Source organism: Chionomys nivalis, chromosome 2 (assembly GCF_950005125.1).
Source record: "Chionomys nivalis chromosome 2, mChiNiv1.1, whole genome shotgun sequence".
Taxonomy (NCBI): domain Eukaryota; kingdom Metazoa; phylum Chordata; class Mammalia; order Rodentia; family Cricetidae; genus Chionomys; species Chionomys nivalis.
This window is the reverse complement of record NC_080087.1, coordinates 39,910,866-40,021,599: the sequence shown is the minus strand read 5'-3', so window position 1 is coordinate 40,021,599 and position 110,734 is coordinate 39,910,866. Positions and strand designations below refer to the sequence as shown.

Here is a 110,734-nt window from a genome sequence, read left to right as displayed (position 1 = left end):
TTTTCTGCTGTCTCTATCTTTTGGTCTTCTAGTAATATTAAAATCTATCTTAATTTCTTATCTGCATACTTGGTTCATTCAATTATTTACCTGAGGTCATTTTTTCTCATTTATAAACAGGCATAGTAATACCCGCCTTATATATCTGATGTTACAAACAGAGATCAGATATGCAAATCAGCATCTCTTCTTGCGAAGAGGATACATTGAATGATCTATTTTATTCATGCTGTACAAATAAATATTGTGATTTATTACTTATAAAACTCTTTTTGAGACTATAAGTTGTCCTCCTCTGTCCTTCCTAAAATCTCAGATCGAACCCTACATCAATCAGTCCCTCCCTTTCCCATCATATCTGGTTTCAAAACCCCGTTGAGAAAAAAAATACCATGGTGGCATGGATTGATGCCACTACAAACTTATAGTCTCCCACATCAGTGGAGCTATTAACACCACACAGTAAAATTTCCAACTGCTCATTGTCCATTTCCTCTTCTGTATCCAACAATAATATTTTTGAACCTTCACCACTTTGATGCTCTCCATCACTCTTAGCAAATGAACTCTACGTCAGAGAGAAAATGCAGACCCTTTTGCAAGAATGCTTTTCCACTTCCAGATCCTGCCCCACAATACACGCTGCAAACTGGCTGCTCTGTGTATTGGGTGTCTATGTGCTGTTTGGACCATGTCTTTCTATATCTGTAGGTTCCTTCATTAAATCAGGTATATTTCAAGAGTCTTTTTAAATTTCTCATTTACCATATCCCATTTTGTTGCTGTTGTTTCTTTAGAGTACTATGTACTCACATGTACCTCCCTATTTCCTGAGACTGTCCGATCCCCAATCTGTGTCTCGTTATCTCTGTCACAGCTATTCCCACCTTGCAGATGTTTCTGGTTTACTAAAATTACCAGGCATATTTCAGTTCTTACCTTATGTGTCCTCTGATTGCATGAGATCCTTGCCTTCCCCCTTCTTAATGCCCTTTCCTTGCATGGTTTCTATGGTATTGCTCAGTCTTGATTCTCTTTCTTTATCTGCCATATGAAAAAATCTTGTACATCTGTAAGATATTAAGCACATTTAACATAGATCCTCTAACATCCAAATTTCTAACCCTAATCTTCTCCATATCCTTATCACTAATGGATAATTCAAAGGAATTCAAATGAAACTCATCTTGGATGTCCTATATAGCATTCCAAGCATATGCTGGAGCAAAATGAGTTGTCATCTTCCTGGTGTTAAATTTGCATACCTTCTGTCTTTTCTAGCTTGGTTAGCAGTATCACATCAAACCCTCTCTCTTAAGCCAGAAGCTTATTTAATCTGCTTGTGGGGTCTGATCCAATATTCTATATTATGTTTAAATCCATTCTTTTATTATCTTCCTGTGATCACTGTTGTATGCCTGGATGTTGTTATATTTCCTTCAACATATCCCTCCTTTGTCTCTGTCAGAAGGAAATGGATGATATTAAGCACCATACTGCTCTTAGATAGCCATTCAAATGAAATTTCCTTATACCTTCCAACTTTAAAAACAAGCTAGTAACAACTAATTTGTATTGTACTAAATACTCTCTGCATGACAGTAACTTTTTATAAATTCATCTTAAAGATAATCTTTTAGAATAAAAATAAAATAGGAACAAATGGAGATATCCAAGATTTAACTATTAGGAAATGTAGTAAAGACAGAATTCAAAAAAAAGACTTTCTGATTTTTTTTCTTTAAAAAAGTTTTTCATAACATTTGCTACAGAAATAAGACAAAGATGGCCTTGTGTCTTGGTTCCTAGTTTATTTATTTCCCCATAGGAGACTGAAATCACTAGCTTAAAATCCTGTGCCAAACTTAAATTTAGACATTCAATTACCTTAATCAAGTCAATCAAACAGGATTTTAGACATTTAGAGACTGCCAGCTGTGCACTCTTGCAAAACTCCATACTGCATCTGCTGGCCACTAATAAAAGTTTTGCAATTAGAGGATCCCAAGATACTACAACATTTTTAAACACAGTGGAGTGGAAGCGAGGGGTAATAAGAGTGGGATTTGAATTTTACTCTTAGCTAAGTGGTTTCAGAAGTACTCAAGAATTTCCTCAGAGAAGTTTCCACAATACGTGTGATATTTCAACAGATTCTCTCTGGGATGACAATAGATTTGGGGAGACAAAATACAGAGGAAGCAGCTCAAACAAGTTGATATAGCAGGAGGCAGCTAAAGTGGATCTGGTAATAAAGGGTCATACCTAGAGCTATTTTCAAAACTGAGCTATTGGATTTCTCACCAGCTATAACTGGAATGTTCAGGAGAAAGAGAAGGCCAAGAATGACTCCAGTTCTTTCTTGTAACTAGAAAGGTGAAGAGGCTGAGAGACTCTGGGAGAAGACTTAGTACTTACTTTTACTCTTCAAGTTTATCCTTTCTCCTCAATGTATAAAAGTGACTATGACATAAAAGCTCTTAAAAATACATTGATCCATGAAGAAAGATGTAATGCAAAGCAAGCAATCTTATTTCCAATTGTAAAATTGAAATAATGTCAAGGCAGAAGGATCAGGATGTTCTAGGTTCTCTGATATTCCACATGCTTCAAGGAGTTTCACAGCTCTGAATACATCCATAATGCATGACACAAGCAGGAACTGCTTAAGACTTGCAAAATCTTAAGGGTTGCAAAAATACAGTACAAACACCAGAGTGGATTTATTTTTGAAAAATCTATTTTTTAGATTTGTTTTATAATCCTCCTTTCCTCTTCCTTTCTTCCTTCTTCCTGACCCTTCTGCTTTGCCATATTTTTTCCTCTTTTCTTGTATTAGAATATGTTTACCTTGGGTTTACCTGTGTCCTGTTTCATTTTCAAGGCATTGTTTTAATCCTGAGTAGAGGAGGAGGCTACTTGTGCATTTCCTGGCCACCCAGACTCCCAAAATAATCACATAGAAACTGTATTAATTAAATCACTGCTTGGTTTATTAGCTCTAGCTTCTTAATGGCTAGCTCTTACATCTTAATTTAACCCATTTCCATTATTTTATATTTTCCTATGAGGCTCATGGCCTACTGGCAAGGTTTCTGCTGGTGGCTTGCATCTTTCTCCTCTGGTAGTTCCAAGGTGTCTCTTTACTCTATCTTCTTTCTTCCAATATTCAGTTTAGTGTTCCCTGCCTACCTCTGTTCAGTGCTGCTATAGATCCAAAACAGTTTCTTTACTAATCAATTGTAATCACAGCATACAGAGTGGAATCCCACATTACCTCCCCTTTTCTGTCTAAATAAAAAGGAAGGTTTTCATTCTAACATAGTAAAATTACATATATTAGCCGGTTATAAAGCAAGAATGATAGTTAAAATATTTATATCTACTTTATCTTTTATCATAACTAAGGAAAACTATAATTATAACTATTCTTCAATTTCATCAAAGACTCCAGAAGGATATAACATTACCTAATATTAGGGATAATAACAGCAGGAAGTGCATTGTAAGCAACTTCCTAAACTCTAGAATTGACAGAGACATTTTCCTGCCTGGACAGTCACCCAAAGTTCTTTAGTAAAATTGGGGCATCCATTTTCAGCCTACAGGCTCATAGCATCTATCTAGCAGACTTTCCCATGAAGCAGAAAATTTCAAAGACAGTTAGTTCCACCTATATTGGCAGTTTGTCAGTCACATTTTTCTGTGTCCTGCAAAAAGTCTATCAGACTCTTTCATGAAGCAGGAACCCTGAAGGATCATCTCACCTTTAGGCAGTTCAGCAGTCATTTCTCTGTGGGTCCTGTATGTCCAATTCATACAGCATAGCATCAAGCAGTCCAGACAAGGGCCGTTTCTTGCCCAAATGGCTAACCAATGCCATTAGGAAGGTCTTTGGTGCTCATCATCCTCTTGAAGTAGATTGGTGCTGCCAGGAGCAGATGTGTCTCGTTGGTATGAAAAGTCCTAACTTCTTAAAACATTTTAAATTGAGACTCTGTCTCTACCTCGATCCATCGCCAGATGAAGGTTCTAAGGTGATATGCAAGATATTCATCAGTATAGGATAGGGTCATTTCAGATTCCCTCTCCTTAGTTGCCCAAGGTACCAGCTGGGGACATCTCCCTGGACACCTGCGAACCCCTCTAGAGTCAAGTTTCTTGCCAACCCTAAGATGGCTCCCTTAGATAGGATATATACTTCGCTGCTCCCATATCCTCCCTTCCTATATCCCAACCATCCCAATCCCCCGAGCTCCTCCCATCCTCCCCTTCTCATGTTTCTCATCCCATTTCCCCTTTGCCCCATGCCACCTCACCCACAAGTTCCCAGTTTTTGCCCTGCAATCTTGTCTACTTCCCCTCTCCAGGCGGATGACTATATGATTTTCTTTGGGTTCACTTTCTTATTAAACTTCTCTAGGATCACAAATTATATGCTCAATGTCTTTTATTTATGGCTAGAAACCGATTATGAGTGAGTACATCCCATGTTCCTCTTTTTGGGTCTGGGATACCTCACTCAGTATAGTGTTTTCTATTTCCATCCATTTGCACGCAAAATTCGAGAAGTCAATTTGGAGCAACGGTCTGAGCTCTTAAGGTCCAAATGAGGAGCAGAAGGAGGGAGAACATGAGCAAGGAAATCAGGACCACAAGGGATGCACCCACCCACTGTGACAGTGGAACTGATTTATTGGGAGCCCGCCAAGGCCAGCTGGTCTGGGACTGAATAAGCAGGGGTTGAAACTGGACTCTCTGAGCATGGCGGACAATGAAGGCTGATGAGAAGCCAAGGACAATGGCACTAGGTTTTGATCCTAATACATGAACTGGCTTTGTGGGAGCTTAGCCTGTTTAGACGCTCACCTTCCTGGACATAGATAGAAGACCTTCGTCTTCCCGCAGGGCAGAGAATTTGGACTGCTCTTCAGTATCGAGAAGGAGGGGGAATGGGGTGGGGGGAGGAAAAGAGGAGTGGGGATAGGGGGAGGGGAGGGGGAGGGGGCAATATTTGGGAGGAGGGGAGGGAAATGGGAAACGGGGAGCAGGTGGAAATTTTAATTAAAAAAGAATAAAAATTAAAAAAACATTTTAAATGTCATATTCTGAAGGTCTTTGAAAGATTTGAAGAATACCTTTCTATCTGAAATATATCTCTATATATTTAGAAAACCTAACTAACGTGACTATAAGCTTGATTACCTATTAACTTATATTTCTTAATTATACATTACATTTTTAAATGAGCTGCAAAAACAAAATATTTTAATCTAGAGTAGAAATATACATATAACAAAATTGACCTAAAATTTGTTTCGATAGAGCAAGATCCATACAAATGCAAATCTCTATAGCATATCCCCATTTAAATGTAAACAAACATTTGTAAACAATATTTAAGAACATGGGCATAGTTATCTCCAAACTGCATCCTGCTTTTTGTTTGGTGAAGTATTTTTTTTTGGGGGGGGGAGTTTCACAGAGACCTTTCATCGGGTCTTGGTCCATCAAACCACATTAGTCTGGAAGGATTCCACAGGTTCTCATCTTCTGTGGAAGCAAAAACAGAACCTATTTCCAAAGCAACATATCGTTAGACTAAATTTTGACCTTTAGAGTATATATGGTGGTTTAGTTTAACAGTCTGTACAATAAAATGTGTCTCTGTACTTAACTCATTCACAGTCAAAAAATTCAAAGAAAACACAATGATATACATAATTCAGACTCTCTGTGTATTTTCCATCTTTATGTGGCTTATTTTTCTTACTCTATTATTTTTCTACAAGTTGACTCTGTCTCTTTAAATACTTTGATTTATTTTTTCTTCTCTCTCCCAAGCCTATGAATATTTATTCAACACTGTGACCCATTTAGAGGTCTTTTTCATCTGAATTTGTCTTTATTGTTCATCTGTAATCCTTTTTTGACCAGGACCACTTTTTAAAATGTTAAACAGCTTGGTTAGGACTAAGGCTGCTTTGCCTTTTGACTCCACCCAGTCTGACGTGGCAGAAGTCTGTTCACTGCCTCTGAGACTACTGGGTGGGAGTTGTCCTTACCACCTCAATTCTGGGAAGTACCATGTAGCAAATAAACCCTTTTTATCTCAGTAAAAGCTAAATCTGCCATGCATGCACTGTGAGACCTAGAAATGTTTCTGTTATGGCGGCAGGAATCCACCATGCTCTCCTGCCTGTGAACTCCTAGCAGACCCGATTCCATTGCCTGCCCAGGCTAGGGGCACTGAACCAGGCATGGTCTCAGCCATTTTCCTCCTAACCCCAAGAGGGCATATAAGCACCCAGACCCAAGAACCCCATTCAAGTGTTCTGTAGCCCAACCTCCTACAAGAGTTAGAGCCTTTTATGCTGGTCAACCAGGAAGCCTTCTTATAATAGCTGCACAGTTTTTGCTGGTACCGCTGAGTCAGCAAGCCTTCTCTTAAAAGAATCATGCCTTTGGTTGTTTCTAGCAAATGGAATCCACCCAAGAAAATGTTGTTACTAAAAAACTAAGATAAACTCTGTTATTTTGTGTCTAGAATTCCTTCCCAACTTTTCTCAGGTTTTATGTGGATTTAGTCAGCCACATTGGAGTTCCAGTTTGTTGTAGGAGATTGCTTGCATGTTCCTGGCTGCTTAGCCCTGAAATAGTCAAACAGAAACTGTGTTAATTAAATCATGACTTGACCTATTAGCTTATGCATATTTCTAGATAACTCTTACATCTGGAATTAATCCATTTCTATTAGTCTGTGTATTGCCACATGGCTGTTCTGGCTCATCTATTCTTAGCAGCAACTACATGCCATCTCTTGACTCTGCCTTCTTTCTCCCAGCATTCAGTTTAGTTTTCCCTGCCTACCTCTGTTCTGCCATGCTATAGATCCAAAGCAGTTTTATATTAATCAACAGTAATCACAGCATACAGAGGGTAATCCCACATCTTTCGAGTTTGAAGTGTGGTTTATAGACTATATGAGTGAAAACGCTCATCTAAATCTACCATGTGTCAATGTTTTCTGTCCATAGCCTCTCCCCAATAACAATGCAAAAAGCCCCAAACTGAAGATCAGCTTAGTAGACTAGTGCAAAGCACTGGTGATTGTCTCATGAGGTATCAGAGTAGGTGTATGTCTCAAATGTACACAGTGATAAGGAGAGTTGAGCATTTGTCAGTCTGAAAAGCTATCTAAATCTCAACAGCAGATTTGGGGACCAGGCTTCATAACCTATATAGTGGGAGACTTCGAATATATCACTTAAACTCTGAACTTCCTAAGAGACTCCTAACTCCCCCAATTGTAAAAAAAAATGGGGGGGTAGTTTTTGCCATTTTTTCATTCTTTTGTCTTTACTTTTTTCCTCCATCTCTCTTCTTTTCTCTTCCTTTCTATATTTCATGCCACTTAGTACCCGAGAGGTTTTTGCAACTTGAATATATCAAGTAAAGTAATGGAATCAAATACTAAAAAAGTGAAAAATACATTACAAAAGTAAAAAAACACAAGTATCCTTTAAAACAACTATAAAAACCAAACGGCATGGTCCACAACTGTAGTTCCAGTGTTCGTTTGCTGAGGCAGAAGAGTCACTATGAGTCTGAAACCATGAGTTCTACACCAGTCAGAGTCACAGAGTAAAACATGGTCTTACAAACAATAGTGACTCAATGCAGTTGAAAGTTGAAGATTTGATTTTTGGCCACCATATATACTTTAAGGGTGAACTGAAGTCTTCAGTCTGCACTCTATTGGATGGAAGCAAAAAATAAGCTCGGGGCAGTATAGGGGTGGTACAGTGGAGGGTGGGGTAGAGGATTTTCTACTGGTTACACAACCTTGCTAAAGTCTCCCTGTGCTGTTCATGTCATAGATAAACTAACTTTGGCATGTTGTTTAATCTTTCAAAACTCAATTTTGCTGTATGTAAATACTGAGACAAAATGAAGTCTGAATATTCATAAGACAATGTAAGGAACATCAATTGTGAAAACAATAAGCACAAACTAAGGTCCCCAAAACAATTCAAATTCCCTGAGTGTTAGGAACCTTGAACTGAAGTAACTGGTTCTTCTGCTTCAGCTCTTATTAAGAAGCAAATACAAAACAAAACAAAACAAAAAACTTACCAAAATGTAGGCCTTCCTCACTCTGAGGGCAGGGTCTTCTCTAACCTTGTTCATGTTTGTAAATATACTCAGTTCCTTGTACTTGAGTGGCTTGGGTCTTTATTTCTTTTTTTTTTTTTTTTTTTTTTTTTTTTTGGTTTTTCGAGACAGGGTTTCTCTGTGGTTTTTGGAGCCTGTCCTGGAACTAGTTCTTGTAGACCAGGCTGGTCTCGAACTCACAGAGATCCGCCTGCCTCTGCCTCCCGAGTGCTGGGATTAAAGGCGTGCGCCACCACCGCCCGGCTTGGGTCTTTATTTCATTTCTGACTTTTGGCTGTTGGCCTTTCCTGGTTACAAGAAAGCGCCTAAAGTTCTTCAAAGTGCAATTTCCACAGTCATTTCACATCACACATGTTTGCATTCTTGTAGCCCAGACAGTCTGTCAATCCTGCTTATATACTTGTGAGCACTAATCTGTTTCTAACAAGGTCAGTGAAGAGAGACTGCATTTTGAAATGAATCCGCTACCTGATCTGTAACCTAATTGTGAGAGTAATAGCCCATTATACGAACACTCTTATCTGTTCTCCAGGGGTGGGAATGATTCAAGGTCATCGCCAGTGATGGTAGAATCAACACAGTTGAGCATGTTATCTCTAAATAGAACAACTGACAGAAGATTGTTTTAATGAGTACACTTAGGATGAATTTTTAATTCGCCAGAATTTTTACTACAATAAGGAATTCTGTCTTCTCAGGGTACTATTATAACACAGTACTCACCACAGGGTTTCTCTAATTTGTGAGATCATCACTCATGGGTCTTATTGGCATTGATTTAATAACTATGTACTGATGATAATCTATGTGCCAGGAATAGTGCTTGACCCTGGCGACATAGTAAGATAGTCATGGTGTCAGCCTTCACAGAATAGGAAAAACACTCTAACTCCAAAATAAAGACAGCTTTAAATAAATAAATAAATAAATAAATAAATAAAGCAATAGCTACTAACTGTGCTAAGTGTTATCAGCTGCTGAAGGAGGTTTATCATACATAACTACATTCATTATACATTTTTATAAGGTGACACTAACTTTGTGCGGATATTTGATTTAACATTATTAAGATATTGGTATATATTGAAAAGACTAAATCCAATCACAAAATAAAAGTTCTTTGTTATTTTACCTCTGGAGAGAGGTAAGGTTCTTATAATAGTGCCTTAAATTCTTACAAACTGGCTATCAAGATGCTGACCTTTCTAATCTCATTTTGTTTAAGTCTCAGAGTACTACTTAGGCCATAATGCTAGTAGGAGAAATGTGGTCACTTGAAGCCCTTCTTGTTAATCTAATAATATTGCTATTGAAAGTGAGCTTAAATATAATGTTCTTCCTGGAATGCTGCTTCCCTTAAGATGGGCTAAGCTATATATAAGAAATGATTGCTATTTAAAGAAGATAGATGTCAATTCTAGCTCTTGCTGCAAAATAAGTAAATAAAACTCTAGCATAGCAAGATGGTTCCGATGTATCAGTTACACATAGGGCATGTGCGTGTAACCAAGTGTGTTTACCAGAGTTTGATGTGAGGAATCCACCAGGTGGAAGGAAATAAATAATACTACAGGATGTCTCCAGTCCTACACAAAAGCACACACCCGCACACCTATACACCGTGCGTGCATGCACGCACACTCGTGCTCACAATAAACAATTAAGTGTAATTTAAATAAGTAAACCTAAAAAGAAAATTCTGAACATATGTTTCTGGGCTCGCTCAGAGATGGTGTCGTGAACGGCTCTATCAGTCTGATTTCATGATGTTCATCTCGTGGTATAGGAGACATGATTAAATTCCATCTAGACAGTCCTACAGCCAAAAAGGAGGGATGCTTGAAGAAAGGGAAATGAAATGACATTGACAGCTTACCATCTAGAGAGATTTTGAAAAATCTATGAAATCATAAGACAGAACAACTCAATCCTAAGATGTTCCTGACCTGAGCTTATCTGCTAGGCATCTTCAGCTGTAGGAAAGATGAGAAAGAAATCAAGCCTTGCTTTCAGGCCAGCACACACTGAAATACGTTCTGAACTTCTAGGTTGAGTGAAAAGTGAGAATGTGATCTAGAACGGGTACAGTATTGAGTCTTCATGTGATGAAAGCCAAGAAATACATTTGAGCAGAAAAATCAAGTTCTCCACATTCTGGAATTTGCTCTAAGTAACCCAGGGCTGCTAAATTATACAAGCAAATGAGTCTTCTCCGAGACTAAACCTCATCAGCCAGGTTCCCACTAGGAATTTGGTGCTCAAGCTCCTGTTTAAAACAGTATAATAAAGTTTTTATCATATGAAAATTGAATAATGAAAATCTTGGAATATTAGGATTCGATCGGGTATACATGACCAAAGGCTACCTTAACCTAGATGAAGCAGCAGATAAAAAATTATTGGAATGACATTTTTCTGATGTTAAGAAACTTTAAAATTACCCAAAGCCCCAAGACTTTTGGAGACAAGGCACTAAAATAGCTTCTGTTATAAAGCAAATCTTGAGGGAATATTTTGCATAGGGTAACATTTTCATAAACACATCACATCTCTTTGTCTTTGGAAGGTGGGGTTATGTAAATCTATTCTGGAAGATTTCCCAACACTTCGTCTGTAGTAGTATCTTTTAATGTAACTTTCACTGGGAGGCAACTTAAGGGAGAAACAGTTTATTTTTAGAACAGACATGGTCCATCGTTACCAGGAAGGCATGACCACAGGAACATGGCCACATTGCATTTACAGTCAGATGACAATGAGGTGACATTTGGGCTATAAAACCTTAAGGTCTTCCTTTAATAATCCCATACCCTCTAGGAAGTTTCTACCTTTAAAGAATGTACAACCTTCCAAATCAGTATAATTAGCTTGGGATTCAGTACTGAAACATAAGAGCCTATGTTGGAATATTCATTCTACAACAGCATATATGTGGTGCCCTTTGATTAATAAATCATCTCTGTCTTTGTAAGGTCCACAATTCCTGACAAGAGAGGAAATATAGATTCAATTCGTGGTGAGCTACTTAGAGAAACTACTCATCGACGAAACTTTCACTGTCAGCCTCCAGCTCAATGATGCAAATAAAATAATAAAACAGCACAGGAGAGGTGGTTCAGACATTAAAAGTTAGTTTCACAACCACAAATAGGTAACAAACAAGTAAACATTATCTGTGTATGAAAAACGAGGAGAATACAAACTCAACAGAGGTCTGTTAAGTCCAGAATTGGCAAGCTAAGCTTTGAAAATTATGAATGCCTATTCTTCCAGCAGGACAGGAAGCAAAGAGAAAGTACATGCTGCTATGGAACTTTAGAATTTTCACATTTCTTCAGGAATAACTCAAATAATTCTCTGTGGGGGGAAAAAGGGATGTTCTTGATGGTTAATTTTATTTGGTTTTATAGAAAGACAACAATTTTCGTTCACTTTAAATTTTTGGCTTCGTGTAAGTGATAGAGACATTTATCTGGTGTGTGTTGCATAATCCTGGCTACTGCTCCCACCCAGCTGCACAAGAAGAGCCAAGGGAGCTCCCTTGAGTTCCCTTCCCTGCCAAACCCCAAAACACAGAGGGTTCTAAGAAATCCAGCAGACTCTGCCCTGTGTCTGGGGCCAAACACTTTCTTGGTTTTCAGTGCTATTGTCCATTGCTTGTTCTTCAACAGTGTGTTCTCTTTGATTCAGGAACTATTGGCAAAATTTAGGTCAGAACAGAAGCCAAAAACAAAACAGATAAAAGCAAGTGATTTATCTAATCTTAGTTCTAGACTATTTAGGTCCAATACACCAAACTAAAAGAATCTTTGCATGGTCAAGGCTACCTCAACCTATTGGAGATCTCTGTGGAAATGTAAACCCCAGAGCAACAAAGTATTATCATGCTTGTCTTTATTTGTGTTGTATATGTATTTCCCTCGATATGTGAAAATGAGTACTTGTTAAGGTTAAAAGTAGGATGTTCTATCCTGGTTAGCTATGTCTTTGCATAAAATCTGTTATGGTATCATATGAACACACCTCTATGTATTGTACCATAACTAAATCCATATATGTGGTGGAGTGCATATATTAAAATAATATAATCAATAGTAGGCTTTTCCATCTAATGCATCCTGAGATGCCCTTAGCAAGTTTGGATATCTGTTTTGTTCTGGTATTCTTCAGTGTTCTTTACTATGGCCCTGTTAGTTTTACCAGGCCTGCTACGCTGGGATTTGTGACATTCTTCTTTAAAAGCCCTCATTACTATTTTCAGAATCATCTTTTTTGCATCTTTACATGTTCAATATTTCACTATTGGTTTATTTCTTTAGAGCACCGACTCCTCTAATTTCTTAAACAACATACTTTCACCTTGCTGCATTTCTTAACCTGGAAACTCGTTCCATCATTTCTTCCTGCCCATCTCAGATAGGTGGGTAAAGGGAGGAAGGAAGGCAAGCAGGAAGGGAGGGAGGCCACTGGGTGGGAAGAAAACAAGCCAAAGAGAAAGATGGCAAATTAGCAATTTGTCCCACAAATTTGAAAAGAATGGTTGTTTCCTGAGGGGTCAATAACTTTCACATGGACTAAAACACAGCACCTACATGAGCCCTGACCACAGAGACTGAGGACATGTTGACTGAGCTTCTTTGCATATGGTATTGCAGAAGTCATAGTCAGTATAGCTAGAATTCAATATTAGGTTCCCTCTCTTTTCACAGAGGCAAGGGCTGAGTGCTCCAGAATCTCTCACTGCCAGCATAATCCAGTTGTGGGTCTCTGTGTTCATTACTATGTACTGAAAAAAAGAAGTCTCCCTGATGAGGGTTGAGTGAGGTGCTGATCTATGGTTACAGCACAGTGTCATAGGAATCATTTTCTTGCTGTGTTCATTTAGCAGACTTTTCCTTAGGTCTTTAGCCTTTTCGTCATTTAGCAGTGTCAGGCTTGGATTCCACCTCATGGAGTGGCCCTTAAATCCAATAAAAAAGGGGGTTGGTAACTCCCATTCAGGTAAGGTTTCTTAGATGCCTACCAAGCCTGCCACTAGTGTTTGTGTAGTGATGTTTTATAGAGTAAGTACATGAAGGAAAAGAATAGATTGAGCAGGACGGGAACATAAATGCAGCTGAGAAAATAAAGCCAACATAGTTTTGCCAGGATGTCAAATTCTCGGGAACAAAAATGTTACCGCAGCATCTGTCTCCATCGGAAGGAAAAGGAGGCAGACCTTCCTATTTTCTCTCAAGTTAGCAGTTGGCCACGGGCTGTGGGTTGGAGGTAAACACACCACCAGGAACACTTGGATCCCTTGCTAATATCCAAATGGAAAACTCTTCAGGTATTTTTCACAAGTCTTGGGGACTGCCAGAAGCTGACAGAGAGCTGCTTAAGAGGAAGGAAGGAAACCTAGATAGAACAGAGTGTCCTGGCTACATAAGCGTCAACATGTGTGGAAGAACAGTAATCACATTTTGGAAAGAAAATGGAATCTCTACAAATTTACCTTTAAAGCAAATCTCTCAATGGTGTTACCCCTCTGGTACAGCAGATGACATCCTCCACATTCAGTGGCTATGCCCTTTGTGTCATAGGAACTTTTGTTTGCTTGTTTGCTTTAGAGAAAATGACCTAGTATACCTTAATTCAAGCTGGCTTTCCTGATTGTGTTTACAAGCTGGCACAAGTGACAATGACATAAGAGAAAGAATTCACTCCAAGGTGCAAAATTATCATTGTTTCCTTACCTCCATGTTGACAAGACTTTCAATGGATTCAGCAGCTATAGCTGACCTCTACAGACTCTCGAGATAGCCCATGCAACCATGAAAACATCACCTTGAAGAGCCCAGCCCTCTCACTAACTCGCTGATTTGAGAGGTTCCAAAAAGGAGGTAGTGAGTGCTAGAGGTGATAGAGGACTCCAAGCAGTGTCTTCCAGACAAAACAGGACTGGTGTACATATGAATGAACAGAGACTGTGAGAGCACACGCAGGACCTGCACAAATTCAAGCCAGGCAAAATCCCAGACTTAGAGAAGGGAATGTGGACATACCACCCCACCCCTAAACCAGAAGTTATTTACAATTGGGACTTACTAAGAGAGGGGAAATGAGTTTTTCCCTAATTGTATGACACTGGGCATATCAATCACACTCCAGAGTAGGCCTCTTTCTCAGGAATAGTGGGACAACACAAAAAGGACTCCATGTATTTTGTTTGTTTTGGTTTGATATTTGTATCTTTTTATTTGTTTGTTTTATTTTTGAAGTTTTTTTTTTTTTTAAAGAGAGAGGAAGAACAGAAAATTGGGTGGGAATAGAGGAGAAAAGGAACTGGAAGGGTTGCGGGGGCAAGGATATGATCAAAATACATTGTATGGAAAAAATTTTAATTCCTTGAACACAAAAATATCAAAATTAAAACAAAAAGAAAACACCTAAGACAACATGCTGCCTTGAGTAAAAGAGAAAATGGTAACTGTTTTGCCAGTGGTTTTGCAAACCTCAGAGATCATCTGAATTGGCACCCTTAGCTAGGAGTATTTTCTATCATATGCGTCACTCACAAACTAATTAACTATTTAATTATAATAAATTGTAATCCCTCCCTAAACAAAACCTGGATGTGTTGCAGGGGGCTGATTGTTCGTCCTGGCCACCCACAGCCCTCTCTCCAACATGGATGAGGATACTTTCTTTTATATATTATACTTGAAGAGAAAGACAAACTCCAGGAGGGGTAGGACACAGGGTTTATGTGTGGGGGAGTATAAATGCACACATATTCTCTGCACATGGAGGCCAGAGGTCAAGGTCAGGTTGCCCTCCAATCATTCTCTACCTTGCTCTTTGAGATAAGGTCCCTCACTGAACTCATAGCTCAGCTAGACAGGCCAGGTAGAAAATCACAAAGGTCAAACTCTCTCCACCTGCTCAGCAACGCGATTACAGGTGTGCACCACCATGCCTGATGTTTTACATGGTGCTGGGCAAGAAACTCGGGTCCTCATCCATGGGCAGAGCCATCCGAGTCATCTTCCCAGGTACTTAACTGAAGTTCTTAAAAGAGTAATGGATTGCAACATACTTGTGTTTTAAATTAAGAATGGTAAGATTATAATCTATTCATTTAGCCAGAAAATAGCATAATTTCTACACCTGTTGTTTTCAAAAGTGAGAGGTGAAACGGGAAGATAAGGAACAAGATAGTGACGAAGAAACCCAGTGAGACTCAGAACTTACAACGACAAATAATGTTTGCAGAGTCCTTGTGGGCCAACCATCACTTTCATGCAGACGTGTGTGTAGATATAGAGACACAATTGTAAATTCCTGTATGTGCATGTACTGATTTATCACTCAATTACTGAACTGTCTTTTTTACTACAGGAGAATTAGCCAACTCCCCTCCCCCCAAGTGGATGGCTGAAACTGAAAATAGTCATAAACTGTATGTGCACTATGGCTTATCCTACATATATGTATTCATGATAAAGTTTTACTTGTATATTAGATGTAATAAGAGATTTATAACAGGCAATAATAAGTAGGCCAATTATAGCAAAATTGAAATAAAAGTTATAGCAATGGCTTCTCTTCTTTTTCTCCTAAACTATATGGTTTACTTTTACATTATTTTTAAAAGGAAGTATTTCATGGATTTTCCATAGAGTATCTGAACTCCCTAACATTATGTTCCTGAACTTAAGATCATTATTGAGTAAAATAAGAACATAAGCTTTGCGATACTGCAAGGGTCAATGAGAGGATGGCAGTTGCTAATGAGTAATTAACAGGTCGTATATACAGCATAGATACACTGCACAAAGGGACCATTCATGTGTGTGGCAAGGTCAAGCCAGATAGCATCAGAGTTCTTCATAACAATCAGAACCATGTACAGGAAAGATCACGAGTTGCTTATTTTTGGAACTTCCCATTTACCACTTTGAGAACAGAGTTGATTGTGGATAACAAAAATTTCAAAAACTGAAGTCACAGACAGACACAAGGACTAATACATCATTGTGATGTTTCATTTGGTGAAACTGAAACATGAGGGAATTTGCCCAAAGCTGTGCCACAGAAAGAGTCAGATCTGAAACCTGTCCCTCGTAATAAGGTTTCAGGGTCTGCTGTAATGCACTGTTCTGTATTGTTTGACCTGGGAGAGGGTAAGTGAAATTAGCAGGAAGAGCCAGAAAGAAATGGAGAAAGGGGAGATTAAGCGTACAAAGTTAACCCATAAATGAATACAAAGCACAAGAAAGAAAGGTATCAACTGATTAAATTGCATGCACAGGCATGCATGCTCATACACAGACAGACACACACACACACACACATCTACCCTAGAGGCCATGGGAACTGACAGGAAACCTCAGTCATGAGGATCAAGCCATTGATGAAGTCATAAATAGATGTGTTATTAGGCCTAGGGACTAGTTGGAAGACAAGCCTCTGGATACATAACCAAAGAGTATGCAATGTCTCTGTGCCCTTTTTCTCTTTCTTGGTTGCCATAGGATGTGCGACTTTTTTGTATCATGCCCTGTCAAGATGTTCCATCTCACCACATGCTCAAAGCAATGAAGCTGAGCGGTCATACACTGGAGCCTCTGAAACTATGAACCAAAACAAATCTTCCTTCCTGTCAACTGATTGTCACTTTTTTTAAAAGGCACCTTCAGCAATGGGCAACTAACACAAGAAATTGGTACCCAGAAAGAAGGTTGTTGCTATGGCTACACCTAAACTTGGGATTTAGAAACCTTTGGAACATGTTTGTGAGAAGAATGTGGAAATTAGAAGTAGGCTAGAAAAATGCCTAGAATGCTGTAAGCAGAGCTTAATTGGTGATGTAAGTGCTCACATTCTAAATCTCAAAGATCAGAATGCTGACAGGAATGTGGACAGAAAAGATTATGCTCAAAAGGTTTCAGATGGAAATAAACAGTCCACTGGGGATTAGACAAGTCCGTTCATGTTACACTGTGGCAAATAAGTTACACCAGATGCATGTCATAAACTGTGTAATAAACTGTGTGTAGGGAGAATGGACCAGTGAATCTGGTGGATATTTCTAGGCAGGCCATCATCCATGCTCTTACACAGACATTGATGGCTGGTGTATTAGGTAGATTTACAATGAAACTGTGAGCAAAAAGAATGTATAGATTTGAGGGAATGTGGTACAGCTAGAAAAAAAAGTGTGTAGAGTGTAGGGAAGAGGGGAGTGATGGCTAGATATCATATTATAAAGAAAAGCTAAATACTTTGCAGAGGGGCAATAGAAGAGACAGCCTTACAATGGTCTCAATAGAAGAGACAGACAATAGAAGAGAAGGTCTCAGGAATTGATCATATTATACCTTGAAGGCATAAGTCACAAACAATCCCACACCAGTTTGGAATTATGATTAATAGAATGGTTATTTATTTAAGGGGGAAAAACTTTCAGATCACCATCCCAGACAACAGCCCTCTGCACAGTCAGGAAGGGAGCCTAGTCACCGAAAGCAGAGCCGGAAGCCAGAGAGAAAGCAGAGGTCAGTGGCAGCTTTTTTAAAGAGAGAGAGACCACGCCCCAGTGGGCTGGTATCTCAGAGGCTATTGGCTGAAGTAGTGGAAGGAGCTATAATTAAGCAGTCACAAAGGCTTCCACCCACTTTTCAAAGAAAGGAACACAATCCAGGCAATGTACAGGAAGGTCCGAGTACTTAGTGGATGCCCTTGAGACAGTGATGGATAGAGGTTATGAAGTTGATAAATAAACTACAATGGAGATTCCAAAAATGTGGAACATGTGTCAAAGAAAGAGGAATGCTATGTGTAGAGAACATGTCAAGATCTAAAAAGATCATGGTGCCCAAACCTCTGGAGCTCACATCATGCCATTATGTGCCATTAATAACAGACAAAGAAATGCAAGATAGAATATTTGCCCTGTTGTGGTTTGGCGTTCATCCTTCTTCTGTGTCCCTATGCCCTCTTTTTGGGATAGCAATGCTAATCTTATTCCTATCACACCATTGTACCGATATAGATACGTGTGATGCTTTGTTTAATACAAGTTCACGGCAAAGGGTTTGGGGTCTTAAGTCTCAGAGAAATTGAGCTTGGACTTTTTGAACAATGCTAGAGTTCTTAGTTTGTAGGGACCTATGCCAATAGGCTACATTCCGTTTGAATTTTGAGATGGACAAGAACCTCTGGGGGCAAGTAAGGATACATGAAGATTTGGATATGGGCTGCCCCATGTAAAATCCCCTATGTTGCAAGTTGGATGCATATATGGTGGTGCTAATGGGATGTGAGTACAGCATTATTTATAGTTTCAATAGTTATAAAACAATGACTATGCAACTTTAACCAATATATTTTTTCTTCTTAAAATATTTTAATTACATTTTTAGTGTGTGTGTGTGTGTGTGTGTGTGTGTGTGTGATGAGAGAAAGCAAGAGAGAGAAAGAATGAGAGAGTACAGCATGACAAGTGGGTAGAGCTAATATGACAACTTCTAGTTCTCTCCTCCTACCGTGTGGTTATAGTTGTTCAAACTCAGATCATTGGACTTGTACAAGAAAGTTCATCACTGAACCTTGTCACAGGCTTTAATGTTTTCTTTAGTAGGATCTGTGTAGTCCAGGTGTCCTTGAACTGTTGAACCTCCTTCCTCAGGATACCAAGTGTTTGTGTTACAGGCATATGCCAACACTGGCAGGTTTTGATATTTTTTAAGCTTATATGCTACTTAAAGACTATGAAATATTAAGTCCACATTCCTTTCCTGTGTCATATATTTAATTCTGTCACATATTTTAATCTACAGTTGTTTTGACCACCAAAGTACATTGTCACTGTGTTTGTTTTACATAGTCTCTATCTTTAAAGTTAATAAAAACTCATTTAATAATAAAATATCCATCTTTTGTTTGCTCTTTTAGGGGGTTTCCATTTCTTAGATTAAATCCAAATTTCCTTCCAATGATATTTTCCATCTGCCGAAGAAAGTGTCTTTTATAATTCATGGTACACATGTCTGCTGGCAAGGAATTGCTTCAGTTTTTTTAGTCAGAGAAGAGTTTCATTTTGCTTTGGCATTTGAAATTTAGTGTTACTGGCTTACAAACTGTGGCTTGCGCATGTTCATTTTCTGAGCTTTGATGTTATTGATCCACTCCTTTTTCCATCAAGGAGAATCCCCTGTTACTCTTAAATGTTCTTTGTAGTGTGATTTCTTCTCTGATTGTTACACACCTTTACACATTTAAAATAATATCTCACAATACTGTGATACTTAGAAAGCTATCCTGTCTATGCATGCAGCTACTTCCCAGCTGAAGATAAAGGATTCTGAAGAATCTGCAACTCACTGTGACCTCGGCTCGTCACCCTTACCAACCAGAAAGCATTTCTTCCTTCCTTTTCTTTTCATTCTCTCTTCAGCTAGGCAAAGTCACTGGGCTCAGTATTCCTGCACCACCTTCCACATGAAAATTGTCTTTTATTTTGTTCTAGTTTGAATGAATGAAAACACAGCTACAAGGGCAAATATTTACAACTGAACTGTCAGTGATACCTGCTGGGTGAAGGAAAAACCAGTTTACTCCAGTGGAATCACACTAGGTCTACCAATCACCCCCAGGATAAATCTCAAGTTCAGAAGGAGCTGACCAACATATAATGGGCTTGTGTGTGAATTCTATTTGGTTACAGTTTGGTGAGCTTTCTTTTCTGTTTTAGGTTTAGGAGTTACTTTATTTTGTCATCTTAGTTTGCAGGGGTGTTTTTCTAATTTTTTTACCAAATAATTTTAAGTTGAGCAGGTATGGAGGGAGAGAGAATCTGGAAGGATTTGGGGAGGGGAAGAATATGGTCAAAATATATTTAAACTTAAAAATTGTTTTAAATAATAAGAAATATAACAGAATAAAGAGCTAGCAATGCAGAATGGATTTGTTTGAATTTGTACCAAATGGGAAAGTTTAGTGTGTATGTCTTAAAGGAGCAGCATTTGCTTTTAAAAGTATTTCATTTTATTGTTTTTTTATATTTTAAAGTTAGGCAGTATTTAACAGAAAAAAATTCATATCCACAAATTCCCCTCTGTGACTCTTGAAAGCACCCTGGCCCTTATTCTCCCTGTAAACACCTGAAGTACTTTTGGTTATAACTGAACCTCTTAGCTTTTAATACTTCATTTATTCCATTCAGTACTTATGAGGAGGATGCTGGGGGAAAACACAAAGAGAAAGCACAGTCTTTGGTCCCCAGATGCTTATATTGTTAAAAAGAAAGTAAATTAGCTGGACAGTGGTGGCTCATACCTTTAATCCCAGCACTCGGGAGGCAGAGGCAGGTGAATCTCTGTGACTTCAAAGCCGGGCTGGTCTACAAGAGCTAGTTCCAGGACAGGCTCCAAAGCCACAGTGAAACCCTGTCTCGAAAAAAGAAAAGTAGATTGAATGACTTTGAGGTTTAGGTGAAAATGTGTAATTGCTGAAGCAAAGAAAAATAGGTAAGATGGTAGAGATTTTCTGTTAGAGTTTGTGCCCATAGTCCTTTGTGAGATGTGTATGTACCTTCATATATCCAAGTAACATACTAATATATGAGTTATTCCTCCTTCCCCCAGTATGAAGCTTGATTCGGGTAATATGTGCTTAAATAGCAATAAATTCTACCATTAACATACCAAGTAAAGCACAATACCTTGACAAACATTACCTCTATCCTTATAAAATCAGGCATCTTGTATTTGCCTTCTTTCAGGGAAGCTCATCCTGCAATGGCTGTTACCTAGTGTCTTTCAAAACCCTTAGCTCATGTGTCTGTTTTTGTAGTTGTTTAGCGATGGATGTGGGTGAAACCTCCTTCCTATTAGTTCTTCTTGAACTAATTCAAGTTTGCCAGAAAGAAAGTTCTAATTTAAACATTTAAGTATATTTTTAAACATTTGCTCATAAGTCTCTTAAAATATTTATTTTTCAAATAGAAATAAAAGCTTTTCTCCCCTGAGAAACTCTCAGATTTTTTTATTTGGTTTGCAAAAAAGGTATATCTTTTGAAGATATATTATGAGGTATTTATAAAGTGTGTGTGTGACCATGTGCACACTTGCACATGCACAGGGATATATGTACATATCAATGTGTGTATAGGTATGTGTGTCGGTGCATGTGCATATGTGTGTGTATAAATATGGAAGGTATTGGTTCATCAGAGGTCAATGTCTGGTGTCTTCCTCAACCTTTTTTTTTTTGAGGCAAGGCCAAAATCACTGAATCTGGAGTTCCATGATCTCAGGAACCTACCTATCTCTGCCTATACAATGCTAGGATTACAGATGTGTGTTGCCATGTTGCCTGGTGTTTTCATGTATCCTGGGATGTGTAGAACATCAGCTTGCACAAGTACATTACCATCTTCCCAGCCCTAATAGGCTTACTTTTTTAAGACTGGGGTTTGCACCTGGCTCTGTTATTCTTAGCAAACTCTGTATGTTTCTCTTGGCAAGTTCTCTCATTTGGGAATTATGTTTCTTGTCATCATATAGCACCAAATGAAAATTGAGTTCTTATAGTTTTAGTATGCATTCCATTTCAGAAATAGTTCAATGAATCCGAAATGATTACTTTTCCTCTCATCTTTGCCATAACATTATTTACTCAAAACTAAAATGTATCTCCCTAATGTTTACAATCTTACCAAATAAAACCTAACAGTTTGAACTATTTTATTATGTATGAAAAATACATAGTACTTACTAATGTGTTTTATCCTTACCTATATTTCAAAACCCTACAAAATTTTCTTATTTTCAACTAGCAATGTGAGCTAGAGATCCAATATTTTTAAACTGGAATATGGCTTACATATTATTATTTTGCATGTAAATCTTTTTGTAAAAATGAATATTTTATTTTCAGCATTTTCCATCTTCTTCAAGTTCTCCTCTGTCCCACTCTCACATCTAAAATTCCTGATCTTTCTTTGTTATCATTAAAAATGTATAAATGAATAAACATATAAATATAACCTGCTGAGTCTACTTAGTGTTGATCATATGTATATATTTTTAGGGTTGATCATTTGGTATTGAATAATCTAAAGCAATGGTTTTCAGCCTTCCTAATGCTGTGACCCTTTAATACACTTCCTCATGTTGTGATGACCTCCATCCATTAAATTATTTCATTGCTACTTCATAGCTGCAATTTTGCTACTGTTATGAATTGTGATGTGTAAATATCTGACAGGCAGAATATTTGATATGCAACCCATAAAGGGGTTATGACCCACAGGTTGAGAACCACTGACCTAAGGTGACCATCTCTGAGGAAGAGTAATTCTCTCTCTTATAGCAATTGATAATTGCCTGCAATTTTTCATTAAGGAGTGGAAATGCCCTGTAAGATTTCTCCCATTCTCATTGGTGTGTCAACTGGTGTTGTCCTTGTTCAGGTCTTCTTTTTTTTTTTTTTTTTTTTCTTTTTTAATTTTTAATTAAAATTTCCACCTGCTCCCCGTTTCCCATTTCCCTCCCCTCCTCCCAAATATTGCCCGCTCCCCCCACTTCCCTCCCCCTATCCCCACTCCTCTTCTCCTCCCCCCACTCCATTCCCCCTCCCTCTCGATACTGAAGAGCATTCCAAATTCCCTGCCCTGTGGGAAGACCAAGGTCCTTCTATCTACGTCCAGAAAGGTGAGCGTCCAAACAGGCTAAGCTCCCACAAAGCCAGTTCATGTATTAGGATCGAAACCTAGTGCCATTGTCCTTGGCTACTCATCAGTCTTCATTGACCGCCATGCTCAGAGAGTCCGGAATCAACCCATGCTTATTCAGTCCCAGACCAGCTGGCCTTGGTGGGCTCCCAATAAATCAGTTCCTCTGTCACAGTGGGTGGGTGCATCCCTCGTGGTCCTGATTTTTTGCTCATGTTCTCCCTCCTTCTGCTCCTCATTTGGACCTTAAGAGCTCAGACCGTTGCTCCAAATTGAGACTCTGTCTCTACCTCGATCCATCGCCAGATGAAGGTTCTAAGGTGATATGCAAGATATTCATCAGTATAGGATAGGGTCATTTCAGGTTCCCTCTCCTTAGTTGCCCAAGGTACCAGCTGGGGACATATTCCTGGACACCTGCGAACCCCTCAAGAGTCAAGTCTCTTGCCAACCCTAAGATGGCTCCCTTAGATAGGATATATACTTCGCTGCTCCCGTATCCATCCTTCCTATATCCCAACCATCCCAATCCCCCGAGCTCCTCCCATCCTCCCCTTCTCATATTCCTCATCCCATTTCCCCTTTGCCCCATGCCACCTCACCCGCAAGTTCCCAGTTTTTGCCTGCAATCTTGTCTACTTCCCCCTCTCCATGCGGATGACTATATGATTTTCTTTGGGTTCACTTTCTTATTTAACTTCTATAGGATCACACATTATATGCTTAATGTCTTTTATTTATGGCTAGAAACCGATTATGAGTGAGTACATCCCATGTTCCTCTTTTTGGGTCTGGGATACCTCACTCAGGATAGTGTTTTCTATTTCCATCCATTTGCACGCAAAATTCGAGAAGTCATTGTTTTTTACTGCTGAGTAGTACTCTAATATGTATATATTCCACACTTTCTTCATCCATTCCTCCATTGAAGGGCATCTAGGTTGTTTCCAGGTTTTGGCTATTACAAACAATGCTGCTATGAACATAGTTGAACAGATACTTTTGTCATTTGATGTGGCATCTCTTGGGTATATTCCCAATAGTGGTATTACTGGATCTTGGGGTAGGTTGATCCCAAATTTCCTGAGAAATCGCCACACTGATTTCCAAAGTGGTTGCACAAGTTTGCATTCCCACCAGCAATGAATGAGTGTGCCTCTTTCTCCACAACCTCTCCAGCAAAGGCTATCATTGGTGTTTTTGATTTTAGCCATTCTGACAGGTGTAAGATGGTATCTCAAAGTTGTTTTAATTTGCATTTCCCTTATCGCTAAGGAGGTTGAGCATGACCTTAGGTGTCTTTTGGCCATTTGAATTTCTTCTGTTGAGAATTCTCTGTTCAGATCAGTGCCCCATTTTTTTATTGGGTTCATTAGCATTTTAAAGTTTAGTTTCTTGAGTTCTTTATATATTTTGGTGATCAGACCTTTGTCTGTAGCAGGGTTGGTGAAGATCTTCTCCCAGTCAGTGGGTTGCCTTTCTGTCTTAGTGACAGTGTGCTTTGCTTTACAGAAGCTACTCAGTTTCAGGAGGTCCCATTTATTCAATGTTGTCCTTAATGTCTGTGCTGCTGGGGATAAACGTAGGAAGTGATCTCCTGTACCCATATGTTGTAGAGTACTTCCAACTTTTTCTTCTATCAGGTTCAGTGTGTTCAGACTAATATTGAGGTCTTTAATCCATTTGGACTTGAGTTTTGTGCATGGTGATAGATATGGATCTATTTTCATTCTTCTACACGTTGACAACCAGTTCTGCCAGCACCATTTGTTAAAGATGCTCTCTTTTTTCCATTGAATACTTTTAGCTCCTTTATCAAAAATTAGGTGTTCATAAGTTTGTGGGTTAAAATCAGGGTCTTCTACTCAGTTCCATTGATCGACTTCTCTGTTTTTATGCCAATACCAAGCTGTTTTCAATACTGAGGCTCTGTAATAGAGTTTGAGGTCAGGGATGGTAATGCCTCCAGACGATCCTTTATTATATAAGATTGTTTTGGCTATCCTGGGTTTTTTGTTTCTCCATATAAAGTTGATTATTGTCCTCTCAAGATCTGTGAAGTATTTTGATGGGATTTTAATGGGGATTGCATTGAATCTATAAATTGCCCTTGGTAGAATTGCCATTTTTACTATGTTGATCCTCCCTATCCAAGAGCAAGGGAGATCCTTCCATTTTCTGGTATCCTCCTCAATTTCTTTCTTCATTGACTTAAAGTTCTTGTCAAATAGATCCTTTACTTCCTTGGTTCGGGTTACCCCAAGATATTTTATGCTATTTGTGGCTATCGTGAAGGGTGATGCTTCTCTGATTTCCATCTCTGCTTCCTTATCCTTTGTGTATAGGAGGGCAACTGATTTTTTGGAATTGATCTTGTATCCTGCAACGCTACTAAAGGTGTTTATCAGTTGAAGGAGTTCTTTGCTGGAGTTTTTGGGGTTGCTTATGTACACTATCATATCGTCTGCAAATAATGAAAGTTTAACTTCTTCCTTTCCGATTTGAATCCCTTTGATCCCCTTATGTTGTCTTATTGCTATTGCTAGAATTTCAAGCACTATATTAAAGAGGTATGGAGAAAGTGGACAACCTTGTCGTGTTCCTGATTTTAGTGGAATAGCTTTGAGTTTCTCTCCATTTAATTTGATGTTAGCTGACGGCTTGCTATAAATAGCTTTTATTATAGTTAGGAACGACCCTTGTATTCCTAATCTCTCTAAGACCTTTATCATAAAGGGATGTTGAATTTTGTCAAATGCTTTTTCAGCATCTAATGAAATGATCATATGGTTTTTTTCTTTCAGGTTATTTATATGATGGATTACATTGATAGATTTGCGTATGTTGAACCAGCCCTGCATCTCTGGGATGAAGCCTACTTGATCATAATGGATAATTTTTCTAATGTGTTCTTGGATTCGGTTTGCCAGTATTGTTCAGGTCTTCTTGAGGCATCCATACTGTCGAGATTTTGTGAGGACTCTTATGATCTTTCTTCTCCTTTGTTATCCATGTTTTCTGAGATTTCAGTGTAGTAATTTTGTTTTAGTTGGAACTGGGCAATAGTTCTATGCAGTTTGGATGAGCTTTGGTTTCCTGTAAGGTCTCTGCCTGTTGCAGAAAACAAAGAGGCTTCTTTGATGAGGTTTGATAACTTTCTGTGGATGTAAAGGTAACTATTTAGAATACAGTTCACTCAGAAAGTGAACATTAAAGCAGACTGTTTTTAGAGATAAGAAAGTTTAAACAAAACTTTCACTGGCTTGGAGACCTAAAAATGCACACTCTTCTCAAGCTCAGGTAGGACCTTTGCAAAATTGGTTCATTTCTGAGCCAAAAAATAAGAATCTCAAAAACTTCCCAAAATAGATACCAAACATCCCACAGTCCACAATTATTCCACTTTAGATAAAAGGCTAACAATGAAAAAAGATAACCTAAAAATGCACACAAACAGATCCTGATCATACTTACAAGTATCTGGAGATGGAAAGAACATACTGCTAGGCAAGCTAAGAGTAAGCACTGATAATTATTAAATATTAAGCTATTAGCTATAGTTAAATTCCCCCATGGCCAAACTCACAAAATACAATTAAGGAAAATTTAGAGGACAATACAGTCTTAGAATGTATATGTAACAAAGTAAATAAAAAGTAGAAGTCGATAATCTAAACATCTGCCAAGAACTTAAAAGATAGAAAAAGTTCTAGGAAAAAAAACAGATAATAAAACTAAAATCAAATATAAATCAATAGAAAAATAACAACTTAAAATAATTCATTAAAATTTTTAAAAGCTCATAAAATTAAAATATTTATAAGAAGTTTTATAGGAAAGAATAGGAAAAACAATTAGGGGAGAGCTTAGGGGAGTGGGATGGTTGAGATGGAGGAGGGATGGATATGGGAGCAGGGAAAAAGATATCTTAATTAAAGGAGCCATTTTGGGGTTGGCAAGAGGCTTGGCTCTAGAGGGGCTCTAAAGGGGTTCTTGGGTGTTCACGGGGATGTCCCCAGCTAGGACCCTGTGCAATGGAGGAGAGGGTGCCTGAACTGGCCTTATCCCATAGTCAGACTAATGACTATCTTGAACATCATGATAGAAACTTCACCTGGTGACAGATGGAGATAGAGACAGAGACCCACATCAGAGCACTGGACTGAGCTCCCAAGGTCCAGTTGAAGAGCAGTAGGAGGGAGAATATGAGCAAGTAAGTCAGGACCGCAAGGGGTTGGTCCACCCACTGAGACAGTGTGCCTGATCTAATGGGAGCTCACCAAATCCAGCTGGACTCTGACTGAATGAGCATGGGATCAAACTGGACCATCTGAATGTGGCTGACAATTGGGGCAGACTGAGAAGCCAAGATAATGGTACTGGGATTTGTCCTTACTGCATGTACTGGCTTTTTGGGATCCTATTCTATTTGGATGCATACCTTCCTGGATGGAGGGGGGGGGCCTTGGACTTCCCATAGGGCAGGGTACCCTGCCCTCTCTTAGGACTGGAGGGGGAGTGGGAAGTGGGAGTGGGAGGAGGAGAGGAAGTAGAAATTTTTAATGGTATTATTTATAAAGTAATAAAAAAAAGAAAGAATAACATTGGAAACCAGCTCTCTTTGGAGTGGTGGGTCAGCTCCTATGATAGAGGTTCTGATTAATATACTTTAGATTTTCCTGTTGCTACTGATTCTGATATGTTTACTTACACTTGATGCCACTGACAACAGACTGGCTAGTGATGCAAGATGTTTGACTCTGGGCATCAGGAACCTGACAGCTCCAACACATCACTGGAGAGGTCCAAAAATGCATAATGATCAATTTTAAATTATGGAATTATAATACAGTAGAGATTTAAAGCATCGTAAGGGAATGATTGCTTATTGAAATGACAAGTGAGGCAAGATGGACAAGTTCTTTAAAAATATATGAGTAACCTACCAAGAAAGACATGAAATGTAACAGGGCAGGAAATGAAACATGAAGATAGTGAATAGTCTAAAATCTACACATTATTTATCAAAACAAAGCAAACAGGTTTATATGATCTATAGATAAATTTTAACAAGTTTTAAATTGGATGTTAGAGTCTAGATCCCAGCACAGAAGCATCAGTATCACCTGAATGCCTGTAATAAGAATACTTTCAAGGCCTGATTTATACCTACTAATTTAGAAACCTGAGTGTGAAGCTGATGAATATGCATAAGGATTCACGCTGGAGTCTGAGGATTACGATTTCAAGGAATATATCAACTCAAACTATATGAACTAGTCTAAAGAATTGAAAATAAAAGAAACCACTCTGGGGTTGTCTCATTTTATGACAATGCAACATCCATTTCAGAATCAGTCATAAAATACTAAAATAAGGAAAAGTCATAAGCTGGTACACAGGATGTAAACCTTCTAAACCAAATATTACCAAATGGAGCCTCCAATGACTGGTGTGTTTATGTGTCTGTTTGCCCATCTGTCTGTGTGTACCATGGCTGTTTGGAACACCCCATGGGAAGTTTACTCATAATCAGATTGGAACTGTCTATACGAAAAGATACTTCTGTATCAGAAAATATACTACTGCAACAACAACCAAATCGAAGTGAAAAATCACATGATAATCTCCATAAGTACAGAAACCCACTTTTGTACTGCAATACCAATTTGTGATAGTAACTTTCAACTCACAGCAAAGAAGAAATAAAAAAAGTATTAACCTGATCAAAGCTACCTACTATAAGCCTTCAGCAAATAAAATGTAAAAAAATCATAGGTATACTCCGTTAGATTAGGAATGGGACAAGGCATCTTCATTCATCCGTACATTGGAAGTCTTGTTTATGCACTAACATATTAAAGTGAAACAAAATGTATATAAATGAAGATGAGAAATAGATTATGCATAAATCAGTAATTCAATGAGGTTGCTTGTGATGGGATCCCTAGACAAACGTCAACAGAGAAAGCAAGAACATGACATGTGTCATGGACGCTTGATCTATTAGAGTCTCTGTGAATAAACTGGGAAAAGTTGGATAACAGTGCTGAGAAGTAGATGATGGCCAAAAAAAAAACCTTATTTAATATGAAACTTTACAAAAAAATGAATAGGAAAAAATAAGCTAAATCCATTCTAGAAATATGGTCTCGGGACCTCCCTACTTCCAGTGATAGAGTGCATAGAGATGTGATTAAGACAGCATCAGAAAATTCACACGGTACTAAAAGGAACAGATACTTGAAAGCAAAAGGACAAAACAAATCGGAAGTAAGGCAGAGAAAATGTCATGCAGCAAAGGCAGAGAGAGGAGATATGCCAGGAAGCTGCTTCTTGTGGCACTGCATTACTAGAGCAAATAGCAAGACAGAATGACAAAGACCTCTGCTCAATGTGCAGTTCAGCCAGCATCTGCCCTCTGTAGGCAACATGGTGGGAACATGGAGCAATCATCAGCCTGTGGAAAAATCATGGATAAGTGAAAGACTGTTCAATAAAAATTGAATTGGTGTCTTTTTTTTTTTCAGGGTAAATGGTAAGATGTTTAGCCTGTTTTGTAGAGAATTTGTGCAAGATTTCAAAGACTCATTTAAAAGGGTGATATATGCAAAAATCTCACAAATTTGTTTGTAAGACAAAGCAATTGAACTGATAAATGGCTGTCTTCTCAATAACTTAAATGTTTCAGTTCTGAATGTGTTACAAAATCTAGTTGTGTGGCAACATATTTAATAACAAAACTATCAGAGTATTTGCTGATTGTGAGTTTATAAAACAGACCAGATATATTATGCCGTGAAAAAGAGTGAGTTTTTTTTCTTTGTTTTTGTTTTGGTTTGGGTTTGGTTTTGTGGGGCTTTTTATAATTAAGTTCTCCCATAAGAGAACAAACTGAAGAAATTGGAAAAAAAATCTATCACTCTAGATCTGGTAATTTTATGTTTTGGTGATGAATGACAACACCATGCTTCAAATAAGGCTCAACTCGCCATTTTGTTAAGAGGCATTGACGATATAATGTCACTGAAGAGATGACTTCTCTATTATCATTCATAGATAAAACTAAATCAAAAGATTCATACAAAGTAGTAGGAAAATGTTAAAGCATTTTTCTTTGTCTGCTATATTTCTAATACAGTTGCTGATAGTGTTCCCCTGATGGTAGGTGAAGAAGAAGATGTGTACAATTAATAGAAGCTAAATTCATGTTAGATAAAGTATTGCTGTATAGTATAAGAAGAAAATGTACGTTAACAGGGGGTGATGTGCAATCATCATTAAAACTGAATTTCCTTCAGGCCAAGGGATGAATATTGCCAATTCCAGGAAATCCTTAAAGGGTTCGTGATAACTGTGATGAAATTACTTTTCAGAAAGAATACTGATTTGCAACCTCTGTGGTATATGTATGTGTGTGTGTGTGTGTATATGTGTGTGTGTGTGTGTTCACACATTTGTGTGTGTGTGAATGTGGACATGTCCCTGTTCCACTGTGAATGAGGAGATTAGAGGACAACCTTGGGTGTCAGTTCATGCCTCCCTGCTTGTTAGTAAAAATGGGTTTTGTGTTTTGGCTGTATCTGCCAAGCTAGCTAGCCTTCAGGCTTTTTGGGATTCTCCTGCCTCCATCAGTTGTGTGACACTCTTCATTGAGAGATTCCCCCAGGAAAACATCTAAACACCTGAAATAAAGAACCAGTGTTAGACTAAATAAGGATACCACCAAAGTTCAACTTGAAGAACAAATAGCTTTTAGAACTTTCAGATGTATGGGTGAAGGGTTACTAAAGGAACAGAAATCACTTAAAAACAGCAAAAGCCCCTATCAGTGAATGGCAGCTCACAAAAGCTGTAGCGCAGGAGCTCACTGCACAATTTAAAGGTATCTTGACAAGTCAAAGTTTCTTTCAGATAGCTTGGTTAATCCTAGTCTCTTCCAGGCAGCTCATCTTGTCTGCCCCTGTTAGGAAGCCTGGCTTGTCTGAGAGTGTCTCAGCAAATTTTACTGCTTATCTAAACTTGGAAAGGAAGAATGTCTAATATACATGGTCAGTTTCAGGTACTTCCTAAAGCTACTGAGTTGTTTACTTCCTGAGTTTTAATGAATCTTCCTTTAAATGCCCTCCCAAGTCTTACGGATCTTCCTCGCAGGATGGAATATCTCACTTCCCTTATTTAAAATGTCCAAAATAGAATCTATCATCTGAGAAGAAATTAGCATAAAACACCATCTCCCATCTTCTCCCAGCAGCACTACGATTGCAGTCATATTATGCATAGGACTTTTCATGGGTTCATGAGATTTCAACTCACGTTTCGCACTTATATGGCCAGCACTGTTACCCAAAAGACTTCTTCTCAGTTCAATTTGCAATATGTAATAAAGCCTTTATAGTATCAAAAACAAAACTGGTGCCAGACTTGGAAATGAAAACTGGCTTATAGATTTAGCATTTATACTGCATTTTTCTGCTCTTTAAGTAAGTTAAATTGAGCCTGGGGGATGGATTGTGAAGTAACAGCAGTTGCTGCTCTTGTAAAGGACTGAAATGGTAGCTACTTATCATCTCTAAGTCCAGTTCCAGAGGATCCAACATCCTTTTCTCTGGCCTCCATGGTCATTGGATATACAAGGTATATCCTTTTATTTTGTGTGTATGAATATTCATACATATAAATTAAAAGTAAATCTTTAAATAAGCTAAACATGAATCTTCAAGGTGAAAACCATTGTTTATGTAACGTTTGAAGCCTTAACAGCATTCCAAATGAAACTATAATTATGGCAAGCCGAAGTTAGAATGAATAGTCTTAGATATTTCAGCAGCAAAATGAATATGTAGTATTGCTTTTCTATTTGATGCAAAAATTCTAAAATACTGTTATATTTCTGGGGTGGACTAATGAGTATTTTGGTACACTTATGTGTAAAAGGAGTGGCGGGCCGCTTTCTGCCGCCCGGATCATGGCTAGCTTTACCTGAAATAATTACACGGAAACAGTATTCATTTAAACACTGCCTGGCCCATTAGTTCTAGCCTCTTACTGGCTAACTCTCACATCTTGATTAACCATTTCTATTAATCTGGGTATCACCATGTGACTGTGGCTTACCGGGATGAGTCTAACCTACTTCTGTCTCAGAGAGAAGAGTCATGGCGTCTGCCTGTCTCTGCTTTCTTCCTCTCACAGTTCTGTTCTGATTAACCATTTCTATTAATCTGGGTATCACCGTGTGACTGTGGCTTACCGGGATGAGTCTAACCTACTTCTGTCTGAGAGAGAAGAGTCATGGCGTCTGCCTGTCTCTGCTTTCTTCCTCTCACAGTTCTGTTCTGCCGTCCCCACCTACCTATCAGGCCAAGCAGTTTTCTTTATTAATTAACCAATGAAAGCAACAGGTAGATAGAGGACCCTTCTACATCACTTATGACTTCATATTCATTTAAAATAAAAATATGTTACCTGTAAACTTCAAAATGGAGCAGAAATTATATGGAATGCATGGAGCTACAAAGTGACATCAACTAAAGAAAAGTCCAGTGTTTCCACTAGACTTTTAAAGATCCTATGTTCCCATAGACAGATATCCCTCTCTTTTCTATCATGCCTTTGATGTCATTGCTCTCTGGCAACAACTCCACTGGTGAACAACTGTTTTCAAGAGTAAAGTACACTAAGCAAAATTAGAGCCAACATATGAGTAGACATCTTGATTCACTGAGAAATGCAACTGGTACAACCAAGTTGGTTATTTGATCCTTTATTTTCTCAAATGTAAGGTCTGAAATCTCACTGGTTTTATGTTGCCTTTTTCCTCTTCCTTTTATAATAAAAAAAAATGTAAGCTAGAGAAGTACCTGAGCTAAATGGCATCATAGACTGAGTATGTTAGATTTTGGACTGCAGAGTAAAGAGGCAAAAGGTAGGAAAGAGACCAAAGTCTGACTTCAACAGATAACAGTCCAGACTACTATACCCAGCAAAACTTTCAAGCACAATAGATGGGAAAAGAAAAGTAACATAATAAAACCAATTTAAGCAGTATATCCTTTCAAATCCAGCTCTATAGAACATACTAAAAGGAAAATATCAACCAGAAGAGGTTAATAACATGGAAGAAAACAAAAGGAATGAATAACCCTCTATCAGCAAATCAAAGGAGGAGGAAAAATTCACATCAAAGTAACAAAATAACAGGAATTAGCAAGCATTACATAAGTAAATAAATAAATAAACATATATACACAAACACACAGATATATATGTGCATATATATGTATGAATAGATAGATAGATAGATAGATGATAGATAGATAGATAGATAGATAGATAGATAGATAGATAGATTGATAGATGATAGATAGATAGATAATTTAAGTGTAATCACCAAAAAATAACAGGGGAGAAAAAGCCCAAACTAGACCTCCCTCACCCCCAAAATGAAACCTCCAGTTCTAAAAATAGGTTACATCTAATGGAGTTGTCTAAAGGGGCCTGTAGAAACCCCAAACAACCCAAGCTATTCCCAAGGCTATTGGTTGCTCCTCACAAATGGAGGGTAAGGTGGGTCCTATTGCTGAAGACAACACCAACATACCAAACTGAACATGGGGAAATCATGCTGGTGTGGTGTCCAAATAAATACTGGAAGCTTTTCAATCATAAAGAAGAATGAAACTGTGCCATTTGCAAAAAAAAAAAATGGATACATCTAGAAATAACCATATACTGAGCAAATTAAGCCAGCCTCAGAAAGGCAAACTTATATGTTCTCTTATCCGTGACTCCTGGATATATACAGATACAAAAGTCATGTGTGTATATGATGGGTGGCAGAAGCAAAACTGCATAGAACAGAAAGGATACCGATGGCCTAGAGGAGCAGCAGAATGAGGAGGCATGGACAAAGAACATGCCTGACATGATATACACCATCGTAGTGGTGTATATGTGACACAGCACCTTGAACATTGGATGTACACAATGAAAATCAAAAAGCTATAAATTACAATAATTTTAAAAGAAGAGGCCATGAACATGAGACAGGTGGTGGTGGCACAGGGGAAGTTGTTGCAGGAAGAGAGAGGGGAGGAAATTAGATAAGTACAGTGACCATGTATGAAATTCTCAAAAAAACTTTTCGTTTAAAAAATCAGTAGGGGACCAAGACGATGGCTCATGGGTCAAGTCACCTAACATCAAGCCTGACAATATGTGTATGACCCCTAGGATTCACATGGTATACAAAGAGAACTGACTCCCCCAGATGGTCTTCTCACTACCACACATACGCTGTGCTCACACACACACATGAACATGCAAATTAAATTTATCAAAAATTAATATATAAAACCAGCAGGAAGTGTCTACAACAACAGTAGATCTCCTCATAGTTTTTTTTTTACCTTTTTAAGTCACTTGTGAATACATCTAACAAAATTAAATATTATATGCACTCCTACAGACTTGGTATAATATTAACCCTAAAACAAAAGCACCATGTACTTGTGAAGAGAGTGATTCCTCATTTAAAACTCTCATTTATTCTAACATTAGGGTTGCCAGATTTGGCAAATATAAATACAGACAGAAGACTAAAGGTGGCAGTGCAAATCTGTGATTCTAGGACTTGACACATGGTAAAAGGATATCATGCATGTAATGGAAAAGTAGGATCATAGCAAATTCTTCCTTAAAACCAAATAATAAATAGGTCTCCCCAAATTCACACACCCAATCAATAAGCAATGACAACCTAAGCCAAAGCAATGGGGAAAAAAGAAAAAAACCAAAGAGATAAAATCAGTTAAATTTTAATGTCAGGGCTAGTGAGATTTTGGGCTAGCTAGCTTAGGCACTTTTCAACAAGCCTGATAACGTTTCTATCCCCAGGATCTGGACTCTCATGGTGGAAGGAAAAAACTAACTCTCTCATGGCACCACCCAAACACACACACACACACACACACACACACTCACACACACACCTCAAGATATAATAAATATAATAAAATTTTAATTGAGTTTCAAGTGAACAAAGAATGAATTTTCAGCATTTCTGTCTCCTACAAATTGAAATAGTTCCTCCTGGGAAGAGGAAGGAAACTCCCATGAGTCAGGAAGTAAGATCACTAAGAGGCTCAAGAAACTCACCAGGTTTACAAGACCCATGAAGCTCAGAAAATTATGACTCACCAACCCACTACCCAAGGTTAACTTAGCACTAAAAGGTTGATGGGGCAGATTCCATTCATTTAGATCTGTCTATAAGCTGGAGAGGGAACCCAAGGGGCACATTTTGTGAGTCATTGCCTTTGCCAAGCAGGGTCTTTTTGTGAGTAACCTGTGAGTAACTCATCATCCCTGCCCCTGTAAGTTACCCTTCTTCTATGCCCCTGTGAGTACTCTTCTCCTATGCCCCTGTGAGAGACCCCTAACCAAGACCCCATGAGTGACTTCCTCATTTATTCCCCTATAAAGAGCCACAGTGATTCACCAAAACAGATTTGGGAGGAACTGTTTCTTAGGTTTGTTTGTGTTACTCTACCTGGGTTGAACAGACATCAGTTCACACCTTCCCAGGAAAAGACATAGCATTAATGAATGATTCTATCAGAGTATATAAATAAAACTCAGCAACTGGAAACTTGGGAAAAGAACATATCACTATAAAATAAATCTATCATGGGGATAACTTGCATCAGTTAGGATTCCTTGGGTGCAAGAAACAGAGATCAGTCTAGCCCAAGAAGCATAAGAAATAGCTAAAACTAAAGAATTTGGGCCCCTATATACAATCAGAGAGTCATTCTTGAAGTCTGGAGCTGACATATGTCTAGAGAGAATAACCAACAAACAATTTTTAAAAATAGAATGAACTTGGCTTTACTTAACATATTTGATTTACATATTAAATATTTAACATAATTTCACTTTATTGGAATGGCCAAACATAATCAAGAAATTCGTGCTGAGGTGATGAAGGAGTTAATTTCATTGGTTAAATAAAGAAACTGCCTTAGCCCTTTAATAGGACAGAAAATTAGGTAGGTGGAGTGGACAGAATAGAATGCTGGGAGAAAGAAGCCGAGTCAGTGAGTCGCCATGATTCTCCCACTCCAGACAGACGCAGGTTAAGATCTTTCCTGGTAAGCCAGCTCGTGGTGCTACACAGAATATTAGAAATGGTTAGGTCAATATGTAAGAGCTAGCCAATAAGAGGTTGGAACTAATGGGCCAGGAAGTGTTCAAAAGAATACAGTTTCCGTGTAATTATTTCAGGTATAAAGCTAGCCGTGCGGGCGGCCGGGTGCCAGGAAAGCAGCCCGCCTCTTATTACTACACTGAGGCTTCCATTTGAAAGTTACATGTTTAAATCATGACTAATAGAACTTCTAACACTACCTATCAAAATTATATATCATCTTCAAATTTTTAAATTTCCTTAAATCTTTTTTATTTTCTTGAGATCTTTTTTATGACTGAATTTTTAAAAATAATCTTTTCTCATTTTACATGCCAATCCCAGTTCCTCTTCCCTCCCCTCCTCCTGCTCCCTCCACCTTCTCCCATCCCACCCTCTGTCCACTACTCAGAGAGGGTAAGGCCTTCCACGCATAGGGAGTCAGTAAAGCCTAGCACATCACTTTGAGGCAGGTCTGCAGTCCTCCCCCCTATATCTATGCTGAGCAAGGTATCCCTCCAAGAGAATCGGCTCCAAAAGGCCAATTCAAACACTAGGGATAAGTCCTGGCCCCACTGCCAGTGGCCCCAAAGACTGCCCCAACCACACAACTGTCACCCACATTCAGAGTGCCTAGTTTGGTCCTATGTAGGTTCCACCACGATCAGTCCAGAGTCAGTGAGTTCCCACTAACTCAGGTCAGGTGTTTCTGTAAGTATCCCCATCATGGCCTTGACCCCTTTGCTCATATTGTTGCTCCTCCCTCTCTCAGATTGGTCTCCAGAAGCTCGGTCCAGTGCTTAGCTCTTGATCTCTGCATCTGCTTCCATCATTTCCTGGATGAAGGTTCTATGATGACAATTAAAGTAGTCATCAGTCTGATTACAAGGAAAGGCCAGTTCAAGCACCCTCTCCACTGTTGTTTAGGGTCTTACCTGGGGTCATTCTTGTGGATTTCTAGTGCCAGGTTTCTCACTAGTCCCATAAAGACTCCCTCAATCAAGATATATCTGTTCTTGCTCTCCCTCTCTGTCCTTCCTTCATCTCAGCCATTCCAATCCTTCATGCTCTTCTCCCTGTTTCCCTTCTTCCCTTTCACTTCCCTTCCGACCTCTTTTTCCCAGCTCCCAATTTTCTCAGGAGATCTTGTCTATTCCCCTTCTTATGGGGATTCATGTGTGTCTCTCTTAGGGTTTTCATTGTTACATAGCTTTTCTGGGGTTGTAGACTATAGACTGGTTACCCTTCGCTTTGCATCTAATATCTACTTATGAGTGAGGACATGCCGTGTTTATCTTTCTGGGTCTGGATTACCTCACTCAGGATGGTGTTTTCTAGTTCGACCCAAGTTGAATTTGCTTGCAAATTTCAAGATGTCATTGTTTTATTTCCCTGAGTAGGACTCCACTATGTAAATGTACCACATTTTCTTTATCCATTCTTCAGTCGAAGGGCATCTAGGTTTTTTTTTTTTTAAGATTCCAGCTATTATGAATAATACTGCTATGAACACAGCTGAGCAAATATCTTTGTGGTATGAGTGTGCATCCTTTGGGTATATACCCAAGAGTGGTATTGCTTGTTCTTGAGGTACCAAGTGATTGACACTTTTTTTTAGAAACTGTCATACTGATTTCCAAAGTAGCTGTACAAGTTTTCACTTCCACCAGCAATAGAGGAATGTTCCCCTTACTCTGCATTCTCTCAAGCATAAGTTATCATTGATCTTTTTGATCTTAGACATTCTGACTGGTATAAGATGATATCTGAAAGTCATTTTGAATTGCAATTCCCTGATGACTAAGGATGTTGAACAATTTCTTAAGTGTCTTTTGACCATTTGAGATTTTTTTATGTTGGGAATTCTCTGTTTAGACCTGCATCCTGTTTATAAATTGAATTATTTGGTATTTTGATGTCTTGCTTCTTTAGTTCTTTATATACTTTGGAGATCAGTCCTCTGTCTAATGTGGGGCTGGTGACAATCTTTTCACATTCAATTGGCTCTCATTTTGTCTTATTGACCGTGTCCCCAAAAGACAATTATACAATTATAACAAACTGGAATAGTTAATGTCAATTGCTTTTTATACCATTCTCCACATTCTTTGTGAGTTTCAATTTTTAAGAAAAAGAAAGCACTGAATTGGTATAGTTTGGGTTATGTGTTCATCCCTTGACTGGAAAAAATAGAAACATCGTGTTTAACAGTCTCATGCCTGTATGCATAGGGAAGGGGCAGCCTTCCTAGTGTGAGTTTGGGGCACGATTTCAAAAGAAGGGGAAATGAATTCTTGGCAAACATAAACAGCAGATGTTCACCGCGTGACTGGAAAGCACAGATTACATGAAACGTGCCAATGTACCACAGAGTTGCGATTGCATGCTTGGTGCAAGATTTTTTTTTAAGTAAAAAGTTCTGTTGAGATGAGTCATTCTGGGAAATCATTAAAGGTGGGACACAGATGAAATGGGCACACATCTTTATGAGAAAGAGTTCTTTCTCACTCTCTGTGGCTGGAATCATTTGACCGAAATCAGGCTGTCCTTCTCAAGCTAGCACTGCCTGTAGTGGCTACTAAGAGCTCTGTATTGGACAGTAGTAACAGTTGCCCCTCTAAAGCTTGTGGTATCCATGACTGACGGCCGTGTCTTCTCAGGTCAAAGAAGGTTCCTTCGAGTAAGTAGTCAGTATTTGGTTCACAACTATACAATGTCCATCCTTCCAAAACAAGAAATGAGGAAATATGCCCTCTGTGTCAATTAAATAAAAAGCGACAACGAATTTGAAAAGGTGGGTACATGGGAGGGTTTGTAAGGAGGGAAGGAAATGGGGAAACTTAATAATTATATTATCAAAAACTAAAAAAATAAAAGAAAGCAAAAAAAAGCAATAAAATGTCATTTGGACTGCAGATGAAAGAGTTGCTTTGCTTAAGATCAAGATGTGGTTTTTTCCAGGATGACCACAAAAGGATCTGTGCCCAACAAAATAACTGTCATGACAATCAACAACTAGGCCAGCAATGAGAAAGCTAGAGCAACAGGCAACATTTATGCCTGTGCTCCATGTGGACGCTGAGTGAAAATTAGCTTAGTCTGTCCTTTGGCTTGTTTTTTGTAGAACTGGAGCCCCACCTGGGGCTCATTCATTTTAGGCAAGCACTCTACTACTGAGACATATTCTCCAATGTTCTTTAACTATGTTAAGACAAGGCCATACCACTAAGTTGGTCAAGCTGGTCTTGAATTCACAATGTATCCCAGGTAAGCCATGAAACTGTGATTCTCCAGCCTCAGCATCCCAAGTAGTCCCACCAGGCCTGAATCAATTTGAAAATTCTTGGGTAAATAATTAGCATTAAAATATTAAGAGAAAATCAGAAACTGAGTGTGGAAACCAACATGGAATTCCAGCATTCTAAAGACTGAGGTAGGAGGATCATCAGTTCTAGGACAGCCAGGCTACACAGAATGAGACTCTGAGGCAAAATAAGAAGAAAACAGAAAAACTGTATTGTTTGCATTGCTATATTATATTATATTATATTATATTATATTATATTGCCTGATTTGGATTTCACTTGGAAAATATTTGCTGAAAGTCTTTTCCAGTAGCCTTTACTCCCCCTTTCAATGTATGAAATCCTACCATTTTTTGGGGGGGCTAAATATATCATCTTGTTCTAGTAACTGACTTCAGTTGTTTTATGCTTGAAAAGTACTTACCTGTAGAAGACCAGCACCTATGATTCAATTTTATCTTTCATTTGTTATTTTTGTTTTGTTTTGGTTTGGTTTGGTTTGGTTCTGAGGCTCAAACCCAGGACCTTGGGTCTGCTAAGCAAGTGTTGTGCCACTAAGCAACATTCTCAGTTCTACAATTCATTTTTCTAAATGTTCATGTGGAGAATGGAGTCCTTGGCTCTAGGTTGACATGAAATCTTTGTCCTAATCAGGAGTATGCAACGAAAGACTGATCAGCTAGTATTTTCATCAGAAAGGCCAGGAAGATTGAAATACACAGCTAAAATTAATCTCTGTTCACATCAGAACCTTTGGTAATTAGTACATCAATGATGGCAGAAGGTTTTGTTTGGTGAAACAGTTTTTTATTAGTGAAATTAATAGTACCATATATACATGTATATATATATGATTAAAATATTCAGAGATATGAGATACTTCATGTCTTTGTATGAGCAATATTCAAGAATCCTATATCCTGTTCACCTCATAAAAGAACAAAACTTTGACTCTAATGAGATCGTCCTGCCCACTTTCTAGTGGTTCCTTGTGTGATTGAAGTTGTTTAAACATTGCTTGCTTGAACAACTACAGTCTACTAAAAGGATCATTATTAATATGTTTCAAAACTAATCAGCATGAATAATAACCTAAGAGCTGTACAAAATCACATGATCTCAGGCCAGGTAAATATCCATTGATGGTGTCTTTTAATTTGTTTATAGTTTATCTTTTACTTTTTTTTTAAACTCTTAACTTCCCTGAAACCTTCTGTCTCAAATGTGTACTGGAGGAGAGCCATACATGCAGTCGTGAGGCAAACTGACACAAAACAAGAGGTTCCAAAGATTGTGCCAAGTTTCAGAGCCCCAGGGGAGCTGCCACTCTTGTGCTTGGATCAAATACTACCATCTGGGAATGTAGGTACAGGATGTTATTTGTATGGTTTTTCTGTTTCTTCCAAGGCTTCTTGAAACATTGATATTTTGGTGCAAATACTTTTTACTTATAAAACACTAAGAAAGCAAATTATGCATTTGTAGCTCAATAACACTGCAACAGTTGCTACTTTATTTTCGGTTTATAATATAAGGGTTACATTTTTTCCTCTGTGTTTATGATTTTCCTTCAAAACTGTGTGTGGAAAAGACTACAGTCAGGATAAAATCTTATCCTGTAGTCGTTAAACACTCTAAATGCATATGCTAGGAATTATATCCATGTTGAGTATTATCTGATTTAGGGTTTTATTGCTGTGAATAGACACCATGACCATGGAAACTCCTATAAAGAAAAACATTTAATTGGGGCTGGTTTACAGTTCATAGGTTACTCAATTATCGTCATGGTGGAAAACATGGCAGCACACAGACAGATATGGTGCTGGAGAGTTCTAAATCTGAACCCGCAGACAGCAGGAAGAGACACACAAAAAGAGAGATGGGGGGGGTTCCAGCATCTGAAACCTAAAAGCCCACTTCCAGTGACACATTTCCTCCAACAAAGCCACATCTAATCCAACAAGGCCACACCTCCAATAATACCATTTCCTATGACTCTATGGGTTCCGTTTTCACTCAAACTGCCACAAGTATATTCCTCTATTGTTTTTATGACAACCATATAATACTGAATGCTAAATAAAAATTTTACTACAATTAATTTTTTAGCACTTATTAAACATGAGACAAAATACACACATCTACTTCAAAGCCATATTCTCTTCCTGGATTCTGTTTTCCAGTGTTATCTTGCCCACCCCACTATTATCTGCAAATTGGAGTAAACTTAAAAGTAATTTTCTTCACCTCCAACAAACATTTTTGGTATTTTCAAGTGAAATTTTATTTTCTGTGTGATTATTACTAATATGTAAGTATGCTCTTGCATATTTGTTGTTCATCTGATATCTGACTTAAGTCTCCTCTGATTAAAAAATTTAAATTTATTCCTTTAGTTTCTCTAAGCATATAATTCAGTATCTAGTATATTCCATTTCTGAACTATAAAACACAGAGAATTTTCATTTCTTGAAAACTTGAATGAGCTCAAGAATAGAGAGTTACATCCTAGAACTATTTTGAGGTAATTCTATGATGATTGGATATGTGTTTTCCAGTCATGTTGTGTTGCTTAAGAATTGATATATTCAACACTTTTATTAATACCAAAGGTATTCATCCACTTTTTATGCAGCAAGCAATAGATACACAGAACACTATTCTCAACGAACCTGACTTCTCAGTAGGGAAGACAGAAAATACACTGGGATTAGTAAGGTGTTACTTGGAACTTAGCTATCCCACAGCAACATTGCTTTCCTGTCATACACAATGCCTCTTTGTATTCTACACTATTTTCCTAATGATATTTACCCGAGATTTCCTGTGATATTGTATATGTATTTATTCTCAAATGTGTTTTGTTTATTATGATGTGTATGTGCACATGCCACGGTGCCATTGAAGTGGTCAGAAAAAATCTGTTGGGAGCTGGTCCTCTTTCTCTGTTATGTATCTGGAGGATTGAACCCAGGTCATCAGCTTGTGCAGCAAGCACTAACATTTAAGACAGGTAAAAATATGCGATATAGTTCTGCCTTAGGCCTGCTTGATTTTAGCTCTGCATAGTCTCGCCCATCCTGTTCGTTTTCATGGTGTGGGTTTGTGTATGTATGTGAGAGAGAGAGAGAGAGAGAGAGAGAGAGAGAGAGAGAGAGAGAGAGAGAGGAGAGAGAGAGAGAGAGAGGAGAGAGAGAGAGAGAGAGAGAGAGAGAGAGAGAGAGAAAGTATTGCATATAAGCTTCATGTATATGTCTGTGAGAGAGACCTTTGGAGGTCTGAGGTTGATGTAATGAGTTGTCTTTGATTTCCCTTACACGTTAATCAATGAAGAATAATCTCTGACAAACCCAAACTCTCTGATGAAGCTAGTCAACATAGCCACCCTGTTCTGTGTTCATGGTGTCTCTGTCTTCTAAGTTCAGACTCATAAGCAGGTAACCATGCACCCAGTATTATAATGGGATCTGGTGATCTGAACTTGGGTCCCTGAGTTTGTGCAGCAAGGGCTTAGCCTTAGACTAGCTCCTGTCTTCTAATAATGTGCTTGGCAGTTTAGTTCCTTCACCTACATGTACTCTACACATAAACCTCTCCCCCAAAGAATTCACCTAGCTACCTTGGACCCCTGGTGTGGGAAGTCCTTCTATCTATGTGTTGCTTTTATTGGTTAATGAGTAAATCTGTTTTGGCCATTGACTTAGCAAAATAGTGCAAAGTGGGAGTTCCATGCCAACAGAAGAGGAGAGAGTAGGTGAAGTCAAGAGACGACATGTAGCTGCAGCAGGGGCAGATGCTGCTAGAACCCTGCTGGTAAGCCACAGCCACATGGTAATACACAGATTAATAGAAGAGGGTTAATTTAAGACATAAGAGTAAACCAGAAATATGCTTAAGCTATTGGCCAAACAGTATTGCAAGTAATATAGTTTCTGTGTGATTATTTCAGAAGTCTGTGCAGTCAGGAATAAGCAGCCTCTACCTACAGACCCCACCTGCACATAGCTGCAGACTCCTCTACCCCTACTATCAATCAAAATTAGACACTTTCTAGTCATGTGTATTCCCAATGTATCTGATAGAAAGGATGGAAAGGCCCATCTGGCCTAGAATAGTTGTTTTGTTTTGTTTTTTTCTTCTTGTGCAATGAGGCAAAACTGTGTCCTCAAGGGAACTTTTAGGGATAATGTTCTATTTACCATCTCTGCCTGCTAATAATGAACATGCATGTGATTAAAGTCAGGGAAGAGACATCTGAAGCATAAAAAAAAAAGAATTATATGCCCTAATCTTTCAGTCAATACAGAGAACTACCCAAACTATGCCCCTTAGCGAGCAAAGTCTTTATCTTCTTGAACATAATAAAATGAACCCTGAATAATAATCAGGGCTCTTGAGTACCCTTCCCTTATGTATCATGTCAATCTTGGTAGCATACCTCTCTCTGGCCAGAATTATAGCAGGTTTCCAAATAAAGTTACCATTCCGCATTTGTAAATCTGTGTGAGTCCTTATTTTCCACTCTTCAGATAAGTCATGAAGGACTTGCAAGTACCCCAACCACACATAATGCTTTTACCTGTTGAGTAACTCACTAGCCTTTGTTTTTAGATCTAAATAAAAGTATTTGGGTTCTTAATTCTACTTTGATTTCTATGTTTAAATCTTTGCTCCTCTGTTCTTCCACCCACTTTTTTTTACTCTCATCAATTTTAGTAATAATTATAACACTATAACATTTTATTTGAGGTTAACTTTTGACCACATTTGGAAACTGCTAATGTGGTCTGTTTTTGCTATTCTGGCTTTACTATCATTCAAAATTATAATCTTAATTTGATTGCTGGCTAGGACTTTGACGATAGACTTTGAAATAATAACTTTTTTTCTAAGAAGTACTTTGTGGTTAATAAATAGCTAAGGTGCACTGTGGTAAGAATATGTGTGACCTGACAAACTTTTGATTTGCAAAGTATCTTTGTTCATGATTTTCCTCTCTGTCTTCTTCCCTCCATGAATCACTTTTATTCTGTCTGTTCAGATTGACTATTTCATAAATATCTAAATATATATTGTTCTATTGTAAATAAAAATGAATCACAAATATGTTGAAGGGAGGCTGCTTCTTGTCCCCAGCTGCTCAACCCAAAAATAATCACACAGAAACTGTATTAATTAAATCACTGCTTGGCCCATTAGCTATAGCTTCTTACTGGCTAACTCTTACATATTAATTTAACACATCTCCATTAATCTGTGCATCATCACATGGCTGTGACTTAGTGGCTAAAATTCTGGCATCTGTCTCTAGAGAGACTACATAGCTTCTCCCTAACTCTGACTCCTTACTCCCAACATTCAGTTAAGTTTTCCTCACCTACTCAAGTTCTATCAACAGGCTAAGACAGTTACTTTATTAACAAATGGTATTCATGGCATACAGAGGGGAATCCCACATCACCTCCCTTTTTCTGTTTAAATAAAAAGGAAGGTTTAAATTTAACATCATAAGATTTTAACATAGTAAAATTACATATAACAAAACAAGTATCAAGCAAGAATTATAGTTAAAATATTTATATCTACTTTATCTTTTAGCATATCTAAGGAAAACTATAACTGTAAATTCTTCAACTCCATCAAAGACTCCAGAAGAATATGATATTACCTAAATAAACAGGAAGTGCACTGTAAGCAACTACCAAAACTCTAGAATTGACAGAGACATCTCGCTGTCTGGACAGTCACTCAAAGTACTTTTGTATCATTGGGGCATTCATCTTCAGGCTACAGGCCCATAGTATCCAGCAAACTTTTCTTTGAAGTAGGAAATTTGAAGATCTGTTCTGCCTTGCAATGGTAAAGTCTATCAGTTGCTTTCTTCTATGTCCTGCAGAATGTCTGGCAGACTATTTCATGAAGCAGGAACCCCAAAGGATCGTATCACCTTTATGCAAGTTCAACAGTAATTTCTCTGTGGGTCCTACATGTCCAGTTTACATTAGCATACCATCAAGCAGTCCAGGCAAGAGCAGTTTCTTGCCCAAATGACTAACCAACTCCATAAGGAGCCTCTTCGATGACCATCTTTCTCTTCAAGTAGATTGGTGCAGTAAGGAGCAGATGTGTCTCATTATCATGAAAAGACCTAAGTTATTAAAACATTTTAAATGCCATGTTCTGAAGGTCTTTGGAAGGCTTAAAGATTATCTAACTGAAATATATCTCTACATATCTAGAAAATCTAACTAACATGAATACAAGCTTGACTATTACAGATGATTATCTATTAACCTATATTTCTTAATTGTACATTACCTTTTTAAATGAGTTGCATAATCACAATACCTTAATCAAGAGCAGAAATATATACACATGGTATAACAAAATTGACCTTAAATTTGTATCAATAAACCAAGATCCATACCAATGCAAATCTCTATAGTATATCTTCCCTTAAATGTAAACAAACATTTATACACAATATTTGGGAACTTGGGCATAGTTCTTTCCAAATTGCTTACTGCTTTTTGTTGGATGGAGTAACTTTTGGGGGTGTTTACAGTGGCCTTTCAGGGGGACTTGGTCCATCAAGCCACATTAATCTGGAAGCAATCCACAGGTTCTCACCCTCTCTGGAAACAACAGCAACAAAATGAACCTCTTTTCTGATGTGAGATTCCTTCTGTATGCTGTGAATACCATTGATTAATAAAGAACTGGGTTGGCCTGATAGGGTAGAATAAAGTTCTGCAGAGAAAACTAAGCTAAATGTTGGGAGAAAGTAGGCAGAGTCAGGGAGAAGCCATGTAGCCTTGATGGAGAAAGACACTGAGAACTTTACCTGGAGACCCACAGCCATGTGGTCATACACAGATTAATGGAAATGGATTAAATTAAAATATAAGAGTTAGCCAATAAAAAGCTAGAGCTAATGGGCCAAGCACTGATATAAGTAATATAATTTCTATGTGATTATTTCAGGACTGAGCAGCTGCGAACCAAGAAGCGACCTCCTTCAAGAAATTGGTGCTAACATGGTCAACTAAATCCACATAAAATCTAAAAAGGCTTGGAAAGGAATTCTAGACACTAAAAGACAAAGTTTAACCGAATATTCTCTTTTTCCAGATGGACTTTGCTTGCTGGTGGCATGCTGCGGCTCCTTTAAGAGAGGTTTTCTTGATTTAGCAGTAGCAGAAAAAAAAAAAAAGCCATGGTTTCAGAATGACAGCTTCCTGGTTCATGAGCACAAACACTCTGGCTCTTTTGGGAGGTTTGGCTGTGGAGTACTTGAATGGGGTTTATTGGACTGGGTGCTTGTACACCCACTTGGGAAAGTAGCTGAGACGATGCCCACAGCTCAGCGCCCCCTGCCTGGGCAGGTGGCAGGATCAGGACTACTAGGAGTGCTCAGGCAGGAGAGCATGGCATCTGCCATACACAGAGATATTTCTAGGCTGCCCAATGCTCTGAATGGCATATTTAGCTTATTCTCAGATTACAAGGGTTTATGTGTTACATGCTCATTCTCAGAGTTAAAGTGCTGAGCACGGCTTCTACCTGGAAGTCCCAGAGGTGGCAGTAATGGTATCTCTGTCATTTTAAAAGTGGATGGAGGTGGAGCCAGCATCCAGAGCCACTACGACCAAGCTGCTTACCATTTTAAAAGTTCTTCAAGACAGTAAAGAATTACAGATATACAATAGAACAGATGCAAACATAAAAGGCCTCTAAACGAGTCACAGTGTTGGATAAATATATGTAGGCTTGGAAGAGAAAATTAAAAATATAGACAGCTATAAAAAGAAGTAATTTTTTAAAGGTAAAGTCTTTAAAGAGACAGAGTACAGACAGTCATAGATTAAAGGAGTAAAGATAATAATAAATATTAAAAAGCAATACATAAAAAATAAGCCACATAAAGATGAAATACATGTGTGTATGGGGGGGGGGGGCTGTGGAATTCTACAGTTGTTGCTGCTGAAGCCACAGAAAGTGATGTCATCTCAACCCAAGTGTCTGGGAACCAGAGAGTCCAGTGCTGTGACAATAAAACCATAGAAGTTAAAACTGTTCACCTGTTTGACAAATTAATGAGTAGTGGTAACAGCTTATGTCTGGTTTATGGTAGCATGTAGGAAAAGGGAAGTTGGCATATTTTAAACGACCAAACTGCTGTGTTTGTTAACAGTGGCTCTAATCTCAGGACTCTTAGTGTTCTTTCTGCCTTGTGGTTGACTTGTGCACATTCTTCTCAGCCAGGCTCCCTCGGCTGCTCAGGACTTGTTATTCCATCATATTTGGACACTGGTTTCCATGCTGAAATTCAGATGTTCTTCAGTGAGATTATTATCATAAAACTTCTATGACTGGATAAGAAAAAGGAGAGAAGATAACATGCACTATTATATTAGGTAAAAGAAAAATGCTGGCTAACTATTACTGTGACAGGCTAGTGTCGTTTGATGACTGTAAGACAAGCAGCATCAAGCCACAGGCTGGGGACCATGCTAGGCACTGCCTCTGAGAGTAACGCTTCGATTAAAAACGGAAAAGTTTGCTTTCCAAAATCACTCTTGCTTTATTCCTTTTCATCTGCTAGCTCTAATGACTGATGCATTCCTGAATCTGTTCTGTTCTGTGTCCAAACAAATGAAAAAGCCATGTCCACAGCTATCAGAGGATTGCTTGCATGTGTAAAGAAATCTAGCTCACAGTTACTTGATACTTGAAAGTGTTCCTGATCAACATGTTTTGAAATACTTAAAAATTGCACAGGACCCTAAAGGCATTTTATTTGTGTGTCAATATTTAGCAAATAAAAAAATCAAAACTAAGGATGGTTTAAAATGTTCACTTAAAAGTCACGTCATTGCCATAAGTATACAAATAGCATGCTATGAAAAGTGTATTTCCAAAACAAATGTAATTGAATAGGAAAAGTGGCACTATTTCACATTTTTCAAATCTTTTTCATGCCTCACTTAATAGACAAAGTCAAATTCTCACATCTGCTTCTGCATTTACTATTTTGCTACATCCTTTATTTTGTAGATTCTGGGAAATACTGGATATTTGACAGAACAAGGCCACTACAGACTCCATATTATTAAACAACTTTCCCTTTTGTAGACCCTCTACAAGTGTCAAAAGGATTTCCAGGGTTCACTAGATAAGCTTTTTAAAACCATTGTTTTTCACATATACTCCATTGCAACATACATGATATTCTCATGTCTTTCAGTAAATAAGGTGAATCTTATTCTTAAATTGAACAAACAATATGAGAAAATATGGCATTTAGGGAAAACAGTTTGGAGAAGAATGGTAACCAAGAGATGTGTGGTACCTATGAAATTCGTTCATAAATGGATATGAAGAAGTAAATTATAAATACAGCCACTGCTGAGACACCAGCTGCATCTCCTTTATCTTTAATTCAGTGACACAGAACAAAATGCCAATGACAGGAACATTATCACAGAGATGTCTTCAATCTGTTAGGCTCTAATTTTATTCTTCAAGTAACTAATTTGAATGCTGCAGCCTTTAATAATGGCTGGGAGCTAAATACATTAAAAATAAAAACCACTCCTGATGACTTTGGAAAAAAATCTTGCATAATACCAAAATGGGAACCAATATTTTTCAAAAACCTGGTGATGTGATAAATAGTACTTAATAAATTCAGTGATTGTCTGCACCTACAATTACTGACAAAGAATAAGTTCACTTTTTTCCTTTTTGTATGTATGTATACCTACTCCCCCCAACACACATTCTCTCCCCTACATACATTCATTCATCCATTAGGCATTTTTGTGGAGAACTTGTCTAAATAATGGCAGGCATTATTCCTAGCAATTAGCATATGTGTTTGCTATTTCTCCTGTTGTTATGAGAAAATACCCTAATAAAAGGGACTTAAGGCAAAAACGGGGGGCTGGTTTTGGCTCAGGGTTCTAGGGTCCAGTCCATCAGGCAGAGAAGTCATGGCAGCTTGAACTAGTCACATTATGTCCCCAACTAGGATGCAGAAAAGGGTGAATGCTGCGTGGTTCTCTTTTTCTTTAGACCTAAGGCAGGTGCCAGCTCATGAAATGGTACTACCCACATTTAGTACAGATCTTCCCACTTTTATTAACCTAATCTAGACAATCCACAACAGGCATGCCCAGAGATTTGTCTCCATGGTAACTCCAAACTCCTGCAAGTTGACAAGATTAGCCAACATACCATGCAAATAGAACTCAAATTCTTGCCCTTGTGAGTTCTATGCTGTGGCTCAACAAACAACTCAACAAACATGGGTAAGCTAAATACCATACTTCTACTGCAGCCTGTTCTGACTGGTTGGCCCTGGTGGTGAGGCACAAAGCGGGCACTTAAAATGTTGCCTGAGTGAAGAAGTTACAAGTGAAACAGTCAAGTTTCTCTCCACAGCTGCTCCCTTTTGTTAGTGTGTTTTAATGACTCCAGTTTTAGCTGTATCACAGACTGAGGATAATTTCAAAAAGAGACAGAGAGCATGAAGAAACAAGCACGGGATGTGGCTGTTGGGGTTCCCTATTAACCTGCTTCCCTAGGTGACTTGTTTTAGAACAGCACCCCTAAATAATATGGCATTACATCCATTCGACTGGATGTACACATACTGCCATAAGTATGAAAGAGAAAACTGAATGAATAAGTGGTTAGTAGATAAATGATATGATGATGTAAAGATAAAGGAAGGCAGAGGACTATAAAAATATTTGAGCATAGAGAGAGCAATCCATTGTAGGAAAGAGTGCATAAGGGGTGAGGAAGGGAGCAACCAGCACAGAATGGTGACTGACACTTTGTATAGGGTATTGTGGGAACAGGAAGCTGGCTGAGAGGTCTGGGAGCTGATAAAGGAGGGTGGGCACACAAAAGTACAACTCTTGATTTTCCTTTGTGTTGGGAAGCCAAGGGGGCTTGTGAACAGAAGAGTGGTGAGCCTCACATCTTTTTAATAGATTTGGTTTAGAGATAATATGATTAAAGTCAAGATAATAATGAATAGTGTCCTGTATGTATTTTGAAGATGGAAAGAGCCAACAAATTATTTGCAAGGAAAGATAGAGACACTATAGACGTGTTGGGACACAGATACATAGAAGCATTTACTGCAATGACAGTGATTGTGATGGGAGAGGGGCCTACTCTGAGAGAGCATTTTAGTTAGGATGCTGAGGCTTCATTTCTGCCTTATGTGCTTCAGTAGGCCAACAGAGTAGAACTCCCACCACTTAGATAATCTGTGCCTCATCTGCACCCAAGGAGACTGAAGTACAGTAGAAAAACGCCTTTTCCTAATAGATGCAAGGACCAGGCAGCATGTTTATAATCTGATTATAGCGCTCTCAAAGAAACACTTTTTTGTGGAATTCATTTTCTAATCCAGGAAATGAATTGCAGCAGGCACCCTCATGGAGCCTCTACCTGAATTCAATCCCAGCTATGAGCTATGTATCAGTTGTGTAAAATGGCAACAGGAAAAGGTCCCACACCAGGTGACTGTGGGACTGGATGACTGCACCGCATGCAACCCAGGATAAAGGGTAGTACTGTTATTGTTTCTTCAAACTTAAGTCTTGATGTAAGCATCAACATTTGATATCACTTTGCTATGACTATATACATCTACTGTAATACCACAGGGACTAAAAAAAGGATATGACAAGGAACTAAGCTTAAAGCTAGATGACATATCTCCCAATATCTGTACATTAAGTAAGGTTATAAAATAATATTCAGAAGAAAATTTATTGAAGCTTTTCTCACCAAGAGACTTTTACACGTGGGTATGTGGTGATATTTCATTTATGATCTGACAATAAAGCTTGCCTGAAGATCGGAGTGCAGAGCTAAGCCACTAGAGGCCAGGCAGTACTGGCACACACCTTTAATCCCAGGACTTGGAAAACAGAGGGAGAAAGATCTCTGTTAGTTCAAGGCCACCCTGGGCTACCCGAAATCGATCCAGTCTAAAAGAAAAACAGAGCTCACACAAAGGTGATCCAAGCAGTTGGGATCATATGCCTTTTATCCTAGCACTAGGGAGTTGGAGACAAGAGTGATACAGCTGGGCTGAGTGGAAAATAAGGCAGGAGGAGACAGGCACTCATTGGAGTCTAGGCAGTCAGTCTGAGCAGTCACTCTGAGGATGTTGTCAGTCTGAGGAGCAGTCAATCTGAGGATGCAGTCAGAGGATGCAGTCTGAGCAAGTAGCTGAGGACAGGACCCCTTTGGTCTGAGCATTGGTAGGGGTAAGAACTCTAGTGAGTGGTGGTTCGGCTTCTCTGATCTCTCAGCTTTCACCCCCTAATATCTGACTCAAGGTTTTTATTATTAAGACCAACTAGAATTCGTGCGACACACATATGTATGTGTGTGTGTGCTTCCTTAAAGAAGCCACACTTACATGGAAGATCCTGTGAACTGATTGGCTGATTAAACTTTGTAATAATGGTACAGAATGCTGCAAACAAGAGCCAAATATTTGCGCCCCTATATAGTCACAATAGTAACCATTTGCTCTTAATTCCTGTGTCATCTGACCTAACATCTTTTGTGACTGGTATGTACTGCTGAAACCTAGCTGGCCAATAGCTTCTATCAGTCTTTTTTATTTCCCTGTGGTCCTGTATGACACCAGGGATTGAATCTAGATCATGGTAGGAAAATACCCTACCTCTAGATATCTAGTTCGTTTTTCAGCCTTGAAACTAAGAACGTTATAGAATTTAAACATATAGATCTATATGCCCCCAAAGTCATCGACCTAACCGATGTCCTATCCCTACCAAAATATTTGGTAAATACATTCATGTCTAACCTTCTCTTTTGGTGGCTATAAAAGTTTATGTACTATTTTCTAGAACAACAGATTAAGTAGACTGAATTATGTCTGGATTCACAGTTACACATGGTTGTCTCCATATGAATTCTTCCTCCCTTTGGAGCAGAGGCTGTGTTTGTCGCTATCATATTAAACACCAGAAACATATTCAGTACTGAAGTGAAACAGTTAATGAAACCTCAAAAGGCAACATTGTTGCAATCACAATGCAACAGTTATAGAAAGGAAACACTTCCAAAGATGAAAAGGCCCCACTAGTCTCCCTTGTTTAACTGCCAATAGAGAAAATTCACTCTGTTCTGTAAAAGACCATGTGTGGGTTAAAAAGAACAACGCCTAGATTTTGACGTTTAAAACTACATGCTTGCCAAAAAAAAAAAAAAAAAGAATCCGCGAAATTTATTCTAGATTCTTAAGACGATTGATTTCTTTTTCTAGCTTCCTATGCTGTTCGGGTTCAAGAGACTTGATACCCCTGCAGGCTTCCTAGTGAGGTGACTAAATTGGAGTGTTCCAGGGGACCCTCCAGCCCACACCGTGCCTTTGCTGACGTCTTCTAGATAAGGAACAAGCAGTACTCTCCTTGAGGGCACTTCAAAACGAAACTTAACACTTGGCCAAGGGCTCCTTGGGGTCAGAAGCCTAGATTTCGGGAAAGCTCCTCTTCCTAGTCCTGAACGTCGTCTAGCTTCCTCCCGCAAGGCTCTCCGGTGAACCCTCACCGTGTCAGAGCCAAGTGGTGATAAGGTCCGTCACGTAAAGAGCAAGGGAGAGATCGGGGCCGGAGAGCCGCCCCACCGCGGCGCAGAGCCAGCGAGGTCCGCGAGCAGAGAGCGGACAGCGGGTTGCGGGCGCCGCGCGCGCTCGCCTCGGGGGCGTGGCTTCCGCCGGCGCGGCCCCGCCCCCTGGAGCGCCGGGCGGTCACGTGGCGGCCGCGCGCGTCCCCGTCCGCTGCGGGTTCCGAAGCCGAGGAGAAAAGGCTGCGAGGTGGCTGCGGCGGTGGCCGAGAGGTGGGCACCGGGCGGGACCGGTGGCGAGCGCGGGTGTCCGAGGGCTGCGGGACCTCCGCGGGCGGCGCTGCGACCGCGCTGGCTGCGGGGCGGCTGACAGGGTCCGCGGCGGGCGGTGGCGGGGTCGGGGCCGGTAGGACAGGGACGCCCTTGGCCAGCGCGGCCCGGACGGGCGCGCGGAGGGAGGCCGAGCTGGCGCAGCCCGGACCGTGACGGGCGCGGCCCCGGCCCCGGCCATTACTGCGCAGCGGGCTGCGGGCAGCGCCACCGGGCTCGGCCGGGCCTCGCTCGGCCACGGGCTGCATTCTGTCTTCCGCCTGCCCTGCCGCTGCCTCTGCGAGCCGCGGCCGCTGCGAGCCGCTGGGTCTTACCAAGCGCCCGGAGCCGTCCCTCCTCCTTTCGCTGGCGGAAGCCTCCGAATGTTCTTGTTTTGATGGCTACCAAAACCTGAAACCACCGGGAGGTGTCGGAGTACGCGTCGGGGCCTCCCAAGCCGGGTGCATCTTGAGAGCCCCGGCTGTCGCTTTGTTCTGGTTGCTGGGTGTGGAGTTCTTTCCCTTACCCTCCAACCCATCTGAGAGCGCACGGGATCCCCATTGTTGTCGCTGTCTTATTTTCCTGAACGTTTTTTTTTTCTTTAGAGAAAGGCTGGGTTACTTTTTTTTTTTTTTTGAGGATGTGGAAATGGAACAGTCCTCTAATTAGGTAAGAGATTCCGGACTGTAAGTTAGCACACGCATTCTGACAACTACATTTTGTCTTTTCTCCGGGTGCTGTTTAAGCACTTCTCAAGTTTTCAACATTTTGTTTTCTCTTTTTTACAGCACCGAAATACTAGAGAACTTTAGGGAAGAAGAAAGCCAAAAGGAGATAGAAAAGGCTTTGTTCTTTGATTGACATTTCGGGAGCCAGGATGTGTTCACTCCCCCCAACCCCCCCCACCCGTTTGTGTGTTTGTGTGTGTGTGAGTGAGTGTGTCTTGTTTTGCAAACGGGATGTGCACCTGAAACGTGGTTATTGAAAACCATATATTATAACAAATTTGAACACATAGAACACTTCAGTAAATAATCTGTATTAGACATTATTAAAGGACATGGCATGTTGAAAACAAATGAAGAAAATGACCCATACAAACTAGCAGTAAAGCGTCTGGGTGCTGTAAAAGCACCTGAAAATAGGTCACGTAAATCTCATTTTTAAAGAGAAAATTCAAGGTAGAGTTTTGGATGTGTTTTGGTCTTGGATATGGGGAAGTGGAACACTGGCTGGGTTGATGTCTCAAGTGGGCCAGTTTAATGTGGGCAGAATGAAAACCCTTTTGCGTAAATGTTTGAAGTTTTCATGTCTTGCTGGTGATGGTTAAGAACTGAGAAGAGTTGTAATCGTGGGAAAATGACCCACATAGCTGGTCACTAGATGAAAGGAATGAAAACAGGTTCTTTTAGGAGACTCTCAAGTGGGGAAGTGTCACTTTTGAATTGTTTTGTTTTTGTTTATTTGTTTGTTTTGCTTTTTTTTTTTTTTTCGGGACAGAGTTTCCCTGTGTAGCTTTGGAGCTTGTCCTGGAACTTGCTGTGTACACCAGACTGGCCTTAAACTCAAAGAGGTAGATTCAGAGCTGCCTGTGTCTCCCAAGTACTGGGATTAAAAGCGTGTTTGTTTGTTTTGCTTTTAAGAATTTAAGATAATTCCTTGACTTGGAAGAAAATAATAGTAAGAACTTTTTCATATTCAGCTGCTTAAGGCACATTTTCTGTTAGGCATACACGTGTTTGAGGAATTTAACCAGGTGTTCCTGGTTCTTAGACATATTTTTTTCTGTCAGTATTAGTAAGGAAAGGTACTGAGCCTTTTTTTATGTCCTCCTGCCGGGTTGGGTTCTTGGTAACAGTGAATTTGCAGAACTGCTGGCCGGATTAGAAACCGTCTTTCTGAGGAAGGACACTGTGTTTACACTGGTCTACAGATTACTTTGCTTATTTGTACACTCTCATTTACCTTTCTAGTTAATTAATACAAAGCCTGTTGTTAAAGGCCTGTTAATCAAACGTTAAAATTGAAAATCACAGAGGAGCGAGCAGGTGAAGCTGCAAAAGCAGAGGCATGACTTGTCCAAGGTCACACATCTAATTAGTCAGAGGACTTCTTATTCACAGAATGGTTGCTGGCCGTGAAACATCTGTGTTTGGTATGATTAAAGTATCTGTTAAAGTATCTGTTGACATTCTTATCTCTTGAGTTACTGAAATAAATGCAAAGCCCACTTTGCAGAGAAGAAATTTAAAGATTTACACTTAAATATGAAGACTCTGAAGGCAGTCAGTAGACTCATAGGCTGATGCTTGTTACATTTAACTGAAGTGTGTTTTGACATAAGACTTGTTTCCAAGTTTGACTTAGTCTTCTTTTGACAACTGATTTGATGATGAAGTGCAAAATTTGATACAACAGTTATGTACCTGTGCACTTGGGAATCTTTCTTAAGAAATTTTAAGATGTGTATGTTAAATCCCACCTTACCTCTTTTCTAGTGTTGATAATAATATGTATTTATTATATATAAACGGGTATAGATAACTGAGGTTTGAAGTAGACCCCCCATCAATGATACCTTTTTGTATTTTGACTAAAGAGTAAACTGTTTCATTAAACCTTAACTTTAATAGGAAAACCAGAAATTGTTCAATAGTGTACACTTTGATATTTATAGTTTTATACATAATGTTTTTATATGTTCATCTTTCTCTTTTATTTTTTTAAAAAGGCCAATATTTTATTTATCTATTAGGGACAGTGGACTTTTAAAAAATTTAACCGACTTGAAAAATGGGATTGCTGTTAATCCTAAATCTTTTCATTAGGAATTAACAGTGTATTCAAGTAATTGTAGTGTGAATTATTTTAGTGGTTACCATATTTAAGTAATACAATATGACTTTATTTTTCAATTCTTTTTAATTTAACGGATTAATTGATAAAGATCTAAATTCATTACTAATCTATAAACTTTATATAAATTTAGTCTGTCACTTTTTTCTGCACAATTGCTAAGAGGCAAATAATCTTGTTTCTTTTCTGTTTTTGTTACTTTCTTAATTAGTTTGGTGTATAATTTGAAAGTTATTGTAGGAAGAATTATGTATATTTGAATCATACATGTTCACTAAATTATTTCTAGCAAGTAGTTTGAAATCACCTCTTCTGCTTTAAAAAATCCTCTTGATTAAAATAAGAACAGCTTTATGACTTTAAAAGGATCTTGTTTGAAGTAATCTGAAAATTATTTTCTGATGTCTTCATATTGCCTCTTTTGAGTGTTACATGTATGTCTTATTTTTTTACCTTTTGACATTGCTGTTTGCAAGATTTTAGTCTATGAGTCAGTTTGGCAGCCTCATCTAAACCTGTCCACTTTGATCACAACAGAATATATACAGTTTCGTTTGTGCTGGTTTTGTTGTTTGCTGTTTTCAGCAAAATAAGCTATCCTACAGAGTTCAGTTTTTCTGTTCATTAATTATTTTTAACTGTCAGCTTTATCTTTTAAGGGAAGTGTGTGCATTAACACAGAAGACATTGTAGGTCCAATTTGATGAGGATGGGAAAGACTAATGAGCCACTTAGTTACTCAGCAGCTCTGAGTTGTGCTGAATATAAAGTATATATGGATTTCAGTACACACACAAATGGAAGGTGTTCCATTAATGATTTTATATTGAATACATATTAAAATAGTAATACTGTAGATGCATTGAGTTATATGAAATAGAATTTTCAAATTAATTTAACCTGTTTCTTTTTATTAGCTTTAATTCAGCTAGTAGAAAATTGGAAATTAGATACTGGCTTGTTTTTTAAATAGAGTTAGTTTCCCTAAGAGAAAGATTTTTTTTTGTGGTGCTTTTTTTTTTTTTCTCTCTCTCTTTCTTTTTCTTTTTTTCTTTGAAAGAGAGTGTGTGCTTGTTTGTTTGTTTTGAGATAAAGCCTCATTATGTAGCTCAAGCTGGCCTGGAACTCCTGGCAATCTTCCTGCTTTTGCCTTTTCAGTGCTAAAACTGCTTTTTCAAAAAATTTTTTTGAAAAAAAGAGATGTAGTATACTTGAATTTGAATGTCATCTCAAAGTATCAGTAGCTTTTTTACTTTGAGTAAGCCACATTCCTTTTGAGCTTGTTGTTCTTTCTTTGTAAATTACGCAGTCCCACCCAGTTTCAAGGCTGTTTGAAGGATGCACTGACAGGTTGATCTCTCAGTGCTTTGTGGACTTGAGGACTTGAGTGTGCACATACGTAACCGGGGACCTGAGTCTAGTCTGGATTCATACATTCATTCCTTGTTTCCAAGGAACCTTCTGGTAGTATAATGCCAGGCATTTTAGTTTATTTTCCTTCCCCAAATTTTACTGTCCATTTGTCTCAACTTTGAAAGTTCTGTGAGATACAGAATGGGAAAAGTCGCTTAGAAAGTGTATGCACTAAGCCCTCATAGAGACACTACGGACAGGAGACCTTCTTACGTCTGTAAAGCTATTCCCATTTGGCTGGGGTCATGTTTGTTGATGGGATACTTTGGCACAGTTGTACCTGAGAGTCAAGGGTTTTGAAAGTAAAGGCGGAGTTAGAAGTAAAATAATTTTAAGAGTGCACTGAATAAATAAGGGTAAGTTAGGGTAGCACTTGAGTTTGTCCTGTTGTTAAAGATCTTTGGAGGAAGAATAACAGTCAAAATTTAAAACTTGTTGAAAAGAATTTCTAAAAGTCTTACCTCCTATTCTTTAGGCCAGAATAAAAATGAAAAAGAATGTCAAAAAAAAAATCAGGCAACGTAAATGTATTTTAGCTGAGAGCACATTAACTGATGGGGAATCATACTGCCAGACTACAGCTTTCTTAGGTGTCAAAAAAAAAAAAAAAAAAAAAGAACTAAAGTGTCCAAACACAGTAATTCTTAAAGATTTATGTGACTTATTTTGCAACTTCTTAACTTCTGTTTACCTTAAAATACAAGCCAGTTTTGGATATAAAATATTTATGGACAAGATTGGAATAGACAGGTAAGTGAATAGGCAGGGACAGTTGTCAGTCACCACAGGGAAAGAATATGTAAACAGTGTAAACAAATGCATGGACGAAGTCAAGCATTAGAAATAGGGACAGTTTTTTCTGTGTATTTCATTACGAAAAAAAAGGCATTCTAAACAATGACCTGCCAAGATTTTTGTAAGAAATTAAAAACCAAATTTTGCAGGTGATAATTTTAACATTCAGTCATATATGTGCCTGGAATACATGATTAAGATGACTCAGATGGTTGGTTCTGTTTTAAAAAACTTGTCAGATGGGAAGGACAGACAGTAAATATCCAACAGAGTTTTTTGTACACACACACGCGCGCGTGCGTGTGCGCATTAGAATGTGGGCAGGGGTGTACAACACACCACATACGTGCAAACACACACGTTAGAACGTGGGCAAAGTCTATATTGACTTCTGAGTTATGTTCCAAAAACATGATGAGTGAGGCACAGAATGTCTGTATCCTTTCTTTTCCAAACCAAAACAGTCTTTTTTACGAGACAAAGGACATATAGATTACTGTCCCCTCTGGTCATCCTTACCTTTATTCCATACCTTTGTCAAGAAAAGCCTGCTAGTCGCTGTTTGGCTGTCTGTATTCTTGGGATTTATCTACATTCTGGAGCATCCTTCAGTAGTCATTAGGCAGGTGACTCATGCGTTTGCCAGATGATAGAAGGAACCAGGTTCTAGAGCTGTTACACACTGTCAGTTCTTCAAGGAAGGATTCCTTTATGGATTTGGTAGTTTCCAGAAGATGCCTTCTTCTCAGAAGAAGCACAGATATTTTATGTGAACAGATAGATGACTTACGCATTGCAGTCTTTAAACAAATTGCAATTGAAGTCAACACAAACTGATTGGCAACTTACCACTCAGAGACATAAAATATGTCCTGTCTTCAGGATTCAGTAGAAAAGTCAGTGTATAAATTAACAATGCTAATATTCATGGTAAGCTCAATAATTGGAAAATATGTAATATGCAGGAGCAGGAAATGGCTTAGGTGACCATTCCTGTGCAGTGCGGTGAATTTTATTAGGCATTTTATAAGCTCTAGAAGAGGAAGATTCTTAAAGGCAGAGGATGTACAGAATTGTCAAGGGCTCTCAGGAGCACTCATTTCGTGTAACTGTGGTATTAATCTGGAGGGCTGGTGGTCACTGATAAATACGAGGCAGCTATGTATTTAGGGCTCAGAGACCTGAGTTTTACCTTTACTGTCTATACTGGAAAGCTAAACTTGGGCTTCAAATGTAGGGGGACCATGGTCTGTGTTTCTAGAAGTGTCACTCAGAGACAAACTGGGTGAATGTAAGGCTGGTTACATAGTAGTACATAGAACAGATGGTGTGATAGGATGTACGGCCAGAGAAAGTAGTGAGAGTGTTTTCTCTTTTTCTTTGTGACCCTTAAGTGAGTAAGGCATGGAAACTGAAATGGCACATTGCAAGATTCATCAGAGGTAGACCACAGAGGAGTTAAAAATACAAGGTTGCCAGACAAGGGTTCTGTTAAAGAACTTTCAGATGATTCTAGATTGGGCCGGAAAGGAAATGACATCAGGAACTGTATAAAGGAAAGACAGTGAGGAAGTGGTCAGAGGTCTTCATAACTAAGAACAGGTGTGTGAATGAGAAGTGGCTAGGAGGACCAGCACTTGGAGTCCGAGAATGGGATTGTGGCTTCTGATTTTAGGTGGCAGTGTCAAATGGTGCTTTATTAATAAAAGGAAGTAAAGTTACTTAAATTTAGGGAGTTATAAGTTGAAAATAAAGGACATTTTTATACTTTTTGGACTCACCTTATCAGTATCTCATGCCTAGAATCTACAGTGGGAGAGTTCCCCAAAATGCATACTTCTAAGAAACTGTGCACTTGTTTCTAATGAATATATATTGGAACAAGATTTAAGGAAATTTGGGAAGCTAGCTGTCATTCTCAGGGATCCACACTTAAGAGGTTTGTGGTGCAGCCAGGAGCTAGCATGAAGAGGATGCTGTGTGGTGATGTGAAGTTGGCACAGCCAGTGACACACATCTCAGAAACAGTGGTTGTGGCAGGATGTTTACCACTGACCTGCAGATGGGAGCCGAAAACACCGTGAGAAAATGGACAGTGTCTGCTTTGTATAGGCTCTGAGAGGGAAGTGCAGCGAGAATCCTGCAATACTTCTGAACTTTTTTGGCACCATGCAGGCCAATGAAAAAGCTGATACAGACTAAAATAGTGGCTTCCGTGTTATCTAAAGCTGGAGCAAAATGAAGCATATTTCTCAGAAACGCTGTTTAGCCAGTTACTTAGAAAATTCTTTAGCTTTGAAACCAATTCTTTGTTCTCTTAAGCATTTGCCCGGGAAAGCTGGCTTCTATTTAGAGGCCACCGGTGCTACATTTACCTTTAGCTAAAAGATTCTTAGATAGGTTATCTGATGGAGGAGTTATTTTCATTTAATAAAGAAACTGCCTTGGCCCATTTATAGGCCAGCCCTTAGGTGGGTGGAGTAAACAGAACAGAATGCTGGGAGAAAGAAGCCGAGTCAGGAGTCGCCATGATTCTCCCATTCCAGACAGACGCAGGTTAAGATCTTCCCTGGTAAGCCAGCTCATGGTACTACATAGAATATTAGAAATGGGTTAGATCACTATGTAAGAGCTAGCCAATAAGAGGCTGGAACTAATGGGCCAGGCAGTGTTCAAAAGAATACAGTTTCCGTGTAATTATTTCGGGGCATAAGTTAGCCATGTGGGCGGCCGGGTGCCGGAGACGCAGCCCCGCCGCTCCTATTACATCAGAGTGGCGCCCAACGTGGGGCCCGAACCCACGACCCTGAGATTAAGAGTCTCATGCTCTACCGACTGAGCTAGCCGGGCCTCTGATGTAATAGGAGCGGCGGGGCCTGGAATGGGAGAATCATGGCGACTCCTGACTCGGCTTCTTTCTCCCAGCATTCTGTTCTGTTTACTCCACCCACCTAAGGGCTGGCCTATAAATGGGCCAAGGCAGTTTCTTTATTAAATGACAATAACTCCTCCATCAGTTATCTAGATAGCTGCCAACTGTGAGAGGCTTACGGAACAGAAAGACAGGATCCAAGTCTTTTCTCTCTTAGCTTTACCTACTGTGCAGCTGTTCATTTCTTCAGTGATCATGTGCATGGTTTTAAGGAAGCTTTTCATGAAATGATGTGCCCTACAAGTGGGCATTAGAAACACAGGAAGGAATAGTTTATGAGAAAAACTGGTGGTGTTTGTGGATTCCCTGTACAGGATGTAGCTTGAGAGAAAGTGGGCATAAAGGCTGTAAAATTGGGTGTGCTTGTGCATATAAAGCAGACCCCCTTTAGTTAATGTGCAGGAAGGTATCGATGCTGCCTCAGTCTGTATTGTGGACGGCCAATTGACATTTTGTTGCCATTTTGACTTGTTCATATAGAACTTGCTTATTTTACTTAAAATATTTATTTTAATAGAATGTAAAAATTATGACATACTTTACTCTTTAATCATTTTCAAAAGTACAACTCTATAGATAATCTTATTTACATGTTGTAGAGCCATCATCCTTACTATATATTTTTATAAAGATTCCATATTTCAGACAGAAAATAATGACCTTTTAAGGCAGCAGCTCACTATTATCTCTTCCTTCTGGCCTTTGACAACCCTTCAGTTGGCCTCTGTGAAGTTCCCTATTCATTGAGGACTATAGATAGTATTTCTCTCTTTGTGTCTAGTTTATTTTGTTTTCAAGGTGCAGCCATATTGGATAAACTTCATTCTTCTTTTGTTTCTAATAATGTACTGTTAAATGCTATGTTTCCTTTATCCATTCATCTGCAAAGAGACACTTTGTGTCCACTTTTTCACTTAAAATTCTATGATGAACTTTAGTATATGAATCTCTGTGAATCCTAGTTTTCTTTTAGTATGGATCTGCCTGTGGCATTGCTAGGGTGTTATAATTATCAAACATCTGCAGGGGTGACATCATCAAAGGTGTAACTTTCTGCATGCCCACCTACATGTATTTATTTCCGCTGTCCCTGTAGACACATGGGACATGGCTGTGGGTCTGACTTACATTCAACTAACAACTGCCAGTACTAAGCACTTCCCATGTGCTCACTGGTCCTTTTCTCCCCCCAAAAGTGATTTCTTATACCTGGTGCTTATTTATTTTTGTTGTTGAGCTGTGCTTTTTAAGTAGTCTGAAAATTAAGTCTCAATTTTCAAAATGGTCTTTTATAAGGTATCCATTTTTTTTTTTCTGATAAGGTCTAATTTCTGTTTTCCTTTTGTTCCCTGTGCTGTTGGTGTTGTGTATTCCAGTGCTTGAAGAGTTTCCCTTCTATTGACTTCTAAGATTTTGAGGATTTGCTTATGGTGTTGTGTGAAGTGTGACTTGACTTGGTGGTGTAAATTGGTAGTCCCAACATTTTTTGAGGAAATACTCTTTCCCCATTGAATGGGTTTGATATACTTTCTCAAAGATCATGTGGCTATATGTTTATTAGTGAAAAGATTTATTTACATATTTAATGTTTTTATATGTGTCTGTGTGGTTGTGTAAGTTTATGTGTATCACATACATGTAACAGCCAGTGGAGGCCAGAAGAGGGTATCAGATCTCCTGAAACTGACATTATAGGTGGTTGTGTGTGATCTGCTATGTGGGTACTGAGATCCCAAACCTGGGTCCTCTGCAAGGGCAGTAAACTGCTGAGCCATCTCTCCAAGTCCATTTCTGGACTCTTAATTTTATTGATATATTTCTCTATGTGTAATGCCATAAAATCTTAATGTCCAGATTTGTAATAAGTTGTGACATTTGGAGGTGGCAGTTGTTGAACTTCTTTCTTATTTTCAAGATTTTTTTAGCTAATTTCATATGAATTTAATGACTAGCTTTTCTATTTATGCAAAAAGGCTGTTAAGATTTTAATAGGAACTATATTGAATCTGTAGATCCCTAATGAAAATTGTCTTCTCACATTTTCCACTTTATGAACACTGGTTCCCTTTTTACTTATTCAACCATATTTTATTTACTTCAGTACTATTCTATCATTTTCAAACAAGTCTTAAGTCAATCTAAAACCAATTTACTGCTTTAGAGGTTGTTATAAGTAGATATTTTTCTTTGATTTTCATTTTGTTGGAAGTTATATAGCAACACACTACTGGAGTTTTGGTGTGTGTGTGTGTGTCTAACTTACAACTTGACACCTACAATTTTGCTGGGCTTGGTTATTTAACTTCTTAGGATTCCATATAGAGAAAGTACTGAAGTTTCACTCTCAGTATGAGTGAAGAATGTACATTTAAAAAACTTAGTCTGTGTTCATTTGTATGCCTGTATCTTTCTTCAGTCTAATTTTTCTGCTAGAGCTTCCATTATGTTAAGAGCAGTCGTAAAAGACCACTATATTTTGTTAAAGGATCATATTTAATTGACTAATTCTACTGATCTTAATTTGTAGAGTGATTTTTGTTGTTGTTTTTCTTTTTTGGTTTTTTGAGGCAGGGTTTCTCTGTAGCTTTGGAGCCTGTCCTGAAACTAGCTCTTATAGACCAGGCTGGCCTCGAACTCACAGAGATCCGCCTGCCTCTGTCTCCCAAGTGCTGGGATTAAAGGCGTGCTCCACCACCGCCCAGCTGTAGAGTGATTGTTATTGATATAGTTTTTCTTTTTGCAGTACAGAGAATGAACCAGCAGTGGAAGAGAAAACCCTACAGGTTGGCTGACAACTGGTAAAGAAGATGTTCTGTTTTTGTGACAGGTGCCTGTGGGATCTGTGATAGAAATGTAAGTAGAGCATCTAGAGTGCCATGGCTTTCCCAACGCTCAGGAGCCAGGAGGGTGATGCACAGACCCGTACTTGTGTTTGGTTATACTTAAGCAAAATGAAATTTTATTGACTCACCAGTGCTTTATAGAGTTAGCAGTCCTGCTCACGCTAAATGATTACAGTCATAGTTTCTGAGAGTTTTCACATAGGGAAACTATGATGAGTAAAGGTGGGAACCTTTACTTTTCATAGTGATTTACTTGAGAACAATCTCTGGATTTTAGAACTAGTTACTAAAAGTTTGTTTCGTGACATTTAAGGACTTTTTATACTATACTTGATTTAAAAGTTAGTACATCTTATTTTATTCATATCAATTCACTCTAATTTATATTTTTATTAGTTGTGTTTTCCTTTCATTTTGGCTTTGTGTAATATGCCATCATGTGTTTGATAATCTTGAATCTACTTATATTAAATTTCATTATATTTTGATAAAACATTTCCTGCAATCAACATCATAGTTCTAGATCATAGAAAATGAAAACCTTGTGGACTTTTAGTCTTGATAATTACAGTGTTCAAATTCCTGGACCAGAAGAATTCTTGCAGATACTATTTCACATTTTTCAAGTTTTGACACAGAAGTTAGTTTGTTATCTCCTTCTTCAGTATGATAGCACTAGCTAATTCCCATCTTTAGGCAAGTTTAAGAAGTGTTAACATAAAAAAAATGGTATGACTAATATTTTAATGGTTTAAGTACAAAGTCTGTATCAATGATTTTAACATTCTATGCTTAGGAACTTCTATTGGATTATGTAAACAATAGGAAACTATTAAAGGTTGAGAGATGACTAATACAATTGAATGGGAGGAGGAAGAGCTAGGCAGAGAGAAGACTGAAGCCTATTGAAAGGTTAGTATTTTGTGTGATGGATATCCAGAGGTCTGGAATTAAGTTTACAGGATTTGGAGTGAAGATGCATACTCTACAGGAGTTGTGGCCAGGGGTTAGGTGAGCACCAAGAATGGTAATTTATCCAAGGTGGACAGAAAAGCTAAAGATACAGGATTTAGAGGCAGATACATTTGTTCTCAGTTGTGTTTATTTCAGATGTCTAGGGTGTTGATGTGGAATTTTGGAATACAGAATCAGAAATACAGGCTTGAGATGGAGTGTTTCCAGACAGAAGGTGTGAGGAGGCACATAGATCCATTCATGTGACATACTCAGAATACCAACTAAGCATATGATGTGTGCAACAAGGAGACCTGTAGGTTCTTGAGGGAGTACTGGTATTGAAGAGGTACTAGAGAAAAGGGAAACAAACAAAAGAGATGAATTGAGAATGCTAAAAATCCAAATGGAAAACATAAGGATTGTGAAAAAGAATAGGTGAAAGGAGGTCATTAAATCAAGTTTGAGATGCTAGTCAGAGTTCTAGGGAGTTAGATCATGGTCTCAGTTACAAAAATTAAGGGATCAGTTTTGCATACAACTGGCAGAACCTCATCCCGAACCAGGAGAAAGACAGTAAGACAGAGTACAAGTACAGCTGTGTTTTGCTGACGATTCTTTGGCTTGTATAAGTGATCAGTGATAACAGGAGTCAGTGTTTCATAACTGAGAGGGTTGAAGAAGTTTTATAACCCTCTTTGGAGCAATAGGAAATAAAGATGTCTTGGCTGAGTTACTGGGAGCAAGCTTGGTGGTCTCTGGCAGTCAGAGCAGCAGGCCAGTGTGTGGAGCTGCAGTTTTGCTTTAACTTGCTTTGGTAGACATCCCCCCTCCTGCCTTTTGTAGGGATGTTTCCAGTTTCCTTTCTTCCTTTGATCATTCTTTAAATCTCTTACAAGCTGCTTATACTGTGTAAATGTTGGGTAGCTGAAGGTTTGTGCCTGGTTTTCCTGTTCTTACTACAAATTCACTCATCCACCCATTTTCATGGCTTTAAGAACTATGTATTATGTTGATGACTCATAGCTGGATGATTATATATATGGACAAGTTTTATAGAGATCCTTAGCCTTTGAAATAAGATTTCATCACATACAGGTGACTGTCTCCTCCTTTGTGCTCTCTGGCATCTGTTGTGCTCAGCTCATAAAGTGTGTGTTGTACAAATGTAAGGGCTATAGTTCAGATCCCTGGCAACCACACAAATGCAAGGTGGGAAAGACAGTTTTTCAGTTTCAGCACTAAGAGGGCAGAGACAGCATCCCCAGAGCAAGCTGGCTAGGCAGACAGCAATAGTGGTGAGCTGTGGTTTTATTGAGAGATACTGCCTCATCGGGAAAGGTGGAGAGCAATTGAGAAAGACTTCAGAGGTCAACCTTGGGCATCCAGGTACACAGGACTACATGTATGAGCCCGCCTGTGCCCACACGTGGGGAAAAGGAATTTCATTAGAATTAATTTCTTTGACTTAAATTCTAAGGCATAAAGGACTTTGAGACCCTAACAAAAAGTACACATAATCAGTTCATTTGGGTTGGGCAAGGAGACATAGATGATGCTGATGACAGAGGGGTTAACAGGCATGTTCTTATACTTGTAAATTCTGTTGTTTCAGGTTAGATCTCTGAAAGTATGACAAAATTGTTTGACGCTCTTATAGTGAGAAACATGTTAAATTGTATTTTGCTTGATTTATTTTGAATGAGTTATAAGTTATACTTTTCTGATTTCTATAATATAAAGTTTCTGGTAGAGAGACTTAATTTGTAATGTTGAAAAATAATGTATACATTAAGCATTCTATGATTATTTTCCACAGATACTCTGTTGTGCCCTTTCCTGTAAATGCAATCTAATTTACAAATTAGTATCACTTTGAACATATGTCTTGAAAAACTAGAGTTATAGGAAAAGTCAGAAGTATAAGATTGAATGGGCTCTGATAAAAGCCAAAGGATATTCTTTCTCAGTTTTTAAAGTGCAAACACTTACCAGCTATCCAGTTTATAGCCACTGGACCTAGTTTGGAGTGTTCTTAGACAAACAGCCAAAGTCCTCACGAGTAGTTGAGTTTGAAATGGTCTGTGTACAGCATGGCCGAATTAACTGATAGAGAGGCTGTCACTCATTTAAATAGCAGTTGATCCAAAATTTCTAATCTCTGGGACTTGTTACCTTCACTCTCTAGTGTTTTTTCCCTTCTTTAGTCAGCTCTGTTTTCTTCCTTTTTATCTGTGGTTTCCTGTCTGGAAATTCATGGAATAACAGTTAAATCATGTTTCTCTAGCATAGTAAAATAAGGCTTTGATGATTTATTTACTGGCTGACCTTTCAGCTCCACTCCTATCACCCATTGCTTATTTGATTCAGGACCTTCTAAATCTCCACCATCCAGCCCCCCATCTGCCTATCTCAACTTCATGACTTATGCCCATTCATCTCTGCTCATTGCTTTTAGTATCTTAATACATTTTCACTTCTTGATATTGTGATTTTTTTCTTTCATATTTATTTTCTTTTTTAACAGAGTACACAGGAATCCTATTTATCATTAGATTATGAAACTGTTAATGGATAGGTAGATGTTTAGTAGATGTTATCTTAATAAGAAGAGAGGGCTCAGCAGTTAAGAGTGCTTACTGCCCCTGCAGAAGGACAAGAGTCCGTTCCCAGGAGTCATATATCACACAGTTCACAGGCATCCGTATCTCCTGTTCCCAGTGATAAGAAACCCTCTTCTGGCCTTTACAGGCACCCATAAACACATATATGCACAAACATCTATATAAATAAAAATAAATTGTTTTTCAAAATTCCAAAGTTTTTTTATGTGTGTTAAGTTCACTACATCCAATTTGGCAGATCTTTTCTTTTCCTCTTTCTCATAACAGCACATTTTATATCATGTTTATGTGGAACTTTTGTAGAACTTTAAAAACTATGTTTTGTGCTTTTTTAGTTTTCTTCCCTTTTTTTGATTTTTATCTGAACTTTGTAATTTTCAGGTATTGAAATTTAAGCTACCGGTTTATCTGGATGACAAAAAAACATGTATTAATAAAGGAAACTGAAACTTGATTATCAGATTTCTTGTTTAATATTGGTGTCTTATTCATGTTACACTTTCTCCGTAGGTGCTTTCAGTGTTCCATTATTTGGCTTTTTGTTGTGCTTTCTCAGCACTGAATATAAGTACCCTGACAGAACGTTTCCGTACTGACAGGGCGTTTGCGTGTATCTTGTATTGAAAAAGTTTTGAACTAGATATTTGAGCTTAATTTAAAAATGAAACTTAAATGTTTTATACTATGATACATTCATAGCTTTGCTTTTTAAAAATGTGTTTTGTTTTCGCAAATATCTTCAGTGTCCTGTATGGGAATGCACCAGTCACACTGGAGGTAGTACCAGGATGGCTAAATCCTAGTTAGAGGGGAATTGGATAAATGCAGATAGTGTGAGAAGTGGCAGCCAGACTGTTTAAGGCACCCTTAGAGATCTGGAATTATAGTAAAATTAACCTTTTAAGAAAGAGTGTGACTGAATTAAAAGGCATATACAGTGATTTAATAATCAGTGTTTGGTGACTTAGGAAAGGTAAGATGGGTAGTGGTACACAGATTTGGTAGATCAGAGATATTAATGATTTATGGATATTTTGGATGCAGTAAGGCAAAAAAAGGACAGATTAGGAACTACATTTCTGACTTGTATAAACATCTAGAACCGTAACCTAATTTTTCTTTAAAAACAAAGGCTGCAGATTGCTGTTGTCTAGAGTTAGAGTTTGAATGACACAGCTGATTCTCTGCTTTTCTTCATCTTGACTCTGAGGTCATTTGGAGTAGACTTCATTTTTTTTTTTTTAATGTTTGCATTTAGTTCTGTCTCACAAATTCTGTGGCTGGATAGACAGTATTTAAAATATACTATGTGTGCCTTGTTTTATTTTTGCTTCCTTAATAGCTACACTTTCCATTGATTCCTGCAAGTAAAAACTGAGAGGTACAACTACAGATGAAGAAGGGTTGTTTCATAAATTGAGTTTTCCTGCTTTCTTTTACTGTCTCTTCCATCCTGTTTGAGATAAGGCATTATGAAGCCTGGGCTGGCTTTGAGTTTGCTGGTTCCTTCAAATTCATATCTTTCTTGTATAGCATATGGTTTGCATGGAATAGATACTTACTGGGTATTTTCTGAACTAGTGAATTAAAGTATTAGAGAAATTTAAACCTGATTTCACTTTATTTTCTTCTCATTTCCCTAGGATGGCTGGCTGTGGTGAAATTGATCACTCAATAAATATGCTTCCTACAAATAAGAAGGCGAGCGAGTCCTGTTCTAATGCTGCACCTTCTCTAACAGTTCCCGAGTGTGCCATTTGTCTGCAAACGTGTGTTCATCCAGTCAGTCTGCCCTGTAAGCATGTTTTCTGTTATCTATGTGTAAAGGGCGCTTCATGGCTTGGGAAGCGATGTGCTCTTTGTCGACAAGAGATTCCTGAAGATTTTCTTGACAAACCAACTTTGTTGTCACCAGAAGAACTTAAAGCTGCAAGTAGAGGAAATGGTGAATATGCTTGGTATTATGAAGGAAGAAACGGGTGGTGGCAGTATGATGAGCGCACTAGTCGGGAGCTAGAAGATGCTTTTTCCAAAGGGAAAAAGAACACGGAAATGTTAATTGCTGGGTTTCTGTATGTGGCCGATCTTGAAAACATGGTTCAGTATAGGAGAAATGAACATGGACGTCGCAGGAAGATTAAGCGAGATATAATAGATATACCAAAGAAAGGAGTAGCTGGACTTAGGCTGGACTGTGACACTAACACTGTAAGTCTAGCGAGAGAGAGCTCTGCCGATGGTGCGGACAGTGTATCAGCACAGACTGGAGCTTCTGTTCAGCTTCCAGTGCCGTCTTCCTCCAGGCCCCTAACTTCAGTTGATGGTCAGCTAACCAGTCCTGTAACACCATCCCCGGATGTAGGCACTTCTCTGGAAGACTCTTTTGCTCATTTACAACTCAGTGGAGACAGCATAGCTGAAAGGAGTCATAGAGGTGAAGGAGAAGAAGACCGCGAATCACCATCTTCTGGCAGAGTGCCAGACACTTCTGTTGAAGAAACTGAATCTGACGCCAGTAGTGACAGTGAGGATGCCCCCGTGGTGGCTGCACAGCACTCCTTGACCCAGCAGAGACTTTTGGTCTCAAATGTAAACCAGACAGTAGCTGACCGATCAGACCGATCAGGGACTGACCGGTCAGTAGCAGGGGGTGGAACCATGAGTGTCAGTGTCAGATCAAGAAGACCAGATGGACAGTGCACAGTGACAGAGGTCTAAACAAGCGTCTTCAGTGCCACACTCAAAGGCGAAATGGATACCTGTAAATTTCTGCCCACATAACATTATACTCATCCTTAGTAGTGCATTGTGGGAGTTGGGGGGAAGGGATATGGGAAGGACATACCTGAAATTAAAATGTCTAACATGTCTCTGTTGAAATTTATTTAATGTGAGGAATTGGGGTGTTAACATTTGAGAGCTGTTCAGTAATAACAGTTTTCTTGACATCTGTTTACTTTGTAGTGTATTTTTTTTTTAAGTCTTTAGTTCTTTTGGCCAGTGTGTATCTGTGCATTCATGGTCCTCATCTGACTCTTGCACTACCTTATTTTTCTGCATGGATTGGTATAAAATCATTACTAAAATTGGGCACCTGTGAGATATTTGATATCGTTGAGCAGGAAGTTTAATGTGGAAAATAGATGTGAATTCGGGATTTAAAAATGGATGACTAACAACTACTTTTAGTTGGTCTTACTGAGATAGGAAAGTAAGCAGCAGCTAATAGGTTGTTACAACCTGTAACACACTTCGTGGCGTTTCTTTCCATAGGGTTTGCTGTCTTGTCCTTGTACCTTGAGGTTTCTCTTAGTCTGCATTTTCCTTTTTGATTAAAAAAAACTTTATAATTTAATAAATACTAGAATTTATCAAAAATAATGTTTCTTTTTTGAGTCTGGAAAAGGGATGGGGGTACTTTGGTATTTGTGGCTAAAGAGCTTTTTAAAGGTGGGGTTTGAATTGATTGTATGCTGCTCAAATTGTCCCTACTCAGAAGTCTGATGTCTTTCTAAGAGAATGTGTACAGAGAAGGTATCTATGGCATTGTGTTTGGAATAAACAGATGTGGAAAAAGACCCAAAGGCTATGAGATTTAAATTTCTCAAGCAGCTAATACCATTAATTTTACGTTCCTTTTATCAGTCTCTATCAGTGGTATTAATGTCTGGGTTACACAAACATGAAGTTATAGATCAAATAAGTCCACTTTCTATTGCTTGGCAAGGTAGAAAGTATTGGTGAATACAAAAGTGGGAAGAATTTGTCTCTGGAAAAATCATGTCTGTTTTCTTTAAAACGTGAGATCATGTGGGTACATACTTCTAAATTCCCTTTATTAGGACTATCAAGTTAGCTGAGTGCTAAAACAACAAAAAATAGTCACTACTTTGAGTGTTTTTTATCGCTTGTTGAAACAGATTGGAAAAACAGTTCTTAGAGAAACATTTTAAAGAAGTGAATTCTGGGATGACGTAATGCTTCGATTACATGTTTTGATTAAATTTAATATTAAAAGACAGCCACACAAGAATTAAATATTTAAGAAATAAACCTGGCAAAAATAAAAGTTAGCTTCACAGATCTTTAATAGTTTCTGTTATAAACCCCATCGACAGTAATGTTTTACCATTGGCTGAAGAAGTCCAGAGAACAATGCAAAGCTACTTTGTACAGCCAGTAAGTGCTTGCTCTGTGTACTGGCTTTCACTGTTCATTGGGTCATTTGAAATATGGTTTAAAAAGACCAACTAAAGCTCCAAACTCAGCAAAAAGTGTACTTTTTTTTTCAATGAAGGGCCATTTCCCACCAGTACCCTTAAGTCTACAGAGCAGAAATGACTACTATTTCTTACACACCTCTATTTCTCCCTGATGTTTGCTTCATATGAGAACTTTACTGAGGTCTTTTTATTTTGTTTTTGTAAATTAAATCAATTTTAAGAAAGAACAAAATGGCCAGACACAATAGTATATACTAGCATTTGGGAGGTAGTGGCAGGGGCATTAGAAATTCAAGGCCACCCTGGCTACATAACAGGTATAACAAACACCATGCCTTAATATTTAGATGAATAAGTATGTCACCAAGGATAAGCTCAAGGTTAGGCTTTCTGTTTGTAAATTGATCCTTGATTCTAGGATAGGAATTACTATAGGAATGTACAAATTGGTAAAAAAATGATTTAAGCGAATGTTAAAGAAAAACCAACAAATTGAGATATAGAAATACCACCCAAACCAAATAAACATATTAGCAGTCAGCGTCAAGAGTTCTGCTCATTTTAAACGTCACTTCACTTTCACCATGTTCTCACTGCAGATTCAACTTGTACACCCACACCTTAGAAACTATTTAGTATGTTTCCCTCTCTTAGCAATAGCGTCTAAGTTTGCAGGGCCACCCCACAGTGTTCCTAAAACATCTCTTTCATTCTGTAGCGCTTCCTCTAAGTGCAGTTCTCTACCTGAACAAACAGACTTTTTTAACCCTCTAATGACTTCTGAAGGCCCACTAACAAATTGCTCTAGCCACTCTTCGGCCTCTTTGAGAGCCTTAGCTTCATCAGAAGACTGTAAGACCTCATCAGCCAAGCCTATATTTACGGCTTTCTGGGAGTCCACTTTGAGGGTCCCACTTAACACTTTGAGAGCTTGTCTGCTACCAATGATTTCAACCAGCCGGCTGGTACCACCCCAGCTTGGAACTATACCCATCTCCTTGTGGACAAATCTGATCACACTCTCTGCAGTCATTAACCTGTAAAGACAAAAAGGGAAAACTGTAACTACATGTATATACCACAACCACAAAGCAGTAAGTGCTCCTGGGCTAATAGAAAATTGGTCTTTTTAGGCAGGTATCAAAACACTGTTGGAAAATGTTCCCAACTAGAATTTAATTCACCATGTACTATTCAGCAAACATTTGCTTTTGAAAATAACATTTTGTTTTAGTTTTTCCAAACTTTGAAGATAAGAACTCAACCTTCACAGTTAAGGAACTTTATGTTAACAAATTCTTAGAATAACTAAGATAGACACTCTCATTTTATGGTTGAATAAGCATGCACCAGGGCTTGGTCCCAGAGAGTTGGTGACTTGGCACAAATCAAAGACGGAAGCAGGAGCAGGAATAGCAGTAAGGAAGATGGATGGCAGTGGCTTGGGTTGCACTGACAGCAGTAAGCTCCCGCAGAAGGAGTTATATCCCCCACTAGTGTTTTCCTGATCAGGACAATTCATAAAGAGAACGATAAATGGAAGTTAATGTAGTAATTGGTGCCTGTGGGGAAAGCTTCACATCTGCTACAACAACTTCACCAGACTATAAAGTTCTTCGGTGTTTGGGAAGTGTTTGTGCACTGTTTTTGATGCATGCAAAAAACAACAGAAGATTATTATGTTAAAAACTAACCTGACCTGTCAAATTACAATTTAATTTTTTTCTTAGACATAATAGTCTTCACAACTATTCACTATAAGAAAAGCTGAAGTGACTTCCCTTTCCAACACACTGTAAATTCAACTGTGGATGCCTTAGTTCTATTGGTACCAAGGCTCTCAGACTGCAGCCTGACTTTCAGTCATGAAACACTGCAGTGGAGGATCCCTGCAAAAGCCTACTACCCACCGGAAAACATTCTCAGATGAGTTTCCACCAAGAATGCCACAATGATGAACAGTTACTTCAACAGTCAAATAATATAGAAATTCCATAGTTTAAAAAATTTAAAATTTAAAGAAAATTCCACAGTTTAAAAAGCAAAAATAAAGCTTTTAAATGGATGTGAGGCACAGCAAGTTATTATGTCAAAAGAATCTTAATCTAACCCTATAATTGGAATCTGCCAAAAATTTGGGAAGGAGTTAAACTCAAAATATATAATAGTTATGAAAATACAAATGGCTGTTACTCTTTAGCCCAGTCTCAGACTGATTTAATATGCCAGTTTTTACACTAAATTCTGGAATTGGCATGTGTTGGTTTAGCTATTAGCACAGCTGAGAAAGTGATGATGTGAGGAATACATTCATTTAGAACTGAATAAAAATTAGACAGTGGTTATCAGTGTAATGTAAATGATGTTATATGAGTTATTACAGTAGCCATCCATGTGTTGTTATAACCTAGGCAACCATCCAAAATAATATATTTTGTCTTCTCTTTATTTGCAAGGTCACTTATATATGCTTGTTTAAAAAGTTTTATGACATTCATTTTTCATATACACATGTGGGCACATATTTCATGGGTTATGTATGGAGGTCAGCTGGTTCTTTCTTTTTTACCAATGAGTCGTGAGGATGGGAAGGGTGGTTGCCAGATTCGGTGGGAACAGCCATCTTACTGTTCCAAGTGTGCCTTCCTGAATCCTATTTTACAGCTAACAATTCCTCAAGTAATCTTTGTAAAAGTATGCATTATAATCTGACATACATCCTTTATAAGTGACATAGCTAGTACTATGCTTGTGTTGACATACCTTTTAGTATGTATTAAACGTAATTTTAAAACTCCACTGGGAAAACAAAGTATCTCAACAATGAGATATACATAGCTTTCAGCAGGAAACCTTTCACAAGATCCTTCATTAGCCTCACAGAATTAAACTATAAAATTTCAAAGGTTGGAAAATATAATTCAAGAGAAAATGATCCAATCAATAAGATAATATCTCAAAATGGGAACTGCTTCATCATCTCCCACGATTATACAGTATTATCAGAGTTCATGAGTGACATGGTATCACCTGGGATCCTTATTGCTAGGGAGAATCTGTGAACCCAGACTTAGCCCTTGTAATTATAAAAATCAATATTAAATTTATAAAGCTATTAAATTCCCTTATTCTGATATAAAAGAGTTCAAGTGCATATGACATAATGGAGAGGAAGAGATGTTTCTTACTATTTGGATGGAACAATCATAGGGAAAAAACATCTACCACTGGGTGAAGACTATTTGTGTGTATGTGCACACACACCACAGCACACACGCACAGGTCTCCAGACAGTTTGGGAGAGGTGGTTCTTTCCTTCTGCCATGTGGGACCCAGGAATTGAATTCAGGCACTTTTGCCTGCTGAGCAGGGGACGCCAGATCACTTGTTGACTGCAGGAAAGGCTATGCTGTGCTCCTACTGACGAGGGAAACCTAAGTTTCTGGGTTAGCAAACATATCCAAGAACCTTTTTAAATGAACTTAAACTCCACTAAACAGGGAGGCTGGAGTTTAGAAGTGTTCATTGATGAAGAAAGGTACTTATAGAAAGGTACCTGTAATAAAATATGAAATATGTGTTGAACTGGAAGACTGCAGAGCCAGCCATTGTGTGGCTGGAAATCCTAACATGGACTCTCTGGCTGCACTTCGCACCCCATACAGTGCAGTTAAGGAATGGGACATACAGACAGAGAAAGAGGAATATTTAGACCCTAAAAAGTTACTTAGCCTATTTTTGGCCCGAGTTTGTCTATAAATAGTACCCATTCAACAGTACTCATACCATAGAACCAAATGTATTCTTATATGATAAATACTTAGCACATATACTTTATAAATAATAACAGAGGAACTGTATGCTTTATTTAAAAACTATACTGTATTACATTATATTTTATTCAGACATAAAGTTGTATGTTTTATAGTCTAACACATAAGCAGCTTTGTGTATTAGCTTTTACTATGGTTTAATAGAGTCACTAAGCAGGTCAGCACAGTAACAGTGTGTCTTCTAGAATTCTAAATTGTTTCCTCATCTAATATTACGTCATCCTTAGTGCATTCAAAATTAAAGCAACTGTATTTACACAGTGAAACCTAGTAAGTCAGTACTTCTCAACCTGTGGGTGACCCTTTTGGAGATCAAGTGACCCTTTCACAGAAATTTTCTAAGACCATCAGAAAACAGATTTACATTGATTCATAACAATAACAAAGTTATGGAATAATTTCATGGTTGTGGGTCACCACAACATAAGGAACTATATTAGAGGGTCACAGCATTAGGAAGGTTGAGAACCACTGCAGTAAACGGTAGTGTGCTGTCTGCCCTTCAGTAGGAATTACATGAATGGCAACAATAAGAAAGATTTATGTTTTTGTCTTTCTAAATAATGAAAAACAATTCTTTGTCTTACAAGACATAGAGGATTCAAACTGTGAAAGAAAGAAAAACAGATATGTACGTCTTTAAAGTTTCTTAAGGGAAATTAGGCAATAAAAAGTAACAACCTAATATTTAAAGATTTTAAAGCAGTGATACTGTAAAGGTTAAAGTTAAACAGGGCAGAAAGAATGTATGAGTAGTATATTTTCTTGAAGGAAAATCTGTTAAGAACTAATATTAACATGCTAATATTCATTTAACTTTTGATACAACCTTCTAGAGTTTATTCTCATGAGATAGGATTAAAATACTAAACAGAATACTGAGTTACTCTTTATAGTCTGCATATTCAAAACATAAAATGTGGAGGCTGGGAGACAGCTTAGTATATAAAGAAATTGAGTTTGGATACTGAAGCCCACAAAAAGCTGGGCACAGCACATTTATCTATAACCCCAAAGGTGGAGGACAAGGACAAGTTGATTACAGAGGATTGCTGGTCAGCCATAGTAGTAAAAGAGGCCTTATCTCTAAAGTTCAGACGGAGAGGATTAGAGGAAGATTCAACAGAGCTATCTTCCACATGTGTGCACTTATACTGTAGGAACTGAGAAATGCAGGCCCATTTTTCACCATTGTCTGGTGGTGAGAGAATTTGAGAGACTAACAGGCATAATTTGCACCTTCCAACACAGGAGGTGGTCATCTGGCCTTTTTGAAGCTAAGTAAACTCAGCGCCATTCTGAGGTGGTCAGGATATGCTAATGTGATTCTGCTTCTTCCATTGTAACTATTGTAACTATGGGGAGGAGGACGTGTTTTCTGCCTGTGTGACAAAGTGTTGACCAAGTAATGTGACTTGAGTCATCTTGATACCTAGGCAACAAAATGTTAATGAAGGATTTTGTTTCCTGCTCCCCCAGTTTACTTTCATATAAAAGCTGAGGAAAAATAAATAGGGGGTGTGTTCGGGGTCTGAATAATCACTGAAACTCCCTCCTGATACTGTCATGTGATTTGTGTCTTTATTTTCCCACACCTCTGGTGCGGGACAATTGTCTATATTCTGTCAATTATGTTTTAAAGAAACGCTGATTGGCCAGTAGCCAGACAGAAAATAGAGGTGGGACAATTAGAACAGGAGCATTCTGGGGAGGAAGAAGCCAATCCTCTGCAGTCCTGTCCAAATACTGAAAAAGGAAGATGTGACCTGCCCCACTGAAAAAGGTACCGAGCCATGTGGCTAACATATACTAGAATAATGAGCTAATATAAGTTATAAGAGTTAATACGAAGCCTGAGCTAATGGGCCAATCAGTTTATAAAATATAGACCTCTGTGTGATTTCTTTGGAGCTAAACGGCTGTGGGACCTGGTGGGAGGACGGAAACCAGGCAGGACAGAGACCCTGTCAACACACCTTTATCTTGGTGAGGAGTGTGTTTTGTTGACGCTGGTCCTCAACAATGGACAAGCATGTACACACAGACACCCCTCCCAAAACAAAAGAAAAAATTAAAGTAAACATTGAATACATCCATGTTTTCCACGTAAAATCACATCAAACGAAAAATACTGACTATTCTAAGTAACTAAAGAACACATTTTGACTATCTTCTTTAGTCCAGAGGAAAAATAAACAAAAACACAATGCAGAAAAAAACAACCAAAGTAGCAATGCTTAAAAAAAAAATGGAATTTTGTGAATGGCATGGGAAATTCCTTGTATCATTCATACCACCTTTCTATAAGTTTGTATATAATTTAAATGCTTACGTGCTTTTGACTGTCAAAAATAGGTATGAAGCTGAACTCTGAGCACTGAGCAATGCCCATTTTTAATTCACAAAAGTCTTTGTGTGTGTGTGTGTACATGCATGTAGACATGAGCACATGTATTGTGTATGCCAGAGATCAGGTATCATTCCCAAGAAACCATCATGAGACAATTGTTCACTAGGATCTTGACCTGACTCATTAGGCTAGACTGGCTGCACAGTGAGCCCTAGGGGCAGGCAGAGATGGTTTCCATATCCCCAGCTCTGGTCCAAATATGCACTACTAGGCCTAGCTGTGTATGGAGAAGCCAGCGACTGAACTTGACTCTTACAATAAGCAATTTACAACTGGGTTATTTTCCTAGGACCCAAGTCTTCTTTCTTTTTCTTTAATTATTACTTTTTTTTTGTTTTGTTTTTTGTTTTTGTTTTTTGTTTTGAGGCAGGGTTTCTCTGCATAGCTCTGGCTATCCTGGAACTAACTCCATAGACCTGGCTGACCTTGAACTCAGGAAACTCACAGAGACCCACCCGCCTCTGTCTCCACTGCTGGGATCAAAGGTGTGCACCACTACATCTACCTTTTTTTAAAAGCTATTTTTTCTTGGAAAGAATCAGAAGAAAATTTTGATTTAAGCTAGTGTTTCTGACCCGTGCACACACTAAATCTATTATCAACTAGTGATTGTGGGGTGGGGAGAAGGGGTATTGTTCATATTAAACTATTTCGATCTGTCAAAGAATTTTTCCCCTGGAGAAAAGAGCTGCTTCGATGAAAATGTCAGTTGCATGAATTCCAGGCAATTATTGGGAAAGTTAAAAGGGGCCAAAATACACACTTTAGGTAGGAACTTCCCTTTTTTAGTACAAAGCTGTGAAAGCTTTTGCTTTGCAGATACCAATTCAAATACTTTATCAGAGATAACTGGTAAGGCACTGAAAAAAAATCAACTAGCATGGCTCTCCTTTCTATATAGAACACAGCTAGCCCCAAATGCTATAGATATTTTCCCTAAACATATATACTAACTAGAAAGTCTGACTTAATGAAATACAGTTTAAAGATTAAGACCATTAATAAAATAGACCAATTTTAACTGTATAATCAAATTCCCAATATTACTACTCTTATATTCTACAGTAATTATTAAGTGAGATAAAAATTGCCTGAATGCAAGTCCTGTGATACCATTATAGACAGCTCCTAAGCACTGTACGAGAAAAAGGAAGAGTCACCTCTCAGCAGATAGAGTAGAATGGCATGAGCTGTGGCGCACACCTTTAATCCCATCACTCGGGAGGCAGAGGCAGGCAGATCTCTGTGAGTTCGAGGCCAGTCTGGTCTACAAGAGCTAGTGCCAGGACAGGCTCCAAAGCTACAGAGAAACCCTGTCTCAAAAAAAAAAAAAAAAAAAATCAACAGGTCATTCAGAAGAGCACGCAACTGAAAAAGTGTTCACTTCTGGGTCTTTACATTTAATATTTTTAGACTGTGTTTGACCACAGATTATATTGCAAATACCCAAATAGTATCTGCAAAGCAGAAGCTTTCACAGCTTTATACTAAAAAGGGAAGTTCCTATTTAAAGTGTGTATTTCAACCCCCTTTAACTTACTTAACTTCCCTGGTAATTGCCTGGAATTCATGCAGCTGACATTTTCATTCAAGCACTCTTCTCTCCAGGGGAAAAGTACTTTGGCAGAGTGAAATAACTTACTATGATAACAAAACCACAAAATTCTGATTTGGGAGGATGGATACTATAATTGTCTGAGGCTAAATGCTTCAACAAATAATAAATACATACTACTAGGAAAATTTCTAGAAACCTAAGACATACATATTTTGTAGATGGGTATACCTGGCATGTATAAGTGCTAAAAATGTTCAATTCGTGATGAGATGACTTCCATAAACATGAGCATGCTTTCACTGGAAAGCTGTTCAAAAAAGCATCAGCTGCATTATTATGGACATCTGCTATGAGAGACATACAATCAATAAATATCACAACAAATATTTAGTAAGATTCCAATAGGCATTGAATCTAAAATGACACAGTATATTAAAGATAAAGTTGTCTTTGATGTTTTTATCTGATATTTTTCCTTTCATTCCAAATCCTAACTATTCCAAATTATGGAGAAGAAAATTCATGTGAAAGATGATACGAATCTAGCACATGAAGAAATGTACCAGATATAACATTAAAGGATTTTTATTTTCTCCAGTGAACATTGATAAACTCTTAAGTGTATTCTTTTGTAGGAATATTAAGTATAGCAGTATCTGTTTGCATACAGCTTAGAACTCTTTAAGTATATTTTATATTTACATAATTACATAATTTAACTTTATACTCTATACTTGTATTTCTGGGTAAAATAAAGAAATCAAGCATTTCTCAGCTTGTATATAAAGCATTTCCTATTTAGTCTCACATCACCCACAAAGCCAGCGTGACTTCCTTGAAGAACAAAACTGCAGCAACCTAATGCAGTCTGAAGTCCTGACAGCAGAGGGTGCTATGATAGAACTTCTTTTTTCACTGTATCCATGAATCCACTCATACTGATTTTCAGAGTCTGAGATCTTGGTAAACCGTCTCCTACATCAAAACAACTTTTAAGTTTCCAAGTAATAAATAAAACTGTTAACTGAAACAAGTCCTTAATCACCAAATGAGAAACAAAAAGGTTCTTATTCAAGAGTTTGCTGAATCTTCTCTCACATTTTTTCTATTATTCTACATCATTTATAACATGTTAAAATAGAAAAACATTTATTACAGATATTTAGTTTATAAAAGTGGAAATCACAAAAGGAGTTGTGATAATATTAAATGTATTAAATTAGCCCTGCATGCAGTGAGATTTTGTGGTGAAGAGGGGAAAGGGGGTTCAAAGGTGTTGCCAGGCACCTACTTTTGACTGAGTCATGGTTCCCTAGGTACTGATTTTGTAACAATCACAAGACAGAACATTTATGTTTGATATACACAGAACAAAAATGTTAGACGGTCTTATCAAAACTTAGTTTCTAAACTAGCCAAACAACACACAACAAAATAAATAAATCTATGCCATAGAAATTCCTTGTTAGGAAAATTTTCGTCTGCATTTATGACGTTAAATAACATTTTATAAAATCCACAGAGTTGCTGTGAGGAATCTGTGATAGTTACTTTTCTCATTGTGATGGTAAATTCCTGACAAAGAAACAAATGGAGGAAGGAAGGCTTTATTCTGGCTCACAGTTTACAAGAGTGCACACTATCATGTCAAGGAAAGCATGACATCAGGAGTACGAAGGTGCCTTCCACGATGGTGAGGAAGGTAAGGCCCTGGGAATGGGGAAGGGTGCAGTCTATCATAGGGAGGAAGGTAAGGCCCTGGGAATGGGGAAGGGTGCAGTCTATCATAGGGAGGAAGGTAAGGCATTGGGAATGGGGAAGGGTGCAGTCTATCATAGGGAGGAAGGTAAGGCACTGGGAATGAGAGGGTGCAGTCTATCATAGGGAGGAAGGTAAGGCATTGGGAATGGGAGGGTGCACTCTTTCAAGGGGAAGAAGGTATAATATCAGGAGTGAGAGAGTAGCTCTGCACACTGCACGCATACTTAGGAGATAGAAAGCTGTGAGTCCTGGTGCTTGGCATGCATGCCCTTTTTAATACAGTCCAGAGCCTCAGCCCAGGAAACGGTGCTGCCCACAGTTAGGGTGGATCTTCCAACCTCTATGAACCTAATTTAGGTAATCCCTGATGGACATGCCCAGTGATTCGTCTCTGAAATGACTCTAGATCCTGTCAAGTTGACAATCAACATAATTGTACCTAAATATTCTTTCTGGTGAAAATAATTAGCACAGCAATTTACTTTCACTATGTGTATTTATTTAAATGATAATTGACTAAAGCAAAAATATAGTAATTGTGTCATTACAATGCACAGAAGCAAAATAAATATGTCCAAAGACCAGGACACAAGAATTAGATGTTCAGTGTAATAACCTAATATCTTACATGAATTGATTTATTATTTGATGGAAGGCTGTGACCACTTTAAGATGCATTACTGTTAATTCAAAACTAAAAGAAACCGATTTCTCTTTGTCTGTCTCTCTCTTTCCCTCCCCTCACTGTCTGCGTGTTTGTGGGAGGTCAATAGAAGTAAAAAATCATTACACAATCTACAAATGAGGCAGTGAGAAAAGACAGTAAGAAAGAACAAACAGAATCAAGTCATTAGAAAATAATATTAAGATGGTAGACTGGGGGGCAGGAGAGAGAGTGCAAGAGCAGTTTCTGCTTTTAGAGAGGACCCAGGCTCAGGTCCCAGCACTGACATGGTGGCTCACAGTTACCAATAACTCCAGTTTCAGGGGATCCCTCTTGAGAGCACCGTGTGGTACACATATATACATGTAGGCAAAACACTAATGCGTATAATAACTTTTTTAAAAGATGGCAGACTGAAATGAAATACTATCAATAACAACAATGAGCATAAAATAGTACAAATCTGCCATTTAAAAGGCAGATGCTGAAAAAAAAAAGGCAGATGCTGCAACAATGAATAAAAACATATGCTCTTAAGTCTGGCCTTGTGTGCAGATAACTAAGCCTAGTTTCTTGAGAAACCAAGGCAGAAGTAGGAACAACTTCAATACTTCCCTGAGTGACTAGGTAAGACCCCATCTTAAAATTAAAAATGCAAAAAGGCAAGGGATTTAGCTCAATGGTAGGTGGATTGCCCAATGTTTCCATGGATTCAGTACCTTGTACCATGAAAAATAGAAAGAATTATGCTCCTAATTATGTGATCTACTATAATTTATGTTCAGTTAAACATCAGGAATACATAAAAGGACAAAAAAGTTAACCACAAATAGGTAGGGGTGGCTATATATCTTTATCACACAAAATAGATTCTTGATTGAATTCCAGACCAGGGAAAAATATTAAAAATGTAATTGAAAAAAAATTGAATGACATTTACAGATTAGTTAAAAGTATTGCATCTCTGAATTTTCTGATCTGTAATTATAACCTGAAGATCTGTCACTAGCATCCAAGGAGACTAAGTAGAAGTTTTCAGACATTTGTAAATTTTTTTTTTTTTTTTGGTTTTTCGAGACAGGGTTTCTCTGTGGTTTTGGAGCCTGTCCTGGAACTAGCTCTTGTAGACCGGGCTGGTCTCAAACTCACAGAGATCCTCCTGCCTCTGCCTCCCAAGTGCTGGAATTAAAGGCGTGCGCCACCACCGCCCGGCCTGTAAATATTTTTTAAAAAACTAAAAATACTTTAAAAACTAAAAATTTCTGCTCCCTGAAAACCAAGTGTGGGGAGATAAGATCTTATAATCCCAACATTTGGGAGGATGAAATGAAAGGAATCCCAGTTCAGATGCATGTGCCTAGAAAAATCCTATATCAAATAACAATAAAACCCAGTATCATGATGCTAATAAGAAAAGAAAGCAAGACATGGTCTGATGGTGAATCATAGGTTCCACATTTGTGACTCTATGAATGAGAGAAGTGAAGCAAACAAGAGAACTGAGGAAATACAGAAAACAGGCACTGGGAATCAAGACGAGACGGATGCTATGGCCAGTGAGCACGACCAAGAAGACAACGCAGATGAAAGCGGAACCCTCCATCTGGAGGAGAAAAGCAGAGACTGTCTCTTACTTTGCTCAAATATTAATTGAAGGTGAATCGAAGATTTTAAGACCTGAGACTTTGCAACTCCTAAGGGAAACCACTTCAAGATACAGGTACAGCCAATGTTCTCCTGAATACCACAGCAGTGGCCTGGGAAGTGGCAAAAACTAACGAGTAGGACTGGATTAAATACAAAAGCTCTGTAATGCAAAGGATGGAGCTATAAGGATGAAAAAATAACTCACAGAACAGAATGAAATCTTCCCCAGCTATTCATCTGTCCAACAGGAGACTGGTAATCCAAAATACACAGAGAACTCAAAATTATTCTTCCCCAAATAATAATCCAACCAATAAATGAACAAAGCGAAACGGACAATTTCAAAAGAAGCATAAATGGTCAATAAGCGCATAAAAGAATATGTTCAATATTCATTAACTGCTAGGATAATGCAAATGGAAACTACATGGAGATTCTGCCTCCCTTAGTCAGACTGCTCTCAAAGTCACAGAGAAAGAACAAATGCCGACCAGCGAGGGCAACACCAGGGGTGAGATGGCAACTTGTACAGCCACTGCGAAAATGCACAGAACTTCCTTCGGAAACTCAAAGCAGACCTACCCTTGATCAGTAATACACACCGTTCCTGTTGATATACTTTAGGGATCAAAGTTAACATAGAGTAGAGACCTGCATACCCATGTTTATTGTAGCACTATTCACAAGTGCAAAAAAAATAAAAATGTTCCACATCTTAACTGTGGTGGTTACATGGGTATATGCATCAGCAAAATGACCTTTATATTGCACAATTAAAATAGGTGCTTTTGGTTACATATAATTTATATCTGAATATAAGATTATTTCAAAAACTTTTATAATTCTGATATTCAAAATGCTATTTATCAGAGCAGAAGGGTCATGCCCTTAGCTTCAGAAACTGAGCCAAAATTTGACGGAAACTTTTCTCTTAATGTATATGCCAAGATTTTGAAAGATGAAGTGTACATAATGAGTAAAAAAGAAGAAATAAGCATATTTAGACAAGTGGTTTTAGGAGCTGGAGAAATGGTTCAGCAGTTAATAGCACTTATTGTTCTTAATGAGAATGTGAGTCCAATTCCCAGCACCCATGTCACAGTTCAGAACGTCTCTGACTCCACTTCCAGGAGATCTGATGCCTTCTTATGACCCTGTGGGCACAGGTCCACACACAAGGAAAAAAAAACATTCACACAAAAAAGACAAATCCCTTTTTTAAAAGTAATTTTTTAAAAATATACATCATTATGTGGGCAGGGTTTTAGAAGCTGAAACTATCTTCTGTTTAATATTATACCAAATCATTCTATAAGTAAATATATAAGTAAATTCTATAAATATGTAAACTGTATTGCTATAAATACTTTTAAAAAACATAAAATGAAATCAAGATTAGTCCTACAGCAGAAAGCATGCCAAACAAAAGGAATAGTTTTAAAGTATGACAGATTATTATTTTATTAACATTTCGGCTAAAAAAATAAAGTGGTAATAATAGGTAACACTAAGACTCAAAATAATATTTTGTGAGCACTAAGGGTGAACATTATACTATAACCTATATACTCATGACCTCATTGAAATGTATCTAAATATTTATGGGAGAGATAAAAAGTTAACACAGTTGCTTCCTCAAGTCAGACATATAAAGTGGCACAGAGTGAAGATCAGCAGATGTGCAGCCAGCATTCAGGCCTTGCGGCTTTCCAGTTTTAGCCCCAGTTACAATACACATACCAGTTTTTGAACACTTAAAAGGATCAAGTGTATTTTTAAAAATAAAGCACCTAACTTTCTTGCAAACACAGTTCTCTGCCATGACTCAAAGCCCCAGGGACCCCTCAAAGCTGTCAATACAGAACAGTTCAATGTGATACCGTCTTACTCCATGTTTATGGATCTCAGGACAAGCACACAACAGAATACAGAGGTTTGCTCGGAGTGGTTCCTTGGGACAGTAGTAAGAAGGCCGCCTCAAGCCTGGGCAGATTTTATGGCCTCTGTACCCACATAGTTACGGAGAGCTGGAAATCATTTTAAGGGGGAAAAGCTACAAGCTCCCAGAATTTCCTGTATTTTTCGTTCTCTCATTTATAAAGTCGCTATGAATCACTGATGATGGAGACTTGACCTCAGAAAGGAATGGATCTCAGAAAACCTTTTGAAGACAGCCACAGGGAATCTTTACGTCCACTCTCTTCTATGTAAACGCTCTTCAGTTGTTTACTCCTTTTGAATAATTCTCTTGAATTTTAAGAGTTTCATATATTTCACTGACTTTCCTTCTTAGGACCTTTGCTAATACGGATTTATTAAAAGTCACTGGGTTTTGTTGTTTTTTAAAAATGTCTTATAATTGAACAATAGTAACTGTATTAAACTAAAAATTATGTACTTAAATAACTGATAAAAAATAGTCTTTAATTGATTATCTTGTTTAAGAATACATGAAATATTGAAATTAAGGCAAAACTACATTCATGCATGTGCTAAATGTGTTTATGCTTACAGCGATTTTTACCTTACCTGAAATCACACGCTGTGATAAATTCTGCTCCTCCACCCATTGCCCAGCCTTGAACCAGAGCAACGCTTATTAATGGTAGTCTGTATATTGAAGAAAAATGGATGTGAATAATTCTAACATAAGTGTTCATTTATAGACATCATTTTAAGGTCTTCAACATTTCGTAGTGTTAGCAACAAGAACCATCAAGGGTAGTGTGACTCCTTGAACGTGTGCACCATCAGAAGTGAGATGAGGCCAAGCACACAGCAGCTCACACTAGTGCTACAGAGTAACAGCAAACTACCTTCCTGAATCACTGTCTGCTTTGCAGTGGTAGTACACACTGTAACTGTCTTCTAATCAGAGAGCTTATGGAATACTTAGGACCAGGGGCTCTCCACAGCTGTCAATACAGCACACTCGCTGTGAAACTGTCTGCTCTACAGTCAGGTTGGGAGTATTGCAGTCCTATCTGAAGAGATAACCTGGTCTAAAGCACAGAGCTACAAAACCAAGTACTTAAGATTCCCACCAAAAGACTTAGCATGACTATCTAAATGGTCATAGACTGCTCCTATATATAAGCATTAAAATAAATCTTATTGTTTCTGTTTACAAAGACAGGCATAGGGGATACTGGTAAACACTTTCAATCCCAGCACTTGAGAGGCAGATAGAAGTGTATCTTTAAGAGTACAAGGCTAGGCTGGTCTAGTTCCTGCACAGCCAGGACTACATAGCAAGCCCTTATCTTTAAAAAGTAATAATAATATAAAAGTACATCCTGTCACAACAGTGTGAGATTACTATCAGGCAGATTGAAAATATTTCCAAAGTATGCAGTTATAATAGGTTCTAACCAAAATGTAACATATTGGTCTAAAGAGACTAAATAGTTCCTAATAAGCCCTCTTCCACATAGAAAGGATTACTTAAATGAGAATAACTTTTAGCTAGATGTGGGGTTGCACACCTGTTATCAGAAGATGTATGCTCAGAAGATGGAAGCAGGGGAATCAGGAGTTTAAGGCTTGCCATGACCAGCAGTAAGTTTGTGTGTGTGTGTGTGTGTGTGTCCAAACTGAGCTACATAATACCCTGTCTCAAAATAAATTAATTAATTGAAAAAATTAAAAGTAAAAAAATCTAGAAAAAGAGACCGATGTTTAGAGTGCTTGTTGCTTTGGCAGAGGACCCAGGTTCAATTCCCAGCACCCATATGATAGCTAATAATCATCCAAACTCCAGTTCCAGGGGATCTGATGCCTTCCTCCTGTCTCTGAAGGCACTAGACACACACGCAGTGCATAATACAGACACCCAGGCAAAACATTCATACACACAAAGTAAAATAATCTAAAATTAAAATTTTAAACTAGGAAAAAAAAGTCAAGAACAGTGTGATGGGAGAAATAAGGCAATGGTATTTAAAACAGTAACATGATGATTCTATTATTTTTTCGAGACTCTCAGATGAGTATAAAAATACAGAAATGCCTAATTAATAAGCATGCTTAGATATCAATTTTCTCGGTTTTCATACCTTTAAACTGCTTACTTTTAGAATAAAGTCAGAAAGAGATTCAAAACATGTCAAAATTTGTAACCTGAAATGCATTTTTTTCTCCCTTTTTCTTTATCCAGATACGAAGTAATCCCATTTTTGTCAGAGAGCTTTTATAGTCTCCCTCATCTGGATGTAGTCTGCTTCAGCCCACTTCTACTGTTCTCCTTCCTGGAGGGGCCTTTGCATGTCACCTCTCGATCACGGTCCTTTCTCTGCCTGGTGTCAGCATCTGACTTTCACTATGGCTGCTCCTGGCGGGAGATGGTTATATGGGCACTGCTTCTTAAATTATTTTCCGCTTCTTTTCAAAGCTGTTCATACCTCACTAACATGTCATTCTAATGACTGCTCTGAGTGGCATAAAGAAATAGTCCATTATTACAACAGACATAGTTTGAAGCTCAGCTAACCTTTTTAAATGTACAAGAAATGAAATAATAAATTACTAAACCCGGTGTTCTAAAAATCCTATTTTTAAAAGAAAGATACATTACCTCATAAATCTTGTTAAGGTGTTCTGCATGAACATAGATAAGGCCACTCCATTCTTTGAATAAAAATAAACATAAACACAAATAAATATTACATATATAAGAAATATTTTTTTAAATTCAGAGTTTGAAAGGAAAGAAAGTCAAATTTTTTGAAAACAGACATTTTCATTTTGCACTCTGTGAGGCGGAACCGTAAATGATGCTGCATGTGCTCTTCTCCCAGGGCTTGAGCTCAGCACTGCACAGGGCGAGTCAGACAGTTCCTGACCTTACTCTTGTTTCTCACTAATGTGGCAAAAGTCCCAAAACCAGAAGTTTAAGGAAGAAAGTAAGGGTTGATGGCGTAAGAGTTTGAGGATCTAGTCCATCATGGCAAGGAAGGCGTGGCAGCAGAACCCCAAGGCAGCTGGGAATAGGCATGCGCAGTCAGGAGGCAGAGGGGAATGGCATTACTCAGCTTGTTTGCTCTTCATTTGGACCAGGACCCCAGGATATGCAAGTGTCACCCACATTTAGGGTGGTCTTTCCATCTCAATTAACCTAATCCAGAAAACCCCTCATAAGAATGCACAAAGGTTTATTTCCAAGGTGACTCTTCAATCCCATCAAGTTGACAGCCAAGACGGACCACTCCAGCTTCCTGGAAGAGTGGAGCACCACTCAATGACTCGGAAGAACTCGAGTCGGACCCTCCACCTACTACCTCTAGGAAGCCTCGTGTAAAGAGAGAAGGTTTAGTGAGCTCTGGGATTTGCACTCTAAGGCTTTGAGTCCCAGATTTTTCACGAACTCCGTATTTTCTCATAGGAGGTATACCTTCTTCAATCCAGTATAATCCGGCTTTCAGCCTTGTCCCAAAACATTTTAATATTCTATTTGTCCAATTAAATAAATTTCCCTTCTTGCATATCATCTTCTCTTCAGCTTCACACCTGTTCCTTCACTCTGGTCCTCTCTTCCTAGCCACACTCTTCACTCCTAATTGTCTGCTGCTTGGTTGTTCATCTCCAGCTTCCACCCTCAACTCATCACCCTTTTCAGCCGATCCGCTGAAGGCAAGTCCTATAGCTCTGTCTCTCTCTTTTCTTTATTCATATTCTTTTCTTTGAAAGTTTAAACCACTCCCGCTGCTGGATTTAAGTGAAGTATTAGAACATGCTGGACATTTCCACGTTCACTGGTACTGCAGTAGTACCTCAAACTCAGTACTGCAAAACTTCCCAGGAGTAAAATGGCCGCCTGAGCTCTTGTTCTGTCACTGTGACAGCGCACTGGACCTATCCTGACTACGAGTGCAGTTTTCTCATCCACAGGAACGAGGACTAAACCGGGGATTCTAGTTGGCTTACAGGATGGTGGGAAAGGCAGAAATCTGTGCACACACGGGCGGCTTAGAAACGAGAACGGTCAGCAATGGTCAGCAGGCTCAGATGCGGTGGTGTTACTAATTCCTCCAGGTCACACAATCCTATGAGCAGGGCCCAAGTGTGTCTTCTCTGCTCCTCCGCTGAAATAGTCCCAATATTTACTTTATTTTTTTTCTACTTTTATTCCAACTGAACAAATCTAGACCTGTTCTCAGTTCATGGGTTGATTAGTACAAAAAAAAAAAGCAGCTTTACTTCGCACCCGATATTTCTTCATTTAATTTCTTTTTCTTAGGAATTCTTCCCATCCTGCTGTTTGGTAACCCTTCCCGTAGGATAAGCAATATCCTATCAACCTCAGAATGATCTAAGATTTTTGATAAACCAAATACCACATAATTGCAAAGTACCTTATTAATATTATTAACTTCCATACCTTCAACCAAAAATCTTAACTTCAGTCACAAAATATCTGGCCTGCTGATCATGGCAGACTTTTCTAGTCACTAAGCAGTCCATGTGTTACACAGTACAAAAAAAAAACTCCTATGCCTTAATTACAGTACTTAAAAACTGTTTTCTGTGAAATATGTGTTTCAATTCATTATTTAACATATTGTTTCTACAAGATGAGAGCTAAGGGATATAATAAGTCCTCAACAATCTTGGTGAAGCAACCATTAAGGTACTGTGTATTGGTTTTTTTGTCTTTTAATGCTTGAACTAACAGAGAAGAGGACCAATGCAGAAGTAGGAACAACTTCAATACTTCCCTGAGTGACTAGGTAAGACCCCATCTTAAAATTAATACTGGCCCAAAAGAGCCAGGGATAATTTGATCAAGAATGGTGGCACACACTGTAATCCCAATTCTTGGGAGGCAGAGGCAGGAGAATCTCTAGCAGTTTCAGGACGGCATGGTATACACAAAAACAAGAAAATAAACAGGAAAAGGAAGAGGATGAATTGTTATTATTAATTTATCACCCAAAGCTACAGAGTCAAACACTCATTTACTTTCCTGATTTGAAGGAGGAAGAAAAATCAAGGGGCTAAAGACATGACTCAGCACTTAAGAGCATGGGCTATTCCTCTAAGAACCAGGGTTCAATTTCCAGCACCTACACTTTAGCTCACCACATCTCTAACTTCCATTCCAGGAGATAAAATACTCTGTTATGTCCTCTCTAGACATGCAAGTAATACATAGGCATACATACAGATAAAACACCCATACACATAAAATAAAACAAAATTTAAAATGAAAGGAAGAAAGAAGGGTTAGTTCAGCAAAATAAAATAAAATACTACCTGAAAAAAATAACCATGGAAAAACAGACCTGCCAATGTTTGGGTATAGGCAACTGGAAAGTACTGAACAAAGATGTGGAGAGATGCCACAGATGTTGTTTTCTGTCTCTCTGTATCCTGAGATCCTACTTTCAGCTCTTCCCAATAACATCCATGACATAACATGTACATTACCCAATGCACACAAGGAAGCCACGAGCATCACACTGTGCACTTGCACCCATCTTGAGTATAATAACTCACATCTTGCAAAGTATCTTATTCTGTGGCTATAAGAACCAGCTTTACGAGAACCTGGAAGCATCCTAGGTGTCCTTCAATGGAAGAATGGATGAAGAAAGTGTGGAATATATACACATTAGAGTACTACTCTGCGGTAAAAAACAATGACTTCTCGAATTTTGCATGCAAATGGATGGAAATAGAAAATACTATCCTGAGTGAGGTAACCCAGACCCAAAAAGAAGATCATGGGATGTACTCACTCATAATTGGTTTCTAGCTATGGATAGGGGGCCACTGAGTCTATAATTTGTGGTCCTAAAGAAGCTAAACAAGAGGGCAAACCCAAGGAAAAACATATAGTTATCCTCCTGGCTATGGGAAATAGACAAGATTGCCAGGCAAAAAATTGGAATATTGGGGGGGGGGGATGGCGGTAAGGGGAGATGGAGAGAGAAAAGTGTGAAGGAGAGGATGAGGGGAACTTGGGGAAACGGGATGATTGGGGATATAGGAAGGTTGGATAGGGGAGCAGGGAAACTCATACCTTAGGTAAGGGAGCCACCTAAGGGTTGGCAAGAGACTTGAACTTGGAGTGGCTACCAGATGCCCAGGGCAATGTCCCCAATTAGTTCCTTGGGCACCTGACGATAGGGAACCTGATATGAACCTATCCTATAACCATACTGATGAATATCTTGCATATCACCATAGAACCTTCAACTAGCAATGGATGGAGATAGAGACAGAGACCCACACTGGAGCACCAGACTGAGCTCCCAAGGTCCTAATGAGGAGCAGAAGGAGGGAGAACATAAACAACGAAGTCAGGACCACGAGGGGTGCACCCACCCACTGAGACAGTGGGGCCGATTTATTGGGAGCTCACCAAGGCCAGTTGGACTGTGACTGAAAAAGCATGGGATAAAACCGGACTCTCTGAGCATGGCGGACAATGAGAGCTGACGAGAGGCCAAGGACAATGGCACAGGGTTTTGATCCTACTTCAGGTCTGGCTTTGTGAGAGCCTAGACAGTCTGGATGTTCACCTTCCTAGATCTGGATGGAGGGGGGAGGACCTTGGACTTTCCACAGGGCAGGGAACTCTGACTGCTCCTGGGACTGGAGAGGGAGGAGAAGAGGAGTGGGGGGAGGGGGAGAGGGGCGGGGGGATGGGGAGGGAAATGGGAGGTGGGGAGGAGGCGGAAAATTTTTTTTTTTCAATAAAAAAAAAAAAAAAGAACCAGCTTTAGGGCTTAATGAATTTCCTCCAAATACACTGAAAGGTTTTTGGGAAACAAGTAATTTGTCTATATATTATTATGGTTAAAATAAAATTGCAGAAGAGTATCAACAAGCCTAAAGTAGTTAGACAGAAATTGGGGGTCGCTATAGACATTTAAGCAACAAAGACCCAAGCAATACACTGTCAGAAGAGTAACAAAGGAGGTCATCATCTTTAAGATAGGTTAAGACTGTGAAGGTTTCTAAGTCCCAAACCTTTCCTTGATGCATTACACCCATATGCTGTAGCTATATTTCAAATGCACCACTGTGGATTTGGATTCCTACTTACCTTTAAAAAGAGACTTCTTAGGGTCTCCACAACAACCATGGCATATAACCTCAATCTGATAATTGAATAATATTTACATATTTTTGCTTTTCTCCTTTTCATAACTCTTCAGGGCTAATCCTTATGTTTCATTAGTCCATCTCCTGGCTTCCACAATTTCAATTATGAACCAACTGTGTAAAGGGGATAACTGTAGAATCTTTCCTCAGCATGAAGAAAAAGATCCCAAAAGAAATCAGCTTCTGATAGGGTCAGTTATACATGAAAGGAAAAATCCAAAGAAAAAGCTTAGGAATACAGTATTGTCAGTGCTTACACCATGATGGGTATGTGAGGGGAACACTGGGCTTGTCTGTTTCTGTGGATGCTTGGAAATTTTCTTCAGAATTTTTAATTGAAAAATTACAGTGGCAAAAAAACAACATAATTACCTCTTAAAGACAAATCTTCTAATAATCATACTAAAGCATTTTATTATATTTAGAGGACAATTTAATCCACTCCCTAAATTGACATACATATATATCAGTTACTTCATCATTCCCAGAAAGGAAGTTCATCAGACATGCAGATGCTACTGACACGTTTGTTACACAAAGAGTCAGTATGCTGGCCACAGAAACGCCGTGCTGAGAGAACAGATTCAGAATGTGCGGTCACAGCAGGTCTCATGGTCTCAGCTGCAAGAGTTAGATGCATTCAAACATCCAACTACAACTCATGTTAGGTGCCTGCAATTCCTAGACTTCAAGACTTTAAATTTCATTTATTTACATGAACATAATTGCTTCTCAGGTGCAGAAGATTACAGATTACTTGAAAAAATATTTCAGGAATTATATATACATACTATTTCTACTTGTCAATTTTAAAATAAGGATTAATAAATATACCCTATTCTTTAAAAATGTTATTGTGACCCTGAATATTATCCACAAAGACATTGATGTGGTGAGTCATGACTATAAGCCTAGCGCTCAGAACACTGGGGTTGGAGGATTTCAGGGACTTTTTTTAAAAATAGATTTATTTATTTATTTATTATGTATACAACATTCTGTCTCCATGTATGGCCAGATCTCATTACAAATGGTTGTGAGCCATAACCAGTGCTCTTAACCACTGAGCTATCTCTCTAGCCCTGATTTCAGAGACTTTTTAAGACAGTCAAGGATACAAAGTGTACATAATGAACAACAGGACAGCAGTAGTACAAAACGACTCTACTACAGAATAAGACTGTACACACAGACACACACAGACAGACACACCATATATATATATATATATATATATATATATATATATATACACACACACACACACACACACCCAGAGTATGAGGAACTTTCACAGATGAGAGTTCTAAGGAATCATGATGACTCCCTAAATAGGATTCAAAGCAGAAAAAGAACAAAATAGTGATGTGGGATTTCTCTCTGTATGCTGTGATTACCATTAATGAATAAAAAAAACTGGCTTGGCCTGATAGGGTAGAACAGATCTAGGAGGGGAAAACTAAACAATGCTGGGAGGAAGAAGCCAAGGAGCCACCAGTGGAGACAGGTGCGCTGAAGCTTTGCAGGTAGGCCACGACCTCGTGGTGATGCACAGATAAATGGAGATGGGCTAAATTAAGATGTAAGAGTTAGCCAATAAGAAGCTAGAGGTCATGGGCCAAACAGTGATTTAAATAATATAGTTTCTGTGTGACTATTTCGAGAGTCTGGGCAGCCTGAAAACAAATAAGCAGCCTCTTACAACACAACTACCAATACCAATAATTTATGAAATTTCTTCTCCCCCCTCTTTTACACCACTCTGACATGTAAAAGAAGTACACATCTAATGTATGCAACTTGAGTTTACAGGTAATCAGTAATTCAATTATCAGCACCTATTCAGACTGCAGATACACCCATCAATTATAGTATTTTTATTATCCCCTTTATCATCAGTGTGGAGTGTATAAGAACACTCAATGTAAGACCCACAATTTATGGATATACTATAGCATTGCTCAATATAGGCACTATGCTAGAGAACTAATTTCTAGCACTAATTTACCTGTGTAACAGAAATCTATTTCCCATATTCTCTCCTTAGTACCTGTCAAACACCATTCTACTCTGTGTTCCAATAAGCTTCTCTATTTGAGATTCCACGTATGAGATCAGTGTGGGATTTCACTAGCAGTAATCTTTATACCAAAGTAATATGCTAAAAACAAAGGGCATAGGGTTCACATATGGAGAACTCTACACTATTTTTCCAACTGTTTCACAATATTAAAATTATTCTAAAGTATCAATTTTTGTAAAAAAATATTCAATCAAATTAGAAAGGAAAGAAATGTGAGGGCACTATTGGGAAGGAAAGAGCAGGAGCAATACTGAAAGCATCCTCCAAAATCACCAGCGCAACCAAAGAGCGCTCCTCTTAGACCACAAAGACGAGTCCTTTCAGCATGTCAACCCAACTGTCTTTCAGATAGCCTCTGTAGGTCAGACCTCAGCATTTGTTTTCCTACATTATTCACCTTATAAATCTTTATAATTTCTCACGAAGAATAAAAAGGAAACAAACTAAACAAAACAGAAAAACTACAGTTAGAAAGCTAAGGAGTACGAGTTATGACAAGAACCACATAGGACGGTCTGCTGGGGGCAGCCTCAGCACACAGCCTACATACTTGCCTCTGGAGTGGAGAGTGCTTTCACAGCATTCAGATCAGATCCTGAGCAAAAAGTATTTTTTGCCCCATGGACAATGAGGCCTTTCCCTTCTGTCCAATTTTCCAGATCAATTACCCTTTCCAAAAGTTGTAGCATCATGACACCTACCAGATGAGAGCAAAAACATGAACAGATGTAAGAGACTGCTGAAAACAGAAATAGTAACATGTCGAGCAAGCCTACCAGGACGTATACTTTACTACTGTGTATCTACTGTGTATCTACCAAATGCCTATTTTGCTGACTGTAAGGGTAAAAGTTAGATGCTGTGGATCCCTGAGTGGCTGCAACAGGCCACTGGCTGGTCCCGGCACTGGGCAAAACTGCCTTTCATCTAAACTGAAGATCTCCAGACATGGACAGAATCGCTGGAATCGACAGCCTAGCTGCTCAGGTCAAGGTAGGCTTGTCTTCCTTCAGGTTTCTTAGTCCACTGGATCTTCTGGAGCCTGGCATGCTCTACACTAAACAGCAAAGACAAATACAACCTTCAGTGACCATAGAGGGCCCTGAGGAGTAGCTCTAGGTGACAACCAAGTAAGTTCTCTGTCATTTTTTAATCAGTAACTCAAGTAAAATTTTATCCTTCTTTAAGATCTCTGATGTAGCCGGGCGGTGGTGGCGCACGCCTTTAATCCCAGCACTTGGGAGGCAGAGGCAGGCGGATCTCTGTGAGTTCGAGACCAGCCTGGTCTACAAGAGCTAGTTCCAGGACAGGCTCCAAAAAAACCACAGAGAAACCCTGTCTCGAAAAACCAAAAGAAAAAAAAAAAGATCTCTGATGTAGTTTGACAGCTGAGACGTTTTGTCATTTAAAAGGACAACCTCACCAAATTGCAGTAAATTACAAATACAAGATATTAAGGTGTGTACCTGCAAGTAATAAAGGTGTGAGGACAAACACAAGTTAACAAAATTCTCTCTCACGCTGCCTTCCATAGTCTTAAAATACTTTTCATTATGCAAAAATATCTGTGTGGAATCTGTGATAGTTACTTTTCTCACTGCGGTGTCAAATTCCTGATAAGAAACAAATGAAGAAAGGAAGGCTTTATTTCAGCTCCCAGCTTGTGAGGGCGCACGCCATCACGGCAAGGAAGGTATGGCATCAGGGTTGGGAGGGCAGCTCTATTTGATTTTGCTTCCTAAATGATGGCTACTAGAATATTTACCTCTACATATGAATTTCATTTTTATTAATATTTGCACTCATAATTAAATAAATAACCATATGCATAATTACAAAATATTTCTGGTTTACATTACAGTCATTTATACACACACACACACACACACACACACACACACACACACTACAAGGAATACCAAGACTTTCAAGGATCTTGTCAGCACGGCCAGGCCCGGAAACTACAATAGCAGGCTCTGACTCAGTGTCACTCTCTCTGGAGAGGGGACATCCCGTACCTGAGAAGGCATTCATTTTACTGGGGTTGTTCAGAGTGAGAATGCCAATGCCATTCTGCTTCTTCTGGAGGTCAATGGAGCCGCCAGGAAACTGCTCCAGTACCTTTCTCACTTCCTCCTCGTGGAAGCCATGGGATGTGTTATAAAGCGACACCCCTGTTTGTAACAGTTTCATCCTTGCAGACAGAGATGTAGTCAGAAGACTTTTTGCCATTTCTGGAAAAGAAAGAAGTATGAAATTGCTCCAATAAAAGACTCAATTTTATTTTTCTGCCATTATATCTGGATATAATGATAAGCTTTTCTCTTGAATTGTGAAAACCTCTCCAATGAAGGTAAGTTCCATTTAAAAAAAAAAAATTAAGACATGGCCTGGTTAAGTAGGCCAGGCGAGCCTACATCTCATTTTCCTTCAAGGTTCCAGCTTTCCTAAGTGTTCGTCCATGCTGGCGTGGACTTTGAGGGACGCAGCTAGCTGCCTTTGAGTTATTCCTGCTCCTGTAAGTAAACCAATAAATGCACTAGCTCACCAAGGTGGTATTTAGAGGACAGTTACGTTGGCCTGTCATTGGTTCTCAGTTTGGACTTAACTCTCCCTCCCCGGGGAAGAGTGTCTTGCAACACTTTGTGTGTGTGCATTTTTCATCAGCTGTTACAGGTCTTTTATTCTACTGCCCACAACTTTCCTAAAGGCTGTAAGTAAGATAACAAGTCTCACATTTCTAGCTCTGATTCAGGCCTCATTTATAGCTGGATGTCCCTATAATTCAATTGGTATATTCTGAAATTGAGATTTTTTTTTATGCCTCTCTACTAACGAAAGAAGTATGTCCAAAGATTTCCTTGATTTGGCCTTTACTTAAAACTTTCATCTCTTCTCTCATGATCACCCCTCGCATATACGTATACACATACATATACATATATACATACATGGACTCAAATAACCAGAGTCTCACAAATATAATATGCTATTTATTCCCCCCCTTAAATTATTTTTCCTCCTTTTTTCTGACCTGGTACTTTAAAAAATATTCCTAAGTTTCCCCTAATAGTGATTATTAATATTACCCCAAGTAAACATGTAAACATGTTACATATATCAGTAATTTTTGTTTCTTCTCACAAGGTAAATAAATGTTAATGATGGCTAATGGTGCTAAGATGAAAGACATTGGTGAATTAGTGCAACATCTGAAAATTCAAGTAAAGAGTTTAAGATTCAGGTGTTGCCACAGTTTAGACACACATAAACAACCTACATTTGCTTTACTCTTGGCAACACAAGGCAATGAAAAAGGGACAGTTACAATTTTATAAAACATTTTTCAATGCAAAAAAATAACCAAACTGTATCATGTGGGCTGTTCTGCTGTCCTAACAGGGAACAGATTGTTCCAGCTGAGAAAACTTTCTGCCAAAGCACTGGAAAGCTGAAAAGGATACCCCTCTGGCCATCTGGGACCAAAGGTTTCCCTCGCCAATTCTCCCACTAACAATCCTTTTCTATTTAACCCCATGCTGGAATCAATAACTTGGGCTAGAAAGTTTACATAATTCCATATTTAAATCAATCAGAGTAAGGAAAGAAACAAACAATAAAAAAATCAGAAGGCACTTTAGATTGAAATATATAACCTGTTTCTCAGGTTTTCAATTTCACACTCCTTTTTTTTTTTTTTTTTTTTTGGTTTTCGAGACAGGGTTTCTCTGTGGTTTTGGAGCCTGTCCTGGAACTAGCTCTTGTAGACCAGGCTGGTCTCGAACTCACAGGGATCCGCCTGCCTCTGCCTCCCAAGTGCTGGGATTAAAGGCGTGCGCCACCACTGCCCAGCTAATTTCACACTCCTTAACTCTCAAATCCCGCTACATGCTACCCACACCTCCCCCGCGCCACCACACACTCAAGAAAGTAACTTTCATTGTCTCAAATCTTATTTATTGTCATCCTAAACTTCAGCATATATGATATTACAATCTTTTGTATTTTGGACAGTAATGCCAAATCATCCCCTCCACTTCCCTAGTCTGCATAAAATCCCATCTCCATTACCAACATCTGTGATCTCATCAAACACGGTCCCGACTATTTCTGACAAATTGTCCTGCAAAACTCTGTTGCCAAGAGAGCACCTGGAGTGCTGGGAATACTTCCCGGCAAATAATTTCCTTAAAACAAATTCGTAGGCTTCAGGACTTGATCTAGCTGGTTCTTCAGTCTAACTCACCCCGCTGCAACTTTGTCTCTCCCCAAGCCGGTTTGCCTTTCAGGAATGATTACTAACTGCTTTGTGTGCCCCATCAGATCATCAGCTAATCGGCTGTCAAGCAATAGTCCAATGAGGTGTCCAAAAACAAAACAAATCCGTTTCGTTGCCCTGCCCCTTCTTCCTCCAACCACCCCTGAGATTTCATAATTCTACCTGTCAATTCCTCCAAGGAGAATACTATTTCTTCACACTAAGTCTCCGATTAGTCTTGCTCTGATTGCTAAACCTGTAGCATCCAGAAGAAGAGAGAGTAATACGTTATAGAATCAGACGTGGAAGTTAGGAAAATAAGAAGTACTAACTTTTACGCCCTCCAGAAAGCCTTTCCCGGCAGTAACTCCTCAAGGATTTGGACAAAAGTGGGGAAGGGGTAAAAAACTTTGCTAACACCCGCTTAGTTCGGTTGCTCCTCCTTTGTTGTTAAAAGGTTGGCTTCACGAAACAAGTATGAAGGCAATGCTTAAAAGAAGCAAGATAATTTAGTTCACAAGTAGACATTAGAGAAATCCAACTGAACATCACCTAAGTTCTCAAGGGGATTCCAAAGTACTCAGAACTCAGCTTATTGGTTTGATTCAAATCTCCTCAGCCTTTGAAATTGCTGACGTCGCTGTTTTCCCAAGATCTCTGCAAAACGCCCCGGAATCTCCCCGAGACCCACCTGAGCGGCTCCTGCACTGACTTCAGCAGCCGGCAGAGGGCAGCGCGCCTGCGCGGCGACCCGGTGCGCAGTCGCGCGCTCCTCCGCTCAGGAATCGCCGGGCACGGCGCTCCTCCCCCATCACGCCACACTGGGTTCCGGGGTTCCCGGGGGAGCCGAGCTCCCACGCTCGCCGACCGCCGCTGTCCAGGTTTACGGCCCCAGAGCCCCAGCGCTGACTTCCCCTTCCGCTTTCTCAAGCCCCTCTTCCGCTCTCCGTACGCCACCTTCCGTACGCTACCTTCCGCTGCGCGCGACCCTCTTCCGCTCTCACCTCGGCTTCCGGGACTCTGGCCCGCTGACCTGTTTTGCTCCTGCCGTGCCGAGCCTGCTCACTCTCGGGCCCTTCGCTAGCCAGAGCCCCTGGGCCATCCGAAAGAACTCCCCGGCCCCGAAGACCCACCCGTTCCCTTCAGATCCCCCACACACACTCCTTTTCGGGCACTTTCTCTCCAGATGTCGCGAGCTGGAGGAGGGACTTGGGTTTTTCTGTGTTTCTTTGCCGTAGGGTTCAGGCTATGGAAAGGAGAGACCCTAGATGCTTCTCATCCTGTTCGATTGCTAACCTAGAAAGAAGAGAAAGGAAGAGAATGGCAAAGGATATCGAGCCTTTTTAGATTTAAGAGTTATTGTGGGCAGTATTATGTCATCAAAAATTAAATATTCAGTGAATACTTGAGACATGACATGCACTATGGCATGTGCTCTTTAAGGAAACCAAGCTAGAAATCTGTATTGACCTCTATTTTTATGACACAGGCTGTAAAGAAGTACTTTGGAAGCCAGCCGAAAAGAGAGGTGCTTTTACTCCACATTTTATCCCAGAGAAAGAACTCAGGTAGAGGATATCAAAGGTAGATTAAAGAGGCTGAAACATTTTAATCGATAACTTGGAACAGTAGGGGCATGTCTGTTCCTAGTTGAGCAGATGCAATTTGGATGTTTTAAGAGGACAGTCTGAACTAAGTAGAGAAATGGAGAAAGTACAGCTTGCTTGTCAGTGGAGAGAAAGTCCAGCAGCATTTTTTTGTTTGTGTTTACGACAAGATCTAACCTACAGACACCGAGGAGACAAAAGGCTTTGCCTTTCTTGTAAGGTGTGCTTCTTGGGTCCTCGCAAATGTCGAGTGTGTGTGTGTGTGTGTGTGTGTGTGTGTGTAAGAGAAAGAGAGGAAGGTTGATTTGCATACAACTGTAAAGGTTTTTTTTTTCAAGTACTTTGTTAAGAAAAGGAAGTGTAAACCAAGCTTGATGTTGCATACCTGTAATCCCAATATTTTGTAAAGTGGATGCAGTAGGATCAAGAGTTTAAGGGCACCTTTAGCTATATAGAGTAGAGGGCCAGCCTGAGCTATTGAAACTCTGGGTTTTGTTTGTTTTTGCTTTGAAAAAGGGAAGAAAAGGGTAGAAATTAAAGATGGGTATCTAGAGGCCATCAGTTTTATACTGACTAAAACAAATAAATGAGCTTTTGGGAGCATTTTAAGAGTAGTTGGGAACCAGTTTGGCTAGCTCTGTGCGTTTGTTTGGAAGATACTCTCATGTTCCTAGACTTCTTGAATTATCATAAATAAGGATCAAAGGAATAGGACCATTTGGTGGGATGGATATAACCCTGCAAAGCACTAGAGAAAAATGATGATCGGTTTAGAGTACAACGGTGTGAATGATAAGAGCAGAAGCCTAGGTTAGCAGAACCAGTAGGAAGAAGTCCAATATTTTTTCAAAAGGGAATAAGAACTAGTTTATTATAAAGGCTAATGTGGATGAGGTTTGGGCTACCCCACTTTTTTGTTCCAAAATGGTTACAGCTTTATGAAGGTGTTATAGTAAAGATTTGCCACTTGTATAGGTTTAATAAAATGCTGATTGGCCATTTTATTGATAGGTGGGGCGACCAGAACAGGACAATTCTGGGAAGAGGAAAGGCTTCAGTCTGTAGTCACCCAGACACATAGGAAGCAAGATGAGAATGCCTTGCTGATAGGTACCAAGTCACATGGCTAACACAGATGAGAATTATGGGTTAATGTAAGATGTAAGAGAATAAGAAAGCCTCAGCTAATAGGCCAACCAGTTTATAATTAATGTAGGCCTCTGTGTGTTTCTTTGGTACTGGACAGTTGCAGGATCGGGCAGGACAGAAACCTCTGGCAGCAATTTAGGCTGAGCAGGGTATTCCTCCAAAAAGAATGGGATCCAAAACTCCAGTTCATGCAGTAGGGATAAATCTTGGTCCCATGGTTAGTGGCCGCAAAGATAGTCACAATCACACATCTTCCTCCCACATTCAGAGAGCCTAGTTTGGTCCTATGCAGGTTCCCCTTCTGTCAGTCCAGAGTCAGTAAACTCCCATCAGCTGTTTCTGTGAGTATCCCCATCACAGTCTTGACCCCTTTGCTCATAATATTACTCCTCACTCTCTTCTACTGGTCTCCAAAAGCTCGGCCCATTGTTAGCTGTGGATCTATGCATCTGCTTCTATCAGATGCTGGACAAAATATCTATAATGACAATTAAGGTAGTCATCAGTCTGATTTTAGGGGGAAGGTCAGTTCAAGTACCCTCTCCACTATAGCTTAGGGTTTTAGATGGGGTCATCCTTGTGGATTCCTAGGAATTTCCCTGGTGACAGGTTTCACGCTAGCCCCATAATGGCTCCCACAATCAAGATATCTCTTTCCTTGCTCTCTCTGTTCTTCCCCAATGTCAACCATCCTGTTTCCTTATATTCTCTTCCTCCCTCCCCTTTTCTCCTCCCTCCCCTTTTCTCCTCCCTCCCCTTCTCTCCTCCCTTCCCATTTGCCCTCCCTCCTCTCCTCCCCTCCCCTTCCCTTTTGCCCTCCCTCCTCTCCTTCCACCCAAATCTCCAATTTCTTATGTAGTAGTCAGTTTAAGCTGTTATGCTGTTGAACAGAAAATCCTCTTAACAATAGGGACTAGACAGCGCTCATTAGTCATTTTGCACCTTGACTGGTTGTGTTCAATGTACTCTAGCAGCCTTTGTTCTTTTTTGTGTGACTCTATAATACTATCTTTATTAAGTAAGGAGAAACCTGTGTAATTTGGATATGATACTACCTTAACCCTTGTCAGTTTTTCAAGTCTTTCATGAGTTGCCAGTTTTCAACATTTACTATCAAGTTGAGATGGAATGGGTAAAAGGGAGGGAAAAAAGTTAAAAGAGAGTTTAAAAGTATCTAAGGAATTTGGAGAAGAAAAAAATACTGAACTCTTGTTGTTAGAGAACTAAAGTAACAAAATCCTTGTTTATATTTCATATACAGTCTCCTCTGTATCCATATGTATGATTTAATCATTATCTTGAACAAATTGTGAAGACAAGATGCTAAAAAGAAATCCCACACTAAATCACAGTTGAGTATAATAAAGGGTTATTTATTTAGGGCTAGACTCAGATCACAGTCCTTTGTAAAAATGAGGAACAGGAGCTGAATCAAGGAGCCAAAAGAGAGGGTGACCACGTGCTTTACATAGATCGGCATTTATAGTATGAGGCCATGCCCAAGAGAGCAAGTAATTTAAAGGCTACTGTCCGTAGCAATTCCTACAGCACTTTCCCTTTTGTTTAAATAAGAAAGTTCTAAGCCTAATACAAAATTATATGCAGTAAGAACAAATATCAGGTGTAAAATTAGAATTACAACCAGCATAAGCAATATCAAGCAAGAAAACATGGGGAAAATGATTCAATAATTATCCTATCCTAAGGAGTTTAAATCTTGTATAATAAATAACTTGGCCAAGTCATGAGAGGAAAGCAACTACAACTGTCTAGTCTTCAACTCCATTGAAGACCTCAGAAGGGAAACAGTATTACTTGAGTAAGCAGGAAGAGCAGTCAACTTCAAAAATGTGCAACAAATTACAGAGACAACTGACTACCTAGGCAATCACCCAAAGTCTCATTTGCAACATTGAAGCAAACAACTTTGGCAAATGCCTAGATTAACTGACAGATCATTTTCAGAGGCAGGAAAAATTTCAAAACCGTTTTACCATGTCTTGGCAAGATTTGTCAGTCTTTTTTCTTGTATCCTGCTTGTCCTGTTCTGATGGGAGACTTTACCCAATCACCTTCTGTTTAGGGTGTGTCCCCCTGAGGCCACAGAAAAACAGATAAAATAACCATGTACGCTTGTTTCTTCCTCTTTGCATTCCTGCTCTCAGAGACTATTTGCAATTTTCTCAGACCAAATATTAATCTGGGAATTTTACCATCATTTACTTTCACAGGACCCCCTAAGAAGAACATCGCCCCCATGCCAGCTGGAAGCAATCTTAGAGGACAACGTCCCCTCTCCCAGCAGAGTTTGCCCTCGGGTTTAGGGACATCATTTAAGGGTTGGTATAGGGTTGAGGGGATGGAGGAGGTATTTTATAGGCTCAGGGGTGTTTATAAAAAAAAGGGAAAAAAAGGGGGATTAACTGGTTTGATGGGATAATTGATATTTGTGAGTTATTGTTTTTAGAAAATTGTATTGGTGTTGATTCTTGTATATTGATATATTGAATATTGTATGTGAGTATGCTTCTACCTCTATTTATTGTATCTGAGTATACTTCTACCTCTATTTAAAATTGATGTATATATATATATATTGTATTGATATATACATATACGTATATTTGCCATATTGCAGTGTACATTTCTACCTTTGATATTACTTATGTAATGACAATTGTTTACATTTGGAGGTCATTGTCCTCATTTACTGCACAGTTGTTTATTCTCTTAGTCTTCAAGTTAGATAGGTATCGAGAATTATAAATCAATGGTCATATATGTTTGTCATATTTATATTTAGGCTAATCAGGTTCTTTGGATACATAGAGATTATATTTAGTATAGATAGTATAATCTTCAACATCTTTGAAGAACTGTAGAAAATGGCCTTTAATCTAACTTAGAATTTCGTGCTAACGAGGCACAATCACTCCTGGCAATACCGCTCTACTCCCGAGAGAACGTTGAGCACCAAAGACTCTCCACCGGGAGTTTGTTGTCTTCTTGGCAGAACTGGCCTTTGGGCAAAGAAAAGCCCATACCTTGACTACTGACAAAGATACAGAGTATCCATAAGTGGATAAAAACAGGATTGTCTTATCTTGCCAAGACAGGGTAGGATAGTTCTAAAAAGTTCCTTGCCTTTGAAAATGGTATGTCAGTTATGTTAGGCCTTAGCCAAAGTTGGTTGCCTCAACATTGCAAATGAGACTTTGTGTGATTGCCCAGGTAGTCAGTTGTCTCTGTCATTTGTTGCACATTTTGGAAGTTTCTCATTTGTACTTCCTGGTTGCTCAAGTAATATTACTTCCCTTCTCAGATCTTTGATGGAGTTGAAGATTAGATAATTGTAGTTACCCTCTCCATTATTTAGACTCCTTGAAATAAAAGGCTTAGCAAAACTTTTGTTATATGTTTCTTGCTTAATACTGTTTGTTGTTTGTAATTTTATATTTGGTATCTGTTCCTACTGTATATAGTATTATTGGGTTTAGTTTGATCTTGTTTAGACAAAGGGGGAGATGATGGGGGACTTTAGCCAATCACCTTCTGTTTAGGGTGTGTCCCTTTGGGGCTACAGAAAAACAGATAAAATACCCATGTGCACTTGTTTCTTCCTCTTTGAGTTCCTGCTCTCCTGAATCACTGGAACCCTGGTTTTGTAAGTTTCCTTTCTTCTTTTTATTAAAGCTGAATATTACTTTAAGTTGGTTTGGTTAATTACAACTTCTGATTTGCCTCACCCATCACTGTTCAGATATTGCATTTTGTCAGTAGTCAATGCATGGGCAGTTCCTTTTCCAAAGGCCAGTTTTGCCAAGAAGAAAACAAGTTCCAAGTGGAGTCTCTTCAGTGTTCAACATTCTCTCAGGAATAAATCAGTGTTGGCAGGAGCAATCATGTCTCAGGTCAACAAACCCTAAGTTATTTAAATGCCATATTCTACAGCTCTTTGAAGTGGTTGAAGATTACCTATCTATGTAGAATACAAACTCTATGTATCAAAAGAACCTGATTAGTCTAAATATAAGTATGGCAAACATAGATGACATTGACCTATAATTTTTAATACCTATATAACTTAAAAACTAAGACTTCATTTTAGAATATTAAACAATCTTTAAACAACTGTGCAACAAATGAGGACAATGATCTCAAAATGTAAATAGTGTATAAGTATCTTGATCAGAGGTACAAATGTATATTGCAATATGATAAATATATCCTAAAACTATATACATAATATCTTACGCAGAGGTAGAAGCATGCATGCATACATATAATATGACATGAGATATTTGCCTAAGATACAAATATTGTAGACAAAAATAGGAACATATTCAATATAACTTTAGTTTGTATCAACATACAATAATCTATACCAATGTAAATTGCCTATAAATAATAGCTCACAAGTATTCACTCTATTACACATTATTATTATTAGTGTCAATAAGCTCACACTAATCTATTATCCCATCCAATTACCCCCCTTTTTTTCAAAGAGATCCCTGAGCCTACATAATTTCCCCCACAATCCCAAACCCTATACCAATTATAATCAACCTCTAAATGATGTCCCTAACCCTGAGGACAAACTTTGTTGGGAGAGGGTGTAGTGGGGAGCTGCTGGCTGTGTTCATGCCGCCTCAGCTCCCGGTCGCATGGCTAGCTTATGCCCCGAAATAACAACACACAAACTGTATTCTTTTAAACACTGCTTGGCCCATTAGCTCTAGCCCTTACTGGCTAATTCTCATATCCCGATCAACCCATTCTAATAATCTGTGTAGCACTAGTCTTACCGGGAAAGATTCAGCATGTCTGACCTGGTGGCTTGCTTCATCGCGTCTGGCTCTGAGAGGAGCTGCCCTGCATCTGAGCTCACTTCCTCTTCCTCCCAGCATTCTGTTCTGTTTACTCCACCCACCTATGTTCTAACCTATGAGGGCCAAGCAGTTTCTTTATTTTTAACCAATGACCTTCCTCCATCAAGAGGGGACATCATCTTCTAAAATTACTTTCAGCTGCCATGGGGGTGATGTTCTTTCTATGGGATCCTGTGAAAGTAAAATGATGGCTATGTTCCAAAATTACTGTATGGTATAATTTCAAATAGTCTCTGAGTATTCAGTAGGATTTTTTTTTGAGGTTCCTATTTGGAGTTCTGTTGTAAAAAAGTGCACCATTTCTACTAACGAAGTTGGAATTGTCTTGAACAGCTGGTACCCAAGACAGGTCTTATAGTAGTGCTATCAGCATCATGATGTCATATCAACCAGGTGGAGTTTTGTTGTGGGACCCCATCTTCTTCCTGGAAACTTCAAAGATTACTGCAGGAAAATTCATTGTCCATTGTGGAAAATTTAAACATTATTTAAACAAACATATATTCAATAATTAAAGGTACAGTAGAGACAAAAATAGGTATGACAAACAGTACATTTTTTTTCTAAATTCTTTCTTCTTTCTGTTCCATATCAGACAGTTCCTGACATGAGACGGAAACTGAATTTTTCTTTAAACAGCATGCTTGGATTTAGAGAAGGACAGAGCCATTGTCTAACTCCAAAGCCAGCTTTAATTTTTAAGTGAGTCATGACTATTATTCTAATTTATGTTTAGAGATGCTCACCTTCAGATGACAAGTCCTCATAAGTCATAACTCTCCTTGCTTGGTGATCATATCTGGATAATTATTGTTTTCTCTTTAGGCATCTAGATGACCAGGGTCTCTTGAATATCTGAAGATGAATATTTTCCTGCACAGACAAGAGCAGAACCCTGCCCCAACCCTTATGAGGTTTCCTTACCACCTGTATGGTTGCCACTTCTGTGGATGAGCTGTCATTTCTCTTTCTCAAATATTTCTCATTTTCAAACTAAATCTTTATTAATTTTGATGGTATCCATAACTTTTCTTCTTCTGTTGAAACAAGAGCAGAACTCCTTACCTAATGTAGCACATCTTCTGGTTTCCATTGTGAGGTGAACACATCCTTGAAATACACTGGCTGATTAAATTCAGAAGATTTTCTATTATCTAATATCTCTCTGCTGCTGCTGTCCCTTTCTCATTAGCATTCAAGGTCAATAAAGCATTATGGAATCTATTTCTGGGGGTATTTTCCATCCCTTTCTGTTTGTTTAACATGTCCTTTATAGTTTGATTTGAACTTTCTATAACTGTTTGAACTGCAGGATTGTGTGGTATTCCTGTAATATGCTTTATATTACAATAAGCAAAAAACTGTTTCATTTTCTTAAACATATATGATAGACCATTATCTGTCTTTATTTGTGTAGGTATACACATGATGGCCATAACTTCTAATAAATGTGTGATTACTAGATCAGACTTTTCTGAGCTCCAAGCAGTAGCCCATTAAAAACCTGAATAAATGTCAGTGGTGTTGTGTACATATTTTAATTTTCCAAATTCTGTAAAGTGGAACACATCCATCTGCCAGATTTCATCCCTTTGAGTACCCTTTGGGTTACTAACTGCAGGTAGCAGTGTTTGGTTATAGAAAGAGCAAGTAGGTCATCTCTTTAGCTTGTGGTCATGTAATAGAAAACTCTTTTTTAAAAATCTTTGCTGTTAATATGATGTTTTTAATGAAATTCTGAGGCCTTCAGCATATTTCCAATCAATAATCAATCAATTTCTGCATTACCTTGTGCTAAAGGACCTGACAGACCCATATGGGATCGGATATGTGTTATATATATATATGAGTTATATATCTTGAACCTGAATGAATAATGAAGTCAATTTTATATCATCTGGTATAAATTCAGCAGTTTCAATATGCAAAACAACTCTTTATGCATATTGCAAATCAGTAACTATATTGAAAGATTCTTTAAAATCCCTTCTTACCGTGAAAAAAGCATATAATTCTGCTTTTTGGACAGAATTAAAAGGGCTTTGTTCCACCTTACTTAAATATTCCAATTTTTAACCTGCCTTTCTTAATTTATTTGCATCAGTATAGAATGTACTGGTTCCAGTTATTGGTATGTCCTATACAATGTGGGGAAGGATCCAGTTAATTCTCTTTTTAATGTTAAATCTCTTGCTTTTGAGATATTGTTATTAATCTCTCCTAAAAAATTAAGCTCTTTGCATTGGTTCATTGTCTTCCCATAATTTTTAGTTTCAAGTAAAAGGCACTTTAATCTATGCTGGGTTTATACCTGCTAGTTGGCAAAGTCTCAATTTTCCTTTTATAATTAATTCAGACACTTTTTCCACATAAGTTTTTAATTTTTGCTTGGTTTATGTGGTAAAAACATCCATTCTAAAGTAATATCTTTCCTTTGCATTAAAATTCCTGTGGTGGAAATTCTGGAAGGCAATATGACTAGAATGCAATTAAGATTTGGATTCACCCTATCCACATATGCCTCCTAAAATTTTTCTTCAATGACAATCAATTCCTTTTCTGATCCAGCTGTTAATTCTCTGGGACTATTTAAGTATTTTCACCATCTATGGTTTTGTTTAAATGAGCATTTAAATTGGCACTTATTGTATAACAGGCCACTCCCAAGTGGGCGGGTAACTTAAAAGCTACCTGCGATAGGAATTCCTACATCAAAATTGGAATGCATTTTGAGACTGAACCACATAAAATGAGTTTTTGTTGTTGTTGTTGTTGTTGTTTTTTGAGACAGGGTTTCTCTGTAGCTTTGGAGCCTGTCCTGGAATTAGCTCTTGTAGACCAGGCTGGCCTCAAATAAAATGAGTTTTAAGTGCTCCGAGAAAACAGGAAGGTGGCAGATGAGAAGATCGAACCCCAACACCTAGTTTGTACTCCATATAATCTTGTAAAAAGTCAGAAAGCTTGCTACTACAACTCTTTTTTCTTTTTTCCAGTTGTGGCCTGGTTTTTACTATGCATGGCATATCACTCACTGTAAGTGTGCATCTTAGGGCAAAGACAGCTTATACTCTAGTAACTTTTGTGCTGAACAAATACTAGGGCCTGAGAGACAGTTCATTTAGTCAAAGTGCTCGCCTCACAAGCATGAAGACCTGAGTTTGAACCCAAGAACTCTTATGAAAACATTGGGTGTGTTGTGTGCTTGTAATCTCATTACTGGATATACTGGTCAGCCAATCTAGTTTAACACAAACTTCAGGCTAATGAGAGATTGTTTCAAAGGAAGTGTATTGTGTTCCTGAGAATGACACTGGAGGGCATTCCCTGGCTTCCATGTGCATCTGTGCCAGCACACTTGAGCATGCATACACACATGGATGGAAAGAATAGAAAGCACACTTTCATTCTTAGTGGGCTAATTCATTATCAAGTCTATAGCTGTTCACATGTTAACTCTTGGCTCAATTGGCAAATAAGATGTTTTAGTTTTCATAAAAACAGATCTAATTACTGTCTTCTCTATCTCTTGAAAATTTAAACTTGTTTTCTCCCTCTCTCACCTACACATGTTTTTGTTGTCAGAATTTAATTTTGTCAGAACTGGGATTTCATACTGGACAAGTACTGTGTCATTGAGCTACAATCCCAACCATATATTCAGAGTTTTTCAACGTTTACTCTTCTTTTTTTATTTTTTTTTATTTTTAATTTTTTTTTATTTTTTTTATTTTTTCTTTTGAGACAGGGTTTCTCTGTAGCTTTGGAGCCTGTCCTGGAACTGCCTTTGTAGACCAGGCT

General features: G+C 38.6%; 2 protein-coding genes and 1 non-coding gene across 7 annotated transcripts; 1 reads left to right on the top strand and 2 right to left on the bottom strand.

Moving 5' to 3' along the window:
* Positions 1-53,202: 53,202 nt before the first annotated feature.
* Rnf146 (ring finger protein 146) lies at positions 53,203-71,321 on the top strand. Of its 2 annotated transcripts, none has more exons than XM_057763046.1 (3): positions 53,203-53,290; positions 64,066-64,175; positions 69,387-71,321. In XM_057763046.1, coding segments are annotated over exons 2-3 (1,077 nt in total). In that variant the 5' UTR covers positions 53,203-53,290; positions 64,066-64,173; the 3' UTR covers positions 70,462-71,321. The 2 variants fall into 2 exon arrangements, with proteins under 2 accessions (XP_057619029.1, XP_057619030.1); XM_057763047.1 differs by lacking the exon at positions 53,203-53,290 and adding an exon at positions 53,978-53,995.
* On the bottom strand, positions 61,168-61,240 carry Trnak-cuu (transfer RNA lysine (anticodon CUU)). Its single transcript has one exon. It is a non-coding gene; the product is annotated as a tRNA-Lys (tRNA).
* Positions 71,322-71,467: 146 nt separating the features above from the next.
* Echdc1 (ethylmalonyl-CoA decarboxylase 1) lies at positions 71,468-100,362 on the bottom strand. 4 transcript variants are annotated; one of them, XM_057763335.1, is made up of 6 exons: positions 99,841-99,971; positions 97,049-97,264; positions 95,585-95,727; positions 88,413-88,465; positions 86,369-86,449; positions 71,468-73,003 (listed from the first exon to the last, which is right to left on the bottom strand). In XM_057763335.1, the coding sequence occupies exons 2-6, from the start codon at positions 97,260-97,262 to the stop codon at positions 72,595-72,597; spliced, it is 900 nt and encodes a 299-aa protein (XP_057619318.1). In that variant the 5' UTR covers positions 97,263-97,264; positions 99,841-99,971; the 3' UTR covers positions 71,468-72,594. The 4 variants fall into 4 exon arrangements, with proteins under 4 accessions (XP_057619318.1, XP_057619320.1, XP_057619321.1 ...); XM_057763337.1 differs by lacking the exon at positions 99,841-99,971 and adding an exon at positions 99,621-99,645; XM_057763338.1 differs by lacking the exon at positions 99,841-99,971 and adding an exon at positions 99,277-99,296.
* Between the last annotated feature and the right edge of the window lie 10,372 nt (positions 100,363-110,734).

What these genes read in the sequence shown, in the direction of transcription:
- Echdc1 (XM_057763334.1), bottom strand. Translation starts at nt 97,262, where the DNA reads ATGGCAAAAAGTCTTCTGACTACATCTCTGTCTGCAAGGATGAAACTG. An exon ending in TAAAATGAATGCCTTCTCAG is followed by an intron (nt 95,728 to 97,048) that starts GTACGGGATGTC and finishes CTCATCTGGTAG; the next exon opens with GTGTCATGATGCTACAACTT. An exon ending in ACCTTAACAAGATTTATGAG is followed by an intron (nt 86,450 to 88,412) that starts GTAATGTATCTT and finishes TTCAATATACAG; the next exon opens with ACTACCATTAATAAGCGTTG.